The 137,623-nt window shown below is 49.6% G+C and overlaps 5 protein-coding genes and 3 long non-coding RNA genes across 17 annotated transcripts; 5 read left to right on the forward strand and 3 right to left on the reverse strand.

The window, feature by feature from the left end:
* Positions 1-2,528: 2,528 nt before the first annotated feature.
* On the forward strand, positions 2,529-6,333 carry LOC125180622 (uncharacterized). The gene is made up of 3 exons (XR_007159347.2): positions 2,529-2,658; positions 3,752-3,917; positions 6,215-6,333. It is a non-coding gene; the product is annotated as an uncharacterized lncRNA (long non-coding RNA).
* Positions 6,334-13,416: 7,083 nt separating this feature from the next.
* KAT7 (lysine acetyltransferase 7) lies at positions 13,417-26,384 on the reverse strand. The gene is made up of 15 exons (XM_048051797.2): positions 26,137-26,384; positions 24,662-24,809; positions 23,205-23,381; positions 22,775-23,014; positions 22,137-22,219; positions 21,800-21,889; positions 20,997-21,095; positions 20,722-20,832; positions 19,715-19,906; positions 19,297-19,386; positions 18,240-18,380; positions 17,280-17,373; positions 16,950-17,096; positions 15,955-16,061; positions 13,417-15,281 (listed from the first exon to the last, which is right to left on the reverse strand). The coding sequence occupies exons 1-15, from the start codon at positions 26,149-26,151 to the stop codon at positions 15,180-15,182; spliced, it is 1,836 nt and encodes a 611-aa protein (XP_047907754.1). The 5' UTR covers positions 26,152-26,384; the 3' UTR covers positions 13,417-15,179.
* A 4,348-nt stretch (positions 26,385-30,732) lies between these two features.
* On the forward strand, positions 30,733-57,929 carry FAM117A (family with sequence similarity 117 member A). Of its 7 annotated transcripts, XM_048051805.2 has the most exons (9): positions 30,733-30,782; positions 33,466-33,556; positions 49,962-50,128; positions 53,399-53,563; positions 54,068-54,181; positions 54,526-54,660; positions 55,184-55,403; positions 55,760-55,880; positions 56,375-57,929. In XM_048051805.2, exons 3-9 carry the CDS (start codon positions 50,108-50,110, stop codon positions 56,712-56,714), a joined length of 1,116 nt encoding a protein of 371 aa, XP_047907762.2. In that variant the 5' UTR covers positions 30,733-30,782; positions 33,466-33,556; positions 49,962-50,107; the 3' UTR covers positions 56,715-57,929. The 7 variants fall into 7 exon arrangements, with proteins under 7 accessions (XP_047907762.2, XP_047907755.2, XP_047907758.2 ...); XM_048051798.2 differs by lacking the exons at positions 30,733-30,782; positions 33,466-33,556 and adding an exon at positions 37,932-38,087; XM_048051801.2 differs by lacking the exons at positions 30,733-30,782; positions 33,466-33,556 and adding an exon at positions 37,932-38,087 and having other exon boundaries at positions 53,468-53,563.
* Positions 57,930-58,397: 468 nt separating this feature from the next.
* On the forward strand, positions 58,398-63,267 carry SLC35B1 (solute carrier family 35 member B1). Its single transcript, XM_066981821.1, has 9 exons — positions 58,398-58,630; positions 59,442-59,545; positions 59,847-59,977; positions 60,504-60,534; positions 60,746-60,903; positions 61,527-61,653; positions 62,017-62,123; positions 62,399-62,552; positions 62,899-63,267. Exons 1-9 carry the CDS (start codon positions 58,422-58,424, stop codon positions 62,949-62,951), a joined length of 1,074 nt encoding a protein of 357 aa, XP_066837922.1. The 5' UTR covers positions 58,398-58,421; the 3' UTR covers positions 62,952-63,267.
* A 4,291-nt stretch (positions 63,268-67,558) lies between these two features.
* LOC106048797 (uncharacterized) lies at positions 67,559-75,747 on the reverse strand. Its single transcript, XR_007159348.2, has 3 exons — positions 74,902-75,747; positions 70,733-70,977; positions 67,559-70,069 (listed from the first exon to the last, which is right to left on the reverse strand). It is a non-coding gene; the product is annotated as an uncharacterized lncRNA (long non-coding RNA).
* A 29-nt stretch (positions 75,748-75,776) lies between these two features.
* On the forward strand, positions 75,777-103,151 carry SPOP (speckle type BTB/POZ protein). Of its 3 annotated transcripts, none has more exons than XM_048051820.2 (10): positions 75,777-75,911; positions 90,423-90,565; positions 90,923-91,044; positions 92,604-92,755; positions 92,862-92,989; positions 96,490-96,667; positions 97,310-97,365; positions 97,801-97,923; positions 101,527-101,669; positions 102,355-103,151. In XM_048051820.2, exons 2-10 carry the CDS (start codon positions 90,488-90,490, stop codon positions 102,497-102,499), a joined length of 1,125 nt encoding a protein of 374 aa, XP_047907777.1. In that variant the 5' UTR covers positions 75,777-75,911; positions 90,423-90,487; the 3' UTR covers positions 102,500-103,151. The 3 variants fall into 3 exon arrangements, with proteins under 3 accessions (XP_047907777.1, XP_047907780.1, XP_066837921.1); XM_048051823.2 differs by lacking the exon at positions 75,777-75,911 and adding an exon at positions 76,124-76,242; XM_066981820.1 differs by lacking the exon at positions 75,777-75,911 and adding an exon at positions 76,524-76,770.
* A 16,325-nt stretch (positions 103,152-119,476) lies between these two features.
* Positions 119,477-121,921, reverse strand: NXPH3 (neurexophilin 3). Its single transcript, XM_048051887.2, has 2 exons — positions 121,553-121,921; positions 119,477-120,208 (listed from the first exon to the last, which is right to left on the reverse strand). The coding sequence occupies exons 1-2, from the start codon at positions 121,607-121,609 to the stop codon at positions 119,477-119,479; spliced, it is 789 nt and encodes a 262-aa protein (XP_047907844.1). The 5' UTR covers positions 121,610-121,921.
* Positions 121,922-125,690: 3,769 nt separating this feature from the next.
* On the forward strand, positions 125,691-129,989 carry LOC106048803 (uncharacterized). Of its 2 annotated transcripts, none has more exons than XR_001214284.3 (4): positions 125,691-126,623; positions 126,686-126,862; positions 126,945-127,060; positions 127,886-129,989. It is a non-coding gene; the product is annotated as an uncharacterized lncRNA (long non-coding RNA). The 2 variants fall into 2 exon arrangements; XR_001214283.3 differs by having other exon boundaries at positions 125,693-126,623; positions 126,726-126,862.
* Positions 129,990-137,623: the final 7,634 nt, after the last annotated feature.

Raw genomic sequence — 137,623 nt, forward strand, 5'->3', positions numbered from 1 at the left:
GAGTTCAGAGCTCTTGGTCCTGCTGGTAAGCAGCAGCTGAGGCTCCAGGCTTTCTGTTCCTATAAAGATGGGCAGATTTTAACCTCTCAGGAAAGTCCTGGATACCAGTAGCTGCCTTGAGCCCCAAAAGCCCAAGCGTGCCTGCAGAGGAGCCCATGGCAGGCAGAGATAGCAGCAGCCCCTGCTGGAGCTCTGTGAGGTGCCCGTACGAGCCAAGCACACACTGTCCTGTCCTTCTGAGCAAGCAGAGAGCTCCCTTCATCCCTTTGGGACACCTCCAGTGAGTCCTGCAGCACACAGCTCTCAGCATGGCCGAGACCACACGGAGCTGAAGCAGGGACAACAGCCTTAGCAAGGTTTCTCTGTGCTGTTCTGGGGATGCTGGTACCTGCCTCAGTCCCTCAGATGACAGCACGTGGGGTGTGAAGACTTTCTACCAGTTTCAGGGAACATGAAATCCAGCCATGGGCTGACTCTGAGGCAGCTGGAGTCCTCTGCTCAGTGCGTGGCTTTTCCCAAGCCTGCTGAGAATCCAAGGTGATGAAAGACATTTCTCTGTTCATCTCTATTCACACGGCCGGGGAAGGAAGAGCTCAGTGCCCAACTGGCTGCTCGATGCACAGAGAGGGTCTGCTGACCCCCTGGTCCCTCTAAAAACCTGCAGGATCAAGGAGTTCAGCCTCTTTGGGGCAGAGCAGAGCAAAGAGGAGAGGAGAAGCAGCCTGTGGCTGTCAGCGGAACAACACACTAAAGGGATTTCCCAGTGGATGCCCAGATCCACAGTTCAAACAAATGTGATTCCATTGACCTGAAGAGGAACTGGGAATTCGATCCCGTCTGTGACTGTTGCCTATAGATCTAGCATACGTTTATGCCAGGACCACGTTTGGCCCTGAAAGCTTGGATGCAAAGATGGAAAAGCAGCACGGAAGCTCTTGCTTCTAAGGATCACACGCAGGTGCAGGACAACAAGAAAATTTCGTCATTTGTCCTGTTTGCTACTACCACATTGTAATTTAGATATTCTCCTTATCTAATTGTCCTCTGAGGTGGTGCAAACACGACCCAGAATTTAATGAATGGGTTTCTCAGCATTTAATCCCAAACAGGACCACCTCAGTTTTACAGGTAATGAACTCTAGGGAGGGAACAAGTGTCCTTCTCAGTGGAAGGCCAAGAATAAAAGTCCTCAAGCCCTTTGCCCGCACTGATTGCAAATTCGCAATCTTCCAACTGAAACAAATCCAGCTTGGGACGGAGCACAAGAGCAACACAGCAATTCCTCTTATCAGTTTTGGATAACAAGTATCGTAAGCTATCACGGGGCAGCTAATGACCTAAGCCATCAGGTTTGAAGCTGGTCTGGCTGAGAGCATCTCCGCTAGCATCATCTCCCCCCTCCTAGCCCGCCTTGGGAGTGACTCAGAAAGAGCAGCATCACCTGCTGAATCATCAGCAAAACTTCCTGCACAAGCCGGCTCCATGGGGAGAACTCCCATGCAGAAAATCGACTGACCAAGCCAAACACGGCTTTGCTTATGGGAGCAAACGCGGGGCTGTTGGCCAAGAAGCGATGGGGCCTGCCCCGCGTGTCTCTGCTCCGTAACACTCCTGATGGACGCAGTTCTTGTTGACTGGGGTTTCCCAACTTAAAACGGGCCCGACTGTGATTAGCAAGTGCACAAGAATAGCATGGAAAGACCCCGAGGAATTCAGGGAATTAGCTTCGTGCTAGCTGCTGTAGAAATATGTCCCAGGGACAGGAGAAGCGACTTGCCTGAGGTTGCACAGCCAGCTGCAGGCTGAGCTAGGAAGAGCAACCACCTCGCCACGCCGCCCGTCTCCAGGCCTGCGTTCACTCCAGCAGACATTCCAGCCTCCAGCTGAATTGTGCCGCGCTGGGCAGTCAGGGTGCACCCCTGCTCCCGCTGCAACCCATCGCTGGTTTCACAGCAGGAACAAGATAGGACAGGCAGCGCTTCCCCCTGCCACATCCTTCCCTTTGCCTGAGGAGGCTCGGTTATCTCGGCTCCTCAGCCTGATAGTCTCCGTCTGTCCGTCTGGGCAGGACAGAAGCTCTGCCTGTTGACTGCGCATTGTCTGCGTCTGTCTGGCAGCCTTGGCTCTCCCTCGCTCCATTGACTGCTCCCAGCACTGTCTCTGTCTGCCCGTCTCCCAGCTCAGGAGAGCAAAGCCTGGCTCCCCGCTGCCGTGCCTCTGGCATTCTGGCAGCATCCCTCCGTGTGTGGGAGGAGGTGGTGGAATAAGGGAAGAGCTCAGGGTTTAACACGACACCGAGCGGATGCTGCAGCGCCCTTACCAGCCACGGGAGGTGGGGAACCCGGCTCAGGAGCAGGGGCAGGCACAGCCGCTGGCCGGAGAACCGGGCGCTTGTGCAGTCGTGACCGCAGCACGGGTCACAAAGGTGGATTTGCAAAATCAGGCAGGGATGTTCTGTCCAGCGCCACCCTCTTCCTCAGAATTAGGTAAATCTGCACGTCCGGGGCAAGTCCAAAACGACAGTGAGCAGGATTGTGGGTCTGGATCCAGTGGTGCGAAGTGGGTGAAAGCTTGTAGCATCTGGCAGACTTGTTTTGTGGCGATACGGCTTCACTAGATGCAGACAACGCTACAGGGGGCCCTGTGTCAGTAGTAAAGGTAAATGCCCCACGGACGGCTTTCAGAATAAGATCCCCTCCCTTTTCCCCCACGAGCACTTTAGAGCAGGAATTTTCCAGCCGGGCTTTCCAACGTTGTGCTCCTGCTGGGAGTGGAGCTGGGACCATGGGAGGAAGTAACTCCCAGAACAGGAAAGGCAGAAAGGAAAGGAAAAGAACATTGCGCTAGGAAAAAGTCCTGTTTGATGGCTACCAACTTCCACAGCCCTCGGTACAATACAGAACATCCTCTAATTCCCGTGTGAGACCACGTACCATGCAGGGAAACAGAGAAAACACGGCCAAGGTGAGGTGCAGGTAACCTGCGGAGGGACAAACACAAGTCGCTCAGGTCTCAGGGTGACGGTCCAGACCTGTCCTCCCTTCGAGCCGGCCGAAGTCATGACCACGCTGTGTCTCTGAACGCCCCGTGGCTCACCTTATCAATGTGGAAATCGAAACACGGGGGCTGCAGACGCTGGGATCGCCGCTGACCTACAGAGCACTGCTGATCAACCACTGCAGCCCCCCTGCCTCAAGCCGGGGCTCTCAGCCACGTCAGAGCCCAGCGGCTCCAGCAGGCTGTGGTTGACGCGGGTGGCGGAACCAGCCCCTGACTTTGTGCAGTTCCCACTCTCACCAGCACAGCCTCGGCACTTGTTTTTCAAAAGCAGCAGGTTGGCGTTGTTAGTCCAAAGCAGACCCCGCTCTGCCCCCCGTGTAACAGAAATAATCACAGGAAAGGCAGCAAAAGAGAAGACTCTTGGAGTCCCGTCCAGCCCAGCTCTAGGGTCAACACAAGATTCCTTGGGTCTTTTCCTAGTGCTATGACCATGGTGCTGGGACATCTCCCAGGGCTGTAGGAACATAATGAAAGTTCAGCGGGCTCGTGTTTTTCCTGCAGTCATCCTGTATTTCCCTTCTCTTTCATCCCTTTGGTTATAGTTATTTACCTGCTTATGTCCCCTCAACATCTTCCTCCTTCCTTGGGCATCTTCCAAGCATGCCTATCAGCCCCTCCCCGCCACCTGATTCAGCCTTTTGTCACAAACCAGTCCCTCAAGCTCCTGACCAGTTTACTGCTCTCTTCTCAGCTCTGACAGTGGTCATCTTCCGGCTGGAAGGCTAAAATTTTCCACGGGGCTTGCTGCCCGCAGCCAGAACCAGCTTTTCAACAACACGCAGCGCAGCAGCGTGGTCGCAACAAAAAAGCCACCTACTCCTTCAGGGAGAAGAAGACGCGGACCCTTTAGAAAATCGGTCAGTTCTCCCCCCCTCACCGCCCCACACCAATGCACAGACACCTTCCCATCCCGTTGCTCGCTCATCTAGTGGCAAAACGAAGTCTGCATCTTTATTAGGGCTCCAAGATGCTAGCAGAAGGGAAATAAAAAAGAAAACCACAGCTTCTCGAGCTGTAACAGATCCTACATTCAGGCCGAGAGTGCTTCTCCGAGGAGGAGAGAAGTCTGAGCACCGTGTTTGCTCAGTTGCAGAGCTCTGGGCCAGGTCTGGTTATTTTAGGGAAAACTGCAAAACCAGAGGAGCTTGACTTGAACCGAGCAACCTCAGCACCCCTTTTCGGTGTCGGAGGCAGAGAGCCTCCTGTTGCTGGTCGCACACCATTGCAGGCAGCGCGTTGTTAAAGCCCTCCCTCATTAAGTGCAGAGCACAGCATCAAAGTCAATAAATAAAACCTGCAGCCTGCTGGCGACGTCTTCAGCCACCCACTGCCAAGCGGTGACATAAGAAGCGTGGGGCCGTGGGTGTTTGTTGTTGGCAGCCCAAGGGTTAAGCTGGGTTAGTCATGTCCGGGCAGCCAGGGGCAGATGCTCAGCCCTTGGACACCGATGGTGGAAGGCCAGTGCCATCTGCGGGCCGCATCCTGCCTTGGATGCTCTCCCTGCTGCTCCGGGCCGAGGGACAGCAGCGAGGACGGGTCTGGCTCAAAGGACTGCTGCTTCGAGCCGTCCTTAAGCCGGGCACAGGGAAAACTGGTGCATGCAAGGAGAGACTGGCGAGCCAGAAGGGTTTGGGCCGTGCTAAGAGAGCAACTGTTGCTTGCGGAGGTGGGAAGAGAGGTTTGCTCGCAGCCCCTGGCAGCAGAGGTGCTGGGCTGGTGCTCCCATCTGGCAGACCGGCTTCCAGTTGAGGCAGCTGGGACGATACAGAAAGCCCCGACGGAACCCCCAAAGCGGCTGTCCTGTCCCTGATGGTTCCTGGGACACCACACAGCCCCGGGCTTGTACACGGCTGCACAGCGAAGGACGAGAAAAGCGCTGTCCTAAAAGCAGAGCTATTAAGGCACGTGGTAGTGAAGCAATCTGTCACATTCAGCCATCTGATCGTGCCAAAACCGGGAGGAAAACCCGTCTCCCAAATACCAGGCGGTGCTCTGACAGTAAGTCCGCACCTTACCTCAAGCACGATTCAATACTAGCGTCCTCCAAAGCTGGGAGAAATACAAACATGCACTGGCCACTGCAAAAAAATGGTTGCTCTCTCCATGCCCTTCCTGCAAACCAGGTATCACTGATCGTGAACAGCTAGTTTTGCCTAGAAAATATAACTAGATTGATAAATAAAAGTAAAAGTGAGCTCCCAGAAGCTCTGACGGGCTTCCTTGGTGGTTCGAGGGCGCCTTGTGCAGCCTTCCCCTGCCCTGGGGAGGCAGCACCCTCTGCTGCCGTCTCAGAGCAAACCAGTCCTTGCAATAAAGCCTGTTGGACTTCGCTGTTACTTTGCTGGGGATTTCCAGGCAGTTTTTTGTGGGTGCTTGGATTCAGTCGCGTGCAAAATGCCTCTTCTCCTAGTAAGTATGATGAATGATCAAATTTAACCGAGAAAGAAATCCATTAACTTTTAAAACCCTTTTAATCAACTGCTCGCGATGCTAGAAAAAAAAGGCAGTGTGTGACTGGAGAACTCCTAGGCTTGAAATGCAATCCTCTGATAAAGATGTCCCTCATCTGGAAGGTGGGAAACATTTTAGGATGCTTAAACCTGATCTCAGGCAAACTTCTATAGGAAAGAAACTACCCAGAGCCCCACAGAGCAAGGGTCTGCTTTTTAATGGAAAACTTGAGAAGATTTACCTGTTGTGGTGAGCTTCAGCAGGTGATGTGAAATTGCAAAATGTTCACAGAACAGCAAAACCTCCCTACTTCCAACTATAGAGCTTCCTGGAATCACAGATTTCCTATGCATGTGGTCGAATGAGCCAAATTACCAAAACGCAGAAAAATGAAGAAAGAGATATGTAGGACCTGCGTACAACATCTTCTCAGTGTTATTATCTGATCAAAGAAGAGCTTGTTAAAGGTTAACAAACGTGCTCAGATTAAACCCAGCTTCATCTCATCTTGTTCTCTAACGACCATACCTGAACTTATTTCCAGTAATGACCAGGCAGCTTGCTACCCCTGCCTGGCACTAGTGGAAACGCCTAGATGTGGTCCAGGACAACGGGGGAAATGTCCTTGTGTATCTAGGGCTTGTCCTTGGGAAGTGGACAGAGGATCAGATAAGACAGCCTCAATTTCACCTTTTTCCCGCAGGAAGACTGAAATACCAGTCTGCAAAATGACCACCGAAAACCTAGCTCCAGAAAGCGGTAAAGCAGATAGAAATGTGCTGCCTGTCGGCTGCGAGCCACCCCTCCGAGCGTGGCTGGAAGCAAGGCACAGTGACGCGCGGCAAAGCCGTTCTCTGCAACAGCAGCTCCCGACCGGCGATCCTCTCTAGGCTGTCACCAGTCCTAACACGAAGTCAGTCAGAGGAGTCATCTCGGCCAAAATAAAACTGAATTTTGTTGTTGTTCCACATCTGAATTCTGTTTTTCTCATACAAGGACAAGCCTGGCCAAGAAAGATTGCTTATAGACTTCTGCCAGTTTCCAATACCAGCACTAAGCAATAAACAGAGTGGTTCAAACACCAGTGATTTTCACACTGGAAGGAGTGCAATTGGTCTGCACGGAAAACTCCCTAGTGGGCTGGAAAGCAAACAAGTATCCTGATCCAGTCTGTTGGCTCGTCAGGAACACGCTGGAGTTGCCAGCAAACATGGGTCACTGACATCCTGTTTCTCTCCAGCTGCTCCAAGGGGTCAAACTGCATCTCCAGAAGTGGGAGAAACTTGCAGGAGGCTTCCTGTTTCCACTTCTCTGCCCAAGGAACCGTCCTCAGGCCAGAGAGGCGAAAGGACGCCCAGGCAGACGAAGATGTCCCAGGCGTGCGGTAACTGGGGGAACCCTGGCAAGAGTCGGCGGTACCTCTACGTCTTCTTTAGCCCTGGCTAATGTGACACGCACTACACTATGTAGCCGCAGTTGCAAGGCTGTGCAGTTGTCCCTGGTCAAACCAAGGCTGGGATTGCCTTCATTTATATTTCTAATGCCTCTGCTGAGATACACCCCTCTACAGACGAGCCCCTGCTGTGTTGATTTCTCTGCAGAAGACTCCGCAGTTGCCTGAATGAAGCGATCAACAGCTGAGCTAGAAGAATCCAGGAGTTCTGGAGTGAAATGGAAGCGGGTTTGAGTTTCTCCGGTGGTTAGGCTTGGACTAGCGCTGACGAACGTTGCTGGTGCCCTGCTTCAGAAACTGTGCTACAAGATAGTGGGATCTGTGACTGCTACATCACACCGAGACGCTTGAGGCACCCCTGGTGCCTCACGTCAGGGGGCATTGTTTCTCCATCCGTACATGAGATTTGGGGGGAGGTTCCCTTTCTTTCTGAGTCATCACAAGAGCAAGTGACCAGCAGCGAGTTTCTAAAAGTTAGCCTCACACAACCCATTACGCTGGGCAGCGAAGACTTCCCAGTGCAGCAGTCATCTCTAACCTGATGTTAAGAGGAGGATCTCACTAAGAAGGGATCAAGGACTCAGCAGTGACAAAACAGGAGAGCTTTGTAAACAAAATCAGCACCAGTGCTACGGATACAAGTGAAGAATCAGACCTTTCTTTTACAGCGGAAGGGAGACGAGCTCGCAGGAAGGGGAACAGTGCCTGCGATTTGCCAGCAGCCTGCAGATAACTACCTTAAGTTAGAGCTCTGCAGCTGCCGTTTCGTTCCTCAGGTGCCCTTCCCATACAAAACTGGGATCGAAAGCTGCCTTTGCAGCTGTTTTTCCCTGAGCTGCAGTTCTGCTGGCGTTTACCTCAGGAGAAGCAGTGGAGTTCCTCAGACTTTTTCTCACATGAATAGGAAAGGCCACATAATCTCTCACTAACAGATTTTGCAGCTTCTGTTACTTCAGTTAAATCCAGCCCAGCAGAGCTGAAACCCACCGATGTCCTTTTCCCTTGGCGTGAAAACCAAGAGCTGCAGCACAGGTACCACCCTTGCAGGGAAGGCTGGGGCTGAAACGTAAAAAACCGCTGAACTTCCTTCCTCAGACCAACTGATGGGTAAGGGTGGCTGACGGCGGCTGACGAGCATCCACATCCCTTGCCCTCCCACGAGACCTCTTCCTACTTGTTACCGTAGCTGCTATTACGTTAGAGATTTATCTCAGCTGTAAACCCTCGCTCAGACTCCTCGTAAACCTCCACCTAAAAACACGAGCTGTGGAAGAGCCCCGTGCACTATCCCTACCCGAGCACGAGGGGAACTGAATACAAAGAAAATGAAAGTCAGCATCACTTCCCTCTGTTCCAACAGCTGCCTTTTAACCACCCCCACTGAACTGAGCTGAACTGAGGCATATTTGCTTTTAAAGATACACAGCCTGGCCGTTTGCTGCCTCGTGGAGCCCAGAATGTTCAATTTTTTCCTGATTAATTTATATGAATTATAGGACGCCTATCTAGCTCCAGAGGCTGTTTTTTTTTTTTAAAATTCATGCTAGAAATATATATATACTGATATATATATATACGCACTAACGTATATATGATATAGGATTATTGTAATTTGTGGCTCTTGTGGCTATTTGTACAAAGGCACGTGGTCAGGCAGTTGGGGTAGATGATTTCTGAAGGGCCCTTCCAACTGAACTGTTTTGTTCTATTTTATTCGAATTAAATGGTTCATGGAGTGACGGAACAGCACGTCCGCTGTCACCCCGTGTCCTGATCCTTTGGTAAAGCGGTTACTGAGCACTCGAAGACATGCAGGTGAAAAAAGCAGTATGACCAGAATACAGCTGAATCCCGAACGGAAATATAGCCAGGAATGGCGCATCAAATGGCTGGCTTGAACTCAGTGCTAATAAAATTCGTGGTTTTTATGAAAGAAGGTACAAATTAAGCAGTATTTTACCACTGCTTGGCACGAGTTCATTGTGACTCTGGAGAAGGGAGTCAAGTCTTGGCCCTTTCCAGTTTAACGGCTCTCTTCTAATCCAAAATGTTTCTCTGCACAAAATTTGCAAGAGCCTTTGAGATCTATTCGCTTCCTGAGGATGTTTTCTTTCCTTTTGTTTTCTCCCTTTTTGCTGTACCTCTGCTGTCATCCCAGACTTGGGGCCGGGTGTTTCACTGTGGTGTGTGGGCAGGAGCCCAGGGGAGGGGGAAAAAGCAGACCTAATTACAGAGGATGCTCTCAAAAATAGAGTTGCTTTTCCCCTTGTCTGTGAGCTGGTGTGAGAGGTAGGTGTTCTAGTTCTTTCCATAGTTTTGGAACAACAGAAGGGCGGAGTTACTGGCAGATGGACTGTTGGCCATGGGTTTAAACTAAGCTCAGAGCTACACAGCCATCACAATAGAAACAACTGAAGTAATTTTACATATTTAGCTTCCTTTCCTTCCTGCTGTCTCTTTTCCTTTAACGTTCTTTATAAGAATATCAACCACCTATTCATTCCCTGCAGATCCTCAGCGCGGCCACAACATGACCACATCCTGCCCCAAACAATTACATCAAAAAGGAAAAGCCAGCAGAGCTGCTAGTGCTGGGCTGGGGAGAAGGAACGGCAGCAACGTACCGATTCCTGGAGATCTTGGTGAAGAAAGACAAGCCCTGTAAAATTCACTGCTTTGCTTCATCCCGTTGAAAAACCTTGTTGTGCCAACATTACAGGAGTCTGGGGAAATAAAACTGTAAGAAGAGGGGCTTTGTGGTCTACCAGCTGCAATGGTCCAGAGACTGGAGTGAAAGATGGAGGTTTTGGGATCACGTTAGCGATCTGGCTCAGAATGGTCCCTATAAACACTGCGTTGGTACAACTGAGGGCAGCACAGTGAAGTCCAGGGTCAGGACTAAGCAGCTGGTGGCGAGGGAGCAGCGACAGTGATCCCTACAGCTGTTCCTTTTGTCTGCTTTCCACACGTCAAAATGAGAGTTCGTGCAACAGCAAGCCCCCAAGGACTAAGGGGAAGCATGAATGGAGTACAGCCTGGCTAGACTGCGCGTTAACAACAACCGGATCTCTGAAGCACAGAGAGTGAGACGAGTAAATTTAAGTTTCATGTAAGGCAGTAGTTAATAGTCTGTTGTAAAGCCATTCCGAATTCTCATTCTGGGGGTTTTAACTGCAAAAACTTGCCTTGCCCTGGGCAGTTCAACTTGGACAGCTTCCAGGCTGGAACAGCTTTGCTTTCCTTGTCCTTTGAAGAATTTCAGAAGAAAATTTATCTATGTCCACGGAGAAAAGCATATTTCCTAGTGGCAGATTCTGAGAAAATCCCGCCTTCACTCACACTAGGCTAGAGCAGCAGTTAAAAGTGAACGTGACTGCTCCTGAGAAAGCCCAGCGCAGGGCTTGCTCTTTGTTAGGGTCACCACCTCTAAAGCCTTTATATCCATTGTCCTTCCAGAGACCGTATTCAAGGACGAGGGCGGAGGGACACTTAAGCTTTGTGTGTCGTAACTCTTCTGTTTCCCAAGGCTGAGAGAAGTTTTGGAATAATGTACAGTTTTAAAGCAGCCCTGAGACTGCTCTGATGCACGCTGAGAGGCAGAGAGCCCCAGATGGCTTCAGAAAGGGTAGACCATAATTGATCACCCGAAAAAAGATCCATAATTTATAAGGATATACTTCTTTAAAAAGGGATATGGAAACATTAATGATGATATATACTGTTGAGGCAGTGATTAGCCTTTTTAAGTCTTAAATCAGCCTAAAGCAGAGAGGAATGGGAAAGAGAAATGAGAAGAGGATTACTGCTGTGGAAGCTTTATGCAAGCCTGTGAAAGCACCTTATTTTGATCTTTGTCAGACCCGTGCTTCAGTTGGTCTGATCTAGATTTGACCCAGACTAGCAGTTCCTCCAATAACAGTTGGCACAAGAGCTAAGAATTCCTCTTGCTATGAAATCTTCAACTCCACGGAGAAACTTGGAGTAGTTTGGGGGGAAACTTAAATACACAAATTGTGCATTAACCAGATCGATAAACTTCACCTCCATTTCCTAAAGCTGAACTAATTACAACTTCAGCTAAAGAGCAGATGATACGTCTATGCTGTTTGTCCAGGCCCAGCCTGAAATGCAGTAATTGTGTGTAGTGAAGCTTTAAGCCTGGAACAGCAGCGCATGATCTAAAGCAGAGCAGCGCGGGTGAAATCAGCTGGAAAGCATATGCTTGGGTGATGCCTGCCTGCAGCTTGTGCTATCACACCTGTACCCTTAACTTGGAGACTAAAATAGAAAGTGAAGTTGTTCACTATACCAGGAAAGCCAGGACCAGCAAAACAAACAGGGCAAAAGCTGCATACTACAGGGACCGCCAGTAAAGCGGCTGCAGGATTGCTGGCATTCATGCAAAGGGGCAGAAGTCATGGAAAGTTCTCTGGGAAACAAACTCAACAGGAAACAATCCTGTTATATAAGTGCATAGACTGGCTACTACCGCACCCATAAAGCTTTCAGAGGGCTATTTCTCATTTACTGACAGCAGAGAAACGGACACCATAAAGATTTTTTCAGCTTTGGCTCTGCTGACCTACAATTTTTTGCAGAATATACATTCCCCTCGGATACCAAGAAGTGCATTAGATTACAACCAAAAAAGACATTATATTGCTGGCCTATGGAAAAAATGATGAGTTTGATGCAAAGCATCAGGACTGAACATTGGAAGACGTCTCTCTAATTCTTTGGGAGCATACCCCTCTGATTTTGGGCACATAACCTAAGGTTTTCAAAAAAAAAAAAAAAAAAGCCTGTAAAGTTGCACCTGCTTCAACTGTTCACCTTTACTGGCTTTCAAAATCATACTTGATTTACATGACTTTCAATTCACAGGCAGTTCTTGTTTCTGGGATATAGAAATGAAATAGTTTGGCTCTCAACTTCTATTTCAGTCTTGCACTGAATTTGTGTTTACGCTCGAGTTTCTTTGGGTCCATCACATCAAAGCACTCTGTGAGGTTATTAGCGTGCTAAAACTACATACATCAGCTATTTCTGGGTTAGGTCAAGGCTGAATGTAAGCGTTACTTTTTAAAAATGAAAAAAATGGAACAAGAACGCATCACCTGGAACATTTTCTGAGAGCGCTGGCTGCTTTTTGGTGGCATCAACGTTTTTAGGTGGGCTTCACGCTGCCATGACAGTGTGTAACATCTGCAAGTTTGCGACTGCTATGAATAAACTGTGGGTGAAACTGTGAGCAGTTGCATGTCTCATCCTCTGGTTACCCGGAGATGTTTATGGCTATCTGTATGACTCACTACTTAATGAGTGTTTGCATTACCAAAGGATCCAGAGGTCTCAGTCAAGCACAAGACCCCATCGTGTTACGAATTGTACATGTACAGGGAGAGTCACTGCCCCAGAGAACTCGCAACATAAACAGGCCAGACAGAATAAGGGAAACAAAAGCGTAGAGGGGCTGGCTGTCACACAGCAGAGCAGCGAATAAAGCACTTATCCTCTTGTCTCTCTGCTCAGAGATCTACAAAAAAAATCACGCTGTATCCCTCTGCACTTGCAAAAATAAAAAGGGCAACTGGCGTTGTGCAAAGCTGTGCTCAAGTAAAAGCAATGCTCCCAAATGATATTTCTTTAATGATCTTAAATTAAGGAAATGGTCTTTAAATTAAGACAGAAATAGGAAGAGCCTTGATGTGAGCTAACAAACACCATTGCTCAGGGAAATGTGTGGGGGTTTGATTATCTATTGTTCATCCATCTCAAACAGAACAAGGCTACAATCTCAATTCCTTTGTTCACAAGCTAAGAATGTGGAGTCCCAAGTTATGTTCACCATCATATCAGACTCACTCTTAACAGCACCCGAGCCTCTCTGCAGCTTACCCAGAGTCCAAAGAACTTTTTCTGCTCCTCCTTCCATTGAGTTCTGTAGAGAAGCAGACTGTCTGGAGTCAGAAATTGTATCAAAGACTCAAAATGCTCGAGCAATGCATTGAACTTCAGATGCTGTTTATTAAACATCAAGGAGTTCGCTGCCCGATGTCCTGGTGTAGTACAAGAAGCAAGGAGATACGGTCATGGAAGCGGAGAAGAAAAGGCTAAAAATCTAGGGCTATCACTTCCAGGAAAAATCCTTCCTTCTTACAAGAACTTCAGGCTGACATGTGCTATCCCGGTTTCGGATGACATACTTAAGCTGCCAGCACCTGGCAACAACCTCATGGTAGCCTCCTGGGCACAATCGGCTCTCAAGTGAATATACAATACAGGCTACCTCTAAAACATCCAACTCAGAGGCTGCTACAGTCACAATCCTTAATACACCAGGCGCAAAGACAGGTTCAAAATTAGTCCCTTGCAACAGAAAGCACCAGCTTCACTTAAATGAAGATGCAGAAGAGCATATCGGATAAAATAAAAATGAAAAGGCACAAACATGAGCAGAGAACATGCTTTATTGAGAAGTAGATACAAGAATAGCACATTCTACCACATCATGGGAACAGGGTTTAGCTTCTGCACAAGAATGGCCTTCTTCCCTACTCCACAAGAGATCTACCTTGTTGGATAGTTTCATGAGTATCTGGAGTTAGTTACAATACAAGAGCAAAGGGCATGAAACAGCAAAATTCAGTAATGCCCACAAAGTATACATCATGTACTGATGATCTTTTTTTTTCCTTTTCCTTTTTCTTCTTTTTTTTTTTTTCTTCTTTTTGTTTTTTTAAGGGAGGCAGAGAAAGGCAGACAACCATCAGAAGGGCAACAGAGAACTTTTCCACGTAAGGATGGGTCAGTGGTTAACAGGAAACGGCTCCTACCTACCAGTACATTGCAAGTGCTTCACTTCAGTCACCATTTAATGAGAAAGCACTGGAAGTTTAAAGGAAATTGGCACTACGTGATGCTGCCATCATCTACTCCAAGACTGTGTCCCCCCACTTTTAATCCCATTGGAGCCATATAGCAAACTTGTGGCACAAGGACAGTGGTTATACTTGAAAGCCATTGTACGATAGTTTCTTCCAGTGGTGCTGATGGGACAGAGGAAGTAAAAGCTTTTTTGTTTTACAAAGACAAACAAGGATGCACTGTCAGAGAAGCAAACCATCCACGTAGCTAACTGGAGATGCCACTGATGCACAGAACGTATGCTGTAGGCAATCCAACAACTGACAATATTTGTATTTCAGAGTTTCTGTGGCTGTTTGGACAAGGCTATCAAATATCTATCTATAGTTAAGATTTTATTTCTTCAGTCTAGAGAAAAAAATCCTCTCCAGTAGGAAGAGACATATGATTCAAGGAAGACCATTCTGGGAAAAAATATCTCCAGTGAAATATACTGAAAGGGGCTATTTCTGTGTAAAGGAACCCACCAACTCGAAGAGAGAAACCAGGAAAGCAGCAACGTGTAATGAAAGAGGTCTCTCCAACAGATGTGGTACTGTGGTAGCTCCAGGAGCCCGTACCAAGAGCAACTCCATGAAGCATGTGACTGTGATGTTCTCAGACACTTAGCCTTGACTCCTCTGGGGTTAACACTAACAATCACACCACTCAGTTACAAGATATGTAAGCTTCTGACTGCACAATATTAACTATGTGAAGACCTGCTATATTATACGGAAAACACTGCTGAAAGAGGTGGCGTGTTACCTTACTAAAACTATCTGATATATGGAATGGAACAGTCCATCAGGCAGGACTAGTTAAAATGCTGAAGTCAGTGTAATTGCAGCTCGTTAGAAAACCAGACTTCCCCCAAACAAGCACTATTAGACCTTGTTCAAAAGCCACAGAAGTTATCTCCGTTACTTACAAAGCAAGGAACCTGAAGGAAGAAACAACCAGATTACAGGACACAACACAACCTCATTGGAATAAGAACGTGAGGGTAAGACCAGTGACTGGACAGGTACAGTACCAGATATCAGAACTCCTTGGGCCAGTGCTGCTAGGAGCTTTGTTTGGGTCCTATACAGATCCAATCCTTGCAACCTCATTGAGGCCGAAACATAAAGTTCCTCAGAACTAGCGTCTGTGGTGTGCACAAAAGATCTGGGCCAGAACAGTACCAAGGGGAACTGATCTTTCGGGAGGGTACTGTACCAGCCAATCACAACAGCAACAGATACAACAGAGATCCCTAGGGTATTTCCTACTGCTGGGGTTCACTGGCTTCAGGAGTGACAGACAGTTAAGTTCCCTTAGGAGGGGTCCATTTCAAACAGCTGGGATCCATTATCTTATTGCTGTTGGATCTTTTTGCCTCTTTGGCTATCCATTCATCAATCAGATCCTAGGGAAGAGAGCATGAAAGGGCGGGTTAAAAACAAACAGTCCACGATGGAGAATTATCCACGGTACAGCACCAAACATCAAAGTCCAGAAATCTGCAGATGACTAGCCCACTCACTAACTGCTGAGCATGACAAAAATACCAACCCTTCCACAGTGCTCTAGAAGCACTTCCAACCATACTGATAAAACTACTTGTAGCTACAAAGTCTCAGGGAAGGGGAAAGGAATGAGAGAAACTGTTCTATATTCCGGAATGTATAAACCACTTGTCTCATTTCTAATGAGGATACAAACGTGACACATTCAGGATTCCATGAATTCAGCTCACTGCTGTCTCATACATTTGCCCAATAAAGGGTTGGCATGATGAGGAGCATGATGGGAACGCTGATCCATTGCTCCCCTAAAAGCTGCTTCCAATGAGTAATGTTATTCCATACAGAAAAAAAAGTACAGTTGATGCAGCGTGTTTCTACACTACTAAAGAATAATGCTCCATACCCATGCTTTGTTTTACTAGTTACTGCATTTCAAAATTACGGTGCTCCCCCACTAGAATCCAAAGGCTGGGAAACCCAGCACAAAACAAACGAAACGCTGACTCCACTTCATGTGAATGTAACAGCTAAATGCAAAGAAACAAGCGCAGAAAGAGCCATCAGAAATCTTACCTGTCTTTTTAGGACCAGGTGTTTTCCCTTCCAGTACTTCAGCATCTGAAGTGCCTGCAACGTACTAACGATGTCAACAGGGTTTACAGCGGTCTCCTGGCTGATTTCTGCAAACCAGTATCAGAGGATGTTAGAATAGAAACAGACTCCACTGCAATACCCTATAATAGATAGTTTTCAACTACGAGTCTTAGGCAATGCCTTGTGAGGTGATACACACAAAATGCCTTGCAGATACTAAGGAGTGTTAACATGCAGTGTTATTGCTGCTGCCTGACTTGCACCCTTTGACCATCCTGGTTATCTGCTTGTCTGTGGTCATTTCGCTCTAGAGGACTGATCGATTACAAATAGCTTGAGAAAACTCAAGATATGGATACAAGCCATGCAGAGCTGTAGAGGAACAGCCCAGCTCACCCAAAAACTGAAAGCCAACCTAGATGAAGCGCTGGGGAATAATTAGTTGAAACAGAGCGTCATAATGATTTAGTGATACTGCTTTTAGGATCCAAGTTAGTACGGTGCAACCCTCTCTAAGAAGGCATAGCAGCTTTTTCAGAACAACCCTGATATTGCTATGAAATAGTGCATATTCCTAGGGACCGTTTTGAATATAAACATGCTATTAAAAGAAGTTTAAATAGTCTTAGCTTTTATCTAAAATGTTTGAAAGCCACTCGGTGTAGCCACTTTTCTTTTTAAAATTAATATTCTAATCTAGACCTGTATGAAGTTCTTTACTGAACCTTTTCCAAAAATGTTTTTAAAAGAAGAAACCAGTACATAGTTTCAAAACTCTGCAAGGTGGCTTATTGTTAACGGTGGCAGGACTGGAAAGGAGCCATCCCCAAATACAGGAACATTCCACTGGCTGTGCTGCTACACAAACACCTGTATGCATGACCTACCCCACATTTGAGGAAAATGAGTGAACAGGACGCCCTGGTATGCTCCTGGACCGACTCACAACAAGTTTATTTAGGTTGAAAACATACCTTTTATAGAGATCTCTTTTCCTTGGAAATTATGCAGGTAACGAAGCAGAACTTCCTTCCAGTAACTACGGTAGCTGATGAGACCCAAATCAGACAGAGGACGTTCTGGAGAGCCAACTTTTTCTTCTACTTTAGAAAGCAAATAACCTGTAAAGGAAAGAAAAGTTATTTGTCCTTCCTAAACTACTTTATCCTGACTGTTACCCTCCTCAGCACAAGCAGAAATCGGGTATAATGACAACTGCTCAAAAGTCACCAGACACGTTAGATTTTTTGGTGAAACTGTCATAGTGGACAGAATGTTTCCAGAATTTCTCTCTTTATACTTACTGAAGTCAATGAGCATTTTGCCATAACCTTGCCTCATGTACTGAGGCATTGTCAGGATACAGGAAACATTGTAGTTGAGAAAAGAATTCTTCTCCTAAAACCAAGAACACAGAGAATAGATTAACAGATCTAGATCCGCACCCACAATTGGGTATATCAGAATCCCAACAGAAGGAACAAGCCTGTGCAACTGATACAATAGAGGTGAAAGGATCAACGGCAGAAAAAACCTGCCTAACAACAAGTAACGTGGTTATCCTTCAGCTACCAGCCTAGCTTAGCGTCTTACTTTATTAGCCATTGGGTGTTTAGTGCAAAATTTTAAGCTTGGGATGGCGGGGCACGGAGCTGTACCTGAGAAGGAGCCAGTAACACTCTCAGTTATTAACGCTCTCCCTTGGGATTAAACAAAGAGATTGCCTATTTTTTCAGGCAGGCAACGTGACTGAGCAAACAGGGCACAGAATACAGTTCAGAAAATTGCCTGGTACACTCTAAGCTCAGCCAGTGACTTTCTTGGGGGATCTGTTTAAGTTACTTGAACTTCTCAGCTTCTCCATCTAAGAGTTTTTATTCCTCCAAGTACTTTATAAGAAAAAAACATGGCGACTAATACTTTTTTTAGATGTATTTTTCCTCTACATCTTTTTAGATTTTGTTTAAACACTACTTTTGCCAATATTTAAGCCACCATTACGCTTACAGGTGACAATAGTTTATCTGAGCTGATTTGTTTTTTGCTAGTAATGCCAAAAGATGCTACAGCAAAGCACCTTCAGTCCCCGCAGTGAACAGTATGAACTCACACGGAACAGGTTTGAAACTTTATCTCCTCCTGGAAGCAACAAATCCTGAGACTGCGAAGACTTGGAGAAGAGATGCAGTACTGATAATCTGTGTCCTAAACCTCATCCTAGTGATCTAGGATAATAAGTACACAAAGTTTTTTTCCAAACTAACCTTGGAGAAATATCCTATCAGGTGACAGCCAGTGTTGTCAGCTTCTGTCATGACATAGAACAGGAAGGGTTCAACATCATAGTACAGTGTTTTATGGTCCAAGAAAAGTTTTGCCAGCAGACACAGGTTTTGACAGTAGATCTAGAAGCAAAAGGAGAGTAGGATACACCTGTTTATTATGGCGGAACACGTCAAGCGTGGAGAAAAACAGACATACAAGGGAAATGAGAAGAAAGTTCTGAATCATCTGAGAAATAGCAGTCTAATAGAGCAGCTGGGCTGGGAAACAATTCCATTTATGATGAAACTTGGTAAGCCTAGCTTCCTAAGGGTGGGAATTTGTTTGTGATATTAATCTCTGAATGTTCAAAACATCACATCCTCGGTGAAGGGGAGCAAAGGTTGCATCTCTGCTTGCTTGTACTGTATTGTATTTATTCCAGCCTTCAAGGTCATCTGTGGTAAATACAAAAGACTCCCCCCAACTTCCAGCAATGCAAAAGTTAGCTTTTTTTTTTTATTATTTCCTTCTGAAGCCTTACAAGACTGGACGCAACTAGAAACAGGGCACAAGCACAAGGCTACTACCTAGAATCTGCAACAACTGGTTCAGTGCATGTTCTACCTTTCAACTGAGAGTTAAGGAGGTCACCCCCGGTAACATCACGCTACTTCCCACCGTAACACAAGTTTGACTGAATATCCACAGCTAAGTAAGAGATGGGCAGTGGCAATCTACTGAGGCCATGTGCGGAATCTCCCCGTTCATTTGCAGAAAGGGATCTTGACACAGATCTCCAAAAGCTACTGAGCCAGCACAACACGGACAACAGATGGAATTGCTGGTGCACAACAGCTCTGAGGAATAACCACAAAGAGAATGCAGACAAAACGACTGCCAGAATTGCAAAAATGGACAGATCAGACTGTAGTAGCCTTTCCTCCATTAGAGAGAAAGGGCCACTTGCATCCTGTTTCTCTACAGAAAAAGCAGTACTTGGCACGTTTGAAAGATGGACTCCACATTCAAGAATGGCTTATTATCGCAATTAGTTACCTTGTTCTTTTTCCCATCGACTTCAAAAACTGAAATGGAGCCTTTGCGGTAGATTTCATCACCCGGTGGATGCTTCCAAACACATTTTGCCTATGACAAGTAAACAAAATTAAGGTGACACTACTGTTTTAAGGGCAGAACAGGTTACAACAGCTACTGGATATACCAGGAAACACACAGACTTTTTAGCTATGATAAAAAAAATTAATTCCAGGTCCCTTTTCTGTTCCTCTGTAATCCCCTAAATGGGACAGAAATCAAGCCCGTACCTAGAAAAAGCAGCCTTTCCTTCTAAATGACACAATATTCTCACCTACCGAAGTGAAGAACTGAACTAACAACAGTAATAATGTTTAAAAACATCTAAATGCTCACAGCTGATTTAAAGCTCAGGAATCACATCTACCCCAACCCTTACCATGTGTCTGCGCAGTATTGTCTGGCTCTTCATGTATTTGAGACAGAATTCACACATGTAGAGACGTCCCAGGCGAGCGTACTCCTCTGGGTAGGGAGAATGATACCACGTATCCAGTTCGTAACGGCCAAAAGCAATTGTTTTAATCATATTGCTGCCTTCTGTGATCTGGCCCTGGAGCCGCAACTTTTCCTATTAATGAAATCAATGGATGGCTATTAAAAAAAGATTTTAAAAGATGTTGAGAGGAAGGGGCCCTGTTTATTTCCCTCAGGGAAATCCTTCACTTCAAGTCTTCTAAATTCAAGCAAACTCCGTCTCAGCCCTGTCCATGGGCAGTACTTACCGAGCCTTCCCTTCATCAGAAAACATCTTTAATCAGAACTTAGCAGCATGCTAACACTAGGATCCTACTCTCTCTGTTACCAAAGCAATGTAACCTACATGCAGCTTCATACTTCTTCCCCCATCTGCAGGGAGAGGGATACAGCCTAATGCCCTGCCTTCACATATCCCAGATGCAGTTGTCACCAGTAAGCATTAAAATATGTTTTAGTTCACTTCTGGAGATGTAAGGTAGCTTTGAAAAGCACCTACAGAAACAATAGAAGTATTTGAACTCCAATTCAAAGCCATTGGCTCATATCAATACGGCTTTTGTCTTTTGTTTTTAATCACTCCTTAGGTATTGTTTCAGCAGGTGAAGCTATCTGCTCTCTCACTGAAAAGAAACACCTGTTACATAGGACTGTTACTAATTACTGCTCTTGCAAGGCACTGTAGCATTCATGTCTGAAGATTTTCAGCTCCAGCTGTTCTTTCAACAAACCCTCTGAATGACTGGCACTTCAGCGTTATCCCTAGCCTAACTTTGCTGACTTGGCTGGGCTGTAGAAGTTCTTGTAAGAAAAGCACCTACCTGCACAAGTACCACAAAACCCAGAAAACATTCACATTTCTGAACAAATACATTTACTATGAGACATATTATGATTTAGAAGTCTCACCAGGTCCTCAGATGCCCGTGCTTGTGCTCTTCGGAAAAGCTCAAGGTCATATTCACTAGTCAGGTTTTCAAGTAGAGGTTCCCTAGTATTGCCGTAGGTTTGTCTGTGCTCCTAGAACAATAAAACAATAGGAGTTTTTGCCGCCATACTGCAACCAAGCTGTTGAATCTTGCAGCTTTATTAGCTGAGAATGCTGCAGGATGACTGCAAAAGCCAAACTCCCACTTGGTGGTCTCATTCCAGGCAGGAAGGAATCAAAGAATTGCTGCTTTTACCATGTATTTTTCTTTTTGCTCCTTGCTTAATCCTGAGTTCCTCTTCTTCCTGAGCTCAGCTACTTTCTCTTTGTACCGAAGCTGTCTCTCAGTTGGTGCCTGAAACAAAACAATACAAAAGAAGTTGAAAGCTTCTTTAGGCTTCATCCACTTCAAACATTTTCCTGCACCTTCTCACCCTAAAGAACCTCTGCCCTTGCTTCTATTTTACCATGTTTGCTGTCTCTGAACCAAACCTGCACACGTGAGAAAGCACTTCAAGTACAACACAAGTATGTAAAACAGTAAATTTTTCTTCCTTCTGTGGCCTGCATTTGTCAACGCACCTCAGTCCCACAAGACAGGGTGCATTCCTTATGCGCGGCTTAATCATGTGGAAAGCTCAAAGCTGACTCATGAAATCATCTTGACTCAAGCTCAAGTCTCGTGAACTGAGAAATGTAATTCCCTTTGGTTATATCCTCTTTGATTTAGTCAGAGGAAAATGGTAGTTTACAGTTCTGCAGAAATTCTCTTGTCATACACATCAAAGCACACAGAAAAGATCATCCTGAGAACATTTCCAGCCTCCTTTGTAATATTACTGGCCAACGCCATTTCTCTGCTCTCACTAGCTGTTCCAGTCTCTCACTGAAGGGATAAAATAAATTTCCCTCGCTGAAACAAATTGGAGATGGCAAATGGGAGTGTCAGGACTCAGCACAAAAGCTTATCTGACAAGTGAAGAAGGGAGATCAAGTTAAAGCCTTTGTCACTGGAAACCACCAGCTGAGGTTTTTCTGCTTTTAACTGAGCAGCCTTACCTGGTGTCTGGTGGCGTGCCTGTTGTTGTCATCCTGCCGATGGGCCAGCATTCTCTCCTCAATCTGTTTATCTCGGCTCTGTGCTCGCACCTGGAAGTCAAAACTCATCTGTCAATACTGCAGCAAACTACCATCAAAGCTTTCACCTTTACCATTTCTCTGCTTATGTGAATTTTCTGAACTGCAGTTCACAGATGATTTGACACACAAACACTGCTGTCTTACAGCTAAAGACATCAGCTGGAACACACTAATACTGTTTTCTGTTCACAAATGACAAGTCTTGGCATGTTGTTCCATAAAAGCACAAGGAAGATAAAACAGAAGACTCAGTTACCTTGCACTCATCTGCTGAGAGATTATGATACAGTGGGCATCCTGATATGGAGAAGTGTCGCTCGTGTTTTCCAGTTAGGTGGCCTGCAAAGAATCAGAAATAAAAGCTTTTAACATATGTTCATAAAGAGGTTTAAAAAGTATCACAGATGGTCAGATAATGCATACAAGCTTCTTGGGGAGATATTCAGTTTATTGCCAGCGTGGCAGGAGGAAAACATTTCATGGTTCACTGCACAAGCTTTAAGAACAAAGAAAGAAAATCCTTTTCACTCTAACTGCATTTCATGCAAGCACCCAGATATATTAAACGACTGCATTCACTTGTTTATGAAAACCTGCTTTTGTCAGAGACCAGAACCCTGCCTGCAAAACTCTGCATTCTCCCCCCACACCTGTGCTCACACTCCTAACTTGCTCTTTATCCCATCATCTCCCAAACATTCCCATCGAGACAACACCTCCAGAAGAATACACCTGCTGATACGCTCCACATCCCTTCTCTATACCCACTTCTCAGTAATGTTGCTGATCCTAAGTAAGTGCATATTGTTAAGTTGTATAACTCATCTGAGGGGGACTTTGAATATCACCGCAGGAAAGCAAAAATCAACAAATTAATCCTGGAGCTGAAATTACCTAAAGAGTTACAACCAGGAGTGGGACATTTCATGTTGAAATTGTAGCTTTCATGGAACCGGCGGCGCTTAGGGCGGTGAGACAAGTCACTTCCAGAATCCTTCATGGACATGTCCTTGGCAATGCTCTCATCATGGGATACATTTGGACTGGAGATATCAATATCAGACTCTGAGGAAGGGGCATTCCCGGTGGGGGTACGAGGTGGAGACTCATCATGATCCGCTGCATTTTTAGTGTCTGAATAAAGATCAAGATGTTACAAATTGGTCTGAAAGAAAGCTTTCAAAAAAATACGCAAAACAACTCTGGATAACTGTCTCACAGCCTCTATCCTCAGGATATTATACTGTGCCCACAGAAAACGGAGTCACATACTCCTTCCAACAGCATTTTCCATACTCTCGACACCTCACTGCACCCTACGTACCTCTATCAGAGAAGTCAACCACTTGCTCAGTTTCTGATCCAGATGAACGAGTCTGCCGAAGCGGGTATTTCTTTGGAGTCACAGGAGTGGGCTGCTGTTGGCTGCGAGTTACCCTCCTTGTAGAATAGACAGGCTCTTCTGCTCCAAATGACGGTGGATTACGAACCGGGCTGGAATCTAATTTCATGGAAATACCATAATTACATCTATAATAACCACTGTAATTCAGTGAATTGCCTCACACGTGCTCTGAGGTCTGTAATACTAACATCTGACAGCTGGGTATCAACACAGACTTGCGTCCTACTACTGGATGTTAGCAAAAAGATAGGTCTCTCTTGGCTCTGTTCTTCTGAGCTTACAACTTAGACACTTGTACAAACACTGAGGAATCTGGAATTAGATCCACTTTCTCTGGATGCAATTACTTAATTAACTAGTAATTACAAAATGACTCCCATTTGCAAAGCTAATAACAGTTAGCTTAGATAAGAACTATCAGCATTTAAACAACCCTTGAGAACATCAAAGCTGCTTTTGGTGTGGAGCTATATTTGGGACCCCATTTATGGTTTTGTAAACCTATACTGCTCAGACTATAAAACTGATTATTTTGAATGAAAATATTCCTTTCATACCCTAGCAATATCACAAGCATCCCATATGCTAAAACACCTTTCCTCTCGTTTTTAAAGCCTAACCACCAGATGACTGCGCACGTCTACTTCTTACCTGCAAGAAAATCTGTCACAAAACACATTATTTGACAAAGTGTATACACAAAGCAACAGAAGAAACTTATCTACTGTCATTTCCTCCCCTTATGCCCCCATATGGCAGCTTATTAATTAACAGACAGGGAATGGCTCCACTAAAACTAAAATTGAGGAGATGGACACATTCAATGCTTCCTCTTACACTCTAGATGCCAAAGTAGAAGCATACAAAGTAACTATCAATACATTAATTACAGTTTATTGCAAAGTAGCATCAGCAAGTCAGGAGGATACATCTCCCTTGCTGTACAGACAACCACCCAAACAAAACAAAACAAATAAAACTAACACTTATCCTTAAGCACAAATCCGTCTAGCTTGTCTATGGTAACAATCTGACTAATTAGATGGTAGGTAAATCTTTACAGTTCTCAGAAAAATCAGGCAAAGCTGGCAGCAGAACGAAGGGGTTTGATTCCCACCCCCTTTAAGTAGACAGCTTTACTTTTTGAACTGAGGATACTCAGGTTTTGATTTCTACCACCAGTGGAAGTGCTACATTTCACCAACAGGCACTTATAAAGACTGCTTTTTACCACAGTATATTAAAACCCAATGAAAAAAAAAGTTAGATTTTTTTCATTTGGGTATAAAATCCAAGCGTTTAAGCTGTAAAGGTCAGGAACGTGGAATACACCAAGCCTCCTGCCACTTCTGCGTTTAAGGAAACAAATCATTCACCTTGAGAGCTCTGACTGAGCCTGGCCGAGGAGCGGGTTACGCGGGCAGACCGCCGCGACGTGCCGTCGCTTTCAGAGCTGTCTGTGTGCTCGGGATCGGTGGAGAAATCGGAGTCTTCTGTCCCGTCTGAGCTACTGCCTGCATTCCTCTACAACGCCACAGACCCAGACATTAGCACAAACGCACTGGAATTTGTATACTGTATTTTATACTATAAAGACACACAGGAGATGTTTGATGCTAAATAGGTAAAGCCACCGGCCCTGGGGGTGTTTAAGGAAAGGTTGGACGTGGCGCTTAGGGACATGGTTTAGTGGGTGACATTGGTGGTAGCGGGATGGTTGGACCAGATGATCTTGGAGGTCTTTTCCAACCTTAATGATTCCATGATTTTATGACATATTCAAACTAAGAAATGCCAAGCATTTTCCTCCAGGGGCAGTATTTTTGTGTAATATACAGTGATAGGCAATGCCTGATGTAGTAGCAGGTTTCTGAAAACAGATTAACTGAGAAAGCCCACAGCAGCACACGACTTTATTTGAAGTAAAAGCTAAATGAAATTTGAAGGGCGGACAGGACATGGCGCGAGCTGGCTGGTCCTGGTTCGCGCTGCCAAGCCAGCAGCGCTCCCACACCAGCTGCTCCCCAAAGCAGCAGAGGAGGAAACCCAAGAGCAGCAGGTGCTGGAATAAACAGAGCCTGGGCTCCCTGGGGAAGGCAGCAGGGGACGGGCGAGGCGGCGCCACGCGAGGCGGGCCGCGCACACGGCAGCGCCCGCCTCGCCTCAGGGCTCCGTGAGGGCCGCAGCCTCCCCTCAGCCCAGCCGTGGCGCGAGCGCGGCCCCCGCGCCGCTTTGTTTTGCGCCCAGCGGAGCCTCGCCGGCGCCGGCCAATCAGAACGCGCGCGGGAGGGAGCCGAGGGGAGAGTTCGCCAATGGGAATTGAGAGAGGGAAGGGGCGGGGCGGATGGGCATGACTGACGGTGGCCGCCAGCCAATCAGTTCGAGCGTCGCTGCCACAAACATCCACCCCGGGGGGGCGGAGTGGGATGGGGGAAGGGAGGAACAAGGCACGCGCGGGGAGGTGACCGTTGGGGGCGTAGACGGGCAGCCGTGAATACCAATCAGCGGCCAGCCCGGCAAGACAACCCAACCAATACGAGGCCACCTCTCCAACTGCCTACCCAATGGGAAAAGCCAGGAGGCGGACCGCGCTACAGGCGGGGGGGAAGGAATCGGTAACCGTTGGGGGCGATGAGTGACGGGCACAGCGACCAATCAGCGCCCGGCGGGCCCCTGCGGCAGCCATTCAGGGAGCGAGGGGGGCGGGCGCTGGGGGGTGAAGGCCGCTATTTTCCCCCCGGTTTTGTGCCCGTAAGAAGCAGCTGAAAGGGGGCAGGGAGCGGGGGGTCGCCGTAGCCCGGGCCGGCCGCTTCACCGCCGGTCGCCTCCCCACTCCCCCGGCCGCGCTCACCTTCCTGCGCGGCATCCTCGGTGGGGGCGGGGGCAGCGAGGTTGCTTGGTCCCCGGCGCCCCCAGGCCGTGAAGCGGCGTTCGCCGCCGTGTTAGCGCCGGCGGGCTCCGTGGTGACAGCCGCGTCTCCTGTCCTCCGGCACGGCTGCTCCGGCGGCGCCAGCCCGCTCCCGCCGCCAGTCCCTGTTCCCTGCTCGGTCCCTCACGCTTCCGCCGGGACACGGTCCACACCCCCCCCGTCACGTGACCCCCGAGCTAGCCTCACGCCAGCGGGCGCCGCCATCTTAGATCCGGGCAGGCGGCCCGGCGGCGCCGCTGCGGGCGAAGCCGCCGGCGGCCATCTTAGTTTCGGGCGCTGCGGCGGCGGCCATGTTGAGTGCGGGCATGAAGCCGGCGGGCTTCCCCGGGGAGCGGAGCGGCTGTTTTCCATAGGCAGCCATGTTAGGTTCGGGCAAACCGCGCCTTCCCGCGGCGGCCATCTTAGGGCCGGGCAGAGGCGGCTTCCCGCTTCCCGGAGCGGTTTGGGGGCGGCCGGCGGTGAGTCCCCGGGGCTGTTCGGGCGGGGGGGGGGGGGCACCGGGGCCTGTCCCGCTGCCGGGAGCGGCCTCGCCGGGGTCCCGGCTCCTCACAGCGCCGGCCCGGCCGGCCTCGCTTCCCTGGGCGGGCCCCGCGGGGGCGGGCTGCCTCGGGCTCCCCTCCCCTCGCTCGGGAGGGCTCTCGCCATCGGGGTAATTTTTGTACCCTCAAAGCGCTCTGTGGGGAGCTGCTTTCGGTCAAGGGTCGCCTGCGAGCCGTTTCCTCAGTTGTGGCTAAGGCAGGAGTTGCTTGAACGTAATATATCAACAATACGAGTGCAAGAACTGGGGTAAAAATAAGGGTGTTTAGTCAAACACATGATTTCTTTGCAACTGTAGTTACCTCTGCTCTGCAGATCATGAAATTCTCAGGGTCTAATCCTATAAGCCTTGTGAACGCACATCGTCCTCAGCTGTGCAAGTAATCCCACGGCATTTCTTTCACTCCAAGCTGTTATTGCTCCTAGGTGTAGCCGATCTCCCGTGAGATGTTGAAAGGGAAACCTGAAGAAGGAGTCGAGATGAAAGCTCTCTGCTTCTGCCCAAGCAGAGAAGAAGGGGGAGCGGTATGTGTGGTACGTGAAGTGGGAACGTTCGTATTTGTTGCGAATAAGCATATATGCAACATAAAAATTGTGCACACGAAGCACATGAGAACTCCAGGTAGGGGAACAGCTTGTTCATAAGCCTGGTCACCTCAGTGAACCAGTTTGCAAACCTCCTGGGGTAAGGTGATTGCAGCAGAAAACGCTGCTGCAGGAATGCACGTATTCAACGTTACAAGAGCAGCATTGGTGAAGACAGACTGAAATTTAAGTGAATCTCAGATTGCGGTTAAGCCAAAATCTAGTGATAGGCTAATGAACATGATGCTCTCAAATTATTAGTTTAAGATTATAATTTCTGTTTAAAACTATTGCCCCAAAGGGCAATAGGAATGAGAATGAAGAAAAGCGTGCTACTCCTTAATAAGTGGAGAAGGGAAGAGTTAGTCTGAACACATTATAGTTGTTATCTCCCATGTATTTTCCATGAGACAAAGCTGAGACTTTGCAAGAGTGAATGTGTTTAATGTTGCAAACTGCTGAAAGGCTCTAATGGAAATGTGGGGCAGTCAGGAGCAACGAAAAAGCTTTTAAAGGTCTTACAGATTGCATCTGCATCTTTTCTCTTCTTGCATTAAGTAGAATCTATCTTTGTGAGAAAAGTTACAATTAGCTTAAAAGGTGGCTTTAACATAACATATTTGGACTTTGCAAGCACCCAAATTCAACTGCAGGATGGAAAGGACTAAATATGGTGACCATGTAAAAAAATTACACATTACCATATCACATTGAAACAGTTACCTGGCCAGGCTAGCTGAAGGATTCCTCTTTTGAAAACTATGCATCGTATGAGAGCTATAGCACTAAATTGTTAAAACAGGAAAAGTATTAATTGGAACTTCCAGGTGTTATTGCAGCTCGTGAAACAATACGCATTAACATAAACAGAGCTTAGCAGGACTTATCGCCAGCATCAGGATGTTATTGGAAAAACAAAGCAAACAGCAGCGGGTGGTGGTGAGTAACTTTCCTAGAGGTGGCAGTGCTCGACCAGAAGCCTGGAATCCCGTTCCCCATACTGTCTTATTGGCTCCTCCTATTTGAAATGGTAATGCCAACTAAGTCCTGCGTGCAGTTTGAACGCTGAATCTATGTAACTAGAGTGTCCAGTGTGTTCGGAGAGCAGGGGGTAATGACGAGGGAAGATGGCCTCATGTTTGCTGAGCTGCCTCATCTTCTCAGAAGGGCAGTGATCAAATCATGCGATGACCACGATGGAGGTTTTAAGGTCTCTTCTGTGTTTGTGCATTGACCGGTAGTTCAGGCTGTTGGGATTTAACATCTTGTTGCTACACGCTTTAAGATCCAGCCTAAACTTAGGAGGCTTCTGGTAGAAATAAAATCTGCATTTTTTTTTTTTAAATGAATTTGTATGTGGAGGATGTGTACACACCTTGGCCACATGCCAGGGATTAGTATCGAAGGAGTTCCGTTACCAGCATTTGTCAGAGCTGAAATTTTAGGTCTGTTGCGGGGGAGAACACGAAGAGATGGGAAACCTGAGAGGCTGCCTGTGCCTGCAGGTGCCTTCCGCATTTGGCTTCACCACTAGATGTCAGTGCATGAAACCACTGCACCCTGGGCGAGTGAAATTGGGAATTGGTTTGTAAAGTGAAGGAATTATACCTTCAGCGTGCAAAATCAGTGGAGCCTCTGCCCATACATATTTCCACCGGAGGTAAACCCCCTCAATGAGGTTCTAAAGCTGCACTTAGTCTCTTAAGTGTTCAAATTTTCCAAGTAGGGGATGAGGAATTTCTTGGTGTCTCATCTGAAGAAAGTTTAGCATGTGCTTGATGTCCTGAAATTAAATGACACCAAAAAGTGAGTTTTGTTTTTTAAATCCTAGGTTCTTGTATATATATGCGTGTGTGTGTATATATCTGTATATATTCTAAATGGCTACTGATGTCAGCAGAGTTAGCTACCAAAAAATCTAGCTAAATCTGTTGAAGTCTGTCTAGGCCTTTATCCTCACCAAAACTCATTGAAACTAAAGTGTCCTATTTAAACAGAAGTATCTCTTGCTGAATCTTAGCAAATATAGGCGATGAAAAGGGAATTTACACACACACAAAAGGTCTCCATAAACAGATATGGGCATCAACAGGCTGAAATTAGATTAAAACTCCAGTTTAATCCCTTGGTTTCCACTTGCTCTGGAGACATGGCATTGAGTGATCTACCTGAGGGATCTTAATGTAGCCATCACTTACGGTAGTGATAATAGAAAGTAGGCTTGTTTATGTAGGAATTAGGAAGCAGAACAAATGCTTGTAAATTACTTCAGGTTTTTCAGTTGCTAAGTGCTTTATAAATGTTAAAGCAATCGCTTTAATTGCCTCGTGCATTATTTGTTATGCTGCATTCCTACAGGGTTACTTTACCTGCTTAAGCATGTTTTAAGGCAAGTAGGACAAACACCAGGTGTTGTTATAGCAGACTTTCATTAACGTACTGTATTTCAACAAATCTTACTTGCTTTTAGGCACCATCTCAGTCCAGCCCCGGGGGCTAGAGTTTCGGAAAGACTGGGATAATGTTTGAGTGCTGCAACTATCCAGAGCATTGTTACACAGATACGAAGATCCAGGATGGCTGCTTCACTTTACTTTCACGTCTTCTGAAGGTGAGTTAGAGGTGACTTTCATCTGGTTGGGGTTCCAGCCTGATACCTTTCAACGTGTGGTTTTTAGATGTGGAAGGTCAGGGCAGTAGAGCAGCGTCAGAGAACCTGTGGATCCAAGCATGTGAAACTTGAAGAATTTCTGATCCCAATTTGATGTGGCTTAAAGCCTATACTGAAGTGGGTCACTGTCTCTCACGAGGGCACTTTTACTGTACCTGAGGCCTCGCTGCTGCTTGCTGGTTGTATTTTTGGACAGGTCCCTGAGCAACCTGATCTACGTTGGCCCTGCTTTAGAGCAGGGGTTGGAGCCTAAATTATTCCCTCACTAGCCGAGGAGCTTGAATTTGGTTCTTGACTGGATTAAACAAAGTCTAGTCGGTGACGTGCAAACAAGTTAAATGCTGGTACGTGTATACAAATGGTCGGAGGTGCAAAGGACAGAATTTAATGGGGTAGAAAATAGGCTGGGGGGCCTGGGCTGACAGCGAGTGCAGCCTTATGTATTTTCTGAGCCTTGGCTTGTTCAGAGCTGAAGAGGCCAGCTCTCCACTGGGCACTAGTACACGGTCAGAAGCAAACCTAACAGCAACAAATGTGCTGAATTCAGACAATAGTAGTGCTGATGTTAGTCTAGGCTGTTGGATTTATTTGCGGATTGGCATGGTATTTTTTTTTTACTCCCATGCGAATAAAAATATGCACCAGCTGTTGTACATCAAGAGGAGCCCAGTTTGGAGGACGTGTTTGGAGGCAGTTCAGCAACCAGTTGACGACTAACCCTTGTTATTTCTCCCGTGCCCTGATCTTTGACAAAACAGAAGAGAACAGGTTTCTGGTAAGCTGTGTGTGTTTGGGGTGGGTGGCTTTCTTATTTTTTAAGCCTGAACCTGGTTTAGATTTGAATAGATACTGACTGGTAGTATAAATAATCCCAGAAACCCCTTTATGAAGAAATGCAACCACGTACCACACATTGAGCCAAAGGTCTCACACCTACCGCTAGTTGTGGTCTGTACAGGAGTGTTTCAGTTGACTTGAACAGAATCCATGTACTCACTCTTTCCCCAGGGGCTCTGGCATGCAGACATCTGAGTAGAGTCTGTGTTTTCTGGCAGCAGGAGCAAGGTCAAGCCAGTTTGGCCTACATCATTTTTTTTTAATTGTAATGGAAAAAGGATCCAGTCTGAGTCTTGCTGAAAACAGAAGTTTTTCACTTAGTTACAGCTGAGTACAGCCACGCTTCCTGGCTCCCTCCCTCCCCTGGGTCTCATAGCATAATCTAATTATTAAATAATTGCAATAAAAGTACATTTTGCCCTGGCAAAATAGGACTGACTAAAGCCTGTTGGTAGGACAGATATTTTTATGCCACCCTTGTCCTGTTCCTGCCAAAATAAGGTTTTTTTTTGGATTCTCTTGTCAGCTTTTGGATTTGTGATCTGATCCTTTAAAACATTCCTTCCAGTCTAGGCAGCGCTCTCCAACTGCCTGGCACTGCTGTTAATGCCTTTCTTCCTAATCAATCAAGTCCACTACATGCTTCCTTAAAGGAAAACTCTGCTCAGATTGTTCAGTCCAATGACACAAACTTTCACAGGTGTAAAAATAAAACCTGTTTGTCACAAAGAATCCCACTGGTGTGGGAAGCGAAGGTAAAACTCTAATCCCTTTTGGCAGTTTGGAGACTATCCTGCAGGCAGTTCTTGCCTTAAAACCGACTGTGGTGCCATGGACAGCCAGCTGCAGACGCTTTGTAGCTCAGTTTCTAGCTGACATAAATGCCTTGGTTGTGCTAAGAACTTTGGGGATATTAACAACAGCTTGTATGTGTGTATAGTGGGGACAGAATTTAGCTTTACTTGCTCCTCTAATTAAAAAGTAGTCCCAAATTGCCATGTTCTGGGCCTCAGGCCCGCAGTAGTGGAGGCAGAGGAGTACGCGCTTAGGATGTGCCTCGTGCTTAGATCCAAAGTGCAAATAGGATGCAGGTGGCAGGAACCGAGTGTCACCCCGTGCTAAGGGGTGGAGTATCCTTGGAGGTTGTGCTTCAGGCTGAGAAAACGAGCAAGAGAAGATGGCAGTAGGAGAAAGGGGAGCTAGGTAGAAGTAAGAACCAGAGCTAGGCAAAAAGATTTTGGAGAGCAAGAAGCTACTGCCAGGTTGGTACGTGGAGTGACAGCGTTCCCAGGGTGCTCTGGTTTGCTGTAGTATCAAACATGCCATCAATTTGGCAAGACCTCTGTTTACTCAGGTTTATCTTTCCCTTAGTTTGTTAAGAGACTGGCTACCAGATTAGCTTAAAACTGCCTTAAAACTGAAGGAGCTAAAGAAATACCAAGCTGAGTATAAGTTGCCGATACAAAATGGTTGGAGAATGGGAGGATGTAGCTGGAGGAAGCGTATCACGAGCTGGGATCGGCAGCTTTTATCAGTTTTTGTTATGAGATGTGATCGCTCTCCTTTATACCTCTAGCTCGAAAAAATATATAGGCAAATAAGTAATGCTCGGGGTGTGTAACGATACTGATTTCAGGGGGCTTGCGTCCTGTTTGAGATGCAGTGCAGCAAAATGGCTGTTCCTAGGGTAAGGTTTCCGTGCCAGCTGGAACTGCCGACTTCCTTTAAAGCTCCTGCTTTTGTAATTATTCATGGCAAAAAATTGTTTCTTCCCATATGAACTTCTGGCGTGCTGCGCCCTGAGGTGAGCCAAGTAGGTTATTTTCTTCAGCGTCTGAATTTTTTCCTAATTACCTTGTGCCAGTTGTTACCCACGCAGTTTTCTTTACCCGTGCTTCAGAATTCATGGCTGCCACGTTCTCGAAAGGTTCAGCAACGCTTCTTAAGGAGCTTGTCTTGGATCTGCCTGGTACCTATGAGAATAATATTCTTGTGCCAAGTGCAGCCCTTTATGGAAACGCCTTTTTTCTATATCATGGCTCTAACGCTTTCTAATCGAACTGAGTCTCAGGAAATAAAGGTAATGCTGTGTGACCGAGCGGCTGTGCTTTGCCAGACAGTAGCTGGTGGGTGAAGCAGAGCTCTAATTGCTGACAATTTGTTATGCCAGCTAAGGAACCACGGGCTTGCCTGTCCCGAGAACACACAGCTTCTCCTGCTGTCCTTTAACACATCCTTAACACGCATTCTCCTGAGCAAGCTGTCATTCCTTCGTGGTTAACTTTTTACATCTAATGCAGCCCATGTTAACCTAGGAAATTAAATCTCTGATGTTGGATAATTCCCGAATCTGCATGGTTGGGAATGGGAGGAGAGAAAAGGTCATCTTTTAGGATGAGGTAAGTGGGATCTGCCGGCAGAGATCACGAGTCCTGGTGGTAACGCCAGCTCCTGCATGGGTGCACGGCTTGGCACAAAGCTGGGGGTTGCTCTGAGTGCCTCCAACGCTACCGGCGGTGTACAAGCACATCGGAAATCCTGTCCCTTAGCTTCTGCGAGAGTGTGATAAAAGGATCCCGACCAAGATAATAAATGTCATCCCTGCTGTGTCTGTTTTTCAGCAGGACAAGCATCGGGGTCACAGCAACGAGATGATGAGATGCCTGCTGTAGTGGGTGGAAGGAACGCGAGCAGCGGCAGAGGATGCTGAAGGTACGAGACACGCTTTGTTACAGCTCTCCCTGCAGGAGGCAGCGCTGCCGGCGGTGTTTGTTTAAACGAGGGCTGTTCAGGGGTTGTGCGTGCCGTGCCCGTTCCGTTCCGATTTGTCAGTACTCGCCCGCCTCGCTCTCCTTAGCCTCCTCGGTCTCACTTCCATGCCCTGTTTGGATGGTGGCAGTGCTGGACATCAGCGATTCCTTTCAAGTGTATTCTTCCTTTCTGGTTTAGTGATGATTCATGCTATTAGGAGAGGCTTCCTGCCTTTCCATGACTTAGTGAAAACGATCCATTTCATAACGTCTCCTTACTCTTAGCAGGGCTTGTGCTACGTTCCCAAAACTCCCACTGTTTTTTCACTGCGAGCATGACCAGACTGTGAAATAGACTGGCTGGTCTGGTGAATAATCTGTTAGTCTCTGTTGATAAACAGCAGTTTTATTTCTCTTACTCCGTAGAGCTTTTCATCTCCAAACATTTGAGTGCAGAAACTGTCGAGCAGTGCAGTGCAGCCCCCTTTTCTGGGGACAGAGTGGGAGGCAGACAGGCGGGCGTTTTACTACACAGTTTAGAGTGAGGGGAATTTTGTTTAAGGACAGTGAGGGAAGGCCAAGCTTGAGTGCTGAATGACCCTTTGATCTTCCACGTTCATGCTCAGCTGATCGGGACTTTAAATCCAAAATCCGAGCTCTGCCTACCTCCTACCTGTAGCGAACAGCCAGAAATGTAATGTCATTCAGGACTCGAGCGCTGCACCAGGATGGCGGGGCTGCGGTGACATCTGCTCAGCCTTCCACGTTTCCTCTTTGCCTGTTGTTTCCTCGAGTGACGCCGACAGAAGGCTGAAGAACGGCAGGCAGCCGTGGCGTGGGGTGTGCTTGGGGGGGGGGAAGGGGAGGCCAGGCCCGTTACACAAAAATATTCTCCCGCGTGCAGAACCAGGCAGCCGCGTAGCGTCACAAGGCAGCTTTCTGGAGCACGCTGGCTAGGCCGCTCCATCGCCAGGAGATAACTCTGAAGCTTTGTGGTGTTTGCTAAGCGTGACGAAACAAACGGCTGGCTTTCTGGGGCTCTGGAACCTGGGAATAGTTAACCGGTGGCGTGGTAGGGCAGCTCTCCCGATCAAGGAGAGGAGGTTACAGAAACTGCTGCGGCAAGAGCAACGGGAACGAGCAGAGACAGTGTGATAAGGAGTTGGAGCCTTGACCTGCAGCCTTTGAGCAGTTGTAAAAGATTGTGTTACCTCTATGCTGCACATCATCGAGGAACCTTAATTACGGGGAGATGACTGCGCTGCGTAGGCTCGAGCGTAGCCTGTAGGAACTTGAATTTTCTAACGCTTGTGCTGCGGTGGCTGAGGACAGACCCAGAGAGGCTCAGCGCAGCTGAAACGAACTTGGCTGGCTGATAACGCGCAGCTCATCCGAGCTAGCGTGGCTGCAGCCCAACTGATAGGCAACAGCCGGTGATTTCTCGCCTCTTCCTACGAAATAAAGCAAAACGTGGGGTTTTAAACTTGGAGGGAAGCATTCGGTGAAAGCAAGACTTGGAGTTGAGACGGAACGGCGCTTAGCTCCCTTGTGCTGAAGCACTTGAATTTTTTCAGTTTTCCTTGCGGTATTTATAGCGCGAGATATGGTCAGAACAATCAGAGGCACAGCTGCGTGACCTCCTTTATGCTGAAACCAAACAGCACGGAGGAGTGAATGCTGCTAGTTTCTTCCAGCTGCAGGTGTTGGGTTCAAATTGCGGCACCTTAAAAAGTGTGGCAAAGAAACTGAAAGGTGAATTTGAATTTCTGGGTTGGAAGGACTGCCTCTGAAGGGATCCTAGGGGAAAAAAAAGCCGAGCTACCAGCCTGACAGTGAAAAAAGAATCTATCCTTGGCATTTATAGGACTTTTTCTCTGCATTTGTGTTCTTTTGAACACCTGTACGTTGGTAGACGCCTCTCCGTTTCTCTTTATTGCGTATAATTTCCCTTTTGCTAATAGCTGCTGCGTTCGTTGGGAGGGAAACGTTTCCAGGCAGAGTGTCCTTGTGGAGAGACGTCTGCCTGCGGAGTGGCAGCAAGGTCTTACAGAGATGCCGGGTGTGCTTTTACCTCGTTCCTGCATCGGGAGTTGGAACAGGAAGAGCTGTTGGGAGAGCTGAGGAGCCTTGCGTTGTTTAAAACTTAATTTTAGGTTGAGAGATGGGGAGAACAGAGAAATACTTGAGTTGGTTTCTGGGGAGTGCCGTCAGCTCTCAGAAATGCCTATAATGCTGCTGCTATTCCGGAATGTTCCACTAACCCTAAGACAGACCTGAACAGAGGTCCCCGTGTGAGGGGGTTCTTGATTTTCCACGTTATCGGAGATCTTGCAGCGCTCCTTGCTGGAAGAGATAAGGATCTCGAGTCCGATGGGTGCCATTTTGCTCGTTTGCCCAGATCTGACAGCAGAGCTGTGGCTTCTGCCTCCCCCCCGGTTCCATCGGGACGTATGTTCTGTCTCCCTTGGGCAGCTGAAGCATTGCAACGTGCTCTGCCTCTCCCCCCGCCGGGTTTCCCTAGAACCCAGGGTGTTGCCCTGCCTCGTTTCCCACCTCCTGCCCCGATCACGCGCAGGTGGAACCAGCCGGCCTCGTGAGCAGGGAGATACAGGAAGAAGATGGGGAGAGCTGCTCCGCTGCGATAGCCGCTAGGGGAGACCGACTGCCTGCTGCTGGCACAGCTTCTCCTCTCCAGAGGGACTGGCACGAGGCCCGGGCTGCTTTGCCATCTCATGCCTTCCTCCCTTCTCTTATCTGGCTGGGCCACAGCTTCCCAGGCCCCTGCACCAGAGCGATCTGCTCCACCCTGCTCTCTGGGACTGCTGCTTCCTCTCCCTAAACCCCCACAGCTGGAGGTAGAGCAGGGGCCTAGGCCTAGGGCAGGTAGCGTCTGCCTGGGGGTTTAGCGGAGGCGTGGCTGGAAGGCAGGGTGGGTCGTCCTGGCTTTTCTTTGAGGAATCGTTCGACCGGGAACACGTTTTAGGGGACTGGAACAAGGGACGGGCGGGGAATTGCGTGCGGTGAAGGCTTTCCAGGAAACCAAACGGTCTAATTGCAAGGTTTGAGTTGGAGGTGTGCTCAGCAGTGATCCCTGAGGAGCAGGAGGGCAGGGGGTGGCGAATAACTGGCTGCTGGGAGCCCCAGGCAGGTGGAAGGACCTTTTCCTCTGCATCTGCCCCCGCATGGGGCAGCGGAGATGAGTGCAGGTAGCTGCTCAAAGCCTGAGCACTGACAAATGCCGGTGCTTCCCCGCCCCGAATCCTGAGCGGTCCCTCTTTAACCCGGCCAGCCGTGAGGCCTGCCGGAGCTGACGGCAGCGAGGGTCAGATCCTGGGAGCCGAGTCCCGTGCGGGACGCGGGCAGCGGGGCTGCACGGCCCCGGCCCCAGGAAACCGCACCCCCCAGCCTGTAGCAGCGCCAAAACAACTCAGACAGCTCGATTTCTGTTCTGCTTCCTCCAGCTATATATATATATGATTTACTTGTGTGTATATATATCTATATGTGATTTACTTGTATTTATAAGCTCCGAGTTCAGCCCGGGAGGGGCTGCGGCAAGGTGCCCTGAGTTCCAGCTGTCCGAGGGGTACGGAAGGTGGGGAGCCTGCTGGGCAGGAACACTTCAATCACAATTTCCTTCCCCAAGGGGGGCGGTTGTAGCTGGAAGGCAGCCACCCGAGGGGGCGCTTGGTGTGCTCAGGTAAAAAAAAAAAAAAAAAAAAAAAAAAAAGGAATAAAAACACCCCCGGGGGGTTAGGAAAAAAATCCTCATCCCTCTCAGGGAGAAGGGAGTGGGGCTGGGGGGTGGCAGGCTGAGCACCAGGGGCCTTTGGGTGGCCCCCCCTTGGCCCCTTCCCGTCGTGCCCCGCGGCCCCCGAAGGTGAAAGAGAAACCGCGCCTGCCCCCGCCCACGTGACCCGCCGCCCATTGGCCGCCGGCCCCGCCGGGCTGCGGAACACAAACACCGCCGGCTCGCTCTCATTGGTTGTCGCGGGGAAGGGGCGGGTCGCTCGGGTCGGCGTGCGATTGGCCGTCCTCGGGAGGGCGGGCTTTGGGCGGGTGCGCTCTTCTTGTGATTGGTTGTGTGAGAGGACGGGGAGGAGGCGGGGATTGAGGCTCTCTTTCCTCTTTGATTGGCTCTAGCGGGAGGGATGACGTTCGTCAAGGCTAGCGGCGTCTGCGATTGGCTATGGTCGCAGCGCGTGCGGCGAGCGGCTCGCAGCGCGCTCTCACTGGCTACCCCGGAGGGGGCGGAGCCGCTCGCTCTTACAACCACCCAATGAGCGCCGCGCTCCAACCGCAGGCCCCGCCCCCGAGCGCTGATAAACGGCGGCAGCGGGCCGCGGGGCTCAGTGCGGCGGGGCGGGGCGGCGCAGCCATGGCGGGGGCTGCCGGCACCTCCTGCAGCCGCGGCGGGCCGGGGGGGCTGCAGCCGCTCCGCGCCACCGTCCCCTTCCAGCTCCAGCAGCGCCGCGGGGACGGCGGCCGGGCAGGTAACGGCGGCAGGAGGCGGGCGGCTCCGTTACCAGAACGGGGGGTGGGGGGGGGAGGCGGTAACGGCAGCGGGGCTTCGCAACCGGCCGGCTCCTGGGGGCTGAGACGGGCCCGGAGCGGGGCTGGGGGGTCCGGGGGGGAGGGGGGTGGCAGGAGTCCCAGCGGCCCCGGAGCGCTGGGGGGGGTCGGGGGGAAGAAACAGGGGGAGGGGGCGAGGCAGGGGAGGGGGACGGGGGCGAAGCAGAGGGAAGGGGGCGAGGGGGGAGGCCGGGAACAAGCGAGGCCGGAGGGGAAAGCGAGCCCCGGGTGCCTGGGGGAGGAGCGGCCGGGACAAAGCCGCGCTGCGGGACCCGGGGCCCACGCGTGGGGCCGGAGCGGGTCCGTCTCGGCGGCCTCCCCGGGGCAGGGCGCCTCGCTCCCCGCCCGCCGCCGTGCCAGCGCCTCCTCGCCTCCCCGGAGGAGGCGGTTTCCCCAGAAGCCAGCCCTTTGTTTTGCACGGCACGGCTCGGTAAAGAGGCGGTGGTTGGGTTTGCACTAACGGCGATCCATCCCGAACTGCGGGGCAGGGATTGTGTCCTGACCGCTTCGTTTGGGCTCATTTAAATACAACTTTGGGGTGACCCGGCAACAGCCCGTGGCTTTTCTTTTATGTGTGCATGCATGAGCTGCTTGTGGAGCTGCTCCCGGGCGCCGGGTTCTCGCTTGGCTGTGAGTTATAGCAAGGAGTGTCCAAGTGGCAGCGAAACACTCCTTTGGGTTAATGGTAAGCTTAATTGGAGTTCTTAAACGGCAAGAAATGTTCGTCAGGGTTTGGGCCAGCCCATCTCGGGGGTGTCTGCCTGGGGTGCAGTTCTCTTGCTGAATGCAGCAGCTCCTTCATCTGCCTGGGACGAGTGAGTGCTGCAGCCCATCCCGAGGCATGAATTAATGGCCCTTCTGCAGGTGGTGCACGTCTCATTACTCCAGACTTAGTCGTCCCTGCCACTGGCAGAGTTGGTATTGATCAGAGAAGCTATTAAAAGCTTTTTAGCTCAATTTACACTTGAAACGAGTTAATGAAATACATTTTGAGGGCTAGTTTCTCCTTCCCTCTCAGCAGCACGCTGAAACGAAGGTGAAGTTGCAGTTAATTGGGCAATTACTCAGTAGTTTCAGATCTTCCAGAAAAGAAAGCAGACCTCACAAAAAGGAGAGCCGGGCTGCCTGTCGTCCCTCAGCCGTCGGAGCTCTGTGCTGTGCCCGCTCCCAAGCACCATGCGGCTTTCTGAGGGCAGAGAGGCTGCAGCTCCGCTGACATGAACCAGAATTGCTGGTCTTCATTTCTTCCTGGCTCCGTGCCTCGCTGCTCCGGCTGCAGGAGCTTGAATCTTTCCTCTTGATCGTAGTCGTTTCATGTGCAGCCTTGGAAGTGTTTGAATTTCCATTGCTCTCTGCCTCAGCCACTCATCAGAAGCTTCAATTTGCTCCCTGCGTGTGTGGGAGCCGTGGCAGCAAACCGGCGGGGTGTAACTGAAAACTGGTGCTGTAGTGACTCATAATGCACTCCTGCTCCTACCTTTTGGGAGCTCAGCATGGAAATCTGCTGCTTTATCCTATCGTCCCCGTTGGGCTCTGCGGGCTTTCTGAACCGCTCCGGAGCTGCCTGCTTTCTGGGGGTCTCGGTGCCTTTAGAGGGAGAGGTGCTGGGCGATCCAGGGGCTGATCCTGCAGCTGCTCTGATAATAGAGGATCCCATTGAGACGAGGAGCAGCTGTTGAGTCTCTCAAAGGGCTTCTGTTGAAAGGAAGAGCTCGAGCAGGGGGGTGCCAGGAAGTAGGGCTGCGAGTAGTTTGAAAGGACTTGACTTGCTGCTTAGAAATGAAGACACGGGGATGCCTGGTGATGAAGCCGCTGCGTGGTGTTGGTGTCGATGTGTTTTAATCCCTTCTCTTAAAGGCGACGTGGCTTTAGGTGGCGAGGCAGGTAACGTGTGTGTTTCTTCAGGTCCGACCAGAGCCATCCCTGCTGCATCCGCTTGTCTGGGGTTAGGAGGCTCAGAGGCAGCTGCTGGGGCGGGCAGGGCTGTGCAGGCGCTGTGCCGCCGACGGGGCGCTGTGCTCTCGGCGTGGGGCGAGCTTTGCGGGGACCCCGCAGTCGAAATCACTTAATCGCAGTGCTCGTGCCGTTTGTGGTCTCGCTTGTTTCCTGGGAAGCCCGCACCGAAGCACCTGCTGCTCGGAGAATTTCCACGCTTCCAGCCGGACTTCAGCCTCCCTGAGCGCCCTGCCTTCGCGCGGGACTCTGCTGCTGGGCTGTAACCCCAGACCCCAGTCCTCCTCCGCGCGCACCACAGGCCTGAAACCTGATTTTCTCAAGTAAGACTACCAGAAAAGTCTTTATGCTTATTTTTTTCCAGCGCAGCACTAGAGAAATAGCATTATTTAAATTGCAGTTCACGTTTTAATGCGTGGACGTGGTGTTTTGAGAACGTAAGCAAGTAATTGTAGCTGGCTAACTTGGCTCGTGCAGGGGGAGGAACAAAATGGGACATAGTGAAAAAAAGTCACGTCTGGTGTTACTAGTTCAGCAGACTTGTTCCCGGTGCTTCTTTAAAAGCAGGGAGTAAGTCAGGATGAAAAGCTGGGCAAGAAGCTACCAACCAACTGCTTTTCTGTGTAGCATTGGAATTCACTTCTTGGGGATTTCAAGGTAATTGCCTCTCTCTCTTCCAAGCCCTACTTGTGTAGGGCTTCTCATCTCTTCCAAGCCCACTGTACCAGTGGTGGAGTGGACAACAACAACAGCAGGATCCAGATTTGCAATTCCCCATCCTTCAGGAGTGGCTTTGATGAGCGCTGTGAGTTCCACACTGCCCCCCGTGACACCAGAGCCTTACGGACGGCCTCGCTTCACCAGAATCCCCCAGAAATTTGCCAGGCTTTGCCCACCGCCCCTCGAACCCCCGAATTCTGCGGTGCCTTGTAGCTTTTCAGGAAGTTACTGTTAGCTGGGCTGACTCATCTGCTTGCGATGTTGTCGCTTGCCTGCTCGACTTGCCTGTTTCTGAGATGTCCAGTTGTTTTAGCTGCGTGGATCCTGCTCGAGAGACTGAGCGAGCGGAGTGCCAAATAGCTTTATTTGGTGTCTGGATGGAACCCGTGCCTGGTGTGTATTATAGAGGCAGATGAGTGGGACGCTATTCATAGGCAATGCCGTTCAAGTGTATGTTTAGCAAAATGGAAATGTTTCTCTAGGAATAAAAACGTCTGTTTACCACTTGAAAGCGCTGCGGGGTTGCTGCCTACATGGTAGTGATACAGCGGAGCTGTTCGATCTCTCTCTCCCCTTCTTTCCTTTGCTGTGGGGGTCTCCTTTCCCCCCTCCTGACCTTATTCGTTGAATATCTCCAGTTCTGGTGGTTGCTTTAGGAATCGGCGTGTGATGGTGTTTCTGTATCCCGGGGGGATGAGTACGAAGGCTTTTGCTACCAGAATAGTGGTCCAGGTGTTTGTGGTGTCTGCTCTTGGGTTTTCTTTTACGCTTCTTAACACCTGTAGGTTTTCGGGGGGACCCAAGCAAATGAGCAAGGAACTCCCAGATTTGTAACATCGATACACTTAAAATTGAAAATTTAGAGAGTAAACAGGAGGAGTATCTCAGCTCACTCTGTATTAACTCTTAAAAAATAAATAAAAAGCAAAAACCCTCCAGTGAGTATGCAGAGTATGGTGTGGGAAAGCTGTGCTGCCGTGCAAGCAGCTGCTTCCCAAGCTTGGCTTTTTCAGATTTTGGGATTCATCACAACTAAGTCAGTCTGCTTCTGCCTTTAGGGTTTTGCTGTGGGTAAGCAGGCTGATGGAAATGAAGGGTTAAGCACAAGCGGGGAGCTGTAACAGGGAAAAAGTGGTCGTGTAGGGACTGGTCGAGGGTCGGGAAAACCTTGGAGATGTCCTGCTGCTGCACGAGCCCCGAAGAATCCAGCTTCTGTCCTAGGAAATGAAATCCCTCTTTGTGTAAAAACACGGCTGAGCACAATGCGGGGCTCAGGTTTGGAGTCGGAAGGTTGCAGGTGGCTTTGTTTAATGTAGAACGAGTTTCTGGCACGGTAATTGGAGCCCATTCAGGGCCTTGCAGCCCTCAGCTGATAGGGATCATCCCTTCAGCCTAAACCTGCTGCTCCCAGTTCGTTAGCCTCTGGATACGGGTGTGGGAAAGGGGAAACAAAGGACACGTCTGTAACTAATCTTGCCTTGTGTTGACAGTCTGTGGGTGAGTTTCTCCCTGCTTTAAGATGCTGGGGATGACATCGAAAGGCGGATTTGTCAGGGGGAAGGGACGGCACTGGGCGGTAAGTCCGACCCGTCCCCCGTACAGCGGAAGGCTCCCGAGGAACTCGGAAGCTCTCGGGTCGGTTCCCCTCCATAGGTTCTTGTTTGTGACTCCTTCGGCTGGGGTTTATCTGTCATATTTGCACGGGCCGCAGCAGAGTTCGCAACATTTGCGGGTGGGAACCGAAAGAAGCCGGGCACCGACGTTTGCGGGGCAGAACCGGGTCTGGGCCGGGTGGGGGGAACGTTTCGCTGCCTGGCCACACGGCGCGAAGGGAGAAACGAGCGCCCGCCCTGCGAGAGAATTTGTTGAGCCCCAAAGCGCAGCCAGCTCTCCCTGTGCAAAACTTGGTGTTGAAATAGCGGGTAAATGGCAAGGCTTTCCAGCCGCATTGACTCCACCAGGCTGATGTTGGCACTTCCCCATCGCTCGTGCAGCTCGAGGGGACTGATTTAGTGTGATCCGTGGCTGGACAGGAGACACCGACAGCAAAATAGCGCCGAACCCGTAAAAACATTCCCTCTTGGAATTCCTATTAGGCCATTTTGCGTTAAAAATTATTCTTGTGCTCTCATTCGAGCCACCTGATAATTCGGGGTGACGGCAGAGGAAAGGAGGCGAATATCAAGGCAGGTCGTGTGGTTCATCCAGCCTTTGAAAACAATGGGAGATAATCATCTCCGTGCTTGCCTGCAACCTGCCGCATGGCTCTGGACAAGCTGCTTCTCTTCCCCTGCCTCATTTCCTCATCGTTTTTGCCGTCGTTCTCGGTCTGAAAGCGTTTAGGAACGAGATCTACTGCGTTTGCACAGTTCATGGTGTGCTGGAGCCTGAGGCCGCTCTGCACAACCGTTAGGTGCATGCTGCTGCCGTGCTCCGGCTGCTCGGGTGAGCTCTAACAGCGAGCTAATGCCGACTTCGCTGTTCTGCTCCCTCGGCTAGAGCTGGCACGAGGAAGGTGGTGCTCGGGGATACCAGGTGCTGTGACTGCTCCTGAGGCAGAATTGTTCCAGGAGCTGCACGCTGGGCCCTGCAGGCAGGTGGCTTAACTGGAATTAGTCATGAAGGATGAGTGTGAAAGAGTGGGGGATCAGGGCTTGTCAGTGCAGCGCTGATGTGATTCGTGGAGCTGTGTGCGTGGAAAGGACGAGCTGCTTTTTTCCTTGTTTTCCGGCTCGTCCGTAACTGTCGAAATATCAAGGATGTCTTGCTCTGTTTGCTTTGCTTCAGGCTGGAAGACTTCCAAGGGCTTGGGAAGCAAAGGTTTCTCACCTTGAGCTGAGCGAGAGCCCTGCCTTCTGCTGGGATCTTGATTCCTAGATGCTTATCAGGAATTGATTTAAGTAGGTGTAACAAAAAAGGAGGAAAAAAAAACCCAAACCCAACCCACGGCTCTGTCTTCAGAGCTGAGGTGTTGCTCCCCTGATAGAGGTGATACGGGTGTTGGGGGTAACTCCTTGGTCATCTCTGCGCTTCCAGATCAGAGCGAATGAGTCCTAAAAATCTAAAGTTTAACCAGGTTTTTGCTTGTTTCCGAACCACCCTTATTGTTCATGCGAGGCTGCCAGCACATCTGCGTTTTCTTCTGGTTCTTCCGTGAAGTTCAGAGTGTGGAAGTCGGTCCAGAAGCGCTCCCCACCTGTATCAGTGGGAAAGGGATGGTTTGGCTGGAAGGTCCCGCTGCAGCGGGGTCTTGCATCAGGCTGGATTTAGGAAATGTGCACTTCAACCAAAGACTTTGAGGATGTTGAAATTCTTCAGATTGTTTTATCATTTGAAAAACAAACTTCGAAAGAATTAAGATAAAGGGGAAAAGTTCAGCTTTTCCTCCATTAACCGAGTGCTCAGCTCCGGTTTCAGGCCTTGAGCGGTGGTCGAGGGAGTTGCTGTTTAACGGTGTCCAAAAAAACCCAAAACCACCAAAAAAAAAAAAACCAACCCCACCAGCTTGAACCGCTGGTGTCCCACGTGAATTTCCTCCGATGAGATCTGCAGACGCTCCGTCCTTCGGGCAGCCCTGTCCGGCCGCGCTCCTGGGGCAGCTCGCGGCCGGGGAGCGAGGACTGCAGAGCCTGGAATTTCTTCAGAGCCGGGAATTTCTTCAGAGCCTGGAATTTCGTCACTGGGCTCCGGGGCTGGAGCCACCGACTGCGGCGTCCTCCTGCTTGCCCAGCGCCCGTCCACGCGGGAGAAGCGCCGAAGCAGAGGAAGGCGGTGTGGGTTTTCTTAGAAGGCTGTGCTTCGGGAACAGCAGGTACTTTTTTTTTTCGGCTGTCTTGAGCTGTTTGAGCAAGAGTCGTGGGGGGCAGCGTGGTTTAACCACAGCTTCTGTCCCTTCACCGGAAGGTGCGATGGATTTCAGCGCTCTGAGGGTTTGGCGTTTCTGTACCCGCGATTACTGAAATGAGCAAAGAGCCCTGAAATCCCGTCCTGGTGTGGGTGTGAATTTCCCTTCAGTTGTAAATCTTCTTAAAGGGGTTCTAATTTGAACGTATGGCCAGAGGCAGAGATGTGGAACGCTGCCTTCCCAGGGACTTGGGGTGAAGAGACGATGCCAGGAGTTGCGCTGAGCGGTGCAGTTCATCCTGCTGTGGCTGTGGGAATTTTTTCTAGGAGCAGCTGAGGGTTGCGTTCATCGTTAGGTTTTAATCTGCCTGTAAATTCTGGGTTCGTTCTCCTCTTGAAACCCTTTAACATTGCGGTTGCTCTTTTCCTGCAGCCACGCGCGTCAACTGCAGGTGGTTCTCTTGCTGCGCTCTTCTCCCCGGCTGACTTCTGAGCGTAATTCTCCTGCTTCGAGGGTGAAGTGAGGCGTTTCCTACAAAATCTGCGGGCTGTGCTTGGAGTCAGCCCACCCGTTGTGCCGGGGGTCAGCTCCGTGTGCCCTCCGGGTTCCTGGTGGGTTCCTCTGGAGCCCCCTCAGCGCGGATTTACTGCCTTGGTTTTTGCACCCTTCGGCTGCTTGCCGTCTCCTCTGCGTCCCTTACTCCGTTTCTGGCTGAAGCTCGAGATCTACTCGTGTCTCCTCCCCTGAAGAAGACCTGCTGGGAGGCGTCTCAGTGGAGGGGATATCCTCTTTCTCTCTAGCTGCTGTGAGCTTCCATCTCAGCACTTCTCCAGCTCTGGGTCTCGCTTTCTTGAGCTCGCTTCCTGTCGCGGTAGCTAGGTGTGACCCTGCCGTCAATTCCTGCCCAACGCTGCTGGGTTCCAGCTCGGCCTGCAGGCCTCGGCTCTGTCCTAAGCCCAAGATTTTAAACGGCAGGAAGAACGACTGAAACTGCCCGATCGCCTCCTTGGGGAGGCTTTGGGGGATTCTCAGAACAGAAAGGGTGACTCCTTGCGTAATCCCCTGCTGGTTTCAGGGGGCGCGATAGGTGGAGGTGTTCTCAGGAGGAGCGTGCAGGAGCAGCCCTTGGTGTGCCGTGGGGAAGTGCCTGGCCGGAGCGGGCAAGGTTCCTGAAATCTCCACATTTCTTTTGAAAACGAAGCGTGCAGTAAAAGGAACAACGCTCGGAAAAGCCTTCTTTTTTCCTGTGCAGGTTTTTAGCCTTTGCTGCGTTAAAAGATCAGGAGTCTTCAGAAACAGGTGGCTGTTGCGTTTTCGCAGTGCTGCAGTAGGGACACAAATCCCTTTTATCTGCTCAGTCAGGGGAAAGAAAAGAAAAATCTGAGGCTGCGTTTCTGCAGCTTGCTTGCTGCTGGGAGTTGAGGCCTGTTGGGCAACAACCTGTCAGGTAGCTTGATTCACCGTGATGAAACTGCAGAGGAACCGAAATGAGATCTCGGAGGGTTCCAGCGTTGAGGCTTCACTTTTGGTCTTCGTTTCAGCAGCACCTCCACTACCAGGGACTGTTCTGGAAATGCCCAGCTGAAATATTTTGGGTCCCCGGAGATGGTCTCTGTGATCCCTCCGACCAAACGCCATGGTTCGGGGTGAGGTTAGAGGAGCTGCGATTCCTCCCCTCGTACGGTTTGTTGTTAATGTCACTTGGAAGTCCTGCACGCGTCTTTTGTCCGGTTAGGCTTTAAAATAAGAAGAGAGAGGATGGAAGCGGGACCGGGGTGCAGTGGGGGACACGGAGCCGCAGCCAGCAGCCCGCTTCGGGGCAAGCTTTGGTTGAAAGATGTTCCTGCGGCACGGGGTGCTGCTGTGGTTTGGCAGCCCCGTGAGAAATGCAGCTCGGGCATCCGCGCTGTCCTCCTGTCCCCCAGGTCGGGAGTGTCACCAGAGTGTCACCCAGCTCTGCGAAGAGCACTGCGAGGTGTACGCGAGGGAAGCTGATACAGAACCCAAATAATTAGCTGTAATTCCTGGTACAATAGGGGGAAGATATTTGCATGAGTTAATTATTGACCGGGTTGCTTGGGTTCCATCTCGGCTAAACGCTTCCTGACAAATACTCTTGAAAGCTCACGTACAGCTCCTGTTTGAGCTAATAACGTGAAAAGTGCACCCAAAACCATTTGGTATCTTTTGGTATCGCAGAATGCGAGAGGAGCCCCTTGCCTGGCGGTCAGGACAGCCCGTTGCTCCGTGGTTAACTTTAAAGCTGATTAGATTTAAACAGGGACTATTATTTTTCATGCTTCATCACTTTAAGATAGATTTTGCGTGGACGCATTCCAAAAAAACACCCGGCTCTGAACAGCACGTCCCTGAGCTCCTAAACAGCTCTCTGATACCGAAGGGTCAGTTTCCCCAGGGTGAAATCTGCGGGGGGAAGGAAGGAAGGAAGAAAATTTTACAACTCTACAGAGAAAGCAGTAGTGGGAACATTATTTTTGCTTGCCATCATTTGTAGGTTCAGCTTTAAGTGCTGCTCATTGAACAGAGACTCTGGAAGTTTCGGGGTGGTAAATTGAAAGTAATTTCAGTCTTTTTTTTTACGAGTTGACTGAAGCCTGTTGTTATCTTTTTAGATACAGAGATTGGCTGGCTTAGGAGCCTGTTTAGGAAGCTCTGAGCTCCCCGACGTTGACGCGGTTGGGAAAGAGTAGGGACCCTGCAAATCCACGCCGCCAGTCCCACGAACAAACTTGCAACCTCCCTGCTTCTAAACGCCCCCGCTGCAGCGGCCTGGCTGACTTCAGGCTGCACCGAAGCCTCCTGCAGCGCTCGGGAGGCAGCCGAGTGGCTCCCGGAGATACAGCGACGGTTCCCTTATCTTCGGCGGCTCCGCTGTCACGCGGAAAGTAAAAGCGCCCCGACCCGGCGCTTCTCAGCTGGGTGGCTGCCCTGGCCCCGGTCCAGCGCTCGCGGCCAGGTGGCAGCTGTGCAGGCTCGGTGCGGGGGGACGATAATAGCGCGGGGCTGTAAACAGGACGCTCCACCCTGCCGTGACACGGCGGCCCCGGCTCTCTGCGTGTGGGTAGCTCTGGGCGTGCTTGGAGCGTCCCGTGGGGTGGGTGCAGTCCTCACCGGGGCGGCATCCCCTCCGCTCTCTCCCCCCCTTCGAGCTGGGTACGGCGGCAGTGCCCCATTTGGGCAAGGGAGGTGCCCCCGGTCACCCGGGTCCCTTTGGGGAGCTGTGAGGGTCCCTTTGGGGAGCCGTGGGGGTCCCTTTGGGGAGCCGTGCAGGGTGAGGAGCAGCTGCTGGTGGGGCTGGGGTGCCGTGCGCTGGCACAGCTCGGCCTGGCGGCTCCCCGGTGGCGGCAGCGTTGAGTTCTTCTGCCAGAAACCTCGTCGGGGAGAGCGGCGGGAGGGGAAGGGCCGGCTGAAGCCGTACGTAACGGAGATGCGAGTAATGGAGTCTGTGGGGGCACGGAGGCCCCAAAGAGGAAGCTGCAGATCCTAACGAGTTTCTAAATTAGTTAGGGGTAGCTGTCTTAGGCTGTTGCCTGTTGGAAGCAGGGAGCGTGATGCGAAATGCCAGCTGGACCCAGCACAATGAGCCTTTAATCCCGTGTGGACCTTACGAGGTGTGGCTGCGGTGCAAGCACTAATGCTCCTGCCCTCCCAGGTGCCTTTGTTCCTACTCTTTTCTCACCTACACCTCGAATTCCGCTCTCAAACGGTATGCCAGCTGATAAAAGGATGGATTTAACAGGCCGAACGTCTCAGCTGTGAGCCCACAGGGTGCCAGGCAGCGAGTGCTGAAACACCTTTGTATACAGAGGGGTTTGGCAAGCCCAGCGCGGCGCCCAGCAGCTCTGAGGCTGCTTTTAGTGTGGGTAACTCGCTGCCTGCCTGCCGTGCCCCGATTTTTGGGGAGGAAGGAGAGAACAATGTCTGTACGGAATGCACCTGGAGCAGAGCTGCTCACGGCCTTAATATCTTGCCAGGAGGCCATAGGGCTGCTTTTAATGTGCGCGGCAATTTGCATGTGTAATCAAACTGAAATGCAAACAGACCTTTCTGCTGGCTTCAACTTGCCTCTCTTTCTTGCCGCCTTTTAGGCAGCGGCGATCGCACCTCCTTGCAACCGCAGGGCTGGTGACAGGCCTGCAGGAGAGGGCAGCTGCGCTGTCTGCAGGCCTCGCGGCGGTCGCATCCACTTTGGGGCTGAGCGGGATGTGATGGAGGAGACCGGGAAGGAGCGGCGAGCTGTGCTGCGCGTTGCCACGGCCTCAGCTCGCGGAGCCGCCCGGCTCTCTGCGCTCTGCGCTGTTGGCTCGCGATGGGATCGCGTTGTTGCCTAGCCTAGTTTTATTTAGGAAGCAGCTTTGTTCGTAGCGTTTCTAGCTATGGAAGTCTGAATGGTCATCTCGTGGATCATCCCGTGGAAGCTGGGCAGCGCAGAGCTGCTGGGTAGGTGTCTGTGCTCTGCCTTCCCGGTTGGTGCTGAGCGCACGCTCCTCCTGGCGACACCAAGCCCTCGCACGGTCCGGCTGGAGATCCAGAACTGCCGACGTTCCCTTGGCCTCCTTCAGGCTGGAAGCACCGGCCTGCTTCCTTGGGGGAAACTGAGGCACGCAGCCTCCCTTTCCCTGCTGGGTCGTACCGTGGGGAGAGCCTGGCTTCTCCAACCAAGCGTCATGCTCCCGCTGGTGAGAAATGTGGCTCTGCAGAGGGCGGAGTGGTTTTCTAGGGTGCTCGTGTAAAAGCGAGGTGGCCATGTCAAGTGTTTTGCTCAGTTGTGTAGCAGCAACCTTGACTTAGTCTGGAAGCTCTGATCGAGGGTCTCGAGCAGCCACTTCAGGGCTGCAATGAAATCTCTTGTTCTTAAGGAGCAATCTGGTGGCGATAAGAGATGAGCGCTCGGCAGTGGAGCAGAGGAGTGAGGAGGAGGGCAGCCAGGCCACCAGCCCTTGTGTGGCCCGCTGCTGAAGTGCTGTTTTGCTGCTGCTCCTTGTTCTGATAGCTGCCTTGGAGCAGCAAAACCGTCTGCGCTGGGCAGCGGCACGGCCTCGGCACCGAAGCTCTCGTTGTTGTGAGAGCGGGACCTCGGTGGGTACGTTGGAAGCATGGGGGCTTTGGTTTCCAAAACATAAATGGACTTCCCCGGGCTGTACGTGCTAATTCCCTTCTGGTGGTCTTTGTGCTTGCTATGGGCTCGTTAATCGGGGCGGCTTTCGCTGGGTCTTGGCTTTGGAAGTCTTCATCTGTTCTCTTGGTCCTTGTCTAGCCAGCGTTCCCTGTGCCGCTGCTGGGGAGAAGACGTGCCGGCCCCGGCAGCCCCGCGTGCGGCGCACCTCCTCGCTGGACACCATCGTGGGCTCCTACCTGCTGGGACAGTGGCCGCGGGATGCCGAAGGAGCTTCGGCTTCGTGCATGAACGACAAAGCCACCCAGGTACGACCGCAGGCCTCCCGGGCTGTCTCTGGGCCGAGAGAGGGCTGCCGAACTGAAACGCGTGTAAGATGGGGGAGAAGAGAGAAAGCGTTAAGCCTCCCTCTGTCCAGCTGCAACTTTCTAGGAAGGCTTTTTCCCCTTTCGCTTCTCAGCTTCGATTGATTCCACTTTGGTGCAGAGCTGGAATTTCCTTGGCCTTGTTTGGAGGCAGATGGCCTCTGGCTTTCTGCTCCAGCCCTGGCTCAGCACTAGGGTTTTTTTTTTCCTGGCTTGCAGTTGTGGGCCAAGTCCTTATATAACACTCGCGGGCTGAGTGCCACACGCTGTGAGAAGGCGAGGGTGCTCCCACAGAAGAGCTCGCTAGCACGAACAACGCAGCTCTCTGCTGTAGGATGGAAAAGCTCCAGACCTCGAGGAACTCTTAGCAACCTGTAAATATTACTGTACGGCAGCAAATAGTGCTCGCCTATCTGCAGAGGTGAAAGAATTCGGCGGGATAAGAGCATCCGTTTGCTTAACAAGCCGTTTATTTAGCGCACTCAATCTGTGTTAACTTGCTGTTTGATCTTTGCTGGTCAACAATTTATAACTGGGCCGTTTGCAGGAAATTCTCAATTGGATTCCAACTTCCATTGTCCTTTTCCAGTGTGTTCTCGCCTGCTTTTGTTTCAGTTCTGGTGCCCAAGAGCACTGCCGAGGGCAGAGGGCACGCTGGAGAGGAAGGGAAAGAATTTGTTAAACTTGATTTCTGAGTTCTTTATTTCTGGGAAGCGCACTCTTCCTTTCCGTATTAAAGCAGACGGGCAGTGGTGGGAACGCTTAACGCCGGTGCTTTAGAGCTGATCAGTTTTTTGTTGCACTTGGGCCTTTTGGGGAAAAGGCTGGCGAAGTGGGGCAACTCCTCCTTCCCAGGACGGAGGTAGCACTGCCTTGGTTCTGACTGCTGAGCACGGAGCTGATCACTCCTGCAGTGAGTAGGTCAGCTCTGGGGCAGTCTTTCCCCAGCTATCTGCAAGCGTCTTGGAAACGCTGATTTCACCTTGGAAGGTGCCTGTGAAAGGAGCAGAGATCCCCACACGCAGCCGCTTGTCTGCTGTTGGAAGCTGGGAATAGAGCCCTCGCTTCCAGACTGCCCTGTGCGTTAACAAAATGTTCCTCGCCGCGACCTCCAGGACTTTGCCACTCCTTCCATGCCCGCAGTTATCAACGCTGGGACTTTCTCCGCTAGCCAGTACGTGTTTACTTCCCCCCCTTGTTCAGCTACCGATCAGCTGTTTTGCAGAGCTCGGGAGATTTGCTATCATAGGGTGGTTAAGTGAGATACGGGCGCAGGTGCTGGCTGGGGGGGGGAGGATGGCAGCCGTGTGCATGATTGGAGCTTGTGGCTTTATCTTGCTGTGCAAAGCGTTTTTCTCTCCTCTTTCTGAGGAAGCGGTTTTGCCACAGTTAGTACAAAAGGTTCTGTAATTTCCTTCTGCCTTGACAGTCTGCCTGCGAGAGGTGGGATGCACATGCACTCTCTATTTTCAGGCTTTCCTATTGCGAAGAGCATCTCTTCCTTTTTAGGCCCTCTTTCTTCGCACTGCGGTGCTCGGTGCTGCGGGTGTCACGGCAGCAGACTGCAGCGAGTGACTTCTGGCACGGGGTGTGGAAGGGTGCTGTGGCTCGGGAGGATTTTCTCCCGTGCCCTGGGCTGTTGTCAGCAGCTGGAGTTGAGCTTTTCACAGACTCGCAGTCGTGTGGGACGGAGCTGGGGTCTTCTCCCGTAGGCCTTCAGCTTTCCTCCTCGGCTTCCTTCTGGACGCGATCTGCCGGGCTATGAAGTGACACGGTGCTTTGGGAGAAACGTCAAATTCTGAGTTGTTCAGGAGAGGATACTTGAGGTAGGAAATGAGCTCAGACGTGCCATGTGCTAGAACTGCGAGGCTGGAGCTTGCTGTAGGATTTCCTATGGCACCGCTCTGCTCCTTGGCGCTGTCTGGGGTTAGCACAGGGATGGCCGAGACTCCTCTGGGCTGCTGCAGTTCAGCAGAACGCTGCAGCAACAGTTTGGGGTTGAAGCAATTTCTTCTCTCAAACCCAACTGAACACTGCATCGGAGTGACATTGTGCCGTGACGTCTGCTGCTTACTGGCACTGTGAAATGGAGACCCAGGCAGCAAATAGTCGTAGCTGTGCAGAAATTGGTGTGCTCTGCTTGAGGAGGTGTGCGAGGGAGGGCTCAAATCAGCCTGGGACGCAGGAGGAGGTCAGGTTTCTGTCCAGAAGCCGCCTGCATCCCGTTACAAAAGGGAAGCCCGGTACCTCTCTAGGTGACTTGCCTCGTTCCTTTGGTTTGAACAGGCTTGAAAACATTTTGAGAGAGCCTTCTGTCATCCTCATGACTCGGTGGGGTTGTGTAAAACAGCTGCTGTTCTCGCAGCGGCCTCTGGGGAGCTCCGTTAAGCTGCTCGGAGAGGAACCGTTCTCAGGCCCTTGCACCTCCTGGCAGCCTCTCGCCGCGGCCGCAGGAGGGGAGCGTTGTCCAAAGCCTCCCCCAGAAATGGCAGGCGGCAGTGACGCGGGGTGAACGTTGCGCGAAGCACCGAGCGTGTTGAGGAAAAAATGATGGTCAGTCTTGAAAGCGCCGTGCCTTGGGACCGTTCTGGTCCCGGAGGCTGCGCTGCGAGGGCTGAGTTCACTGGAAGGAAGTTCACACCCTTCGCCGATCAGATGAACGGCCCGGTTTCCACTGAGGTTCAAAATGGAGCTGCTTGGAAAAGAGCCGCGCAACGTGCTGCCGGGGCTGTTCCTGCACGCGGAGAGAGGCGGCTGCGAGCTGCCGGCCCCGCAGCCGGGCTCTCCCAGCGAGCCTGCAGGCCGACCTCTGGCTTTGGTTACGCCTCCGAACTCTGCTGCGGGAGCCGGAGGTCTCCGAAGCGAGCGGTCGGTGCGTTCTCGCCGTTGGGTGAGGCTTTTCCTCTGGGTAACGCTGCCTCGTGCGGCGGGTGCCTGAAACCCAACGTCGTGGGGCGTCGGAGCGGTGTGCGGGGCGGTTGTGGTTGTTCCTCCGGGGCGACGGCTTGGTGAGCTTTATCTCGCCAGGTATTTGCGGTGCTGAAGCCGCAGACTGCTGGGCAGGTCTCTCCCCCGGAGGTCTGTGAGGTCCAGGTTCCCAACAGGCACGCGTCGGGTCAAAATGCCGAGGTTTTGGCGAACGCCCGGGTATTAACGGGGGAAGGCTGGAGCAGGGCTGTGAAGGGGCAGCAGTTGATGACTTTCGTTCTCTAGGACTCTACCACAAGTGTCCAGCGCAGTCAATGTCGTGATTGTTCTCAGCAATGTTTCTCCTCGCTTCAGACTCCGGTGTCCTGGCATGACGCGGAAGTGGGGAAAGCCAGCTCCAGTTCGCACAAGCGTTCTGCTTCTTGGGGTAGCACAGATCACCGCAGAGAGGTAACAGAGACCGCTCCCAACGCTTCAGCAAGATCTGCGTTAGTCCTTAACGTACAGGAGGCTCCTGCTTGCGTGGGAGGGCAGTGGGAGGACAGGGTTATCCTGCTGGAGGTGAGACGTCAGCCCCTGTTCTCATCGCTAATGCTCTGTGATGCGACGAGAGGCCGACCTTGCAGGCAGCTGTAGGAAAAGAAGCTCAGTGCGTTGCTCGGAGGTGGCGCGGTGTGCGAGGGGTCTGGCCCCGCAGGTGGAGGATAACCCAGCTCCACCAGCGGGACGGCACCGGGCACAGCGCAGGGGGGAGTCAGTGACGAGGCCTTGCACGTGCTCCTGCTCCGTCCCCTGGGAGGTGGCCAGAGCCGCTCGTGGCGTGATTGAAGCTGGCTCAGTTTTGGCACTTCCTCGAGGGTTGAAGGAGAGGGGGAGGAGAGAGACGAGGCACGACCCTTTTTGGTGGAGGTGCATTGGCTTGCCTGGTTCTGTAGCTGAAACTTTGTTTGCTAGATTGCCAAACTGAAGCAACAGCTCCAGCGAACAAAGCTAAATGGCAGAAGTGGCAAAGAAAAGGAGAAGAGCTCCCCGCTGCAGGGGGACCACGCTGTCCTCGGATCACTCAGGGTACGTCCACGTCTCCCTCTGCTCTGCTGTCACGGTGCGTCCTGGCGAGGCAGAGAGCGCGCTCCTGCTGGCAGGCGTCCAAACCCTTCTCAGAATTTTACTCTGGTTTCTGAGAAAGGAGAAATTTTTTTTTTTTTTCCTCCTCTTCTTCCCCCACCTCTTCAACGTGTCCCCGTGCTTTGATCTGCAGTTAGTGAGTTTACACGGCTCTTCTGTCAGTCCTCTCTGGGCAGCTGCCTGGAGGGCTCTGGCTGAGCACTGGAGTGCCGTGGAACAGGATGGAACTGGGAAACGGCTCAGTTTGTGCAGACGCAACTAATGTCTCTGGCTCTGGGTTGTTGCAGGACTCTCCTTCAGGCTTCCTTTCTTCATCTGCTATTCTGAGGCTCAGCCCCTGCTTGCATAGGAGCCTGGAAGGGCTAAACCAGGAACTGGAGGAGGTGTTTGTGAAGGAACAGGGAGATGAAGAGCTTTTGAGGGTGAGTGAAGGTCACGAGATTGCCCTGAATCTCCTGGGTGGTCTCCGAAATCCTTTCCTCCACGGACACTCGCTGCCTGTATCTGTTTCTTGGCCGTGGGGACAGGCTCTGTGTCTGGCTTCGTTTTGTTCTAGGCGTGTAAATGTCTGAGTTGTGCCAAGCGGCTGCTGGCTTCCCTCTTAAAAACTCGCTGGTGCTACGAGAGATGAGCCAGCGGTTATCTTGGAGTAGATGACGCCTTGCTGACAGCATCAAGGTGCTGTTGCAGGCTGGCATCCGGAGGCTGTTTTGTGCTGTGCAGGGGTGGGAGGGGACCCCAGACAGTTTGTGAACCCTTAAGCATGTTACGAAGGGTCTCTGTCCTGCTGCTTTGCCGACGGCTGCCTCGCTCCCTGAGGTGGAAGCCGTCCCTCTGTCGGGCTCCAGCACCCCAAGCAGCTGCTACCTGTGGGTGCAGTTCCTGCTGCACCTTTCCCCTGCTGGAAGGGTTTCTTGCTCTGCTGAGGCTTTGTTTCTTCCCTAGATTTTGGATGTCCCAGATGGCCACAGGGCACCAGCGCCTGCCCGGAGAGGCTCTGGAGACGCAGCCCTGACTCTGGAGCCCAGCAGCGGCAGCTGCAGCAGCCTCTCGCTTTCTCCTTCCCCTTCTGTGCCTCTCCGCCTTTCTCCGCACACACCGGGGAGGCTGGCGGTGGAAGAGCTCTCTGCTGCGGATGAGGTGCAGCCAGATCCAAAGGAGAAAGGTAAGCGCCGAAAGTCCAGGGGCTGGCACGTCGGGGGGGGGGCAAAAGGGGCCTGCGCCATGGTAGCCGTGCTGCTGTGGCTCCAGCTTGGTCTCTGCACGTGAGATGGGAGCGGGTCTCAGCCGGTTTGAAGAGCAGAGGGCCTGGAAAGCTCAAGCCATTGCCCTCCAAGTGGGTGGTATCCTGTACGGGGTGGAGGGTGTGAGCTGGGAACCCCACGGGTAAAATGCTGCAGCTTTAGGGTATGGTTGTAGCCGACAGGCACGGGGTTTAGAAGAGCGTGCCCGGGGTTGGCTTAAACTGCTGCTGGATTCTTTGAAAAATGTCTCCAAAAAGTATTTCTTCTTCCCTGCTAGAGGAGGGCAGCCCGTCTCCAGTCCTGGCCTTTGCTTCTTCTCCTCGGCCCAACCACAGCTACATGTTTAAACGGGAACCTCCCGAGGGATGCGAGAAAGTCCGTGCCTTTGAAGAAGCCTCGTGAGTATGAGGAGCTGTGGGCAGCAGGGAGCTCGCGTGAGGCTGCTGCTGGGGCAGGATGCTGGGGCGGGGGCAGCTGGGGCTTCTGGGGCTGCCACTGTCACCCCCTGCCCTGTGCTAAAAGTGGGAAATGGTCTCTAAGAAAACATTTGCCCCACAAAACCGTGGCTGCTCAGCTCCTGGCGGAGGAGCTGGAAGCGGAATCGCCAACCCCGAGACACTCGGGGGGATCTTGGGATTCCGTGCCCTTCCTGGCCAGCGGGTTGTTCTCAGCACAGCCTCTCGAGGCGGCTCACCTAGAAATAACCGTGCTTTCGGGACAAAACGGGCTTTTCACGCTGCTCTGTGCATGAGCAGCAGTCCTCACAGCACAGGCAACTGAGGTTTTAGTCAGCTCTTTGTAGAGCTCGCGATTCCAGGTGCGTTCCCTGCAGCCGCGGGCAGCTCGCTGCTCCGGGGACCCCGTTCCTGATCGCATCCCGTTCCTCCCTCAGCTCCCCCGGCCCCGAGCAGAGCTTCCAGCCTTCCTGCCCGGATAAGAACAAAGTGCACTTCAACCCCACCGGCTCTGCCTTCTGCCCCGTCAGCCTGGTGAAGCCTCTCTTCCCCAACGTGGGCTTCCTCTTCAGGGGCTTCCCGGCATCTTCCAGCCCTGGCGCGGGCCCCTTTGCACCCTGCCAGCCCACGGCCCCCTCCCCGTTCCTCGGGGTGCGGAAGGACGCTGCGGTCGACGGCTTCAGTGACGTCTCCAAGGCGCCCGCGCTGAATTACGAACACTGGAAGCGCGGCCAGCCGGAGGAGAGCGTCGTCTTCCACAGCTCCCTGGTGGTGTGAAGCCCAGGGGAAGGTAAGCCAGCGGCAGCAGCTCTGGCTCCTCCGTGCGCCTCGGCCAGCCTGTGGAGACAAAGTGCCTTGAAGGTGGGACTTGAGAGCCACGAGGCAGCCCCGGGATTGAGAAACCACAGCGGGCTTCCTCCGAGGACGGTAGGAACTGCGAAGTACCCCGCGCCACGGGCCTCCTCGCTGTGAGAGGGGCGCGTTTCTCCAAGCCTCCCCCGTTCGAAGCACTTTCCTGCGTTGAATTGTCGTCGTTTTCCTGTGTGATTGTTCCGCCGGTGAAGAGCAGCGCCCGGCAGAGGCAGACCCGGGCTCCCAAAGCAGCCGAGCCAGGGTGGATTCAGGTGAAGCCTCCCGGCACTTCTCCCCCCGCCGCGGCCGGCTGCCACCTGCTGAACCCTGCAGAGGGGGAAGGGGGGAGAAGGGGCTCGGAGGGCGGCTGCCCCCGGACGTGGGGAGCAGGAGCTGATGCTCGCCTGCGCAAGCCCATCGGCTCCTCGCGTGCTGCAGGGAGCGCTGGAGAGTGGCGCGTCCCTGCCCCTGCCTCCCTGGGTCCTTTCACCCCGTGAAACGAGCCCGAAGGGGTAAAGGGAAGAAGCTTTAAGGAGCCTCGAGGAAAAACTGTGCCGGAAGGGAAGGGCGCAGGTGCCTGAACGCTGCCTTCCGGCGGGGCTGTGCTGGGGAAAATTGCCTTACGGGGGAGAAGGGGACGCGTTGCTGCCCTGGGGTTGTGTCCCCTGGCCCTCCTGCAGGGGGGCAGAGGTGGTTGTGGGGTCTTGGCGCTGCGGGAAGAGGGGATGGAAGCGAGAACCAGCAGTGTCCGGGGGGGGGTGGGCACAAACCCTTGCTGCTCACCAGCCACGGGCCCGGGTGGGGTCAGGCCCCCCCCACCCCATGGGGACCCTGCTCCCGGAGCCTCAGCAGCGCGAGGGTGTGGGGTGTGGTGCGGGTGCCGGGGGGCTCGGGGCTGCAGTGAGGCCGCCCCTCCCGTGCCCGTTCCCGGTTCCTCCCGAAGCCGGCGCTGTTTTGACCCGTTCTGACTCTTTTTGACTCTTTTTGGCTCTTTCCGCAGCCGTTTGTGTTTTGTGCCGGGAGCCCCGAGGAGGAGCCTGGCGTCGGGCACTGGCTGCAGCTCGGGTTTGCGTTGCAGACGCTGGCGCTGCCAATTCTAAAAAGGAGAAAACAATAAATAAAAATAAAGGATTTCGGGCAGCCCCGGCTCCTCCTTTTCTTTTCTTTTCGAAGTTTCGGGCTCGGAGCCGCCCCCACCCCCGGCCCGTTTTGGGGAGGGGAGGGGGGAGCGCGCTGAGCCCCCGCCGCGCATGCGCAGCCCCCGCTCGAGTCTCTCAGGCGACCGCGGCAACGCCGAGCGGGCCCCGCCCCCCGGCCTCGCGGCCAATCCCCGCGCTCCACATCTGGCGGCGTCACCGCCGGGGCCGCGCTCGCTGAAGGCCCCCGAGCGGGGGCTGCCCGCCGCGCCGCCTGTCCCCGGGGGCTCCCCGCCGCCCTCCCCGTGCCCCAACGGCGGCGGCCACGGCCCCGGTGCGGCGCTCGGAGCCTTCGGGAGCTCCCCCCGGAGCCGTCCCCGCTCGCTTCCCGCCGCCCTTCCCTTCCCTCCTCCCCCCCGGCGGGACCGGCAGCGCGGCGGGCAGGCGCGGCCGAGCCGGGCGGGTCCTCGGCGGCGGGCGGGCGCGGGCCGGGCCTATGAGGGCGCCCGCTCCGCCGCCGCCGCCGGGCGCGCTGCGGGATGTGGCGCTGGAGCTGGGCCCGGCGCTAAGCGGCCCCCCCGGCACCGGCACCGCCATGGGAGCGTCCGCGGGCGGCCCCGCGCTGCCCGAGCGCCTCCGGCTGCCCGTCTGCTTCCTGGGGGTCTTTGCCTGCTACTTCTACTACGGCATCCTGCAGGAGAGCATGTCAGCGGGGGGGGAGCACCGGGGAGGGGGGCTCGGAGGCGGGGGGGTCCCGGTCCCGGTCCCTGGGGGGGGCGGTCCCGACCCTGGGGGTCTGCGGGGCCGGGGGAGGGGGGCCCGGCCCCGGAGCTCCCTGGCCCCGGGAGGGGGCTCGGAAGCGGGAAAAGTCTTGGTCCCGGTCCCGGTCCCGGTCCCGGTCTGGGGGGGGTCTCGACCCTGGGGGTCTCGGGCCTGAGGGAGTGGGGCCCGGCCCTGAATGTCCCCGGCACCGGGGGGAGCTTGGAGCCGGGGGGTCCCGGTCCTGGCCCTGGTCCTGGCTCCGGAGGGGGGGGGGTCCCGATCTTGGGGGGTCTCGGGCCCGAGCGGGGAGGGTCCCGGCTCTGGAGGTCTTGGCCCCCGGCCGGTGGGTCTCGGGCCTGGGGAAGGTCCCGGCCCCGAGGCGGGGGGGGGGGGAGGTCCGGTCCCAGGGGGGTCCCGATCTCGGGGGTGTCCTGGCCTCGGGGGGTCTCAGCTCTGGGGGTCCTGGTCCCGAGGGAGATAGGGGGGGTCTCGGGACCGGGGAAGGGAATTCCGGCTGCGGGGGAAGGGAGGTCCCGGGGGAGAGAGGGGTCTTCGGGCCTGGGCGGGGGCCGTGGCCTGGGGGGGGCTCCAGGCCCTGCGGTTCCCGGTCTTAGGGGTGGGGAGGGGGGCCCGGCCCTGGTTTTCCCGGCCCCGGGGGGGTTTCTTGGCCCCGGGGGGGTCCCTTGGCCACATCCCGCGGGGCCGTTCCAGGCTGGGGGCGCCCGCCGCCACCTCACCGCGTCCCGTCCTGCAGCACCCGGGGCAGGTACGGCGAGGGCGCCCAGCAGGAGAGGTTCACGTACGCCCTGAGCCTGGTGTTCATCCAGTGCGTGATCAACGCCGCCTTCGCCAAGCTCCGTGAGTCGGGCCTGGGGGCAGCGGGATGCGCTCGGGGAGCCGCGGGTCCGGGTCGGGGTGTGCGGGGCTCCCTCGGGCCGTGAGCCCGGCTGCGAGCCGCTTGGCTGGGTTAACGCGGGAATTTTGGGGTGGATGGGGATGGGGATGGGATGGGATGGGGTGGGGGCCCTCTGTGCTCTGGCACAGTCAGGGTCGGCTGCCCCTCGTGCGGCTCTGGCACCTTTAAAATGCTTCCAGCTGCTGGGGGCTGCTCGCAGCTCTTCTGACTTCCTCCTCCTCCTCCTCCCCCTCTCCCTTCCAGTGATCCATTTTTTCGACTCCGTCAAAGTGGACCGGACGCAGAGCTGGCTCTACGCCGCTTGCTCGCTCTCCTATCTGGGCGCGATGGTTTCCAGCAACTCGGCCCTGCAGTTTGTCAACTACCCGACTCAGGTGACGCGGGGCAGGCTCTGGGGGACGAGGAGGAGGTGTGAAATGGGGGCATCTTGTCACGATTACCCCCCAGAGCTTGGGGTGGCCCAGAACCGGCCCCCAGGCTGAGGAAGCGACCGCCCCAAAGAGCAGCTGGGAGGGGAAATGTCACGGAGGGAGCTTTCGGGTGGCTTTTTGACGCTCCGTTTCTCGCAGCTCACGTCCCGGGACTGTCTCGCTCTGTTCCAGGCAGCGCTGCGTGGTGTAGGGAGGTGCTGAGAGAGCTCGGACTGATCCAGGAGGGGAGAACGATTTGTAGAAAACGTGGAGTTTGTTAGCTGGGAGGTGGCGGTAACGTTTGAGGGCTTGAGACAGTTTCCGGAACTCGTGCCGTTAATTTAACCGTTGCTCAGGGGTAGGGGTTTCGTTGTTCTTTTTAAGGCTCTGGGTGCTCTGTGTCAGGGTGGTCACCTCGTGTTGCCGCGATTGCTTTTGTTGCAGGCAGGCGATGGGCGTGCAGATGGTTTATCTGTTCTTTCTTTTCTAGGTCCTGGGCAAATCCTGTAAGCCCATTCCAGGTAAGCAAATTTAACGCTTGTTTGTGTACATTCGTGTAGATTTCTCGTGCCCTTAACTAGTCGGAGGAGCTCAGCTGTAAAAACAGAGCGTCCTTTTCTGTCTGCTGCGTTGCCAGAAGGGCAAGCGGCGTTCTCTCTCTCCATTGTTGTGTTAAAATTCAATTCCCGTGAGAGGGTTTTGGGAGCAGTTTGTGATTTTGCTTCCTTGCAGTCATGCTTTTAGGAGTGACTTTGCTGCGGAAGAAGTATCCTCTGGCCAAGTACCTCTGCGTCCTCCTGATAGTCACAGGCGTGGCCCTGTTTATGTATAAACCCAAAAAGGGGGCTGGAGGCGATGACCACATCTTTGGCTATGGAGAGCTCCTGCTGGTGAGTACTGCCAAACAACCCCGAGGCCGTGCTGTGGCAGGTCCGAGGAGGAACGAGCAGTTACAGTGCGGATCCTGCCCCGTTCTGCGTGCAGCAGGCATGCCCTAAAGCTGGTGTGAGAGCAATTCCATGGGACTGACCCCTCACTGAGTTTGGAGGGTGCGCTCTAAAACTGTGGCGTGAGATCCACGCATGAGTACACGCACGGCCTTCTTTGCACATGTTTTGAGGCCACGGAATTGGTATTTAATAAGTGATTGGGATGCCTTAAAAAAAAAAAAAAGGGGATGCTGAAGGTGTTCCCCATATAGAAGGTTTGCTTTGCTTTGCTCATCTCCCCGTCTCCTGGTGACGGGACGAGGGGGAATGGGCTAAAGTTGCACCAGGGGAGGTTTAGGTTGGATGTTAGGAAGAACTTCTTTACTGAAAGGGTTGTTAGGCATTGGAATGGGCTGCCCAGGGAGGTGGTTGAGTCGCCATCCCTGGAGGTCTTTAAAAGACGTTTAGATGTAGCCCTTAGTGATATGGTTTAGTGGAGGACTTGTTAGCGTTAGGGCAGAGATTGGACTAGATGATCTTGGAGGTCTCTTCCAACCTAGACGATTCTGTGATTCTTTTCTCAGCTGCTGTCGCTGACCTTGGACGGGCTGACGGGGGTGTCGCAGGACCACATGAGAGCTCACTACCAAACGGGTTCCAATCACATGATGCTGAACGTGAACCTGTGGTCCACCCTGTTCCTGGGAGCTGGTGAGGAATGCCCCGGACAAAGCACAGCCACGCGTCCACGGGGCGCTCCGGGACACCCCGCGGGAAGGGACGCCGCGTCCTGCTCCGGAAGGGGGCTAGAGCCCATTTTGCAAAACACCTTTAGTTTTTGTTTGTGTGTTAAATCAGCGTCTGGGCGTTCACTGCAGCTCTTCTAATGCCCGCTAGAGGACAGCGCCTCACGCGCGGGTCATCTCCCCAGAACTTTCACTTCTGAAAAGTCCTCCCTGCAGCTGGCTCCTGCTGGGTTTTGAATATAAGCCGAAATTATACTTTGCAGGCAGTGGCTGCTTGGGCTGTCTCTGGGCTAATAATTCATTCTTCTCATCTTGATCTTTCTTGCAGGGATTCTGTTCACCGGAGAGCTCTGGGAGTTCTTGAGTTTTACCGAGCGCTACCCCAGCATCATTTACAATATCCTGCTGTTTGGCCTGACAAGTGCACTGGGTCAGGTAAATGCGCTTCCCTTCTGCAGCCTTCACTGGGTTTGTTTGCGCAGCTGGGGGATGGCAGAGTAAGGTTGCCTCGCTTTTTGTTGCTGTGGTTATTGCTTACTTTCCAAACAGGCTGCCTTCGGAATAAAATTGGTTTAGGGTTATATGCAAGCAAGCAGGAGTTGAAATATTTTCTCTTGGCTCTGGCTCTCTGTGGCTTTTCATCTGAAATTGTGGTCTGTGTTGTATTTTTTCCAGCCAGAGTGACAAAAGGCATCTCTTTGTTTTTACAGAGTTTTATTTTCATGACTGTGGTGTACTTTGGACCCCTGACTTGTTCCATCATCACCACAACGCGCAAGTTCTTCACCATTTTAGCATCTGTCATTCTCTTTGCCAATCCCATCAGTACAATGCAATGGGTGGGGACGGTCCTGGTGTTCTTGGGTAAGTCTGGAAGGCAAACATCCGAAGTCTGTCCTCTGTTAACTTAAATAGAGAGAACATACAGCGAGGGGAGAGCTAACAAAAGGTGCTGGTCAAAAAATGTAATGGTATTGAAGCCTGCGGTTGGAAAATGTGCTAGTTGGAGAGCAGGAAAAGGGGATGATTTCTGACAGATCTGTTCAGTCTTTTTTTTTTCCCCCCCCCCACACCTGATGAGTCCCTGCCACTAAGTGACCGTTAGGAAGTTGGTGCTGTGGAGCTGATTTTTCACGTAGCTCCTCGTGTAACATTTGTTTAAAGGATGTCAAGAAATTTGCCATGCACATGAATTATTTTCCCTTTGCAGGCCTTGGACTTGATGCCAAATTTGGAAAGGGAGTAAAGAAGACGTCACATTGAGGAGATGGTTGATCTCTGCAGTTGGAATGAACTTTTAATTTATTGTCTTGTACCTCAAAATCTGTTATGAAACTGGACTCAGGATAGGTAATTAGAAGGGGAATGTTTGGATTTTTGGATTTTGTTTGTTTGTTTGTTTTAGTTTTTTAATTTTGAATTGTCTTTAAGTGTAATACTTCAGTTTTAACTGTAATCAAACATTTATTTTTTTTTTCTGTAATCAAAGCTGCATTACTAGATCCTAGCAGCAGGATGAAATTCTTGCCTTAACAGGAAAAAACAAATCCATATCTTTATTAAAGAAAAGGAGACAATGGCCACTTTTCCGGAACTTTAATTTCAGTACCATAGGCTGACCTTGGGGATGAAGAGCACACCTCTCTCCGAGGAGAGAGGTGGTCTTAGAATTAGGTTAGCTCTTTGGTGCAGCCTGGAAAGATCCCTGGATTAAATGCCTGTGTAGAAGAGAAGCCCCTCTTCTGATCGTATGATTTTTTTTTTCATAATTGCATTGTTGGAGCAGCCAGACATTCTTCCATTAACAGAATATGTGTAAACATCGAGTTGCATTACATTCTTTATCCGAGCCCTTCTAAAACAGAAGCAACTCTTGGCGTACGTAAAAGTTTACAGGAAACCCGTTTAACCGCTGGGGCTGAAATTAATTCTTTTCATCCCCCCCTGCTGATGAAGGAACAGGACCCTCTGCTGCTCAAACCATGCCAAGGTTGTGCGACAACGGCTTCAAAATGTTGAAAGGACCCTTGTTAATTAACCACCATCACGGTGAGCTTGCGAACACCCGCTCCTGAGCACAGGCTAGGTCCCCGGTGTCGTAGGGGGAGGAGTTGTTATCATAATGATGCCTTCAGAGTTGGAGAGCAAAATTCTCCAAAGAACGAACTTTACACATGAAAGCACGTTTCTACCAGCTGTCGCTTGGTTTCCATCTGTTCGGTGGCTTTGGCCTTTTGCCCCTCCAGATGGGATCTTGATCTCTTTCCTGAGCGGCTGTTGTAAGGCTCCTTTTCTAGCCCCTGCTGTCCTTGCCCCTTCAGTGTTTCTTACAACTTTTTTGGCATCAAATTTGGTTTTCATTTAATCCGTCTTGCTATCCTATAGCTCTACGCAAACAGCACGTTTCTTGCGAAATTAAACCCGAGGATATTAAAGGGTTTTACTCTGTCACCTTCACTTCTTTATTAACTTGCATTGCCTTAAAGGTCAAGTGATAAGTAGCAAACAAACATGTTCTCAGTAGTAGAGAATCCTGAAGTAAAAGCTTCCGTGGCTTAAGTCCATGCGTACTGCCTGATGAACACCATGTGCTGGCATCTGCTACTGTACGAAGATTCCAGCTTCCCTGAAGATTTGTCCTTCACAGTATTTCTAAGGTAATGAATGCTATTTACATTTTATAAAAGGGAGCAGAGAAATTGAATGCCTTGTTCACGAACGCTGTGTCATAGATAGGAATTAACTGTCTCCCGTGTCTTAATCATAAAACCATCTTCTTTTCTGTTTGTAGGACTTGGTGGGATAGAGGGGTGTATCTTAAATTTAACCAATTCTCAAACTCAGTAACCAAAATCAGCAGAAATATTCTGTTAGTTTTACAGACTTGTTTTACCTCCTGTTGAATTAACGTAGGAATAGATCCCCTGTCGCTGTGCAAATGCAAACACCTGAAAAACGCACTATAAATCACTCCCCCAGCCATCTACCTCCGTGTGATCATCACGAAAACTCTGTTCAGAAATACCATCCGTTAAGTCACGGCTGTTCCAAACCGCAGCTTTGCTCTAGAGCACACGCTCCAAATAAAATGGATTCATTCTGGTTTGATTCCACAGAAGTAGACTTGCTTGTTAGCAGTAATTCTTTAGTGCCCAAAGCTCTTAAGAAAGTGGATGATCAGAAATTGAGGGACTGAGATCGCAGCAGCCTTTTTCTGTTATCAGTGATCTTTCTTTACAGCATCCCAAGCCAAGTTGCCTCTTGAGGACTGGGCAGGAGGAGGTAACTTCCAAGCTAGTTCTGGGCTAGGAAGACTGCTCTTCCTGCGCTATTTTCCCCCTCTTGCCCCAGGTCTTAAGTGTAGCTTTAGGACAGACAGCGTCTTTAAACAAAAATAAAGAACCCAGTGTTTGTGTTGCTAGTTGTTTCCTTAACCATTGAAAAGAAGCTACCGTAGGCTTAAGGGATGTTTTGGTCAAACGCACAGATCTGTCCCCTTCCCTGCACTGCAGCAGCCTGGAGGACCCGCAGAAAGAAAAAAGCTGCGAGCTTTCTAGGGCCTATTTTCTGAGCCAAGATTTGTCTTTACCAGTATCTTCAACTTGTCTGTATTCAGAGCACAGATTTAAAGATCAGTCTGCCAAGAAGAAAGAAAATAAAGGAGATTTTCTCTCTCCTGATTTCTGAAGCTGCCTTGACCCAATTTAGCTCTAAAGCCTGTTCCTGGTATGGCTCCAGCTTGGTTCTTGCTGCACCTCCAAATCTTAAGTCAATAAGAAATTCCGAAACAAAGGCAGCTCTTGTACCTACCTCCAGTCTGAACCCTTCGGATTTCCTTGGACAGCTCTCTCGCTGTCTCTGCTCCAGACTCGTGTACTGCGAGATCCCAGAGGAGGCTACAAAAGCAATTCAGGAAGCTATTTTCAAATCAGCACTGGCTTTTCTTCTTGGATGGTTTTAACAACACTGCCACAAAACAGGTCTCCAGCTCTGAGCTGCCAGGAGGACTGCTGTAATAGCTCTCCCCAGTGACAGACTGGTTACCATGTTCTCAGAAGCCTGCCCGCTGGTGGCTTTTGGTTGCTTGAGTTCAGCTGTCTCTAGGTAAAGACAGGTAAAACTCCAAAGGAACTGGGTTAGGGTCCATTAAACTTTTCACCCTGCGCTACGTTTTCCTATTAGAAATGTTAGCTCTTCTTGGAGGCACCTGCTGCAGAGGAATAATCTTTTAATAGGGTGGGTTTTTTTAGCTTTGTTCTTTTTTTTTTTTTCTATAAACATTGTAAGCCTCTTCAACCAGAGGGCAGAAGGCTGAGATTCAATCAGAATGCTTGAATTTCTGTTGAAGTGTCAGAAAAGGCTTTCTGTCTTTAATACAGAGATTAGTAATCTGCAAAGCATCGACAGAGCTTACTTTAATTTTCCTGGATACTGCATAACATCTAGGGTACAGCTGTGCAAACAAATCTTAAACGTAATTGTTGCTGTCCAGTTATATTTTGTTTATTGGAAGAAGGAAGTGTTTTGTGGCAGCCTGTGCATCTAGAAGCAGTTCAGTGGTTTCAAGGATTGAAGCACAGCACCCATGTTCTCTGCCAGCAGTCTGGGCATCACCAGTTCTGCTACCTCAGTTTGTGTGTGCCTCGGCTTTTTAGATATTCTCCGGTTTACCAGAGATAAGGTGGGTGCAAATCCAGTACAATTCAAAACGAAAACCCACTTCTTTTTAGTCCCGTGTGCTTGATTTGTCACTTATTTTTCTTTCCCCAACTGCAAGCAAAGAAAAATTTTATTGTGATAGTGAAATATTGTCCAAAATGAGAATCTTAAGTATAAACCCTCGCCCTTTGCAGCCAGGATGGTAGGTGCTTTGAACACCAGTTCTGTAACTTTTTTAGTTTGGGCTGACTTACCAAGGAGTTACTAAAGGGAGTGCTTGTGGCTTGCTTCTCCATGAGCAGATGAGCAGTCTTTCTCTGAGTAAAGAGGAAGGGAAATCAGCTGAGTAGGAGACAAATTTATGAAGTGCCTTAGACAAAGCCCTGCAAGTGCAAACTACAAAGGTCAAGCAAGTTGTGAAACCATTCCATCTTCCTCTCTTCTTTCTGGTGGGTCCAGTGTCCCAGCCCTGAGTCCATTTATGACTCAGCCAGTTACCAGCAGGGGGAACTCTTCTCTCAATAATTTTCAAGAAATATGAGAAAAACGACAAAAAATGGTCCTTGTCTAATTAGCAATAGAATTGTACTTCCAAAGTCTTTGTGCTTACAGTAAAAACAGAATGTAGAAATCAAGGGCTTCCTCCATTTTTATTGTGCTTAATTTTTAACCATCAGCAGAGACTAGATTGAAGGGAAGTTGTGAGGAGCTGTAAGACGATCTGTTCAGCAGGACAGCCCTTCATTACAAGCAGCATATGCATAAAGAAGCGTGTGGGCACCTGCATGTCCTCTTGTCCTCATGCAGCACAAATAGCTGGCTTCCTGCACAGCAGCAGCCATGGGCATCACAGTTGACGTTTTCGAAAACATTTCTGCCAGAATTCTCCCAGGAACCTTGTCAGTTCTTGGTGGTTCCAGGGAGACGAGAAGTCATGCACATACCGAGAAAAAACAGCAGATTACATTGCTGCGGTGTTTGTGCCTGTTGTCCCTCCAGGAGGAACCCGTTGATGTATCAGCTAAGAAAGGTGAAGTTTTATTTCATAGCTAACTGAGACGTGGCATCCGCAGGGGGGAAAACTTGGCAGCTGCTTTCCTTTTCCTTTCATCTTCCTTGTCTTTATGAGCTCCCTCTGCAACTGCATCAACAGATGTTTAAAAAATATAAAATGTTTAGAGAGTATACAGAGAAAGTTAGGTGGTAGTGTATGTGCATGGATTTTGTAGAAGTGTGTATGATTGTTTAATGCTGGTAATTTGGTGGTCACGGGACAGTAAAGGCTCATGCTCAAATGACAATAGTTTAAGAGAGAACAAAGTTATTGGTACTGCTTTGAAATCAATGAGTTACCAATCTTAAAGATGCCATTAAAAGAAACCATCACCCTAACGGTAATTCTTCAAGAAGAGGGGAGTCGTTCTGTGCCACGTAGTTAAGATTCGGTGATTATGTGAGCTTAACCTGCAGGCCTCCACACACTCTTGCAAAGGAAACAGGAATTCCTCTCTGACTTCTCAGACTGAAAAGTACGTGAGAATCAAAATAGCAGCTATCAGGGAAAATACATGCAAGCTTTAGAGTCACAATTCAGCATGTGGAAAGCTCGTCAGGGCAGCAGGGAGGGGATGTGCATTTGAAATGGATATTCTCATAACCAAATTTCACACTCGGATTTACAGTTCATAACTAATGATTTCAGCAACGGTGAGTGTGGGATGCGTCTGAAGAGCGGGAAGAACAATAATTACCTCAAACTGAAACTGCTCCAGCTGGATGTCACTGTGCAATGAGGTGTTAACAGTTTTAAATATTTTAAGGAAAAAAATAAAACAAGAATTGCGTTTAAGGCTGCAGGATTAAATCAGCAGTGAAAATAGTCATTTTTTTTCCCCTCCTTTTGATGCTCTCCTATGATGCTTGAACTGTCGTTCTCCTGTTTGTATATGCATATGCACGCAGGCTCCTGGCCACTTCTTACATATTCTTAATCAGCGAGGTTCAGTTTCTTAGTGAAGCTAACGGTCCATTTCCAAAACTTTTTATGAACAATTAACCTGGTTTAATAAAAGTGTTCTGAAGACAACACGTTTTTCATACACTGTATGGTACATGTTGAAATACTGACTCATTTAGCAGAGCAGCTTTGCTAGAAGAAAAAACAAAACAACCAAAACCAAAACAACAACAAAAAGCTGTTGGAGTCGGGGGGACAGGTGCAATGTGTGGGTTTCTTCTTTCCCTGCCATTAGGGTCAGGTCCTTTACTTGGCCCTCAGTTACTCCAAGAGCAGCACAAATGTGCAGCATCAGTCCTAAGAGCAGTTCTCTAAGCATAGACCAGATGTGAAAGAATCCCAAAAAATTAAAATCCAGATGGGTTAGTCATGAAAACCTTCCGTCACTTGGAATGAAGACTAAGTCTTCTGCTTGACTAAAACGTGAAAAGTGGAGTGGGAAGTGAAATATTTTAATAGGTATATGTAATTTTGGGGACAGCAAGGAAAGCTTTCTGTAATGGTTGTACGTAGAGGTGGTATTTCTGCAGGTGGGACTAGCATGCCACACCTTTTCATCAGCTGTTTTCATTTTCCTTTTAAATGCAGGCTTTTACACAAGGCACCAGTAAGGAATTTTGCAGTGGCTCTGGAACATGAACAGAGAGCAGCTAGGCCCATTTGTAATAGCCTCTTTCCATTGGTAGCAGAATCTGTCCTCCAAAGGATTATCTCCCACCTAAAATTAAACATTACAAGGCAATAAAATCTCAACCGTTACGTACACTTGAAGAGTAGCAATCATTGTCTCCATTTTCTGTGGTAGTAGAAAAAGCAAGCAGTTGAGTTTACATCCTCTGGCAGTTTGATAGCCTGACACTCATTAACTAAACTTCGTAAAATCACTTCTCAGAACAATGCAAACTGTTTTCCAGGCAAATATCACCTCTCCTATTCATCATCAGCTTCGAGGAGCTGGCCCTGCTTTTGAGACAAATTTGCAAGTTCATCCGCTGATTTAAGTCGTTCTCAGAACTGTAGTGTGACTTTCTCCCAAGGTCTTGGCAGATCTCATTTAGCGAATGTGGTAGGCTGTAATTTGTTAATTAGTTTTACGGTGAACGCGGCAGGAAAAACAAAATTGTGGTTTCACGATTAAGAAACAATACCCATCTTGGTGAGCAGATTCTGCTCCTGCTTTAGGAGCTGTGTGGCAACCCCCCGACCTCAAGTGTGTAACTGATTACTGGCAGTTTTACATTTTTGTATGAACAGCTGGGCTAAATTTGCAAAAAGGGAGTGTTCACAGCTGCACCTGGAGAGATCTAAAACTGATCTCAACACACTGACCACAACTGAACGACCAACTTCCCTGAGTAACGAGGCCTGAAGTTTACCAAGTTGAGCACTTTAAATTAGTGCACAGTTTCTACATAAGCTTTATTTTCTCTGATTTGGTAAGTTCTATGATTTTTCCCCCCTCTGTCTATATTCCACTTAAAATCACTGGAGTACTGCTTAACATGCTTTCATTAATATTTCTAAGCAGCAAGACACCATTACCTGATAATTGAAATGCCCAGGAAAAAAAATAAAATCATGATTTTGCAGTTGGTAAATATTTTAGCAAATGTGAGTTACATAAAACTTGGGAAGCCATACAGAATGCGACATTTCATCTCGTCATCTACAGACTTAACCAGTCACAGTAAGGGACAGCACAGTCCTGTAAAAAAATAAATAAATAAAAGGCAGTGCTGAATGAGAATTTGCTGAGGGATGGTGTAGGAGGATAGGAACATCAAACAAGATAAGCACGGTCTCCTTAGGAAATCAGGTTAAGGATAAGAAGATCGTACAGTGAAAGACTACAGTATGCAGGTATATACGATAGAAGCAAGATATAACAGAGAGAAAATTACTTTTGTTCTTCGTGGCTTCTGAGTGCTTGGTTTTGAAATCACTTTTCCAGAAAAAAAAGAAAATCTATGTAATAACTGTAATTTCAAATGAAATTAAACCACCTGAATACTCTTTACTGCCATTTTGGGTTGCAGTGAATTAATGGCATCACAGTCATTGCAGGACTTTGTTAATGAGAAGGCGTAAGTAAAGAAGTGATTAGCTCTGCATCGAGCTGTTCGGCTCTGTAAGAATGTTCTAGAGGAGCATTGTTTAAGACACAATACTTGGTAGAATTTGTGTATAGTGACAATTAATAATAACCTTTATCATTGTGGTTGAAAACAAAAATTTAGAAAGCCCTCCTCTCTTTTACTGGCATAAAAAGTAAATAAAACAAGATGGCATCAGGATTCGTAAGTAGATAGCTAAGTAATTGAAAAAATCTTAATTTGTGTGTACCTTACAAATCCTAGCTTTTCCATACCTGTTATTTCCTGCAAGGTCCAGACTGCAAATGCAGTTTTAGATTTTTCCGTTACTCCATCACTTCTCTTCATTATTGCCTACTTTTTTTTTAGCTGATTCACTTCTTTTTCTTTCTCCCCCACTCGTTTTTTTTTTTTTCCAGCGATTTGAGCCCTTTATGCTCATTCATACTCTCAAGCTCTGTTATATGGAGTGAATCTTATCCTTGATTTTCAAGTCTTTTGTTCAATTATCTCTCTGTACCTGCAGAAGGGGAAAGCAGCAGTGATAAAAACTTCAGACTCTGTTCCATTGCATTCCCACCTCTCTCCTAAGGAAGATTGCTGTGATAACATTGAAGAGTAATTTTTGTTTGTGGAGAAAAGCTGGTTTGAATAAATTGAAGGACTTTTGACAATGTTCTGAGGTCCTCCACTCTGCAGGTGCTAGCAGAGTTAACAGCGTCTTAGAGAAAGGAAAATAATTTCACAGACCATTAGGGCTGGTGGGAAGCAGCAGGATCAGGTTTTAATGAATACAGGATCAAAAGCATCTTAAAGCAAAACAGCACTGAAAACAAGAGCAGGCTCATCAGGGAAGACAGGAGATGCTTCTAACGAGAAACAAAGGACCAACTCAAAGACATTTGGGAGTCACTTTCTCACAATAGTGCATTTTAAAGTATAATTTCCTCTTCTAAAAAATTAGCTTTGATACTTTTCCAATATGTGTAAAAATAGTACTATGAACAGATTCCCTGCAATTAAAATCTCCCAAGTCAGAATTTTTCCAAAGGAGGTCAAGACTTTTTAAACAATGTTTGTCTTCTCGCAAATAAAACTCGTTCTGAATCACAGCAACAATGCCTAACTTAAACTCCTTTGCAGTATTTTTACATCAGGAAAGCAAATTCTGACAAATACGTAACCAGCTACTGGAGGGTTCTGACCTTTCAGGTCACAAAGGGTGATACCTGAAGAATTTTGGTACCTGTACTATTATACGTTGGTTGCAAAAGGACTGTTTTCAGTCATAGTTTTTAATCTGGGATGCTTAAAAGTCGCCTTATTTCTATACTCTTCTGCATCTCGGCTTTGAAACTGGAAGCAACCAGTTTCTAAAGTTGTCCTGGTTCCCAATTTTGTCATTTTTTTTATTATTTTAATAATTTTATTTTAGTATGAATAAGCTGCTCAACTTCTCTACGCTTTTAAATTTTTTTTTAGAGGACAGGTAATATTCAACTTAATTTTCTTACTCCGTGCAATACTGAGGAGTTAGTTAATTTGTACAACAGTTTGAAAAATGTCTTAATTATTATTTGATTTAAAGGAAAAATTGGAATACTGGACTCTATCTAGCTCAGTACTTGCTATTCTGTCGCAAATTAAACTTTGAGGAAAAGGGATGCAGAAGAAAAAGCTCACCAGTTTCCTCTCCCTGGAGAATCCACAGACTGACTTGGTTCAAAGAAGCCTGTGTCTCAGAAGCTTTTCCTTTCATCACAAACCATATCAGCACTTACTGTTCTCTAGTGTGTTCTGCTAGTGCCAAAGCTTAGACTCCTTTGACAAGATAAATAATAATGTTGGCTTTGTACGGGGCTAGGTGAGAGCATGACATTTTCAAGAGGATGGAGGAGATACCCTAGCAGAAGTCAGACTGGAGGGATAAAACCTATTAGATTTTCAAATGGCTATGGCACAAATATTGCTATTTCACAGTGAAACCATAGAAAGTCTGCAATAGCAGGATTCTTTTTGTCTTAAATTTTAAACAAACAAACAAACAACGCATTCTCAAGCCAAGAAATGATCCCACTACTGCTTGTGAATACACCACGGCATTCCTTTTGCATTGCATATAGAAAACGTGCTTTATGGATTTCTCATTGACATAAGGAGAGGTGAATCAAATAACTTGCAATATTTGTTTGACTGTCGCATATATAAAAGCCTCATTAAGTCTCCCCAATGATTGGAGACGGATTTTGTTTAGAATGATTTTGTTTGTTTTTGTAACAAAGACGGCGAATGCAGGAAATAATTAAATAACTGTTTTCATACTCTCCTGATCATCAGAAGCCTATATGAGATTTTAATTAGTGCTGCATTTTCAATAACTCCATAGCCGTACGTGTTGCAGATTCTTTCCTGGATAACAGGGAGATAATTATGAGAATCCTGTTTTTCAGTCTCTCACTAAAGGGATGGCTGATACATTTAATCATGGTGTGGAAATGCTGGCAGCTTTCTCTGAGTTCAGCCTCTCTCTAATTACATTTTTAGATTTTTAGTAAATTGAAAGGGAAAACGTAGGAACAAAATAATTAAAACCAAAGGGGAAGTGAATATTAAAAAGCAGGAGCTATTTAAAATTCTTGCACACAACTCTTTTACGGACATCAGTTTAATCAGCTTTGCATAAAAATCAAACTTACGCTTACACAAAAGTAACACTTGCAAACCTATATGTATATTAGTATTTGCCGGATGTCTTCATGCAGAAAAAACAACCTGTCTTGCTTCATTCAGATGATACTAGGAATTATAACCTCAGTGAACGCATTTGAGGATTTGGTACTCCCACATCCACATTGATGTCAGAACACACCAGCACGCTCCCATGTGAATTTTCAAGGTGCAAGCAGTACCTGCACCTAGGAATTGTCCAGTAATTTTAATATAGAATTGTATTAAAGATAGATGGTAGGGTTTGTGAAGAGTAAGTGACAGTATTTCACTTGATATCTGCCACTGAGGAGGACAGAACTGACCCTAGGTAACTTTTTCATATGGAGGAGGTGAGATTAGTTCTTCATTTTCACAGATATCCAATTTAATTTTCCACTTCCAGGGAACGAGAACTTTGATCAGAAGAATGTCATCAGCTGCGAAAGAGGTTGACTTCCCTCCTGCTATGTGACACATGGACAGTCTTGAATTAAAGCAGACATTTCTGTTTATTCTAAAAACAAAAACCACCACCAACAAGCTGTATCAAAACTCCTCAACCTAAGCACTCTAATGCAGCGGGGGGTGATGGGGATCTTTTTTTTTTTCCTCTAAAACTTGTCTTTTAATTTCCTTCTCCATGTCAGCTATAGGAGAATAAGTGCATGAGTAAAAATGCAGAGTTTATGTTGGGTATCTGAAAAGCCAGAAAAAATGGAAAGGGTACAAAAATAAATTTCTAGGAGAAATGTGTATCCAGAATAGGAGTGGTACGACCATTTCTCTACTTCCCACGAGGCAGTTTTATAGCATTTCTTCATTACAATGCAGCATTACCTGCTGTTTTTTCACCACGGGCAGCAGTTTGTGAAATGAAGAAATGAAGCAGGGTCCAAAAATCAGTCATGACTTGGATAAGATGCTTGCCAAGAAAACCCAGGACACTGCAGAAAGTGTTAGCAATGAGAAGGGCAATATTGTCCGAGTCAGTAGTGGACAAAGGTAGAAGTCTAGTAAATAGGACCAGTCGTGCTGTGAGAATCTCCATTTTTCATCTGAGAATGAGGTAAGGAATAAAACGACCGTGCATTTTTAGTTTTATATGTATTATGCATTGTAAAATCAACTACGATGCCTTTCCAATTTCATTCACAGCTTTCACATCAGTTGTTACCCCATAAAAATCCACTGAGTCTCTGATAAAGGACTGCTATTCTACAGTGCAGAAGGATATGCTTAGGAGAGTGGAAACATATATTCATAACTTTTAACAAGAGAGTGGGAATATATTCATTACAAACTACAGTTTCTCAATCTGGTGTTAAATGCCTCAGAAGTTGTAATACATTACTATCAGTATGCAGGATAGGTAACACAGAACATGGCTTATCTTTGCTAAATCCACCAACATACATAGATATGTGTGTCTCCTACCCTCTTTTAAATTTACTTCCTACTGCATTGTTGGTAGCATTCTGTATTCTAGCTCAGCTCTATAGTATCTTATAAATACCCGGCTAACTTGGTTATAGGGGTGTTTATTTGTGCAACTGGATTAATTCACTCCAACATGAGACTGAAACTCAGGCAGGAAAGAATGGCTAGCTCAGGACAAACCTGTACAGGTGTTTAAGTAATTAAGGACTACTAACACTGAAAATTGTGCCTCCTCTGGTTGCAAGCCATTACAAATTAAAACAAGAAAAGACGCGTGTATACAAGAGAAAAGGTTTACCAGTGATTTGGGCTGGAAGAAACTTCAGGTCATCTGGTCCGGCCTCCTGTCAGAGCAGGGTCACCTGCGTGATCTGCCAAGGTTGCTCAGGGCTTTATCCAAACAGGCTTTGGAAAACGCCAAGGATGGAGACTGTGAAGCCTCTCTGGGCAGCCTGTTTGAATGCTTGTCTGTCATCACGGTGAAAGCTCATTTTATAACAAGTCTAGATCTCCCGTTTCTGACTTCTGTTTCACATCCCTCCTGCCGTCTATCACTGTGAAATGCTTGACTGAATTTCCTTCGTAACCTCCTTGTAGGTACTCCTTTAAGCTTTGTATTAAAACCCCTGAATGGCAGCTGTAAGACAGATTTGCTTTATAATCCTTTTTCAAAAGGTTTAAATCAAGGCTTTGCCTTGAAAAACCATACCAATCTTCCTCAAACCTTTGCAAGAAATTCCCATCGCACACAGTGGGGGGAAGCCTTTCTTCAAAAGCCCCACTGATCCACGTGCTGTGGTGGCCTATGACCCTATGTTAGATGAAGGATAATAACTAGTAATTACTAATAACTACTAATAACTAATAATAATGTGCATTTTCACTTCACAACAACAAGCCCAACCCTCAAAAGAACGAGGAAGGCAGGGCAAAAGCGGGCATCACTGCAGCAGCAAAAAGAACGGACACTAAAATAATAAAAGAAAACCAAACGGAGCGCTAAACAGCCCTGAAACCCTAACGCGAGCCCAGAAGAAGCTGAAGGGGGGGAGGGCGGCCACGGCTCCTCACAGGGCCGTGAGAGAATGGCTGCCGCCATGCACCGCCTCGCTCGACGCCTTTCCCGCCTTTTTCCCCGCCCCCTCCCCCCCCTCGAATCTCGCTCCCCCTCCCCGCCTCGCGTGGCGCATGCGCAATGCGGCCGCCGCCCGGCGGCTGCGGGGCGCTGTGGTGGGGAGCGCGGCCGCGTGAGGGGAGGGCGGTGCGAGGAGGCCGCACGGGGACAGCGGGAAGCGGGACCCTTCGCAGGTGAGGTGGGAGGGGCCGTGCGGGGCCAGGAGCGGCAGGAAGCGGGGCGAGGACTGGAAACGGCCGCAGGGACGGGGGGAAGGCGGCGGCGGCGCCGTCCCTCACGACCACCACCGCCGCCGCCAGCCTCTGGGAGGTGTGTGTGAGGCGGCTCCCTCCCGTCCCTGCCGCGGCCTGAGAGACCGGCACGAGCCAGCCCCCCCCCCCCCCGCTCCTCCGCCGGCTGTTTAAATGGCACTGCGACAGGAGCGGCGCCTTGCCAAATAGTGAGCTCCGTCAATCCTAAGGGACTCTAAGGAACACTGCGCATGCTCCAGAGCGCTGCCAGAAAGTGAGCCAATGGGCAGGAGGAGAGGGAGGGGGAGGTAGCGCCGCGCGCGCATGCGCAGCGGAGAGGCGAGGGCGTGGCGGCGCGGTGCGCACGCGCGGAAGTCGGCGTGCTGGTAGAGGGCGCGTGCGCAGCAGGAAGTGGGGGGCGGGGAGGTCTCGTGCCGGGCAACGCGCGCGTGCGCGGTGGCCACGAGCGAGGAGCAGGGGAGGCGGTGTGAGGCGGACGGCGCGCATGCGCGGCCGGGGCGGGGGGCGCCGGGAACGGCCGTTCTCGTGCGCGGCGCCTGCGCAGTCGGGTGCTGCGGGGACCTGCGGAATAGTGAGCCGCGGCGTGCGGGCGGGGGGGGGAGCGGCGGAGGAAGACATGCTGCCAAATAGTGAGCCGCCTCCGCTGGGCTTCTCCTAGGGGGGCACGGTCCGGGGGGCGCCATCCCCAGCAGCCGCACCTGCCTGGGCCCCGGCCGCTCGGCCTTCCCCCGCGGCGGAGCCGGCCTTCGTGGGGCCGCAGAGGTGCTCGGAGGGCCGGGAGGTAAGGGTTGGGGGGGGGGAGGGAGGGCCTGGGGGGGGGCAGGGGGCGGCAGGGCCTGAGGGGGGCGAAGTTGGGGGGGGGGGTGAGGGGGGGCAGGGGCCGTGTGAGGGGGGAGTGAGGGAGCGGAGTGACAGCAGGGCCGGGCAGGGGCTGCCGGGGCTGGGCTTGGCCACGGAGCGCTCGAGGCACGCTGCTGAACCGGGAGGGAGCGTCGCCTCGCTCCGGGCTGAGTGTCCCCCCCCCCCCCCCCCCCCCCCCCCCCCCCCCCCCCCCTCCGGCAGCTGGGGTCGGGGCCGGTGTGCCCGGGGCCCGTAGGGGTGGTTAAAGGAAAGGGTACAGCATCACGCGGCGTGGGAAGGGGTGGAAATCCCTTTCGCGGTTACGTGCCTCGTTAATGAGGTTTGGGAAGGGTGGGCTAGCGTTTGTACCGAGCGCTGTGTTGGTTAGGGAGACGGATAAATATTTTATCCTGATAACACCCCTGGCGTTCGCAAAGGTGCGCGTGAAATGAAATTGGTTTTTGAGAAGTGATTTGGGGGGGTGGAAACGTGGAATAAATACAGTGTTACTTGTCATTTTTTCTGTAACTCACCATTATTAGACGTGTTTACATTTTCATAATTTTGAGCATCGTTGTGACATATGAAAAAGAATCCTTTTTTTGTGGTGTTCTTGTCCCCTTCGCAGTTCTGAATGGCTGTGCCTGGAGTGGCTTGATGTGTAGGCCTGTAAAAGTCTGGAGAATTTCCCTGTTGTTTATGCTTTATGAAACAGAACTCTTTCTATGCTTATTACAAAAAATGAAATTAGTTAATCAAAACATACAACTAGCTTCCTTCTTTCTCCCTGACTTTCTCTAACCAGAGGTCCAGAACGATACAGTTTCATTACGTCACTTGGGTTTCATTGTGACCTGAATTAAAAACCCATTTTTTTTTTCTTAATGGCACTCTGTGGTGGATGTGTATCAAGATCAGGCCAACGTGCTAGCAGAAGTACATCCCGAGCTGTCATCCTGGCACTGTAGCAGTAGAGGACAGTAACACAAAACTGTCCTGCCGTAGGATCATAGAAACTGCTATCAAGCCTGATACCGTGGTTAAAAAAATACTCGAGTATCCTTGCCACTGTTGGAAAAGTAATTTTGCTTCCTCCCCAAGAACCTTCTGGCTTTGCACGCAGGTGCAGATCATGAACAGTGTTAAAGTGGTAATAGTTCTGGTTTGCCACGGGGTATCGAGGAGCGGTGCCATCGCTGGTCGCAGGTCACAGTGCAGTGGTTAAAAAAGGGAATTCTTTTGTAATTGATGTTCCCGTTTGTTGATGCTTTAACACGAAGAGGGTACAAGTACTGGCCCTCACATTAGGTTGATTAGACCTGGTAAGTGTTAAAAATAATTCCATTCACCAATCTTCTCCCAGTTTGTTTCCTTTGAGCCAGCTTGAGCAGCGGGGGGGTGCAGGTGTTGGGTTAATTTCTGAGCTCTGGACAGACCTAGTGCTAGGTATTTACTGTGAAGTGAGTTTGTTGCCCTGTGTGATTTCTTCTAGGTACCGATCCACTTTACAATAAGAGGGACTTACCAGCGTTATTCTTGGCACACCCTTCTGTTCAGTGTTTTACCCATGTGGCGCGCTATTCCGCTGCCTAGGCTGACGCTGTGGACCTGTAAACTTGAAACTGCCTGCTTCTTTTCTGCCTGGACGTTATTTCTGCAAAATTCAGCATAAAGCAGGCAAAGATATTTATTTCTTGTACGATCAGGAGCTGTTGCTGTTTTATCAGCTGCGTTCGTAGTTTCACGTTTGGAGATATCTGCTGTAATTTTGTAAAATCCCTGCTCTCCTCCCAGTTTTGGCTCAGTTTTCTGCACAATTGGAGTATTATGTAAGATCTTGCTGTACGGCTCCGATCTCTGACTGCTGGCGTTTCCTACTCAGCACGGAGAGGAAATAAAACAAAAATGTGTTGTAAAAAAAAGTCTTTATAGACAGAATTTTTAAGGTGTTACTTCTTGATTCTCAGATGATAGGCTGCTACCACGTCCTCTCTCGTACTGTGTACTTGAGAGACCTCTTAAATAAAGCGTGTGTCCCAAGTTCTAGGAACACATGACAGTACAGGAAACCAACGCAAGATTAAAATATTCATACTTTGTTTAAAATACTTCCCTCGAGGAGGCAAAGAAGCTGTTGTTTTTAAGAAACTATATTCAGAGATTAGAACTTACTTTCTGGGTTTCCTGTTGTCAAATGTCCCTTCACTGAACTCCGTAGCTGTGTTTTGGAAGGAAGGGGCTGAGTGATTCTGGAATTCTCTTCCTCTTTGCTGATATGCGTAGCTGAGTATTTAAGAAAATACGTAGCACACATCAGATGTCATTTCTTTACTTTTACTTTTTTCCCTCCACGTTTTTAGGACAAAAAAGATGCAGAACCACTGACTGTGTAGCAAATGCCCGGAAAAAGACTTGCGAGCTCATTTTTATGCTGTGAGTAAATTCTTTGGCTGCAGGCAGGAGTGGCAACGTTGCGTTCCGTGAGGCAGAGCTGGTCTTGCAACTCTGTGGGTTTTGAGACATCAGTAGAGTTTCTGAAGTCAGGAACAGGGGAGGGATTAAACGCTCCAGCACTAAATTCATAACTGGAAGATGCTTTTTGGCCGTCGATGTAGCGGCACAAGGCAGTAGGGTGGTGCTAACTTCAGATACACCGCTACAGAACGTAATGTTAACGTTTTCGTAGCAGGATGGCAGGTTCAGCTTTTCGTGGCCTCTTTCGGAGGTTTTATTCAATAGGTTACGTGGTACGGGGGTGGACTTCAAAAGTGGCTTTTGCTGGAACTGTGGCATGTGTGCTGTCAGTTTTAACGTGTGCCTGATAGAAGGCTTAGGCAGCAGATCGTATAAAGTAATTTTGATGCCTCTAAAAAATCGAACCGACGTCTGATAAGAAATCATTTTCCACCAAAGGAGGATGGCCTTGTTTCCATCTTTAAATGTCTCACATATTTGGGCTCGGAAACATGCTAGTTTTTAACCGCTTCTAATACTACAGAATCTCACAAGTACTTCGATATTGTTCGGAAGGTTTAGAACTCTATACGCTTACAGCGATCAAATGTTCAGAAGCATTTCATGTCGCAGGACGTGTAAATTTATTTAGGGTATGTAGTTGGATGCTGGCACACTTAAATTGCTGACTGATAGTTGCAGTTACTGCGAATTGCTGCTCTTTCTTCGGAGTTATTGTGTCACCCTTTCAGTTAGTAAAGATCCAGCTGGGGATGCTTTTTGACACCAGACATATGGATGACATCTCTGCAGCATCAATCTGAAAAGACTGCTGGAAACTGTCTTCAGATGCCAGGCAGAACTTAAAGAATTTCACTCTTTTAACTTTGAGTATGCAGGAATGATATTTGTATAAGTTCTTAATATGATTTATTGGACTCAAACAGCGATGTAGAGTTGTTCAGGCTTTTTTCCTCCTTTCCATGAGGGCTAATCCTCGTACTCAGGTTTGGGAGATAGCTGTTTATTGAGTGTATAAGGCGTGAATATCTCTGTTAGAGCTGTGTCAAGAACTGAGAGTTCAGCAGAACTGCCTGGGAAGAGGAAATGGTCTAGAAAAAGTTACTGATCTTAGAGCCAACCAAGAGGCTGAAGTTTGCTTACGGCACTTGATCAGGTGCAGAATTAATTCATCTTAAGAATGTGTGTTTTTAAGTCTGGTTCTGTTTACTGTTCTGCGCTCGTTGTTTGCTCATTGCTGCAGACGTTTGTTCAACAAACCATAAATCAGATCATAATTGTGTATAGCAATTTCTCCCTCACAGCAGCGGTTTATTTTAGTGGGGGACTTCACAAGATTAAGTTTAATTTCTTTAGCTTAGGCTTTAAAGCTAGCCAGGCTGTACTTACGTCTTCTTCTCTTGAGAAGAAATCCTTTTTAATTTTTATTTTTGATCTAAAGCAGAGGATTTGCTTCTGTGTCTGAAAGAAGGGCTCAGATGACAGCCGTGGTTTTAGACACATGCTTATAGCCATGAGACGGGAGAGCAGGTGGAGGCAAATACAAGTCGTCTGGAGCTGCTGTATAGCAATGCAGGGAGGCTGCCTGGCTGCCTCCCAAGTGTTGCTGCATAAAGAGGCTAGAACAGACGCTGACTGCGTTGATGTAAAAAGTTTTCAGTTAACTTGGCTAGAATCGTGCCTACAGATTAACTATTTTGTCTGTTAAAGAATGTTGCCGCATTTATTTATTTTTTAAACCCTGGAGAATCTATTATCACACGGTGAAAACATCACACACTACCTTCCTCAGATGCAGAGAAGGCAGGCTACTGCAGGCTGGGTATCCTGACCTCATAAATCTCTCTTTGTAATTTCAAAATCATGTAAATGCTCAGCCGTACCGGTGCCTTCATTTCCTCAGTTGCTTTTTTGTGGAAGTGTCCAACCTCAACATTTGTGCTTAAAAACCACACGTATCAGTTTGATGAATTTCTTAGAAGCACTTGTGGCCAGTAAATGAAACTCGGGGAACAATATTTCACTGCTGCGTTTGAGACGCAGACGATTTTCTTAAGGCTTCCTGTTAGCTTGTGATTTTGTGGATGCGTCTTCCTCGAGAGGAAAATATTGTTTGTATGGGCGGTTGGGTCCGGAGTGGTGAAAATTGCCGTCGTGTTGAATTCTGCCTCCCAGACTTCTGCTGTTCAGCAAGTAGGAGTACAGTGAAATGACCGTAGCTGAAACTTCATATAATGTAATTTCAATCAGGGAGCGCAAGCACATGCCCTACAGTCGATTATATTCAGCTGTATCCTGGAAACCTTCTGCAACTTCTTTGTTTTAGGTGGGTGCCAACTTTGCCAAACCTGAAAAGAGAGAGGAGTCCTGCTGCTTCTTAGTAGGGATGATTTTTAACTTCCCTGTTTTAGATTTGGTTCTTGGCCAGCAGATAACTGATACTTCTCTTTAGATAATATTGCTTAGTAGCGTATTGAGCTTTACTGTTGATAGCAAAAATGGCAGGAAGACTTCTTACCGTGTTTGTTACCAGGATGGAAAGGGAAACAGGAAGAAATCAAAAGCAGCAGTAACTGTGATTTCTTCTTTGAGGCTGGATTCTAAACAGTTGATGGAGTGTAAAAAGGGAAATAAATTTATGTATCTTCTGGGAATTTATTTTTGTGTACTTTTATATTCCTGTTTTGTTTTTTAAAGATTGAGTAAATAGCTTGTGCCAACAACAGCCTGGAATGGATGCCGAAAATAAAAAGTCAGCAAATCAGCTCCCTGTGCCCAAGAAACTTCCCTGGGGAGTTTTCACTTATCACACAAGTTACAGCATTAAAGCCAGCAGCAGTGACAGGAACGCACCTTGCTGCCCTGTTTGCAGAGTGTCGCTGATATAAACAGCAATACAGGAATGCCTCTGGCCTTTTTTTCCTCTTTACTAAAAACGTACTAAATGCAGAATTCTCTGAGCTACCAGAATTTGTCTTTGCTCTTTGTCTTACTAATTAGATAATCTTGGTCTGGAATCGGAAGGATATTCAAATAGGGGTGTAGGCGAATGCCATGATTGTGTTATTTTCGGAGCGTGATTTACGGTAAGATGGGATTGTTTTGATGTTAATGTGAGTTAGATTATTAAAATTGCGCTAGCAAAACCATGGCGCCTTATTGAAGTAGGTGTGATGCGTTTGATAGAAAACACAGCTGCTGATACTTGAGGAAAGTAAAGCTGGTTTGGGACTGGAAGTTGGCTGGAATTTCATTCCCATCTCCTTCCCCTCCTCCTTCCTTGTCACGATGATGTCTGATAAGGTTACAGAAAAATCTAAACAAAGTAAAGAAAACGAAGGACTCTTCCTGTCGATACAAACAGAAGTGTCAGAGAGGCATTACCTGATAGAACAGGCAAGCAGGAGAGCTTGTAATTGTATTTATTACCTCTTAGAAATACGTTTTGGAATAAGCTTTCTGTTGGAACAAAGTAAGCTGCTGACTTCTCCTCACGTGTCTCTAACAAGCTGGGTTTTCATGCTGATTTCTAAGGGAGCTTTTATTTGGCAATCAAATAATCTCTACATTTAGCAGGTTAAAATAATTCTGGTAACCGTCCCAGAGTCCTGCTGCAGTTACAAGTAGGTGAAAGCATCCAGCAGGTTGACATCTAGTTTTTGCCACGCGTTGTAATCCCTGTATTTATTACTTGAAAGCTTAATTTCCAGAATAATAACGGGCAGAAACAGTTATTTCAGCTCAAGTTGGGTTTGATAAGCTCTGAGAAATATTAATGCAAGATGGCAACTGGAGAATGTGCTGTGGGAGCTACCAGATGTTTGTAGCGCTGGAAAGCTGATATAAATAAAAGGCTCCAGAGGGGATTATGGTCTTGGTGGTTTGCTGGGGATCAGATCTGCAATCCCATTTGAGTGCTGCAGCAGCGGTTGGCGTCCCCAGTCTCAGCAGTCGATTGACAAATTCGGTCCTGCTTAATTTTCTGGTTTTGCTTGTTCTCCGATTAGGCATCGTACCACTTAGGCATTTTTCTTTCAGTTATTTTCAACTCCTCAGGATTCTGCTGGGATTTTAGAGGTGTGAGGTATTTCTAACAGCGTGTCACTCTTACAAGAGAAGAACAACCTACGGAGGGGAGAAAAAACATGCTGCTGCCAGCCTGTTTTCGGAATGAGAGGCTTCCCAGGGATCTCAGGGAGTTTGCTGGGAAAGAGTAGTCTTCCTAGGCAACTTATGGCTTTATCTTTTAATGTGGAAGATGAATTTGGATGATGTGGAAGCGCAAATGTTGTGCTCTTAAAAAACCAACCAACCATACAAACGAAAAACAACTGTTAAATTGGCAGCCGAGTCACTTGACAAGTGACAGGTAACAATTTACAAGTAGAAACCGAAGCTGTAAAATACTTCGTACAATTTGCCCATGAGGGAGAATCTAAAATAAAAGAGTTCATGGGCCATAATAAATCCTTCCTTCAAAAACGATCGGATTTCTTATTGAAGACAGAAGCGTGCTCGGGCCAGTTGTTCCTCCAAGTCCTAAGTTGGTGTGTTCAAATAACATTTTTCCTTGAGAGAGGAGAGAAATGAGGAAGAAATCAGCAGGAGGGGAAAGAAAAGAGGTGAAAAGCCGAATTTCAGGAAGAAGTAGTAAGATTTATTCCTTTTTAATGTAGTTAGGATCTAAATTAAAAAAATATGTGTGAGGAAGGTTAACATCAGAGGAAAATAGTTTTGAAGATTTAAGCTTTAAGTATCTTGGGACATACCTCGAAAGGATTAAAAATGGAAGTAAAAAGAGTGAAGGATGGGGCAGACATCTACTGAAAATGGGAGTGATGATTTAAACACAACAGTGCTCTAAAATCCCCCCCCCCCCAAAAGTTTTATTTTGCTTTTAAGAATTTGTTTATTTTTTATATTTGCTGGTGTGGATGTGATTCTAAGATACGTTGGGTGACTTCCAGTTAGGGTTAGATGGCATTAGAGGGGATAACGATTTCTGCATCTGGTCAAACACCAACGTGAAGCAGTCTTAGAAGAACATCAAACTTGATTTAATGCCTGAAGAGCAGAAATTTTCAGTGGAGGATTTGATTTATAAAAGGAGAAGGTTATGTAGAGAACCCTTGGCTGCTTCTTACCGCCAGCTTCCTCTGTCTTTCCTTTACTTTTAGCTGTTTGTGATTTATCTGGAGATATTTGGAAGGAGGAGAAGGGGCGGTAGAGGGTCTTCAGCGAAATAATGCTGGTTTTTCTTTCCTTTCTTATGAAATATGTGTAAAAATTGTTATTCTCCTTACAATGTCGACATTTCACTGGCAGTGTTCCCCTGTTTCATTCCCTCTTTCCTTCCCTATCCTGTAAGAGGTTTGTAGAAATTGTCATTTTTGTAGATGGACAGCATTTTTTTTCCTTTCCCCCCCTTGTTTTGTAACAGGAGAATTGGTTTAAGGGGGGAAAAAATTTAAAACACTCTAAGAATGGAAAAGATCCCTTATTTTTGGAATCTTTCTTGAAGTGGAATTTTAGGAACTGAATTTAGTAACTGGATTGGCCTGCCAATATTCAGTGCGTTGTGAGGATTGTATTAATTGTCTTGAAAATATTTTTTCTAGATAACTCTTTACATTTTCATTATGTCATATCCACCAGCCCACCACCCCCCCCAAAAAAAAAAGCTGGGGGGGGCTAATTCTGGGCGTTCTGACTTAGAGTGAATTATCCGGAGTAAAGTGAATGTGAAGGTGTGTGTGTCTGCATCAATTCAGCAGTTAAAAAATCTTCCTTTTATGCAGCCTCCAGAGGGCCCCGTTGTGACCTGGGGACTTTGGCCTTCTCTCTCGGACCCGGCAGCTTCAGGTGGAATAAAAAGGAATGAGATGCGAGGGCTGTGTTTTAAATAACAGAAGGTGCCCATCCGAGTTCCTGAATGCAACTAACGCTTACAACGGGGGCAAGTTACAAACGGAATTAGGGCTGGGGGGCAAGTTACAAACGGAATTAGGGCTGGTGCGTAGTGGCTCGAAATAAAGAGAAAAGCACAGACACTCGACTGCTGAGGGAGATCTGTGGCACTGTGCTTTAAGACCAGGTTATTTGCGCGATCCTGCATCCCAAATGGGAGCTTGTAGGTCCTCCAGCCTGCCTGGCGTGCACCTGTCATTGAAGCCAGGTCGTTCCTTTTTCTCTCTCTGCTGTGGCGGTGTTGATTTTTCCAGTCTGTTCTATTAGGACTGACTATTTTAAAAGAAACTCGATGAGTTTTTGTGGCACTTACCAGGGTCGGTAACATCTTTTGCTTTGGAGAGCACAGAAGGCAGAGGACGGCGTAGTGCACGTGCTGCTGGCTTTCGAGTGGAATGCACCAACCGCTGTATGGACACAAGTTACTCTTCCCTCAAGCTCAGTTACGGTTAAACCTCTACGTCTCCTGTTCATGTTTGTCCATTCCAGCTTACTTCTTTTTTCCAGGCAGCGATTGGCTTCTTCTTGGAGAATTACTCACCTTACTTTGTTCTGGAAGGATAAGCCTCTCGCTTTTGTAAACCAGCTGCCTTTCAAACGTAGATTCTTGATACGGGTCACTTTCATCTTTGGAAAGCGTTTGTTTCTAATCTAATCTATTTTTATTACTGCAGGTCGTTTGCTACCTCGGTTACAGTTTCTTCTACAGCAGCACGTTAATAATTAGGCGATTTTGTGTAACCTCTGGAGCTCGCTGGGCCTGACTTCAGCCTGCATTTGTAACTAGGCGAGATTTCCTGCCACAGGCGAGGTAATGCTTGCAATCAGTATTGCCTGGCAGCCATTAGCACAGGCCATGTGAAAGCTTTGCTGAGCCCATCATCGCTTTCTTCTCTGGTATTCCAAGCAGGAAAAGAGTGGTGTGATGTCCTCTTTAGCATATACATTAAAATCTGAAACCTTACTCATCGCCTGGTTAGGTAGGATTGCATACCAATTTGCTTGTTCACTTGCCTTTTTTTTTTCTTCTTTATGGCAGCAAACTCAGGCCTTCCATTGTCACTTCCAAGGCTGTGAAGAATGCGGGAAGATAATGGCCTTTTCCTCGGCTTCCATTTCTCATTCCCCTTGTTTTATTGCCCGTATTATCTTTGTCCCTCTCCTTTTCTCTGCGTATCGTGCTGCTCTTGGGTAGTCTTTGCTCTGTTCTTGGACACTCCTCGATACCGTTGCTTGTCCAAGAAGTAACCACCCCATTTTTTGAAACACTTACATGAAGCACACTTTTTTCACAGACTTTAGTAAACTCACTTTCAGTGAATAATGCTCGCAGAGGATGAACGTACTTGAAATTTTCTATTGCAAACGACTGGTTCCTTAAAAGGTAGTTTGTTTATCTTGAGAGGAAATAGAAATTGATGGGCTGCTTAGCACAATTGAGTCATTCTGAGGCCTGTTCTAGAACAGTTGCTTGAGCTGATGCTCCCCACCTCTCTCAGGCCAAGTCTTTGCTGCTCACAGAATACTTCGGAGGGTTGATTCCCATGGTGGGTGGAGTTTTGAGCTGAGATGTCTTGGTAGGGCTGCTACGCCAGGAAGTAATTGTTAGGACAGGGTAGCAAGCGATCATTTCCTGCGCTTCCAAAAAGTCTGATCTGGCTCTGATTCTCAGAGAAAATTTCTTCATCTGGAAGTGGTTGTGAGTGAGGTGAGAATTATTATTTTTTTAACTGTAATCTTACATATGTCCAGAGACAAGTGCTCTTTGTTGCTTATATCCAAGAAAGTCAGAGACTTGGATATTGTACATGGGCTTTTAGGGATCCATAAGATAACATTTTGTCTTTTCGTTACCTGTACCTTGGTATCTATGCTTGTACCTTCGCACTTGTCCCTGTCTTTCCTGGCCATAACAAATTTTGGTATCTATACTATTTATAAAATGTCATCTTCAAACTCTGCCTGCAGCACTTAGGAATTCGCTCCTAGTTCAGAGATGCCAGCACTGTTCCTAAAGATGTGTGAACTGGCAAAATATTAAGTGTTCGCGAGCAAATAAACACCGGGGGGACCCTGCTGATTTCAGAAACTTAATGTATGGAGTACGATAAATCAGCCGTGGTACTTAAAATGTGTTTAATATTGGTCCGTACCAGGAGAGCCACTTGGTGCTTGAGGGCGGAGCAGCACATGGCAGTTGTAAGGCACACTTCTAAGGATGCGTTTCAGTGGATTTCTGTGTGTTTGGTAAGCAAGGCGAGTGGCAAAACTTCCCTTGTCTTTTTTTTTTTAACAAACACCAAAAAATCCCGAAAACCTAATGGATATTACATTTTTAACTATTATTTGCTGTAGCATTAAAGGTGTTCATGCTCTCATTTAATACAGGTATTGACAGTTGGTTGCCATATTGAGCGAGGGGTATGATACAGTTTAGCATCTTTTTTCATAACTGTATTTAATTGCCTCACAAAGCATCTGTAGAAAGCTTTGATGTACTAAACTGTGAAAGTATTTTCCAAATAATAGAAAATCTCTAAAATCTAGAACCTGTGTCCCCTTTGGGCCCTTTTAAAAGGGTAACGAATGACGTGCTGGCATGCAGCAATTCTATTAGCGTGCTGTCACAACTTTTATTACCATCTGCCTATCCAAGCCATCTGGGAGGAAAGGATATAAGATAGGAAAGTGACAGTTACTCAGAGGAAATTAAATAGGCCCGTGTATCTCTAGCTCATGTGCTAGTCTAGCCTGTAGAGCGCAGAAGCTTTCAGATTTTCTTCCATAAGGAAGGTGGAGGTGATATTTAGATGCATCTTACAGAGAAACTCCAGCTGAAACGCAGAGAGTAGAAGTCTTGATTTTTCTTTAAAAAGTTGCAAAGTCTGTTTACTTCCCCAATTATGTGATCGGTGGTCACGGCCTTGTGGTGTTTGCTCCTGGAAGACCATGGGATTTCGGGGTCCTACGAGCCCTGCAGACGGGGAAGCCGTGGGAATTCAGGGTCTCCTTGGGAATTCAGGGTCTGCTCTCCAGCCAGGAAAGCTCTCAGCTTCTCGGGGTGTTAAAACAGCCGTTGGTGAATGACTGTTGCAACATAAAAATCTGTTGTTGTCTCCTCTTTCCCTCCTCGTTAATCCCTCGTTTTTGTACCGTAAAGGGAGGTGTTAGCGCTGAATTTACTGTGTCCTGGGGAAGGAGCCACTGGATTCGTTTAACTCTGTGATCTCCTCTCATGTTAAACCCCGTCATTAATTGCTTCAGTTGACCAGAAAGCCGAAGTCTTCCTGCAGAAAACTGCCTGTTGTTGATAAATGTGGGAGCACACCAGAAGGTAAATCCCAAAGTTGAAGAGTGGCTCCTTTCCTACTCCTTGTCACTTTACCCCGAAGCCAGCCCAGGAGGGCGGCATTGTGGCCTCACAGTGTCACGGGTGGGGTGCTGAGCAGGCGTTGCTGTTGGCTTGCCGGCTGTTCTTTGGGGCATCTCGCAGCGAGGAGCTGTGCCCAAAATCCCTGGGAGGAGGAGAAGCAAATAGGTTTGTACCTCTGGGGTTTAATTCCGAGCGCTCTTTTGGCCAGGTATATCAGGAGATGCATCCCTGGAACTAACGATGTTCTTACAAAAAAAAACTACATATCACGTCTTACTCTGGAGTTCCCTGTATTTGTTGTGCTTTCTTCTCATCAAACCTTTTTTTATCACTTTTCTTAGGCTTAGCATCTTGTTGCTCTTTGTGCAGCCAAGTTGCTGTCGGTGAGCTTAGGAAGCTTCGTCCTCTCCCTGGCTGCTTGTTCTCTGGAGATTTGTCCCCGTTGGTTGTGCCCGGGCGGCTGTTTGGGAAACCTGTGCTACGTAACAGTCAGTAGAATAATGTAGATTAAAAATAGCTGTGAACAGAACATTAAAACAGCCCGGCTGCAGTTAAACAGTGCTTCTGTGAGCCCTAAAGAGAAAGAACAGGCTTGGGTCTCTCCTGCCCATAGACTAAAACCAGCAAAAAGGCATCATTTCCCCAGCCACGATCAGGACGAGGTAGGGTTTTTTTTTTTTTGCTACTTGTGCTGGAATTGCAGGTTTTATCCATCCCTCAAATACACGTGACTAGGGACAGTGAAGGAATTATGTCCTTGGAGACAAGACTGATTGTTGCACATGGAAGGGCAGTTTAGCTAAGTATTCAGAACTAGTATCTGCTAATTTTGGCTTAATTTGAATGACACAGAGCGATTTAATTGAGTTGCTTTGGAGGAATGGTGGTAATTTTAAGTTTAATGTAATAAAACCCGCAGCAAGTACCGAAAGTGAATATTGATGTCCCTTTCTTTTTAAAGTGCTGATTTGTTTAACCCCTTTCCTCATTGCACACGCGTAGCACAAACTGCAAATGCAGGAAGGTTGTGAAGCAGTGCAGTCGGGTGGGCACTTGGTTTTATGGCAGCTCGGGTCTTCAGGAGTTGGTTGTTTGGCCCCGAGCTTCGTTCCAGGAGATGAATTTCCATTGATTAAGTAGGCATCTCTGCAGGGTTAAGTATTTCTCAGCTGCTAAAAGCCAATATCTCTTTTTCAGTGATTACATGGACTCGTTTGTGCTTTTTTAAAGGCAATTAAACTTTAGGGGGGAAAAAAAAACAACACACATTTTATGACTACATAATACCTGTGTGCCAGGATTGCCAGCTGCTTTCTGAAGGTGAATATGACTCAAAACCCAAGTAAACAGCTGTAAACTGAAGTGAGGACTGGTGGGAGCCTTGCTTGAGAGAGGTCTGGTCTCTGATGATGTGAGACTCTCCAAATGAAATGAAAAGTGGGGAAGCAGAAATCCCAAATCAAGCGGGGAGTCTGCTGCTTAAGTCATGAACTCCTTGAAGGAATTTATGTGCTGGGTTTATTCCTATAAAGAGCTGGCATATTGAAAGAATAAGTGGAGGTGGTATATTCCCTCCTCAGAAAACATATGGTAATGCTTCAAACCGCTGAAATGTAACAACATATTTTGAAGGTGTTGTGGGGAGGGCGAAAGCATGGGAAGCACGATTGCTTTAACTTGCGTGCCACGAGTTTGAACAGTGCTCCTGAAGTTTTCTCTTTGTTCTTAGTTTTCGTTTTTTGTTTGTTTTTCATTCGTCTCTTTATGGGGACTTACAGGGTGAAGATCTAGTATAACTTTCTTCCACTGAGTTGTGAAATTCTGTTTAATCTTCAAACTGGCGATGTCAAGGGTGCCGAGTCCTCCTCCTCCGGCAGAAATGTCGAGTGGACCTGTAGCAGAGAGCTGGTGCTACACTCAGGTAAGTCCACGCGGTGCGGAGATGCCCCAAGGTAACCACACCATTAGAACCTGTGGCAAGAAATGGATTCAAAACTTAGGTTCTCAATTTTCTGAGGGCGTCAGACTTGCTAACAATGAGCATTCACTGACGCAACTGCAGAATGTTGCTCTCCGCCCTTGTTGGACCATGGTGGTGTTGGAGGAGCTGTGGTGGTCCAGCTACCACTGACAGCTGTGTCCAAACTCTGTCCTGTGCCAACAGTTTATTCGTGACACAAGTGACTCAGTAAAACTTCCAGAATTTCAGTTTTTATCTTTTAAGATGACCAGGGTGAATGCAAATGGCCCTAAACCGCCCATTATCCTCTGTTTTAAGATTAAAGTGGTGAAGTTTTCCTACATGTGGACCATAAACAACTTCAGCTTCTGCCGAGAGGAAATGGGTGAGGTCATCAAAAGCTCAACCTTTTCATCTGGAGCCAATGATAAACTCAAATGGTAAGTAAGAAGCACGGAAGAGAGGTTCGCCCTGTTTGTACAACTGTGTGAAGGAACTTGGGGCTCTGTAATAAGGATATTTTGATGTCCCTCTCTGTACTGCATAGAAGTGCTTGCTTCCTTGAATGCACAACATTCACACAGGGAGAAAGTACTGTTGCTTCAGCATAGCGTTTGGACCCCAAATGTGAGGATATGGGCATTAGAAATGTTCTCTGATAATGGAAAACAGCAGAAGTAGTAGTGGAAGGTAGAGCTGGAAGGGAAACCATATCCTGCCTTGAAACAGAGGCATGGCATGGAACATTATTAATCTGTCTTAATTTTTTCTGTCTTAAGTAACTGATATTTATCTTAGTGAGCTCTTAGAAGCCAGTGAGAGTCTACAGCCAGGGTATTCAAGCTCTACTTCTGCCTTCCAGCTTCAACCCCTAATACTCCAGGTTGTTAAAAAGATAATTTTTGCCTGCACTCTAAATTTTCTTTCCTGCAATTTCAGACTATTGCTCTCCTGTATTACCTTCCTCTTTATGGCAGCTTTTTATATATTCAGAGACTCCCATAGTTATTTCCATCATCCCTGCATTGTATAACTCCTTCTGCCCAGGAGTTTCTGCTTTTTAAAGATGACTTTTTTTTTTTTTTTACCCTTTTCTAGTCCTTCACAACCTTTCTCATCTTCCCCGAGGAAGTGTTTTAGCATTTTTTCTTTAAACCTCCTTAGTCTATATTGCAGCAAGTTAGCCACTAAATTATTTAATTTAGGGATGTGTATGTGTGATATAATTTGTGTTCCCTTCCTTCGGGTGGCAGACCTGTGCTTTCGCTGGACTGCTTCTTGTTATTAAATTACTTACCTTTATAACCTTTGCTAGTCAGATCTCATTCTCATGCCTTGGTCTTCGTGATTTTTGTCCCTGTGTGTTTGAGCTATTAGTCATTCAGCGTGGTTTTTGCTGCTTGTTACACTATGTGTCAAGTTTCAGGTCATGGAAGTGCTTATGAGTTACCTTTTTCCTGCACTTACGCTACTTTTTTTCACCCAGGAGTAGTCTTCTCTTTTTTGCCCTAGTATTAAGCTTTTGAGAAGCTTTCAGCCTTCCAGAAATCCATGTTTTTCCTTTGAGCTGTTTCCTGTGGAACTTTACTTCTCGTTTCTCTAATATTTTTCAATTTTTGAATCCATTGCCTCTATTCTGCTGCTTCTTTCGCTTCCCTTCTGTGAAGGTTGTCATGCATGGTGCTTTTTCAGTATTTAAAACTACACCCCTTGTATACTCCCCTCTGCACCATGGTTTTTCAACTGTTTTGCCCATACTACTGCTTATGGGTTATTATCTTTCTTGAAGATGTAGCCTCACGCTACAGTGAGGCTGACTGTAATGCACAGTTCCAGTCTGTTTAGCTATCTGTTTTTCTCCTTGTGGTTCAGCGGTTGTTAAGCAGAACTTGTTTGCTGTACTTTTTATTGTGAAAATTCTCCTGCCCTTTATTTGAAAGCTCGGAATGACCTTCCAAAAACTGTTCCTGACATCTCATTCAGATGCCTGCTTCTACAGGTGTTTACGCGTGAACCCTAAAGGCTTGGATGAAGAAAGTAAAGATTATCTATCCCTCTATCTGCTGCTGGTGAGCTGTCCAAAAAGTGAAGTTCGAGCAAAGTTCAAATTCTCCATCCTGAATGCTAAAGGAGAAGAAACGAAAGCAATGGGTGTGTAAAAACGCTTTCTATCTGTAGGGGTCAGTTGTTTGTCTTTTTGCTGTTTGATCAAACAAGTCATTCAGCTGTTGTTTGAAGCACCGTGTCTTTCTTTCAGAGAGCCAGCGAGCATATCGATTTGTACAAGGCAAGGACTGGGGATTCAAAAAATTTATTAGAAGAGACTTTCTTCTGGATGAAGCCAATGGACTTCTTCCAGATGACAAACTCACTCTCTTCTGTGAGGTAAGTCTTCCTGTGCAGCTGAAAGAATAGCAGTTCCATTAGCTTAAGGTAGATGTGACCTTATTTCTCATCATTGCTTTTAAGGAGTCAGAGGTGTCAGGAGAAATAGTGGCTGTTTATGTAGCACTTAGATTTTATTTGTGTGTGCGTGCGTGCCTCTGTGTGCGGTGGCTTTTTCTGCGTGTGATTCATTCTATTTCACTTCCATTTATTTTTTGCTACTTTATATTTGTCTCTTACCTGTGATGGTGGTAGGAATTAAGCATGTTTGATTATCATTTCACTTCTGATTTAATATTACCAACCATCTGTTTGTACTCCTTAATTTGAAATTCACTTGGGATGAGAACCAGCGTTAGCTCTGTAGTGAAAACTGTCATGCCTGTTACTTGCCTACTGAGAAAAAGAGACTACTTTTGTCCATTTTTCTGAGTGTTTCTATACATCTAACAGAATCAAAAAGGTAAGATAAATGAATTCTGCAGTAACCACAGGTTTTGTTTGTTGTGTTATCTTTCTGCAACTGCTTACAAAATTCTTACTTCACTAATCCTAATTTCAGATGAAGATGCAGACAGTTATTTCTAAAGCTAGATGTTTAAGTCTAGGAAACTTAATGGGCAAATATAAACTCTCTAATTTAGTGTCTCCAGAGCCTCTGCTGTCTATTTCTATCGTCTCATTAACTGCAAAATAACTCTCGTAGCTGTGATTTTTGCCAGAATACAGGTAGAAAAAGTTGTCCTCTCTTCAGGTCTCCCACACTATGTTTTTGTGGGAGTTGAGTCTTTCCTTTTGCTGCATTTTCTTCCAGGATTGAAAGGGATGCTTCAGTCCAAGTTTGACACCTGTTTGGTTGTGATGTTGGGTTTTGGGGTTTGTAGCTTGGTCTGGCCGTCATAAACATTCACGTACATCGATTAGCCAACATCTCCTGAAGGATTTGTGTTCAGTCGGTTGCTTAAACCATTGCTGTCGTGGAGGGAGCCCTTCCTTTAACACTTGTAGCAATGTGGGGGAAGAAGAGAGCAGTGTCTTGGGTGACACCTCCATATGTCTGGCACTTACTCTTTCCTTTGTGATAAATGAGCCAGAAAACTCAGAATTGTGGAGTGAGGCTCAAAAAACTGATGTCAGAGAAGGGAATTTGTGATGTGTGATGTAGAGAAAGCTGAGATCAACCAGTACCAAGGCAATCAGTCCACTTTTTACTGAAATACTCCAAAAAGTACTCCAAAAAATACTTCAAAAGCGTCTGTTCAATGTTTTTTTTTTTCTTCTGGATGAAAACTTGCTGCTGGCTTCACCTGGCCTTGATAGCTTCTGTTTTCTCTTTCAGTTTGTTCCACAGTCTATTATATAAGAAACCTTAAGTTTATAGTTATATTAAGGGAAGAAAGTTACACTGTATGGAAACAGTTTGGAGAGAACTTTCAACAGCTTGCCTTTTTTTTTTTCCCCTTCCTTCCCTGAGCTTATAAGTCTCTTAGCATGTAAACAGGTGTGCCATATGCTCTCCTAACACTTCCCTGCTGGCCACAGGTGCCAAGTGATGCTGCTCACATCTGTACTTTCAACAAGCATGTTTTGTATGTAGAAACTCCCTAAAGAGTTAGCAGTACTTGATGTTGAGACACTTGTTATGTGGAGATACATTGGGGTTTTCTGTAGACCAAAAGGTTGCTGAGTGTCTCTGCTGTACCTTCTCATTGCTTTAGTAAACTTAAAAGGAAGAAGCCTTTTGCTTTCTGCTCATGGCCAGCGCTGAACTTGGATAATGTCTCCCTGAAAATGCTATTAAGGTGGAGAATGATGATTCTTGTCAAGCATTTCAAGTCTGACCTCATTTACTTGTCAGTTTGGGGATTCTTCAGCCTCTGTTTTGCAGATGGGGTTGATTGTTCCTATCCCAACTGGATTATTTTTTGCTGTTTAAATTATATTCCAACAACATAGGTAAATACATTATGGCAAATCTCCAAAAAGAACAGTGTTCCCAAAGTTACGGCAGTAGTTCCCTTCTGAGCTAGGTAGTGTTTAGTTCCCTTGCTAAGATGTTGAAAATAGCTTAAGCAAAACCTTAACTATTTTGACATCTGAGGCTGGTTACCGCTGTGAGTCTACCAGTCTGAACTCCTTATGTGAAAAAACATGTTATATATTTTTTTAATGTGAGTAACTGTCTTTCTTTCATGTATGAAGAGGATTTACTTGTTGATTTGATTGGAAATGCAGATTGATCACAGACCAGTCAAAAATACTTGCAGTGTTGGACTCCAGCAGGGGACCTGCATCTTAGAATTTCTTCTTAATGAGTCTGAGTCCATGTTACTCGTCTGGAAGTCACAGGGCAAAAAGATGTAGCAGTCAAATTAATGATGAAGGGTATTACCTTCCTCACATTTGCTGTGGCAAATCATTATTAGTGCTTTTTGGCAAGCAACATCTGGTATTTTTTCATTTTTGAGTGTTGTATAGTTTATACAAGATGAACTGGAATACCCAAGAGTGCCTGCCATCAGAAACCCACTGGGGGTTTGTCAAGAGTTGGGGTATGTGCTGTCAGCAGATTTTCCTTAACAAGGTTCTTCTGTCATCTCTCTCACTTCATAATTTACTACTTTTACTTTACTGGAAAGCTTCCTTTGCTGTCCATTGTTCTCCTTTGGCCATCGCTTATTAATAGAACTGAAATTTAACCTGGATTTGACAGCAAATCCAGCAAATAGTTTCACATATGCTTCCTTGTCAATCATCTTGTTCCTTTATTCTTTGTTATAGCAGGGTAGCATTAGTCACTCTGATCTCTTCTAATTGGAGTCTGCTACAGAAGGCATATGATTTACTGTGTTTAACAATAATGCTTTGGTACTGAATAGACTCTTAACTGTTCCCTTTGTGTAGGTTATTCATCAGCCAGGATGGTTGCATATGGTCTCTGCCTAACCATGTCTGGTTTGGAGCAGGTGGTCAGGAGTCTTAGCTACCTTCTCCAAAAATTCTTAATTATTTGGCATAAAGTTCCTTTTTTAATCCACTTGTACTCTTTGATTTTTTTTTTTTCTTTTTAACGTGATGGAAACATCAAACTCTCAAGAAATAGAAATTCTGGTGCTGAACCAAAAGCAGCAAACCATTCGAGGTGCTCAGAACGTCCTGCACTGGTCTGACACTGCTCTTGTGTGCATGTGTGGATGAAGTGCTCACTTGTAGAAGTGCTCTGTATACTTAATTTTCATTTGTACTTCTGTCTGTATTGTATTATTGATTTGGGAGGGTTTCAGAGCGTTGATAGAAGGAAAAAAGTAGGTCAGGAATGATGTCTATAAAAGCAGAAAATTTAAAGTTCTGCTTCCTTGGAAAGCCATGTAATAAAGCTGCTGTTAACTTGCATGGAAGTGCCATTAATTTACGCACACAACTTTAAAAATTCATGTAGGGAGATTGGTTTTCCAGTGTGGATTTATGACTTTTTGGTTTGTTTCTTTCCGCTCCCCCAGGTGAGTGTGGTGCAAGACTCTGTAAATATCTCCGGCCAAAATACTATGAACATGGTGAAGGTACCAGAGTGCCGCTTGGCAGATGAGCTGGGAGGACTCTGGGAGAACTCGCGCTTCACAGACTGCTGCCTGTGTGTTGCAGGCCAGGAGTTCCAGGCTCACAAAGCCATACTAGCAGGTGAGTATTGAGCTGGGTGAGCCTTAGTGGGATAGGAGACGACAGTGCAATGACAAGTGAAATACTCTGATACGGTTGTTTTATGGTTGTTTTGGTGGTGTTGGTTTTTTTTGGTTTTTTTTTGGAGTTACTTCTTTAAAGGAGGCTTCTGCAGCTGTTTTATCTGCAGAGCTGTAGTAAAAGGCTTTTTGTGAACCGTTATAGGGAAGGAAGAAATATCTACTCCATTTTTAATTGCCTGCCTCCCCCGCAAAGAGAGGATGGTAGGAGGATTCCTTTGTGGCTGTAGTCTACTATAATGTATTCCTAAAACATTTGTAAGAAACAGTTGCCAGAGGAATACTTTTATAAAGTCAGGAAACATACCTTACTGCCTCTGTGCTCTTTAGCCTTGTTTGAAAGGACTCAAGAAATTCCTTCAAACTCATTCTCCCACTTTGAAGCTACGTTGGCCACATTACGTCACAACCTATGTGCTTCACCAGTTCTACTCAACTTGCCCTGTCTGCTATAGGAGATATATAATTTTTTTTCCTTCATTAAGTATCACGATGGCTGCTGGTGTTGGCAGGCTACACTTAGCTCCTCCTGAAGAGTAAAAGAGCATCTCTAAACTATGTTTTATTTTTCCCTCTGCTGTAGCACGTTCCCCGGTTTTCAGCGCCATGTTTGAACATGAGATGGAAGAGAGTAAAAAGGTAAGATCCTGCAAGAAGGAGAACTCTTCCAGCTAGGCGAATAGCTCTCTGGTCAACTCTTAATATCACTGGTCAGTTAACTTCTTAGCTGGTGTTTGTGACTACTGTGTCCTTTTAACTGTTTTTCTCGCATTAGATGCAGATCTCTGCTTCAGCTGTCCTGAAGGGTGGAAGAAAGGGATCAAGGAGGCAATTGTTACCTTTCTAACTCCAGGGGAAAGAGTTTGGGGTGGGACAGGGAGAAGTAGAGGCTGTGCAATACTACTCAGAATCTTTCTTTTTCCATCCACTTATTTTTCTTTTTTTTTTTTTCTCTCCAAGTAATACACGTTCTGAATAGTTTGTAGCAAATCTGTGAATACTTAAAGAGCTTGGGTGGAAGGGAGCCTTTAGCATCTTGTCAGGATCTTAATAAGCTTCATTTTTCCGATACAGAATCGGGTTGAAATCAATGATGTGGAGCCCGAAGTTTTTAAGGAAATGATGTGCTTTATTTACACGGGGAAGGCACCAAATCTTGACAAAATGGCTGATGACTTGCTGGCAGCTGCTGACAAGGTACAGTTGGGATTTATGGCTATTTAGAGAACCGGCAATGACATGTGCCTTGCTTTACACAGAGCTCCTTGGATATTCCTGCAGTAAGCTTTTCGTGTGATGATAGCGGTTGGGCAGTTTCTTTGAATTGTTCTATCGAATGATTATGGCTTGTAGGTAAACTTGGATCTAGTATAGATACATATACTTAGAGCTACGTGTCTTAACATGTAATGATCAGGAATGTCTGTCTCTACTGCTCATTTTTAAGACTTTTAAAATTTCAGAGGACGTTTCTATTCAACTTAATCTACCATAAGAGCTTGGGGTGAGAAGAAAAAATCAAGATGGACCTGGCTGTATATATAACTATTTTTTTTTAGTATGGTTACTACTAAATCTGAAAAGTAGTGTTCTGTCTTGGCAAACAGGGCCTGCTTCTCCTTCTGGTCTGGCTGGTATCAGCAGCTTCAAGAAATGCTCTAAACTGATGGATAGCCAAGAGTGGGAAGGTCCTGTTATTTATTTTCTTTTTGCAGTGGCAGTCCCTGCTGCTTGAGGAGAGAAGGGGTGCACTGGAGGAAGCCCTGTTGCCTAACCCTGCGGTGGTTTTGCAGGGTCCTTGCCAGGGAGGTGCCGGGGATGCTCTGACTGGAAGGCTGCTGGTAGTCCCCGTGTAGCAGGCACAGCGCTGCGGCCTTGCCAGCCAGCCAGCCTCTGCCTCCTTCCTTTTGCAGCACCAAGGACAGAAGAGAGTGCTCTGCTGGCCAGTGAGCCGTATTAACCAGTGAAAATTCGTAATATATAACCAAAATTTTATTTCCTTTTTCTTTTTTTCTCTTAAAAGTGAACTTAGTGCTGGTGAAAGATGCCAGTTTGACAGCACTGGAGACTAAGTCCTGAATTTATCCATCGAACAGGTTCAGCACGGGTAGCAGCAGTGCAAGATTCTCCACACTGCCCTGCCAATGTGCCTCAACTCTGACCTGGAGGGACCACCTCTAGGGGTGAGAGCGTAGTTCAGTCTCCATGCTTCTTCAGTCCTTGGATTCTCTTGTGGGTGCCAGATAGGGTGGTGGATTTTTAGATGTGGATGCATGTAACCTTGTTCCACGCAAACCACCACACAGCCATCGAGTCCCCTGTCACTGCAGACCTGGGCTTAAGCAAAAATGCTGATTTAGAGGTGAAATGCTCCATACGCCATTATTAGTCCACTGCAACTAGAATTAAAACAGGAAATAAATGCAGGCAGATTCTTGGCTTGATTATAATCATTGCCACATATTTTATTCAATATTTAAAGAGTATTGATTGAGAACACACATACCATCTTTAACTGAGACAAGTGTAAGCAAGAAGCAGTACATTAAGGACAGAGTAGGCTTTAACTTCGAATTTCTTGGCTTTTAATGTAGGTTTTTTCCTTTTAAACTCATTGTGTGTCTTTTAAAAGCAGAAATAAAAAATCTTTCAAGAAAGCACATAAAACATCTATTATTTACTCAAGAGACCGAAACAGCTTCTTCTGAGTTCCTCCCATCTCTTGGGGAAAATATGTAATTAGACCAAAACCAAAACAAAACACGTCTTCTGAGCCCAGGAGATACTATTTCAGCCTCTTGGGTAAGAATGCTATTAGGTAGGGCTTTTTTTCGTTTTTCTTTTTTTTTTTTTTTAAAGTGTAATTAAGAAAGGGGGGAAGGGGAAATCTTGGTACCTGAGAGACCAGAATGGCTACTTTTGCCCAACTATGTAATTAGAAGCTGAGCTATTCGTAGTGAAAATCGAAATAAAATTTGTACATGCATGGAGAAGAATATTCTGTTTACAAAGGGAATAATTTTAAGCTTCGTTTGCTGCATTTTAAGTTACTGGCAGACAATAACATAAACTAATGGTTTGCCCCTCATTTGAAACTGTTCTAGTTATTGATACAGATTAAGCAAGTAAATTTGATTTGCCTTCTCAGATGTTCTGACGGGAGAAAACTGTCCTGGTTATGAGTGCCATGCCTCAATTGAAGTAATTATTATAGCTGAGTCTTAAGTGAAAAAATGTTCCTATAATTTAAAATTATTCATCTAAATGTAATCATAACACAACGCAGAACTCAATCAGAATATAAAATCAATTTATAGCAATAGTGCTTATCATATGGTAAGCACTCCAGCTATCCTGCAGATGAGCTGGTTACCGGCTCTCTGTTCAGAGTGACAGAGCAGCCCTTATATGTCGGGTATCTTTTCTGAACGTGGCTACACACAGTGAAGAACTGGTGTTTGTATACCATGCCATCTTGAAGTTGTCTAAAAAAGCCTTATAAACAGTATGAAGGATACCCTCAAATGCAGTTCTCTCTCAGATAAAAAATAAAATAATGATCTTAAAGGTTATTTTTCTAGAAATGCCTCTCAGTTAAAGTAATTACGTGAGGGAGACTTACAGTGTTCAATCTGTAGGACAATTTATGTAGAGCTAATGTCACTACTTATGTAAGGACTGCATCAAATTAACTACTCTCCTAATCCCCGTGAATTGTAATTACGGGATCTAGAATATTCAGAAATATTCAGTGTGTTTCATCCGAAGAGCAACAAAACCCTACACAACCACTTCACACATACCGAGATTTTCAGAAGTATCTCAGTCTTAGTGCACAGCTGTGGTATTCTAAAAGACTGAGGTTTGGCGTATGGGTTTTGTTTCTTGATAACAAGTGACTTAGAGTTTTCTGAGCATTGACCTTTCTGAAGCCTGCCCAAGACTACTGTGTTGCTTTTGAAAATCTTGGCTGACTCTGCATGTTTCAGTGCTGACTGAAGTGCTGCAGAAAGTAGAGTGTGAAATTTTATTAGAAGGCACTCTGCTAAGCATGTCCTTTGAATTTCTCCAGCCAATGACACAGCCAAACCCTGTGGATCTGAAAAAAGTTGAGGTAAATGTACGATAGAATGGTGGAAACTCGTAGATGGAGAATGTGAAGTTAGAGCAGGGCTTTTGCTAGGGCTTTACAGACAAGCTGTGATGTTTTGTTTCCAGCTAGATAGCTGCAAGAAATCAGGGGCATTTATTTAGCATTTCAGTATTAAAACTAGTAGCATGTACTTGAGCAAGGCTAATCGTAAATTAGAGGTCATTAATGACAAAGAAATTGAGTGAAAGCTGCCTAAATATCCCTGGAACACCTATGGAGCATTCACTGTTAGATAGGTCTCCCTACTGCATCTGAGTAATACTGTCATGCAGTAATAAAGTGAGAATAAGGATTTGGCTTTAGCATTCAGTACCTTGAAGTAACTGAGGTAGTATTAAAGGTGAGCAGAAATTCTCATTTCAAAGCATGAACACAGCACCAGTAAGCCTGTAAGACCAGAAGCCTGGGATGAGAGTTATGGTGGGTATGCTTCCTCTCCATTGCTTTCCTCAGGGTGGGCACTCAATGGTTCTCCTTTTTCGCTGGTCACCACTTCTTTCAGTACAGTTCAGATCCATGTAGCAAAGTGAAGAGGTCTGTTCAGCATAATAGAGTAGTTTTGTTACTGAAGGAGCACAAGTAAGACTTCACTTCAGGCTAACTCAGGCTTTCTTCGTTGTAACTGTACTTTGGCTTGTATTTTGCAGTACGCTCTGGAACGTCTGAAGGTAATGTGTGAGGATGCGCTGTGCAGTAACCTGTCTGTGGAAAACGCGGCGGAGATCCTCATTCTGGCTGACCTACATAGTGCTGATCAACTGAAAACTCAAGCAGTGGACTTCATTAATTAGTGAGTTTACTCTTGTTCCGGGGTGCAACATCTCGTGAGCAGTCACACGCAGAGGAGATTCTCCTCTGTTTTGGTTGTTTTTTTCCATTCTTCCATTGTGGTCCTTCATTTATCTGGCATCCCAGAAGTGGCATTGCCCTAAGGGCTGGTTACTCTTGTCCTGCTGGGGCTGTTCAGTGTACAGCAGAGCTGTCTTAGTGAGGTGTTCTGGATTTCTTTCTAAGATCATGAGAACTTTTAGGTAGCGGGTACTCCCTGATACTGAGGGACTATTTGCAACTGCTAGTACAACAGACCTTTCCGTAGATACAAAATGATGACCAACTACTTTGTCCAGAAACATTTTTTAGTCCTATCTGGTAGTTAACACAGTTTTTCTCACTATTTTCTATATTGATTGAAAATGCTCCTATGCTTGGGGAGTCAGGGTAGATGAGCGTTGTGTTACTGCTGTCATCCACTTGGGATTGTGTATGTTTGAGGTTTTTCATCCTTAGGGTGAAGGACTGTCCAGCATACAGTTGCACCAGCAGAGCCAAATCTTGTGATCTCTGCAAAACGTGCATCTGGAGTGATCCTAAAACAGTGTACTGAAAATGTCGGGTTTCTTAAGCATGTGGAAAGTACCTGTTAATCCTTGTTATCCCCAGACAATAACTTCAGATTTATTTTCTCTTATTTCTAGTCATGCTTCTGACGTCATGGAGACATCAGGCTGGAAGTCTATGGTAGTATCACATCCCCACTTGGTGGCTGAGGCATATCGCTCTTTGGCCTCTGCACAGTGTCCCTTTCTGGGACCTCCACGTAAGCGACTGAAGCAATCCTAAAGTCCTGTCTATCACAACACCCCGTGTTTTTCTGGAAGCAGCATCAGCTGTTGCTGCTCTAACCTTGACCACCAGGTAGACAGCGAAATCTGTGGAGCTTATACTCTGTTGTTGGGGGGAAGAGACTGCTTCGTGACACCCAGACTTTTTAAAACAGCACCAAGTAACTTGGGGAGAGGGGGGAGGGTGGGCCTGGGGCTCTGGGGCTGTTCAACCTAACAAATCCCTGTCGCTGCATCGTCTGTGTGTTCCCTTCGACTTGGCTGAGTCAATTAAGTACAGGGTTCGGTTTAGGCACCGACCCATGTCAGAATAACCCAGCAGTGGTACTGGGGGAAAACAACATCTCTGCGTCTGGCAGCACAGAACAAACCGTCAGATGTCTGGAGCAAGAGGACATTTTAGTTTTGGAGAGAGCATTGGGGGGTTAAAAGGAATTTCCAGTGAGGTTCTGGAAAGGAAGTACCTGATGGGAGCTCCAGTAGTATTTATATCAAAAAAGAGAATTTAAGTCCTTCCAGCTGAGCTAAAAACTGGACGTTTGTGTAACTCCTTATTGCCATCCAGCAACAAGAAGATCAGTTTCTCTGTTAGTAGCACTTGTATGTTAATTGCAAAAAAAAAAAAAAAAAAAAAGGAAAAAAAAAAGAAACACCTTTTATAAAATGACAGGTTGAAGTGAAAGGGGACAGTGAGAGGCTGTGTGTTCTGGAGGGTGTGAATAGACTGAAGGCAGCCTTTGGCAAGTCTGTATTGGTTTTGAAAGGACTAGAAAAATCCTTGATCTGGAGCGTGCCGTCTGATAAGAACAACAGTTACTGTTTTTAGATATTGTGGAAAATGTTTTTGGCATTTTTCCCTGCTTTATTTCCCTCCTCCACCTTTTTTAAGAAAAAAAGGAGAAATTTTATTGTTCATGAACGCTGCGTCAAAAGTCCCTGTCCTGAGTTGCTAAATGATTCTTAACAACTGTTTGTACCTGACTTGCCGACTGTATAGGAGCCAGTCCTGTTCCTTTCTATTAGTCACTCTTCTTACAGGGAAGAAGTTTCAAAATAGCTGGTAACTTTTTTTTTTTTTGAAAATATAAATAATTACTATTTTGTACTGTGTGGTATCTGTTGTCTTTTTTTGTTTCAATTTGAAGACTCTCAAATCTAAGACCAGCTCCCAGAAGGTTCGGTTTCAGTCTGCTGCCATGTCATGATAGTGTCATGCTGTTCCTGGAACTCAAATGGGATTTAGTAAGGAATATTGTGCACAAAACTGCAGCACAAAACTGTTTTATTTCTTGTAGTGTGTATTACTGAAATACTAGACAACACTGGTTTTAATGGTAGCTCCGAAGCTGACCCATAGCCCTGTGTTTTACGTGGCCTTAAGTTTAAACGTGGGAAGGGAGAAGAGTATAATAAGCCATCTATTTTATAAAATTAAGGTGCAATGCAGGATGTCTCGGTAGGAGAGACACCATCCATTTATGTCATCATTAGCCCCAGATATCCAGGGAGGTTAGATTGAAATACGCAGTGCCACGGCAGTGGCAAATTGATCTGACCTTAAGATGGTCAGGTAGGGCACATAATGGATTAGAGAGAATAACTCTTGTTTTGTCTAGAAAATAGATTAGGTATCTGTTGTCTCTGACTTTTCATTCTGTTATCATACTTCTCTTACAGCCTTTTGTCCCTCGTGTGAAGGAGAACTCCATTCACACGTTCACCTGTTTAACTGCTGTCTATTTTTATCAGATGGTAACTCATGAGAGGGTCCCTGCCCTTTTTTTTGTGTTCCCCCACCGAGGCTCTCATCATAAACATACACAGCCGTCTGTATAGTAAAGCCTTCCTTCTGCTTGGTTCACAAATTCCCATATTACATCTATTGCTTCAACTCTGCTAATTCCTTTTATATTGGATTTAGCATGCGTTTCCTTTTAGGTAAGCAAAGCACTTAGTCATTAGGAGATTTTCCCCACTACGGTGTCAGAACTCAGACCCAGCATTTCTAGCTTATAATTGCATACAGACATGAAAAGTTCATTGCCAGGTAATTACAGAAGTTGTCTGTGTGGCTCAGTGATGTCTAATTATGCTGCAGTAACTGCATTGTTTACTGAAATGTTCAAACCTGAACGAGACCTTTTATCCTTGTCATGTTAGAGTGACCAACTGTTCGAGGAGCATCCCTGGCTCTGCCTTTCCCTGGGAAGCAGACGTGCCTAGAAGAAAAAAGTAAATGGGTGTTGACATCGCATATCCTCAGCCTTTTTGGGGAGGTATTTATGGGAAGGCGATACAGCTTTGGCAGCCTCCTTCCCTGGAGGATGGAGAGATACCTGCAGGAAAATAATCTGTTCTGCGGCTTGTCTGTCCCAGCACTTCCTGCAGAGCCAGGTGCATTTTCAGAATACACTGACATGGAAGGTCTGAAATAAGATATGTGAAGGAGGCGACTTGTTCAGATTGTTCCAGTTGCAGGTGAATTAATGATTTATTTGTCACTTCACTTCTTTTTGTTTGTTTTTTTTTTTTTTGTAAATGATACAGCTGAAGCCATCTGGTTATAACAACATCAGAGCTAGGGCATACTGTTCATAAACCTCCCACTGACATCCTCCCCTCCCCAGATCTGAAATGTAATTCAAGTTAACTCACAATCTGTGGCATGTGTTGTTACTGCAGAGATGTCCATGCCAGTTGAACAGTTGGAGATTTGAATTCCACAAGGAGATGGCATATTTATCAAAACAATATTTCAGAGAGAGTTTTTTGCCATGTCTTCTGAACCGCAGTATAGGCACCGTGGGTTCAAATTCAGAATTTAGGTTGAGCCCTCCTCTTGTGCTTTTAATTCCTCCTCTTCCCACTTCTCAAGGGTGTTACAGAGAGACGTTTCATCCCCGTGTGCGGTCTTTCATGTGCTTCCTTCTCCCTATTATCTCTTTGCTCCTGCTTCCTTCACTTGCTTTTGTGCTGACCTACAAGGGCTGCAGCCTTCATCTGGGTGTGGGGAGGAGAGACGAGGAGAAACACCTCAATGAATCCACTGACCTCTTCCAGCAGCGGTAGGATGTACGGATGCCCTACACCCAGAAGCAGTCGGTGCTTTCTGAGGATCCAAACACCAAATATTTTTTACTTGCCAAAAGATTTCTTTCTGGCTGCCCCTTGGGCTTTGTTATTACAGAGTTAGATTCTATTGAGGTATTTTTCTTATTGTGTGAGTTTTTCCAGATGAAAGGAAACAGCTTGTCTGCTTATGAGCAGAACAAACAGCAGAGTGGGGAGAGCTGCTGTGCTTTGAAACTCTCTCTGGCTTTGTTCTGGTTCTCAAACTGCTGTTAAGGACACAATACCATCTCCTTTTTTTTTTTTTTCTTTCTCCCACTTCCTTGAAGGAGCCAAAGATTTTTTTTTTAAACTTCGTTTTAGAAGGTTCTTCAACTTCCGTGCAATTTATTTTGCAAAAGGTTTTGCTAAAATAATTATCTTGTTCAGTCAGCTTGGGCCATGCAGTTTTTCTCTCTCTCATGACTGCAATTTAACTTGTGTTGTGGAATTACTTAACTCATTTATTTCTAATGACTTCTTTTTGTTAATCTAATACGAAGACATTTAATTATACAAGGTGTATTTTTTCCTGACCTGCTGGCCGCTTGGATATTTGGCTGCAATTTCAGACACATGCTGCAGCAAATAGCGCCTTGGCAATCCCGGTGCTGTGTGTGTGTTACGTTTCTGTGTGTGAGGTTAACTTTGAAGACTGCTGTTGGCATTGCTGGTGCATGCACAACAAGAGGGGTTGCAGCATGCGAGTGCCAGCACGAATTGTGCAGACAGGCAACAGGCAAAAGAAGCAGTGAGGCAACAGGAAAAAAAAACACATAGCCCATGAAATTGTTGGGGAAATGAATTACAGTGACCTGCTTAGAAAATCTGTATAATAAAGCAGGAGCGGTTCAGCATCAGAGTTGGCCTTTTAACCTGGTTGAAGTTTGTTAGGCAGGATGCAGTCAAGGAAGATCATCTGAGTTTTGGGTCAAGTTTAGGTTTGGATTTTGCGTCTTGCTCCTACTTAGTACATTAGGCTTTGTCTCCCAGACTAAATTATTAAAATCACTTGAGGAACTGTGTTAATTGATGGGGTAAATTGGGAAGGGGTAGAGAGAAGATTGCAATTATTCCATCAAATTATGAAAAATCACAGACAGGAGCGGTACAAAATGTAGGCCTCCTCTTTGAATAATTGAAAAGCATCAATGGAAAAAAAAAAAAAAGAAAAGGTAATAGAGATATAGTGGATGATGAACTGGATGGGAACTGGAACGCTTCCCCCAGCCCTTCAGGAGCGAAATGATGTCCTGTGTTATACTGGAATGGTTTCTCTAATTCTAACTTTGAGCTCTGCCATCAGGAAACAGAGCAAGGATTGAAAATTGTTGACTTGTGCCACTGGGGAGCAGTGTTGAGGATGAGAACTCTTCGGATGACTGTACCAAGCTTCTAATGAAGCTTCCTGAGCCTTGAAATAGCCAGAGGTTGCGCGTCGAGAAGCAACGGGATGAAAAGGAACAAATGAAGCCATTTTCAAGCTGTGGTTCCAGTTCTGGAAGTCTCATAGCAGATGTGGGGTTAACCCCGAGCATTTTGAGTCATTTAAATGTTAGCAGAGAAGCGTTTCATCAGGCTGAGGGATCTAGTTCTGACGGCAAGAGGTGGGTGTGCTGGCCCTCGCTATTTCGTAGCAGGGTATGCTGGAGAGCGATGCCCTTCCGGGGGTGTCTGCAAATCTCCTTGCTGTCACGTCTAATGGGATGCCTGGAGGGAGGACTTTTATCTGGAGCACTGTCCTTAACGTGGTAACATGAAGCAGTATAAATGGTAACTCTTAAGGTTGTTGTGTGTCATAGCTGGGATGGAGCCTTTTCTCCTACCCATGCCTACGTATTTTAAATTTACAGCAGGACTGCAAGGTTTTGGTTGCTTTCTTGTTTTGTGTTCAGAGGAGAGATCCCCGCTGTTGATTCTGGTTGTTGCTGCATTGCAGTTTGTGCCCTTGCTTCCTTTCTTTCCTACTAAGTTTTCTCACTCCTCTAGGCAGGTGGTGCTGGCAAAATTATTGCTTATTATTGAATTTTTGCCAAACAACAAAACACTCGACAAAAATAGCTAAACAGGATGTGGAGTTTTTAGTCTGTGGGAGCGCTGTGGCTGGCTTGCAGCTCGCAGCCAGCTCCATCATTTGTCAGACACTCGTCGGGTCTCTCAGCCCTTTGCAAGGACAACTGGCCTGTGCTCTGCGTGGCTGGTGGTGAGGGCACGAGCAGACCCGCAAGTTTTTTTCTCTCCGTAATCTGTGTTTGTGGACTGGGGAGACTGGATTCTATCCTGCACACCGTACCAGCAAAGCTGGACAAGATCTTAGTGTGACTCACTGTTGGTGTGCCTAACTGAGAGAATGGTGTTCTGTAATGGTGTCTTCACCCGGCAGCAACCTCCGCGTTAGTACGTGCTATCTCCGTGCAGCTGAGTTAGTGTTTCATTGCATGCGTGCTTCTCATCCGCCGCAAATGCGTGTGGGCTGCCAGAAAACCTGCTCGCGTGCTGAACTTGCCCCGTGCAGTGGCTCTGCGCAGAGGCAGGCAGCAACTGCAGCGCTCGTGGTCGTCGCTTGCAACTGGAGAACGTTCAGGCAGGAGTGAGCTGGGGATACCCTTACAGATCGCACCGACTTCTGTCTCTAGAGGATGTGAAATTAAAACACTGTCCCTTTATTCTGCTTTGCCCAGCGTGATGGCGCTGCCTAACTCGGATTCTCCTGCATTTAAAAAAAAAAAAAAAAATAACAAATAAACCACCTCGCAGATTTGATTTCTCATGTGATGTGGCAGATGGTAGAACCTGAATTGGGTAGCAGGCATTACTTATCCGGGGCCTGTAAACAAAGCTGAACTACGAAGCATTCTTTAATGAGCTGGATTTATTTCTAGGTGCTGAAGCCTCAAAAGACAAGGGAGAAAGAGAGGTGGTTCACATACGGTAAATGTTTAAATAAGCCTTCTCCTATGTTTCAGCACTTCAGCAATCATTCCATCCCGTTCCAGGGCTGCTGGGACTTCTAAAACGCGTAATTCTGTGAGCTCATCGTTGTTGTGGGCGCTTTAGCATGGCGTGGAGCTGGGCTGTAGGACATAAGTGGTGGTTTTGTTACACTGCTGAGTACAACAGTGCCTTTTACCTGCTGCCTGTGAACAAGCACTGGTGCTCTTCGGAGCTCCTCTGCTGGCTGTGATGATGCAGAATGGTAGGTACGGGATATTTGCTGTATCAGTTGAGCCATGGCTGCTGGGCAGGTGAAATGCTGTGGATTTAAAAGCCCCAGCTGTTTTGCTGCGTAGCTCTGTGCTTCCCCACCACCAGCCTGCAGCACGTGGCAAGGAGCTCCTCAGCTTTTTGCTCTCAGAAGACGTTTCCTGCTGAACAGCCACCAGTTACTTAAAACGTGGGTTGTTACCTGCCCCTAATGTTTGAAACCTTTGGCTGTAAGTTGGTGTTACTCAAAGAACACGTGGGTGGATGTTTCTCTAAAACAGCAATGTAAGGAGAGAATAAGCTTTTAGAAATAGTGGGAGGAGAGCATGATACCTTGGAAAATAGGTAGGCTGTGGTGAAGTATCAGTAACATCCAATAATGCTTTATTTTTCGTCTCTAACTTCTTAAAAACAAGACAATGAACCAGCCCCAAACCTTTGCTATGTTGTAGCTCTCACCATCTTACCAGAAATGCTTTTCTTTTTTTTTTTTTTTTACCCAATAGGCAAGTCTCAGAGCACAGCTTTGCCGCTCAAGGGTCTCATCGTTGGCAGTGTCAGCAGAAGCCATGCCCAGAGTTGGGTCTTCGTGCGTATTCCCCGTTCTGTCAGCATGGGAGGCCTGGGGACGCTCGCATTGCCGCTCCCTCTGCTCATCCTGTTCTTGGCAGGGGCACGTAGCTAGAGAGCTGCCAGGAAAAAATTGGGCCAGGACCTTGTTTACAGAGGTTTATTGGATGTTGCAAGCATGCCGTAATGTCACATCTTGTGGTCAAAGAGTTTTAAGCAATTGGAAGCTAAGCTTCCACCTGTTTTTCCAAGCTTCGGTCCCGAAATAGAAATTTAAAAAAAATCGCAAGAATGCCAAGCCCGCCCTTTTGCTCATAAAAATGTAAATGGGGAATTGTCTCCCGAGGCCTGCTTTGGCTCTTGTGGCGCTTTGGGGGTGAAATAGCCCTCTTCCAGCCAGATGAGGAGGGATGTTTTTCCAAAATCTAGTTCTATCCCTGGGCACAAACAACCCTGTGTGATCGAAACAGACCTCAAAAGGAGCACTTTTCACAAAAGAGCAGCTATGGGGAGAGTTCCTTCCTCTGCACCTATTAATCAGGAATTTATTATCCCTGTTGTCCCAGATCAACCACAGAGGTAGACTCCTTATAATCGACCCCAACTATTGTTTTAGTCATCCGTGGTTTATTTATGGAGGGCTTTTGTTAGAGAAGAATTTCGAAAGGGACTAGAAGAAACCTGGCACATCCTTGTGTCCTAAGACAAGATTAATTCTTTTTAAATCAAGTTCAGACTTCTTTACTGGCATTCGCTCACCCGCATGTGGAAAGCAGGTTACAGTCTGTAAAGCAAAAATACATCCCTTTTTTTATGTTGCTTGCTGTAGCTTGAGATGTCAGGAGAACATGGGTTAACACACAGGCATCCCGGTTTCCAGATGATTTATGTGTGTGTTGCCACTTCAGCTTATTTTCAATTCATAAGGAGAGAAGAGGCAGCACTTCCAAAACTGTAGATAAAACTCATCCTTTTTTAGGGCTGAGGAAGAGGAGGGGTAGAAACAAAGTGCAGAACAGCATTTACCACTTACTCTTTATGAATATATGATACAATTGATTGCTGCTCAGAAAACCTTTCACTTGTGTCCATCTTTTTTTTTAAAGTCCTATTATAATAGGTAATTAAAGTATACTAATTGAATTAAGATTCCATCTGTCTGAGTTCAGCAAGCCAACAAGTCCCTTAATTAAGATATCATGTTTGCTATAACAGAGGCTGCAAACACAGAGCTGGCCACCGATGGTATAAGCAAATATCTGTCTTCCTGTGACAAAATGCCAGAGCAACCAGTGGGCTAAGGAGATCAAAATAAAATCTGCAAGGTAAGCAACACTTGCTCGGGGGATAACAATAAATGCAGTGATGGTTAGGCTTCTCCTTATAGCTGGAAAAAAAAAAATGCCAATTTGAGCTGGGTGCAAACATTTTTATGCGCTCAGAGGAAGACAGCAGCGTAAAAGAGACTGTGTGTCGGGTATCTCAGCATCCGACCGCCGTCTCGGTGGGACGATGTCTAATATCGGAGACAAGAAGGGAACACAGCAGTTGAAATTGCAGCCTTAAGACACTAATTTTAAAAAGTTTATAAACCACCGGTGTATCCTCAAACCGCCGCGTAGACGCAGCCGGCTCCTGGGCTGCTCCGCCGTGCGCTGTCTTCACTTCTTTATTAACTGTCGGTCCCGCGTGCGTGCGTGGAGTCCGCTGAGGATCTCCTTTTAGATGCCGTATGTTCATTGTTTCTCTTGTTGGGGTTGTAGTTTTCCGAACAAGACATAAAATTTAAGAGCCTCTGTGCCTGAAACTAAGGATTTCCTTCTCATTAGGGCCGCTCTGCCCATAGCACGAGTCTCTGAGCAGAACCCTTCCCAGGAGATGGTTTCAGCCGAGGCACCTGCCTCAATTCTTCGGTTTATAGTTGCCTTCCTCAATTTCCTCCACTGCCTTCATCCTAGTGAAATATCCTGTGCTAGGCTAACATTTTGGAGGAAAACTCCGTTTACTAAGTAGCTCACAAAAGCACGTCCCCATGTCAGGGTAGTTCGGATGGAGACGTGGTACGGAGCCGGGGGAGGTGGGTGCTCCTGGAGCCTGACGGTTTCGGGGACTGGGGTGGCCAAGCCACCTGCAGGCCACCCATGGGGACCTCTGTCAGAGCGCCTTGGCCTTCGTGCTTTCTTCCAGGCTGTTTTACAGCAGGAAAACTCGGTTTAGCTGCTCGTGGAGGAATTTTCCTTCACGGAGGGATTGGGAAATAGCGTGGGAAGTAGGATTGTGCGCCTGCTGAGCACGCGTGGGGCTTTCAGGAGGCACGTGCACCAGCAGGGTCACCCCACAGCCCTTCCAGTGTATGGGGCGGGGGGACTGGGGTGGGCAACGGGCCCTTGGTTTGCAGAAGGATTGACAGAAACGGGGGGAGCGGGGCAGCACCGATCCAGTATGAGACCCCACAGGGATGCGCCGAAGATCCAGGCATGTGTCCTTGCCGGTGCGACGCTTGGAGTCGACTGCAGAAGATCGTTTTTTTTTTTTTTCCCCTTCTGGGAAAATTTCCCAACGAGGAGGCTAGATGAAAGCGGACACTTCTTGATGCGGTTTGAAAGCGGAGAGACATCTGCCACAGATCAGAAAAGCATGGCAGGTGGAAAATGCGCCAGCCCCCCCTCCTTCCCCGCCTTTATCCTGTCCCCGGCACATCAGCCTTCCCCGTGTGCCGCCGACACAGGCTCCGGAGCCAGCCTCCTGTCCCGCGTGGGGCAGGGGACAGGCCAGCCTCCCCTCCCTTGGCCCGAGCCGGGTGGTATTTCCCCCCCTAAACCACCGCGCAAATCTCCGGGAGCCGGGAGGATTCTGCAGTTCGCAGAGCACACAAGTAGAAACTGAATTATTTAGCATTTTTTTTAGTGCAAGCAGGTGTGGGGTTTGAAACGGTCTGAGCTGGGAATTCTCTGCAGAGGAGTTAGGGTCTGGGGGGATTTGAGCGAGCTGGACAAGTTTTCCATTCCCGTCCTCTTCTCGCTGCCTCTTGACAGCATTTTTTTTTTTTTCCTGTGCGTATCTGAATTCTGTCTCCTTTTCTCGTGTTTTACTTCCCCCCCCCCTCCTCTCTCTCGCTGTATTTCAGCGCTTCACCTGCTGAAGCGCCATGGTGGCAGCTGCGCCGGCCCGGCGAGCGGTGACAGCGCGTGGAGCAGCGCCGTGGCCCCTCGTCCCCGCGGGACCGCCGGCCGCTGCAGGCGCTGACAGCGGCGCTCAGCCCCTCGCGAGCAGCCAGCCGCTCCTTCAGCTGGAAACAGCCGCCGAGGCTCGGCAGGAGAAGGCTTGGAGGTGGTCGTGCTAGGGGCTGGGGAGTTGGCTTCTTTTTGTTTTTTTTTTTTGGCCGTTATTGGATGCTATTTGCTGTTTTGGTTTGTTTGTGTTATTTATTTATATTTTCTTTTGGTGCGTTTATTCGGGTGTTTTTTCTTTTTTTTTTTTTTAAGAGGGTGGGGTTTTGTAAAAGCAACCTGAGGTTTGCTGAGCCCTGAGCACGCAGAAGCCTTTCCACAACGTGGAGGTGACTCAGGATGGTCTCAGATATGTAATATATCCCCCTAAAATCTTTTCCTCCCCCCCACTGCCTTGTTCATCCATTTGGGGCCGTGTGAGTGTGCCTCAGACCCTGTTCTCCTCCGCGACCTGCTCAGCTCCATCTCGCCCAGACCTTTTCCTGCAGCCCTTGGTGCTGGCCGAGCCCCGCTCTGCTCGCAGCGAGAGCTCCGCTGCGGGTTTGCTTCAGGAGCTGAGACCCCAGCTGGTCCCGCTGGGATGTTTGGGCAGCAAATGCAAATCCGACGCTGCCTCCAGTGCACGCAGAAGCTGTGACTGCAGCGGCCCTCACACCCCAGCACTCTGGGATAATTTTGTACAACCCCGGTAAGGCTGGATTTACCCATATGGTACTTAAATTGGAATATTTCTATTTAAAAAACACCAAAAAAAAAAAATCACCGCTTCTCCTCAGCCCTTTTTGACTGTTTGCAATATAACAAGACCCGAGAGGAAGCCCTCGCTCTGGTCCTGCCGCTGACGGGTGTGCAGCAGCACAGCAAGCTGCGAGCGGCCCCACAAGCAGTGACCTTACGGGACCGGAGGAGAAGGGGCTTACTGCACAGCATCTCCCTCCTCCTCTTTGGGAAAGAAGACATTTGGGGAGCAGATGGATGCTCTGGTAGGTCTGGAAACCTCTCAGGCAAAAGTAAATCCTGCCTTCCCACCAGGAGGTTCAGGCCTTGTTCTGCAGAACAGCATGTACGCGCCGAGCTCCCCCAAGGGAGCAGATTGCCCGATTCCTCCGGCGCTTGGCTGCGTGCCCTCGTGCCACCAGTGCGCTGAACAGCAGAGCAGCCCGGCTGCTTAAGCCTCCAGCCCCATCCCTCCAGCTGATGCGGTGTCTGATGCTCTCAGGTAGGCGAGAGCTGCTGTAGGGGTTTTTTTGGGGGGGGCAGGGGGTGATGGGGTGCTTTTCTCACCCCCCCAGCTCAGCACGGCTCCCTCTCGGGCAGGAAAAAAGCCACCGAGGGGCGGGCGGTTGTTTTGGCGACGTGACGTTGCACGTTGCGGCTTCGCTCTCGGAGAGCAGTGCTCTCTGCCATTAATTGGAGGGAAAACAATCAGAGACCTGCTGCTTTTGGAGTTTGTTGAAAGCGCAGGAAGATGGGGAAACGGTGGTGTTTATGAGACGGCAGCTGGTGCTAAGCTCTGGCAGGGGAGCGGGAGGAGGAGGAGGGAAGCGGTTGTATTTGGGTTCTGGGTCTAATTGGCAAAACTGTAATAATTCTTAGATCAAATAGACGATGCATTCAGCCCACTTGCATTTTTAGTCTTCTGCGTGTAATAACAAGTCATAACACTGGGGATTTCATGAATAATCATTTCTGCTTGCCTCCCCTTTCAGTGGAGGATTTCCAAAGTGCTTGATGATCGTGCAGTCTTTCTCCATCCCCAGAAGGCAAATGAATATTATCTTTATAGAGAGAGATAAGGCAGACTAGACAAAGGCCTGGAATAACTTGGTTAAGTTTATCAGAAAAGCCAATAGCGTGACCAGGATTTATGCCCAGGAATTAAGCTTCTCGAACCACTTGGCCGCGCCGCCCGGGGAACGAGATGCTGCTCCTTAGCGCAGCCTGCGCTGGCACTGCAAAATGACCCCGAGCCACGGCGAAGAGACTTCAAGAGGGCTCGAAAGGCTCAGGGACCACCGGCTGGAGTGGGACCAGGACCCCTGCGCTGCCCTGACTCTGCTGCTTCTCCCGCATCTGATCCCAGGGATGTCTCGCTGGCTGCGTCCCCGCGGCTGGTGTGACGCTGGCCTGGCACTGGTGGCAGCGACAATAGCAAGATCCGGTGCTTTTATGCACAGAGAAGAGTGTGGCAGGAGAACCAGCGGTATTAATGCATCCAGGAGCTGCTGTGGCTATTGAAATGGGAGATTACGAGCATAAAGGCTTGGCTGACTCACTAGACCTCATTAAAGTCTAATCATCCCCATAAAGATGCAGCATTGGACGTACGCAGCCCTAGCTCATAGGAGCTAAAGCTCGGTGAAGATGCTAATAGCCACTTGATAGTTTGGGCATGAAACTGTAAAATTTGTTTATTTGTGTAGTAAAAGCACTCAGGGTTCCCTCTGCCAGGCAGAACCTCAGTGGTTTTATTTAGGAACAAAAGGGCCGGGTTTGTCCCAGCAGGCCCGCGGAGTTACGGGAGCTGCGGTGCCGCCGATGATCCCACGCAGGAGAGGCGGGGAGGCACCGAAACCAGAAGCAACAGAAATGGAAATGCTTTTCCATTCCCAGAACCTGCAAGCGACGGCGGTTGTAGGTTGGAGCAGGGCTGCAGCCGAGCCCTGCCTTCCTTCAGGTTACAGCGGTGCTTTGCATGTGAATCCACTTGGAAATCTTTTAGTTTTTGCTAGCAAAATCTGGAAGTAAGGCATTATATTTTGCAATAGCCACCCCGTGGCCCCCAAGCAAAAAGTTACGTGCTCGCCGAGCTGCAGTAGCTTCGGTATCAACAGCCCAAACCCTTCCTAAAAGAAAACTGGGACAGACTGTGGTATGAGCTTGATGTAGAAATCATAAAATCTGACACAAATTGACACAAATATTTGTGAATTGACATCTAAGCCTATAGATATCCTTTTTTTTTTTTTTCCCTAGGTTTTTGTGATAAGCCATTTCTTTCCCTCTGGAAGCTGAAGTTCTCAGGTATCCAAGTGGCTCAGCCCCTGCTGAGGGAACTCCTCCAAATCCTGGTGAAAATCCCAAAGGCTGGCAACTCTGTCGTGCCTGTAAGGGATTTCTCACGTTAAGTAAGATTCTTCTGGCAATAACCTTTTGTGGCTTGTCCATAAAAAGCCTCCGTACAAATTAACAAACTTCTTTCTTGGTTGAGATCTCAGCATCTGGCTGGATTCTGCTTAAAAATGTTTATTATTGGAAAAAAAGCTGGCTGACCCTGAGTTGAGAAAATTGATGCCTCGAAGCTGTCGTAGCGGTGAGAGGGATCTGGTTGTGCCATCCTTGCATTAAATTGTGCCTTCCTGTGAGATTTGTCCTTTCTGAAATCCTGGAGTAATGCATTAGCACATTTTGAAGGTGATAGCTGGCAATGAGAGTCTAATTTGAATCAGAGGCCACCGCTGGTTTTTGGATATGGTAAATAGGAAACGGCAGAGAGACAAAGTCTGATTGACTGGCAGATTACAAAAGGCGAAGAGGACTCAAAACCCGTGAAGAGATGGATTTGAGGTTGATTACTGCTAATTATTTTTCAAGATACAGGGCAAAATTAACAAAGGAGAGCTCGGACTGCGAGCAGGATTGTGGAAAACAGCCCTCGCAGGAGAATTACCCAAATGTTAAGCGTTTAAGGAAGATGGTGGCAGTCTCATCGCTTCAGCCCTGAAAGCTGGGGGAGGCCGAAGCGATGGGAGCCACCCCCCTGGGAGCACCCTTGGGTGCGCAGAGGGCGTCCAGGACCGGGATGCTCGGGTGCTCGTGTCCCTGCAGCATCGCAGCAGCTCCTGGTTTTATCCTGCCCCATCTCATCCTGGTGCTGAGCAGCCTGGCTGCACCGGTCCCCGCCAGGCAGGCCTAATGAGCGCAATTAGCGGCCGCTGATTGCCTTTGGTGGGAGGGAGGAGCAGGCTCTTGTGGGCAGCCCGGTTGGAAATGTGCAGAAGCCCAGGTTAGCTGGGCTGGGAGAGCGATGAAATTTAAATGAGGAGGATTTGGTGGGGAAGAGGGAAAACGTATTAACAAACCAAAGCGAGCTAATTACTGGAGATGGAGAACGGTCACCGCGTAGCTGGAGATGACAGCGGCGAGTAGTTCCCATCAGGGCTTCTCCTGCTTTGGAGACAAAGAGATCAGCCGTCCGCTGAGTTATCAGAGGCGATAAGGAGCTGCATTTTATAAATGGAGATAGGCTCTAATTGCAAAACTGCCTGTGAATACTTCGGCGGCACTTTGCTGAACTCTGGTGTCACGGAGGATTTTTGAAGTCTGCTTCCCACCGTCATTACACGCCGCCTCGTTTGTAGTGAAGTTTGCAGCTGGCGGAACTTCATTTGGACAAATCTCCGCTCTTCCCCCAAATCTGTTTCATGTTCGTCTGCTAATGGGGAAAGAAATTAAGCCTCGGCTCCTTGCGTAACGTTGCAGCAGAGGCAGCGGCAGGGCTTTAGCTCCTCCGCTCGAGAAGCAGAAGCGGCTCCGCGGCCAAGCTCGCGGTGGGAGCAGGGCCCCACGACGCTGGGGATGGGGAGCTGTGACCGAATGTGTCCCACCAAACCTCGAGCCGGCCTCTTGACGAGGGAAAGCTTCCCAAAGGAGCTGGTGCAAAGGCTCCGCCGGGCAGCCTGAGAACGGGGGTGTTGGGGGCGTGGGGGTTTGGGGTGTGGGGATTTTTCCCTTCTATTGTTTGCCCTCCAGCTCGGCGAAATCCTTCTTTTCCCGAGGTTGTGACTCTGCTAGCAGGAATCCTCTTCTCCCAAGCCCGAATAATGGCCCGTCCTGGTCTCCTAGTAACTGCGGCTGCCACATCACTTTTGACAATGGTGCATCCTTTGTAGCCTGGTTTTTTCTCTTCCCCACTGCCTGCTCTGTTTCTTCGAATGGCGATTGTCTGAAATTCCTCCCAATGAGCAACTTTTGTGTGGGGTGGTTTTGTTTGTTTTGTCTGTGCTGCCAGAAAGGGCTTGAACGGGGCTTTTTGTGTCCCTTCCTTGCAGCGAGCGCAAAGCCTCGCTCGGGGACTGTGGGGTTGGGCGATGGTTCCCCTCCCTCCACCGCCACGTACCGGTCCTGTTATTTCCTGAAACTGTGCTCTCCGAGCGTTGGAAACTTTTTGTTCTCCCAGTAAAAGTCATCTCATTGATTTATCGCACTAAAAGGCTTTCTTTGCTCGATGTGTTTTGGACCCGGCTTCTGCCAGGCTCTAAAAGTGCACGCAAGGAAATCTGGCGGCTGCGCACCAGCACCCGGCAAACCTGGCCGCAGTCTGTAGCGAAGGAAAGAATTGGACTTGTCAAGGCTGAAGCATAAAACCTGCCCTGGAGGTAATAGCCAGCTAATAAACGGGCTGGGGTTTTGTTGGATTAAGGGGATTTGTTGCCTTAAGCTGGCCTGGTGCGCTGGATAGGGGGAATGCGGGGGCAAAAGGCACGGTAGGGAGGGGGAAGCTGCCTTTTTTTGTTTTTTTCTTTGTAGGAGCCAATGTGCCCCCAGGCAAAGCAGGAGCCGGGAGTTTGGATGCCCAGGGAAGGTTGGGAGCACCCAGTGAGGGCACAGACCTGGTCCTAACCCGAGCGATATCACTCAAGCGTGCTGCTGGAAGTGGCAAAGGCAGGGGTCTGTGTCCCGGCAGCCCGCCCAGGCGGGACCCACCGCTCATTTTCGGGGGGAAGGAGTCCAGGTGAATCTGAGCAGAGCTGAGTGCAGGCACGGGGAGAAGCCAAGCTGGGTCACAGCCCTGCCCTGTGCCTCGTTCCCGCCTGTCCCCTCTTGTTTTCCTCCTCCTACCCCGCAGCGAGACTGAGCTAGCTCGCAGTAAAAACACTTGACCTGCCTTAGTGCCACTGTAAAAACTTTATTCTTTCCCAAGGACAACGCTATCATTTTTTTTTTTTTCTCTCCTTCAAAATAAACGAAATGCTACAGTCAGAGCTCGACTTCCCGCGTGCGGGCCGCACCTCGCCACCCGGGCGCTGCAGACCCCGCAGCGCCTCCGGCGAGGGGGGGGGGGGAGCGGGCGCTGGGGGAGCCGGGCGGCGCGCTGGGAAGCGCGGATGAGATGAAGGGGAAACGCATGAATCACACGGTGTCAGGGGAAACACATGAATCATATATTGTGTCAGCAGATTTGACAGATTCGACCAGGATTGCTCGAGCCGGTGGAGCCAGCGGGCCCGGTCCCCGAAAGCTGGGAGCTGTGGTGGGGTGGCACCCGGGAAGGGACACCTCCCTGCCCCGCTGTCGTCCCCGCGGCCCTTTGCACCCCGAGGGCTGTCCCACCTGTGGGGAAAACCCAGCTCTGGTTCCTCCTGGCACCCGGATGGGGGGGCTGCCCACAGCTGGCTTCCAGCCCCGGAGTGCATCGGGTGCCCTTGTCCCTGCTGGGGGTCTTCTCCTGGCTCCAGGCCCTACAAGCCTGCTCCTGGAGGCGACCTTTCCCTGGCCGCCAACCTTTCAGGACCACGTGGCCTAGATCCAGGCAAATCCATTATTGCACTGAGAAAACGCAAGTCCTGATTGTGGTTTATGTCCTATTTTTTTATCCCAGTTTCAGACCCTGTCTTTGCGTACCCGTCTCCAAAGACCACGGATCCACACCAGGTTTAGCAATGCCGTTACCCCATCGCCTACAACTCCTCCTCTTGACGTTGGAGCTCTTGGGGAAAACAGAAATCCCTCCTCTTCCTTCCTCGCTTCTGCTTTTTAGGGACCGCTGCGCTCCCGCCCCGCTTAAAAACCATCCCCATCCCTCCCCCCGCCCCCCCCAGCGCCCCCTCGTCACCGGGGGATCCTGAGCTGGGCAGAGCTCCTCATCCCGAGGGGTAGTAGGGCACGTCGCTGTGGTAGTTGTAGTCGGGACACACCTTCTGCACCAGCCGGTAGTCTATGCTGTAGAAGGTGATGTAGATGCAGATGACTTTGAAGGGCTTGGAGCAGACCCAGGAGACGTGGCTCTGGGTGTGCTCGTGGGAGCAGGTCTTCGAGGGGTCATACGTGCAGAGCGTGGTCTTCTTGGCGCGGTCCACTTTCTCGTACTCCACGCGGCAGTTGAAGATTTTGGATTCTTTGGCCTCGATGAAGATCTGTTGCTCCAGGTCAAACTCCACCGCCTTGGTGGGGGGGACGAGGCTGACGGAGATGTTCCCCTGCCCCGTAGAGTTGTGGCGGAAGAAGACGTTGACCGTGCCGTTGCCGTGATCCACCACCTTCCCGGTGATCAGGAGGTTCAACTTGACCGTCTTGATGTTGGAATAGAAATCTCCCCAGCCGAAAATTTTTTTAAGTTTGCCCGAGGCTGGCCCCAAGTCCCTCTGGCCTCTGGGATGCGGAGCATGGTCCCGCTCCGAGAGGTTATCCAGGATATCCCACAGCTCCCGCGAGCTGCTCACCAGCTCCATCAGGGTCACGTTCTGCAGCACGGCTGGGGCGAGCAGGGCCTCTGGGGAGAGCAGCCCCCTCGCCTTCTGCGCTTGGGCTCTCTCCTGGGTCTTGGGCTCGTGCTGCTCTGCACCTTCCCCTGGCTCTTCTTGGCCGCAGGTCACCTGAACGTAGCAATGGTGGAGAGCGAAAGAAGGACGGTGGGTGTCTACCTCCCAGCCCAGCCTTGTTCTCTGCTCACCCCGTGTCTCCAGGCATGACCCAGCCATCCTCTTTCCTGTCCATATTCTCCTTATTTCCCTTTTCTCCCGTCTTCCCATTCTGCTTCTCTCTATACCCCATGTTTCCCTTCTGGCAGCATTTTTTTCCCTTCCCTTTTTCTCCCCCTGGTCGCTCGGGGAAGGGGTGAGAGGAGCTGGGGCAGGTGCATTTCACAGCCCCGCGGGGCAGCTCCGTGGGGACACCTTCCTTGTTCCCTGGGGGCTCGCTGCTGGGGAGAGGGGGTGCTATGGGGGAGGATGCCCAGGTACGCCCGTGGCGAAGGTGCCCTCGTGGCTTTTACACCGGTTCTGCTACTGACAGCACCTCCCGTGGACCCCTCTTCTGACCTCCAAACCTTGCTGTGGCCAGGAGCAGCAGAGGCAAGTTCCCCATCCCGGGGAGATGCCAGCGCCCGACGGGCCACGCGCGGGCTCCCCGCAAACTCCTCTCCCCTCCCTTCCCTGCTGGCTTGTGGGCTCTGTTTGGCACCAGCCACAGCCCCCCAAAAAAGCAGGGGCAGGGGCAGGGGCTGCCCTGCTGGCACCTGTGGGTGCTGGCAGAGCGGGCACCCAGTGAGCACCCAGCGGGCACCCAGCAGGCACCCAGTGGGCACCCATTGGGCACCCAGTGAGCACCCAGCGGGCACCCTGCGGGCTGGGTGGGCGCACAGCACCACATCTGCCCTGGCAGGAGGCAGACGCTGCAGCCCCCTCGTGCTGGGGAGAACCACCAGGGGCTTCGGGGGCGATCCCAGCACGGGCTCGGTGGGGAGCTGGGGGTGCTGGGCTGCCGAGCAGATGCTCGCTGCCATCCCTGGGGTGCGAAGGGCTCGGCGAGGAAGCCGAGGGCGGCCTCGCGGGTGGCAGCCTGTGCCCGTGTCCCCCAGCCCGGGGGTGCGCAGGGGCTGCCCCCAGCAGCTGTGCCAGGGCTGCGGTGCCGGGGGGGGAGGCTACAGATTTTTGGGGTGATCCGGGCTGGGGGGGGACTTCCATCTCCAGCCCCATTTGTAAACCCACCCTGCCCTCTGCCCACCCGCTGCAAAACAGCAGAAGTTTTGGGATGGGATTTTTTTTCTTTTTTTTTTTTTTTTTTCGGGGGAGTAGAGGGAATTTGGGGTGGGGGGAGAGAGGATAAAACGATCTGGGAAATGATCCTGGCTGTAAGGCTGCCCCGTCCCTTCGGCTGCCCGACCCCCCCCGTCCCCTGCAGCCCCCCCCTTTCCCTCTCCCCTTCCCCCAGCCGCTCACCAGCAGCGAGATGCTCCCCTGGATGAGGAGGACGATGCAGCTCCGAGGGAGATGCATTTTCCAGCCGATGCCGCCCGCCTTCGCTCTTCCCTCAAATTTAGAGCGGCTTTGGGTGGGTTTTGCTTTTTTTTTTTTTTTTTTTTTTTTTCCCTCTTTCCCTCCCTTCTCTTTGAGCGAGGGACGTCAGCCAGGGGAAGGGGAGGGGGTGTCCCCCTTTATAAGCCGCTTCCTAGGGCCCCCCCCCGACCCATGGTGGCAGCGGAACGGGACCGGGTGGCGGTGGCTGCTCCCCCCGCGGCTTCACCTGCTGCCGCCGCGCTCCTGCCCGCTCCTGCTCGCTCCTCGCTGCCTTCTTGGAGCCTCGACGAAAACTCCTCTCCATCCATCCCTCCCTCCCTCCCCTCCAGGTGCCTGGAGCGCAGAGCGGCACCTCCGAGCGTAACCCTTTGGTGCCTGCAAGGCAGCGAACCCCCGGAGCAGCCCCCCCAGGGGAGGATGGGGGGGGGTCCCAAAGGGCTCTGCGGGGTGTGCGGGGTGCCCGAGGACGAGGTTGGGCAGCCGTCGTGTGAAGGAGTCCCCGTTGGGATCCGAGGGGAGCATCCCGGGCTGGTGATGGGGAAGCGGAGCGAAGGGAGCGCGCCAGGGTGGGAAACGGCCAGGGGTGCCCGAGCCTGCCCTTGGGAGCTTGGTCTGGCACCAAGGGGCCAAGGGCATTGCGGAGGATGCTCTGCCTCCGGGCTCGGCTCTTCCCCATCCTGGGCATCAGGAAAAAGCAAAAGGCTCCTTCTGCCAGCCTTCGCCTGCCGCAGGACCGGGTCCCTCCGCTCCGGCCGTCGGGAAAAAGCAAAAGGCTCCTTCTCCCATGGGAGGACCCGGCTGCGGGCAGGGCGCGGGGAGGCTTTCCCTCGTGTTGTGCCCTTTGGGAGGCGTTGGCCAAGTCGTGGGGCCTCGATTTACTGGGGGGGGGGGGCATTTTCGGTTCATAAATACTGGCTGCTGCAGCAGTGCTTCCTCCCCCCGCCACGTGGCTGCGCACTCTGCTTTCGCTCCCCGTCCTTAAAACCATTAAGAAGAGAGAACTAAATATTTCTAGGACCTTTTGATCTGGAGAGAGAGGGGACGAGTCTGTACCTGGCCCCTTCTAAAGGGCTGCAGAACATTTCCTTCCTCCCCCGAGGGTCTCGCACCTCTGCAAGGGCGCGGGCTGGCTGGGAAGTTTATTTTCAGTTTAGTTGTGACTTTGTTTCTGTGTGTGCCCAAGTCTAGACGGTGCTGTTCCTGCCTTCCTTCTGCGTGGCAGCGGGGAGGTGACGAATCGTGGCAGTGCCGGGCACCGCTCCTTAGACTTGGGAAATTAAAAAAAGGAACAAGAAAATGCAGATTCTGTTCCCCCAACCAAGCCAGGCGGTTTGATTTTTACTTTATTCCAGAAGTAAAGGCATGGCAGGCTGTATGGCGCTTAAAAAGGAAACAGAACTCATCGGTTGGCTTTGCTGTTCCAGACCGACAGAGCCTTGCTCGTTTGGGTTTGTTTCACGGAAGGGAACAGTTGTCCTTTTCCCATCTTTCAGCGGGAGAAGTTGCAGTACAGAAGTAACTTGCCAGGGACAGGACTTGAATTACACCCAGGATTTTCTCAAACCCCGGGCAGCGATTCCTCTCCTTTACAGCGCGTTGCCTTCCTTTCCGCATCCTTTCCGTATTTCCCCCCTTTTCCTGAGCCCCTTTGGAAAGCCAGGTCCCGCAGCGCTGCTAAAAACGAACAAACTACGGGGAAAAGAGCACGTTTCGGCAGGCAGGATGCTGTCACCGAGTGCCCTGCTAGCACGCCCATCTGCCCAGCAAACCGCTCCAGCTTTCGACTGTGCTTGCGATGCTGGGACCTGGACGGGGGGGGGGCTTCTCTTGCGGTTTTGGGGCGGGGAGGGAGGGAGGAAGGTGGGCGATGAGGCCGCGTGGTGGTTGCTGCCTGCTCCCTGCATCAAAGGCGCCCGCCTGCGTCGCTGCCCGTCGCCGCCTGGATCGTTCGGGCATCGGAACCGGGCTGGGATTACGGTCTCAGATGGGTGCCACGGGAGTTATAGCGATGGCGCTTGCTCCCGTGGAGCCGCTGGCATTTCGGGGCATGGAAGACAAGACCCAGCCTCAGTGCTCACAGAGGGAGAGGAGCCATACAAGCCCAGTTCCCCATCCAACCCGTGCCAAAGGGAGCAAACGGGTGGTGAATCCATCCCCAAAACACTCCGGGCTGTTGAGCTCCAGAATATTCATCGAGGAGTGGTGCTGGAAGGACCCTGGGGCCTCCTAAAACCAGAAGGAACACAGCAGTGGAGGATATACGGGAGCACTAATGCTGTCCTGGCCCCAGCGGCGTGCTGGATACCTTTAATAGGCTGCACAGCTCTAACTACAGTGATTTCGATAAAAGATCTTCATAAAACTTCCAAATGCCTGAGCCATCACCTGCTTTTAAATCACTCCAAGCACTGCATCTCCTGCCCAGCCTGCCTGGAGTCGTCGGCACCGCATGGTCCACGTCCCCCCTGTGGCGCTGGACGTGTCCCACCAATTCATGGCACTGGTTTGGGGTGTGAGGTTTTTTGGGGGAGCAGCTGGGCAGCTCTGATTTGGCCGTGAGGCCAGGCTGATGGCAGCGTGGCTCAGGACGAGGAGGAAGAACAGGGGATAAAAGCGAGGATAAAAGTGATTTAATGCGACTTTCTGGGTTTTCTGGTGTTCAGAGGGAGCTGGGAACTGGAGCGGCATAAAGAAGAGCTGATTTAGGAGCTGCTCCAGCTCGTCTGGTGCCACGATGGCTCCCTCCGGAGCTGCTTAAATAGCCCGTGCGTGGTGAGCACGGCGCCGGCGCTGCCACCTCTCCGGGGCGGTGGTGGGGACGTGTCCCCCGCTCCAGCCAGGGGACGTGGCCCATCCGATGGGCTCGTGCGGTAGAAGTGGGCTCCTGCACCTCCCGTGCAGAAACGGGACCTCCTCAGAGGAAACGAGCCCATCTGGGGGAGCCCTGGGCCAGCATTTGGGGACGGGTTTCCTTGAAAACACCGGTGAAAATATTCCTGGTGGGAGGAGGGAACGGAAAGCCTGGGTGCTTGTAAAGGAAACTCCTTTCCCTGTTGTTTTTTTCCCCAGGAGGGTCACAGGAGGGGGTTGGAAGGGGCATCCTGGCCTCTTGCAGGTGGCTGATGAGGATGGGGTTAATTGGTGCCAGTATTTATTTATTTATTTATTTATTTTGCCTTTGGCTTGGCTTGGCTGGGCAGCTCCAAAGCTGCATTTCTAGCTGGTGCTGCCAGAGTGTGGAGTCTGCTGGAAAAAGACCAAAAGCAATCAAAATTGCTCCTTCTTCGTTGTCGGGGCTGTTACGGGGCTCCTCCAGCTTCCTTCCTTTGGGCAGCACCGAGCACGAGGGTTTGGCCACCCCAGCCGGGGCTCCAGAGGCTGCTGTGAAAACATCCCCTCGGCTCACGCGCATTTCCAAAAACCGAGCATCTCCTGCATGTTCCTGGGGCTTGAGGAAACTTCTTCTCCTGCGTGCAGGGGGGGGCTGATGTTCGGGGAGAGATGCTCCTGCGATGGCAGACAGCAGGGGCAGATTTTTGGGGGAAAAGGAGGGCGTCCCAGAGGACGCAGCCTCTTGCGCATCCCGGCTGGGGGAAGCTGCTGGGGAGGGGGGGAAGCGGCTGCGATTTTTAGGCGTGATTTGGCTGAAAGCTGAATTAAGGAATCCTTGGCGGTGCCGCAAGGCCCTTCCTCCCCCTCTGCTGCTCAGCCCGGCTCCTTTCCTGGGTTTCTGTTGCCCTCTAGTGGGACCTGAGCTGGCAGCTGGGCTCGGCCGGGGGGGGCTCAGCAAAAAGGAGAGGGGAGAGGCTCCTCAAAAGCACCTCCCGCTTCCCAAGGCAGCTTTCTATGAACAGCTCTTATTTTTCTGGAAGCATTTTTAACCAGGCGTTGTCAACCTCAGCAGAACTAGGATAGAAGGAAACGAGAAAAAAAAAATAAAGGCCATAAGGGGGGGGGAGCAGGGGGGATATTTTTAAGCAGAAAGGGCGCAGCGCCCTGAGACGTGATGGGAGGAGAAGCTGGCTGCTGGTGGCATCGGTAGCGGTGACAGCAGGTAAGGGAGGGCTTTGCAGCTACCCGTGGTGGGGTGCTGCTGGGCACCTTCCTCCGGTAACGCCCGGGGGCTGCAGGCACCCACGGGTAACGCGGCCGCACGGCACGCGCGTGTGGGGGCCTGGGGGCTCGGGCAGGAGGCCGCTGGGCGCACGCCTTGAAGGGAAAGGATGGGGGTCTGCTGCCCCTGCGAGCCACCGAGCTGCTCTTGCAAAACCAGAACAGCTGCACGGAAAGCAGCATCGTCAAGAACGTGAGTGCCAAGGAACAACAAAAAAAAAATAATAAAATAGAAAACACACTGCGAGGGAAGAGGCTCCGGGAGAGACAGCAAAGAGCGTGAGGTCAGAGAGAGCGGCTTATGCAAAGGCTTGAAAGAAGCAAGGGAGCGTAGCGAGAGTGGGAACCCCAGCCTTCAACTGCCTGACAGCTGCTAGGGGAGGCAGAGAAATGAAGTCAGGTGTTGATTAAGAGGCATACACAGCCTACGATGAATTTGGGTGTTGATTAAGAGGCATACACAGCCTACGATGCTGCGTATCCCCCCGTGCCGCCCTTTCCCCCTTCCAGATGCTCTGGGAAGGAGCCTGCCATCCTTACTTTTATTTTGCAGCCCAGCGCACCAAGGTTATTCGGCCACAGCAGTGAGATTTCAGCCGAGCATCTCCGAGACACGGTTCGGTGCCCTGTCTCCTCCCCGGGAGCTGCTGCCGTGCTCTGCCTGCAGCGGGTGGGCACACGGGGAGCAGGTGGGGGCCGTTAGCACCCAGAAATAGGAGGAGGGTGGTTAAGGTGCCTTTTCCCCCTCACAAAACCTTTTGTTAGGAGGTAGCAAAGCACGTCTCCAGGCTGGTAGCTAGTTGTTCTGCATCATTTTGAGCTTAGGAGCCCAGTGGTGAAGTGAGGGAGGAAGGCAGGTTCCTCGGTGCGTGTGTGCAAGGTGAGATTTCCCCTGGGAAGCGTGGCTGTGCGTGCATCTGCTGGCTTTTCTATCCGTAACAGAGCTCTGTTACTTTGTGTGCGAGGGATGCTGGTGCTCCAGGCTCTGGCACTGTCCTGAGGGAAGGTCTCCTAAGCTCCTCGCCTGAATTCAGCTGCCTAAGGGGTGGTTTGGAGGCGCTGCCCCATCTCTGGATGTGCTCAGCCCTTGCACGGATCCAGCCGAGGCCTCCCGACCAGGTATGATCCAACCAGCTGGGGCTTGTGAACGAGGTGCCTCCAAGCACAAGTTTTTATTTATTTATTTATTTATTTTTTGCAGCTGGATGCAAAACGTTGAATACTAAAATAAAAAATAACATTGCTCCTGGGAAATCCTGCTACAACGACCCCCCCTCGCCTTCTTGCACCACCTTGGCTCCGTTCCCTGTTGTGCACGTGGGTGTTTCCCCTCCCTTCCCCGGGATCGAGGGAGAATCCTTTCCAAAACGTGTCACTTAATTGCAGAGCGTTTGCCAAACGCCGAGACCTCTTGGCTAAGGCTGCGAGAGCCTGTTTGGATGTTTGAGTGGGGAAAACAAATGAAAAGGTTCCTCCCCGCTTCCTTTTCGCCGCGCTACCTGCAGGCAGCGGGCTTTTCCTAAAGAGTAGGGAGGAGGCTGTTTGGCGAGGTTTTTGCTTAAAAAAGAGTAAACTGGGGGGTTGCGCAAAGCCTGAGCCAGTGGTGGGGATGCTGAGCCGTGGTGGGGATGCTGGCCCTGAGTTGCATTTGGGGTGATGCCAAGTGGGGTACGGCCCAGTCTGCAGCGGGAGCATGGGCAGGGGAAGGACTGGGACAAATCCTGCCTTTGGGAGAGGCAGAGGAGGCTGCGAGCCAAGCGAGCCCTTCTGCCTTGTGACTGCAGAGGGAAGCAGGGAGCTGCTCTGGGTGCTGGGACTGGGTGAGCGGGGCCGGATCCCCCCCCAAAGCCCCTTGAGCTGGGATGGGGCAGCTGCTGCCCAAACCCCCCTCCAAAGCCCAGTGTTGTTCATGGCCCGTGTCACACGTGGGACTTGAATAACCTAGAAAACTTCTAAAATTCCAGTCTGCAAGCAAAAATCATGGTTATCCTCATAAACCAGCCGAACCCCAAAGCTGGGGATGTGGGGGTGTGTGCGCGCTGGGTGGCTCGTGCTGTTTTGCTGTGCCACGGAGGGTTTGCATGTTTTTTCATCCCTGTCTCCTGGGGTTTTCTCTGTGTTGGCTCATTTATTTTTTTACAGGCCAAGCAAATTGAGGAGAAAAGAAATGCGCTTTGGCTCTAGGAGGATTTGGAGATGACAGTCCCCATTCGCCTGGTGCGCTGGGAAAACCCACGGTGCAGCTCCCTGCTGGGGGCTGCTCAGCTCCGGCGCGAGCAACCGGTGGCTCTAATTTCCCTTCCTGCCCTCCGAGGCTGAATAGCATTTCATAAAAATAACAGAAGAGACAACGAGACTCTCTCTGGGAAAAGAAATAATCCTGGGGAAAACAAAAGGGGTGCTGAAGGAGATTTTCTGGAGAAATGGGGCTTGGCGAGGGGCTCCCCTGCGAATTGATTTCCCTGCACGGTGCCACCTTGCACAGGGCGTTTCCCAAGCACCAGGAGGCTTCGGTGCTCCTGGTTTTCTCAAGCGTTTCCCAAGGTTTCTCTCTTCCAGCCTTGTTTTTTGAGAGGTTGAGGGTTGCTTTGTTTCTGTCGCTAGTTTTTGAGCCCAACTCCTAACCTTCCTCCTGCCACGAGCAGCCCTTCCCTGCGTTTTGGCTGCAGAGCGCGTGGTTTTTCTCAAAGCAAAGCTTTTATTTTTACCTGCAAATCCTCCTGTAGGAAAGCAGAGCATGTGCAGGCTGCCGACGCAACCCCAGTGCCTCGTAACCCCAAAGCCGAGGGTAGGAAGTCATCGCTGCCCGCTCGGGCGATGCTGGTGGATGCATCCCCTGTGGAGGGAACGGTTTGCATCGTGCAGCAACTTCCTTCGGAGCAGGACAGAGATTAACAGCTCCTTTCTGCTGGGCTCAGCAGACGGCTGCTGAAGGGCAACGACACCGCTTTGCCAGGGCAGGTCTGAAATGATAAATTGGAGATGAAAGGGTTCACGTCCCAGCAACGTTTTAGTGGGTCGTGCCCCGTATTTATGTCTTGGTCCTCTCGTTGGAAGAAGGCAATACAAACACGATGCGATTTATTGGCACAAAAGCTGCCTGGTTTGCAGCCATCGGGGTTTTTTGCCCGGCTATCAGAGCGGGGCAGTGCTGAATGAAATTAAAGCGATCAGTAAAATGCTGCAATGCCTCTGGCTGGGGCTGAGATTTTTGCATTCCTTTGAAAAGGATGGGAAAAAAAAAATCTGAGTGCAAAAGGCCCTCAGTGCTATTTTAGTCTGGACAGAGGAGAGGCTGAAATCTTTACAGCTTGCTGCTTGGAAATTCAAGCTGTAAGAAGAGGAAAAAACCTCTTAGCAGTGAACCTCAGAGGTTCAAAGCCCTGGCTTGGCCCCGAAAGAGCAGCTCTGCGTGCGCTCCACGGGCTGCTGCATTGCGATGGGGAGCTCGGCAGTGGGCTCTGAGCCAGGGTGGTTGGAGGCAAGAACCTGAAGCGTGAAATCAGCTGGAAGAAAGGCCGTGCTTTGTTTTCGGGGATGCGTTCCCACGCGTGCCCCTTCCAGCTCCATCCCCAGGGATTTCTCCCTCCTGGGTGTTTCACGACGCCCGGCTCGCTGCCTCGCGCGCCGAGCATCCAGCAGCTGCCGGGAGCTCGTTGTCTGGGAGGAAACCTTGCAGTTATCCTTCATCACTTCGGCCTTAATTTCATGTTTCTACTCCATCAGTTGACGAATGAGATCAGGCAACGCCGGCCGTCGTCAGCCCAGCTGTGCAAAATGGGCGACGTGGGGCGGTTTTGGGTTGCCTCTCCCCATCTCTCATGTCAGCTGGTGTTTCAGTCGCAGCGGCTGCTGGCAAGAGATTTATGCAGAAATCTTTCTTTGTATCTTAAAAACGCTGGAAATGTCTGATGTTAGCAGGGAGAAAAGGCGACCCGTGTGTGTCTGATGGCAGAGGAAGGAGATGTCCCCGAAAGGCCCTTAAATCTACTCTGAATGCACCAGGTCAACTTGGGAGGCAGGTGGCTCAGTTTCTCAGCTGCTTCTTTTGAAGGCAGAGCTTTGCGTTTCTCCGGCCAGCGGCGGCCTCCAAAATCTCATCTTCGCATCCTCGGCTCTTCTCTAGGTCGGAGCTGAGCCCTCCCTGCGCCTGTCCGGGCTCTTGTGCCTTTGTGCGTTCCCAGGCTGGCTGCAGAGCGGAGCTGAGCCCTGCCTGGGAGCTGTGGGGTGATGCTGGCGGTGAATATTTCCTAATGCTGGAGTGGGCTGGGCAAGTGCTTCCCCTGCCCTGAAAATTCTGCCTTCCACAAAAAATGGAATAAGGAAAGGGGGAGAGTGCGTTGGGGTGAGATCTGGTGAAAAGGAGGGGGTGGAAAAAGTTTTCTTCCGAAAAACTTGGGGAAAAGGACAAAACTCTTCTTGGCTTTTTTTTTTTTTTTAAACCTGGAAAAATTTAAATGGCTTCCTCTGAGCAGCCCAGCAGGCAGGGCTCCTGTGCTGGCCCGTTTTCCATGCTGCCCTCTGGTTTCCACAGAGCTCCTCGCCTGCAGGCTGGGCTGTGACTCCCCGCCCCCCCCCTCCAAGGGCACCACCAGCCACGTCTCCAAATGCCCCAAATCCCCCCCTTGCTGTCCCCGTGCCCTCGGGCAGGACGGAGACCCCTGGCCACCCCCTAGCTCGAAGGCTGCAGCTTTGCCTCGCGTCAGAGCATGACAAAAATCAAGGCGAGGGGCCCTGGCGCTAATGTTTTACATCTGCCCAAACGCTCAGAGCGCAGCGGGGTTGCTTGCGAGAGGTAATTTCTTCTACGAGACCGGCAGACACAGCTCCTAGAAAAGGCTCTAAAGCTGATCTGATTTATTATTTTTCTTCAGTTGCATTGGCCGCTCCAGGAAGAAATATCCCAAATTTAGGGCTCCCCTCTGCTGCCCGGCACCATCCGGCCACTCGCTGAGATTTAAATGATTTTGCTAACCCGGTTATTACACGGAAAGGCGGTTTGGGGGGCACGGCAGCAGCTGATGGTGCCAGCTGTGCTCTTGCAGATTTCTCTAACAACAACCCCGAATTTCCTTATAATAAATAAATAAATAAATATATATATATATTTAGAAGCCTGCTTGGAGGGGAGCGAGGCGGAGGCAGGTATCTCGTGGTGTGCTTCCAGCGCTCGCACTCCATCAGGAGCCTGGGTCGTGGCCAAGGCGGGGGCGGCCGGCGCAGCCTCCCCGACCTCCGTGGGGTGGGAGCGCGGCCGCTTCCGTCCCGCAGCTCGGGTTGCCCGCGCTGGGATGCCTCAGCCAGGTGCTTTGGGCTTGCTTCGGGGCAGAAAAAGGGGATTTGGCCATGGGGCTGGGGGCGTGCAGGATGTGGGGGGGGGAGCGGGGCACGTGCTTGGTGCTTTTTTTTAAAAATAAAGTGACTTTTGCGCATGGTCATTTGTCTTTGTGACGTCTCCGAGTTGCTCTCCGTGCTGTGGGGTCGGTCCTGCTCTTGTCTCTGCATTTGTGGCTGCCTGGGGGGTGACGTCCATCACTGGGTGTTCAGCTGGGGTCTGGTGTCGGGGGGTCCTGGGGGTTCAGCCCGCAGCACCGGGTGCTTTTGGTTCAAACCGTGGGGTCCTGCGGCCTCGTTCCCATGGGAGATGTGGGCTCGGAGCAGCCAGATGGGTTTGGACGGGCACGTTGAACCCAGACCCGTGTGCTGACGCATAGCCTGGGGTCGTGCTTGGTTTATTCCCCCAAAATAAGGCATCATAAGGAGCCACGAGTAAAAACATGGCCAAAATTGCGCATGCCCCCAGCACCCCCAGGCTGTGGCCGGTCCCCGGGCGCACGGGGCTGGATGCGGCCGTGATTGATGAGCGACTTCTCTGCCCTGCGGGGCCACGGCTGCAGCTTTGCTTGTTCAAGGGCTTTGGGGGAATTTCTGTCTGCCTTTAGGCTCTGCTTTTCTGATTATAAGCTTTCCTGTTCTGCGTGAGAAGGCCAGAGGGTCAGTGGGGGGAAATGAGGCTTTCCTTAATGAGCAAAGAGGCCTTAACGCTTCTAACCCCCTTTCTTGTCAAAGATTCAGCTGCGGTGTGACGCAGCTTGGTCCCCTGTGTTCTCAGCAGAGCTTTTTTTGGTGTGCTCAGGCTGATAGCTCCCATTTTACCCCCCCCCAAACCCTTCTGTTGGCTCTCGCCAAGCCCCCTTCCCGCAGCCAGCGGGAGGCTGGGGCTCGGCGAGCGCGCGGTGACAACGGTGACAAGCTCAGGCTCCCCAGGGAACAACCCAGCTGTGCTTGGGCTAACGAAGCGGCTTCCTAACGACTCTGATGGCCGGATCCCAGACGGCGTGGAACAGCCTGCCGGGTTGTATCTCGTGGAGCGCAGCCAGTTTGCAGCAGCTGAGGCTCCGGGGCCTCTGATCCTCGGATCCAAGGGATGAGGCGTTGGGGCCGCCTCGATCCGCTCGCCTCAAAGCCCCGCAGCAGCAAAGGGGGCGATTTGCAGGAGCCTGAGAGGAAGGAGGATTTCTGGAACCTTAAAGGTTCCCAGTGAATTCAGGGTTTTTTCCCTTCCCATCTGACTGAGGCCATAAACAAGCCTCTGTGGGTGCTGGGGATGCTCGCTGGAGGGTGGCAACCCAGACCAGCAAGAGCTTTGGGAGGAGCACCCCAAACCAGCATATAAAGGTCGTGGGGGCTATCGGTGCCTCCACGTGGAGGCTCACGGATTTGCCCCAGGCTGGCTGGGATCCCGTGGGGCTCCTCAGGAGGCTGCAGGGACCCGGGGAGGCTCCGTGCTTGCAGCCACCTCTTACCGAAAGCTGAAATCCGAGCGCGTGCCTCTCGGGCTCACGGAGCCGTGAACCCCGGGGAGGGGGGGACCTGCATTTGGTTCCTCTGCCAGCGCCTGTTTATGCATTTTATCCAATTACTGCTTAATGCAAAATGCATAAGGAGCCCTTGGAGCGGGGACAGAAACCCATGGCCCGGCTTTGTGGTCCTCATCGGCAGAGACGACCCTTTAGGACAATTTCCAGTCTCAGCTGAATGACTTCATGAGAAGATTTCTCTGTCTCTCTTTTCTTCTTTTTTTCTTTCTTTTTTTTTTTTTTCTTCTTTTTCCAACCAGTTGCCGGTTAATTTTTGCTCTGATTTAGGAACAAAAGCTCTGTCTGGAGGCTGAATTTGCTTCACTTCAACGTCCCACTGCTGGGTCCCAGTCAGGCTTTTGCTGCTGGATTAAAAGATTTGTGTGCTGGGGAATTAGGGCTGCTTCTAAGAGGTCTTGAGCTGGCCCACCTCAAACAACAAAAGTCATGGGGAGGGTCTTTGAAAACGTTATGGCACGGTTGGTACCGTGGCTTCCCAGCCAGCCTTGACACGAGATGGGAAAGGAGCAGCTCGTACAGCCCAGCCGCATTGTGGCTTTTGAGGTTTCAGCACGTGAAAGCAACAAATCGTCTGTTTAAGTGAAACCTACACTCCCGGCCGGCTCCCAGAGGAGCCCCAGATCCCGAGCCAAAATCTGAGAGAGCGGAGGGAGAAGAATCAATCATTATTATAGGAAATAAAGCAAACTCCAAGGCTCTCTTTCCCTTCTTCCTTTGGCGAATTCTCTTTTTGGCTCAGATTTTCGCATTCTTCTTTCTAAAGCGACCAAAGAGATGGGGATAGATAACGGCTTCCCCTGCCCCTCCAGCCAGGTTTCAGCCTGGAGGAGATGCTGAACCTGGGACCCAAATCCCTCCACTTACTTTAATGGAGATGCACCACGCGAGCTGATGAACCGCAGACCTTCTGCACGCCCAGCAAAGAATTTTTTTTTCCAACCTAATTGGATTTGCTCTCTCTATTTCTGCAGCTTTTGTGCTCCTTATTTTGTTATTTATAGAAAACAGCTGTCGGCGCGGCAGCCGGCCTGTGGGGAGCGCGGGGCCGGGCCAGGTTTGTCCGTGCGATGGTGTGGGGAGGCTCAGGTGTGAGAAGGGGGCTTCAACCCTCAGTGGGGGAAATCAGGGCTTGGGGCTGCCTTTCCTTTACACGTCTGGGTGAAATGCCAGCTCCGCCGAAGGAAATGGAGGCTGGGAGAGGTTTCGCTCTTGACAAGCCACCCCTGGGAACACCCTTGAACCAGAGACTGGGTAAAAACCATGATTGCATGAAAAAATTGGTAAATCCTGGCTGAAAAAGCCTCTGAGGAAGGCAGGAGCTTTTTCCATCCGGGTTCTGTTGGATGGGCAGGGAAAAGCCAGGGATTGCATTTCCAGGTGAGGAGCAGAGCCGCAGGATGAGTGTCGTAATGCTGACTAAGCCAGTTATCAGAGCTGCGATTAACCATGGTAATTAATCTCAGGGACTGAACGTGGTGGAGGTCAATGTTGTCAGAGCTAGCTGGGAGATGTGGTGATGTAATTGCTTTGGAGCTCTCAGCTCTCCCTATCCTATTTTCCCCCTACTTCTGCTCATCTTTTATATTTTTGGGGAGCTTTGCTTCATATTTTCTACTTCCAAGGAGCTGAGCCTGAAGGGCGTTTTTCCAGCCGTGGCAGCACCGCAGCCTCCTCCTGCTCCCTTTCCGTGCCCGATGGGGCTGGGGCAGCCGTGTGGGCTGGGTTATGGGGCCAGCTGGGTGCAGCAGATGGGCCGACCTGCCCGCAAATCCCCCGCTGCAAAATTGCTGCGGGCTCGTTGCTTTGCTGGGTGGGAATGTGGAGGGAACGGAGCCAGGGTGGTGACTTACTTGGGTAAGGTCATGCCGTGAATTTATGGCAGCTGAAAATCAGCTGCATCCTCCCCGGTGCTCTGCTAGCCCCAAAGCATCCCTCCTCCTCCTCCTCCTCCTCCTCCTCCTCCTCCTGAGCAGCACGGGGGCATCTTGCTGGGAGCTCAGCCCCGTGCCGAATGGCAGGTGGGTCAGAGCCAAGCTCCTGAGCTCCTCCTGTCCTCACGGTGCGAGTCAAAAAGCAATGTGTGCTGGTAAAAGGAGAGCTTAGTTCGTGAACAAAGGATTGGCTACTGATAGCAACGTGATTTACAGTGAGGCTTAGGCCAGGCAGCTCCAGGAGTGCTTTTATGTGACAGCCTAATGGTTATTAATTTGTCTGGAATTTGCTGTAATGCTATTAATCCTGATGGGCTTGTTGGATACTTAATGCAAATATTTTAAGTGCTTCTGTGGGATTTTTCCCTGGAATGGCGTGTTTAGGTGCACAGCCCACATGCAAGCTCCTGTTTTGATGCAGCAGTCCCCAAATTCCCCCCGTTTCGTGGGGGCATCACCTGGCCACGTTCTTCCCCATCCTCGGTAGGGCTGTGCTGAGCACCCATCTCTGGGCTCATCCAGTGCCCCTGCCCACCCTGTGCAGGCTACAAATTCCTCCTCTTTACAGCTCCGAACATCTTTCATCTCCTCCTCTTTGCTCGAGCCACCAAATTGCCCGTGTCCCCGGCTCGCTGCCCCGCGCTGGTTCTGCCTAACCCAGCGCTCCCAGGGGTTATTCCTTTCATTTCTCCCTCGCTTTGATTCCTTGCCTTATCGTCGCTGGCTGGCAAGCTGAGCTGCAGCCATGTGTTTCTGTTTAGGTGGCCTGACAGATTGAGGTTTGCAGCCTTCTTGGTGGGAAACGCGGCTCCAAAACCCTGGAAACGTGTGAAGGTTGCAATCCGATTCCGGCTGCTTTTCCCCGCTCCCCTCCTCCCCGGCCCTGCAGGGAAAGCACAGCTGATGCCAAGGGGAAAGTGGAGCAGGGGGTAGGAAAAACTCCAAACCTCCCAGGGAAGCTGGAAATATATGTAGGACTCGATCCAAAGATTGATTAAATAAATCACAGGCTGGGACTGTGAGAGCGGCAGGTTGCTTCGGAGGGATCGGCTCCCAACTTCTGGCTGCTGGGGGGGTCTGGGCTGCTCTGCGGCGCCGCTGCCCCAAATGCTGGGGGAGGAAAGGCTTCGGTGTTAGCTTAAATCCAGGCAGCGCACGTGTTTCCCATGCAAAGCCCTCCGAAGGGGTTTAAGCCTGGTGTGGGCGAGCAGAGCTGCTTGGGGCTTTGCTGCCTGCGGGAGGACGGCATCCCTTGGGGGATGCGCTGCGGAGGGGGCTGGCAGCGTCCCCCGATGCCAACGGTCCTATTCCCACGGGCAGGTTGACGCCTCCGCTCCGGGCGAGCAGGCCGGTGCTGGTGGGATCGCTGCAGACAAAGAGCCCTTTGAAGGCTTCGGGGATGGGAGTCAAGGGCTGGCCGTGCCCCTGCGCTGACGGGCGAGGGCTGGGGCGAGCTCGCCTCAATCGGCGGCTTTATCCTTTCTTGTCCTTTCTTTTCTGCCTCTGCCCCGTCTGGAGCTCCCTAGCAGTAAGCAAATCCAGGCGGCTGCGTTATCTCCGAACTCATCGCTCAGGATCACGCCGATCGTGGCAGCGCCCCTGCGTGCCCCCGTGCGTGGCGTGGGGCTCGGTGGGCACCTCGGCGCGTGGCTCGTGCCCCCGCACGTGCAGTCTCTGTGCCCGGAGTAGGGCTTTCAGCCTCCCCGGGGGGCTGCAGGCGAGCGGGTCGCCTCTCGTGACCTTCTCACCGAGCCAAATCTCAGGGCTTGGCTCCCAGCGCGGCTGAGTGGTGCAACAGCTTCCTTCCCAGCTGAAAAAGCCTTTCTGGGAACAAGGGGGAGAGAGGCACTTTCCACTCATCCCTTCCCTGGGGCGTTTGGGAATAGGTGGGTCTGGAAATACCCCCCAGCGTGAGCACAGCCACAACGCCCATCTCGGCTCCAGCCGGGTGATGCTGAGCGGGTGGGGATGAGACCTGCTCACCCTGCAGCTTCGCGGACCCCACAATGGGATGGGGGATTTGGGAGAAAGAGGGTTTGCAGGACGGGATCGCTGGTGCTTATAGGGTCAAACGTGCTGCAGCCCTGCCCGGGATAAGCAGCGTGAGGTTCCCCTTGACATCATTTTACAAGGAAAGCGTCCAGGGACAGCCCTGCCTTTCTGCTGAATGATTCCTGATGGGAGCTGAGTGTTTGCCAGCAAAAGGGTGGCCAGTTGAGTACGTTTGCCCCGGTGTGTGGCTCACAGAGCCCAGTTTGTTCCTGGCAGCTCCTGCTTGGCTTTCACGGCCAATTTGGAGAGAGCTTTGAGAGCTCAGCACCATGTGCTGTGCCCTGGGTGGCACTGAGCTGCTCCAGGGAGGTGCGGGGGGAAAAACCCGGCGAGATTTTGGCAGAGGGAGGCGGGACGCCGGCTTCTGGAGCAGAGGAAGGAGCAGGGTCCTGCTTTGTCCCTGCTGAAGCTGGGCATTTCACCGGGTGGCTGGGTCTGCTTCCAGCCAGATGTTTTGTGACTTCGTTCCGCTCGGTTCCCAGCGTCTGCTCCCGCTATCAGCCTGGCCTCCGAGGCTCGCTTGCTGCTGGCGGCAGATTCCCCTCCTGCATTCGTAGAGGGGGCCAAGAATAATACATATCCACCGTGACGTGCCCGGGTCTCCTCCGAAGCCCCCGAGTCTCGTGACTGTGGGAGGATGGGGGCCTCAATGTGTGCAGGAAGGAAAAAGGAGGGAGAAGCAAGCAGCGGGGCTGGGAAAGGCACGGAGGGAGGCAGGGCTGCTGGAAAGATGCAGCAAGGGTGTAGGGAACGGTCAAGAGTATTTATAGGATTCCCATCCCTACATGGCCAGCATCTCACCCGTGTGGGCAGCCTGACCCTAGCCAGGGACCGCAGGCACCAGGGGTTAAATGTGCAGGGTCCGCGCCTTTTTGTCTCCAAGTGAGAGTCGGTTGTCAGAGCAGGATCTGCAGTGCCAGGCTAGGAGAAATGGACTTGCAAAAATAAATAGTGCGGGTCACATGTGTTACTGGCTTTTGCTGGAGGAACAGAGTGTTTACACGAGTGCCTGGAGG

This window comes from Anser cygnoides, chromosome 22 (assembly GCF_040182565.1).
Source record: "Anser cygnoides isolate HZ-2024a breed goose chromosome 22, Taihu_goose_T2T_genome, whole genome shotgun sequence".
In the NCBI taxonomy this organism is placed as follows: domain Eukaryota; kingdom Metazoa; phylum Chordata; class Aves; order Anseriformes; family Anatidae; genus Anser; species Anser cygnoides.

Coding starts and splice junctions, on each gene's coding strand:
- SLC35B1 (XM_066981821.1), top strand. CDS start 58,422: ATGAGGGCGCCCGCTCCGCCGCCGCCGCCGGGCGCGCTGCGGGATGTG. Junction 59,546..59,846: donor CGCCGCCTTCGCCAAGCTCC/GTGAGTCGGGCC, acceptor TCTCCCTTCCAG/TGATCCATTTTTTCGACTCC. Junction 62,553..62,898: donor GACGGTCCTGGTGTTCTTGG/GTAAGTCTGGAA, acceptor TTCCCTTTGCAG/GCCTTGGACTTGATGCCAAA.
- FAM117A (XM_048051798.2), top strand. CDS start 37,973: ATGGCGGGGGCTGCCGGCACCTCCTGCAGCCGCGGCGGGCCGGGGGGG. Junction 54,661..55,183: donor GAGATGAAGAGCTTTTGAGG/GTGAGTGAAGGT, acceptor TTTCTTCCCTAG/ATTTTGGATGTCCCAGATGG. Junction 55,881..56,374: donor CGTGCCTTTGAAGAAGCCTC/GTGAGTATGAGG, acceptor TTCCTCCCTCAG/CTCCCCCGGCCCCGAGCAGA.
- KAT7 (XM_048051797.2), bottom strand. Junction 23,015..23,204: donor GGTTGACTTCTCTGATAGAG/GTACGTAGGGTG, acceptor ATCTTTATTCAG/ACACTAAAAATGCAGCGGAT. Junction 21,890..22,136: donor TCTCAGCAGATGAGTGCAAG/GTAACTGAGTCT, acceptor TTTGACTTCCAG/GTGCGAGCACAGAGCCGAGA.
- NXPH3 (XM_048051887.2), bottom strand. CDS start 121,609: ATGCATCTCCCTCGGAGCTGCATCGTCCTCCTCATCCAGGGGAGCATC. Junction 120,209..121,552: donor AGGGGAGCATCTCGCTGCTG/GTGAGCGGCTGG, acceptor TGCTACGTTCAG/GTGACCTGCGGCCAAGAAGA.
- SPOP (XM_048051820.2), top strand. CDS start 90,488: ATGTCAAGGGTGCCGAGTCCTCCTCCTCCGGCAGAAATGTCGAGTGGA. Junction 92,990..96,489: donor AACTCACTCTCTTCTGTGAG/GTAAGTCTTCCT, acceptor CCGCTCCCCCAG/GTGAGTGTGGTGCAAGACTC. Junction 97,366..97,800: donor AGATGGAAGAGAGTAAAAAG/GTAAGATCCTGC, acceptor TTTCCGATACAG/AATCGGGTTGAAATCAATGA.